Raw genomic sequence first — 140,790 nt, 5'->3', positions numbered from 1 at the left:
AACCACAAATTCTCTTTGTCTGCAGGAGAAACAACAGCCCCACGCTCGTCTGCAAGGTGCGGGCAGCCCTCTCCGTGGCTCCTCTGCCCCTTCTGCCCTGGCTGTGGCCGTGCCCGCCTGCCCTTGGGGAGGGAGGACCGAGGCAGTAAGGTGTTCTCAGGGGGGCTGAGTGCCTCGGTCAGCTCAGGGCAACACAAGATCCTCAAACTCGGGGGCTCAAATCAGCTGCTCCTTTGTCCTGTGACTCAGCTGTGTGGTTCTCCAGTCTTGGGGTCTTCTCACGTGTCGGCAGGAAGCCCCAGAAGTAGGCAGCTTTGCTGGGTCTGTCTGTCTCTATCCCACCTCTTGGGCCTAGACTGGACCCTGGGCCGACTCCCCCACTCTCCACGTGCTTAGCCCAGGCAGGCTGGCCCAGACTTCCTCCTGGGAATGACAGGGTGCCACCACCCCCTCCCTGTCTGGTTCTTTGCAAAGCAGCTATGAAGAATTTTGGAGGCAGATACCATGGGGGCCTGTGAGTCAATTCTTAGAATAGGACGTGATCATCTCTTCTAGGAAGAAGGGTTTGCAGCCACTGCTGATTCCTGACTGAGTCATGGGTGCCTTTATCAGGAGGCGGGAGAGCACGGCTTAGGTGCCCGTGAGGTGGGTGTGTGCGTCTGTTTCTTAAACTTCACCACTCACAGCCCCGTGCTCACTGCACCCTCTGGATGAGCCAGTGGGCTGGGAAGGAAGCTTGGAGCCAACGTGACTAACAATTTCTAAATTCTCTAGGTGGCGATTATAGGGAATAAAGAGAAAGGCATAATTTCAAACCTTTCTAACAGCGTTGCTCTGGGTATCTTATCTTCTTAACTCATTTTAAGAGCTCTAACTATGGGAATACCAGACCACCTGACCTGCCTCTTGAGAAATCTGTATGCAGGTCAGGAAGCAACAGTTAGAACTGGACATGGAACAACAGATTGGTTCCAAATAGGAAAAGGAATACGTCAAGGCTGTATATTGTCACCCTGCTTATTTAACTTCTATGCAGAGTACATCATGAGAAACACTGGACCGGAAGAAATACAAGCTGAAATCCAGATTGCCGGGAGAAATATCAATAACCTCAGATATGCAGATGACACCACCCTTATGGCAGAAAGTGAAGAGGAACTAAAAAGCCTTGTGATGAAAGTGAAAGAGGAGAGCAAAAGAGTTGACTTAAAGCTCAACATTCAGAAAACAAAGATCATGGCATCTGGTCCCATCACTTCATGGGAAATAGATGGGAAACAGTGGAAACAGTGTCAGACTTTATTTTGGGGGGCTCCAAAATCACTGCAGATGGTGACTGCAGCCATGAAATTAAAAGACGCTTACTCCTTGGAAGAAAAGTTATGACCAACCTAGATAGCATATTCAAAAGCCGAGACATAACTTTGCAGACTAAGGTCCTTCTAGTCAAGGCTATGGTTTTTCCTGTGGTCATGTATGGATGTGAGAGTTGGACTGTGAAGAAGGCTGAGTGCCGAAGAATTGATGCTTTAAACTGTGGTGTTGGAGAAGACTCATGAGAGTCCCTTGGACTGCAAGGAGATCCAACCAGTCCATTCTGAAGGAGATCAACCCTGGGATTTCTTTTGGAAGGAATGATGCTAAAGCTGAAACTCCAGTACTTTGGCCACCTCATGCGAAGAGTTGACTCATTGGAAAAGACTCTGATGCTGGGAGGGATTGTGGGCAGGAGGAGAAGGGGACGACAGAGGATGAGATGGCTGGATGGCATCACGGACTCGACGGATGTGAGTCTGAGTGAACTCCGGGAGATGGTGATGGACAGGGAGGCCTGGCATGCTGCGATTCATGTGGTCACAAAGAGTCGGACACGACTGAGCGACTGAACTGAACTGAACTATGTGCCAGGCAGGGCTGGGTTTTTTAGAAGCATGACTTTATTTACTTTTACACAGCCTTGTGAGACGGACATGACTAATCACTCTGGTGCTCAGAGAGGTCACGTGATTTGCCTAAAATCACACAGTTAGAATGAGTTAAGCCCAGATGGGAGCTCACGCCCAACTCCAAAGCCAGGTCCTTTGACCTCCATATGATTCCGTAACTGAATGCACTTTGTCTCCCTCCTGGAGCTGGGAAGAATCCGTCTATTTTCTGAGAATAGAGCATGTCAGTGAGTTCGTTCACAGGACTGGGTGCCCGCCATGGGAACTGTCCGGCTTTAGGCACTGGAGAGAAGGCTCTCAGGACAGGCCATGCCCTCCAGAAGCCGATGTTCAGTTCAGTTCAGTTCAGTCGCTCAGTCGTGTCCGACTCTTTGTGATCACATGAATCGCAGCACCCCAGGCCTCCCTGTCCATCACCATCTCCCGGAGTTCACTCAGACTCACATCCATCGAGTCAGTGATGCCATCCAGCCATCTCATCCTCTGTCGTCTCCTTCTCCTCCTGCCCGCAATCCTTCCCCGCATCAGAGTCTTTTCCAACGAGTCAACTCTTCACATGAGGTGGCCAAAGTACTGAAGCTTCAGCTTTAGCATCATTCCTTCCAAAGAAATCCCAGGGTTGATCTCCTTCAGAATGGACTGGTTGGATCTCCTTGCAGTCCAAGGGACTCTCATGAGTCTTCTCCAACACCACAGTTTAAAGCATCAATTCTTCAGCACTCAGCCTTCTTCACAGTCCAACTCTCACATCCATACATGACCACAGGAAAAACCATAGCCTTGACTAGAAGGACCTTAGTCTGCAAAGTTATGTCTCTGCTTTTGAATATACTATCTAGGTTGGTCATAACTTTTCTTCCAAGGAGTAAGCGTCTTTTAATTTCATGGCTGCAGTCACCATCTGCAGTGATTTTGGAGCCCCCCAAAATAAAGTCTGACACTGTTTCCACTGTTTCCCATCTATTTCCCATGAAGTGATGGGACCAGATGCCATGATCTTTGTTTTCTGAATGTTGAGCTTTAAGTCAACTCTTTTGCTCTCCTCTTTCACTTTCATCACAAGGCTTTTTAGTTCCTCTTCACTTTCTGCCATAAGGGTGGTGTCATCTGCATATCTGAGGTTATTGATATTTCTCCCGGCAATCTGGATTTCAGCTTGTATTTCTTCCGGTCCAGTGTTTCTCATGATGTACTCTGCATAGAAGTTAAATAAGCAGGGTGACAGTATACAGCCTTGACGTATTCCTTTTCCTGTTTGGAACCAATCTGTTGTCCCATGTCCAGTTCTAACTGTTGCTTCCTGACCTGCATACAGATTTCTCAAGAGGCAGGTTAGGTGGTCTGGTATTCCCATCTCTTTCAGAATTTTCCACAGTTTATTGTGATCCACACAGTCAAAGGCTTTGGCATAGTCAACAAAGCAGAAATAGATGTTTTTCTGGAACTCTCTTGCTTTTTCCATGATCCAGCGGATGTTGGAAGCCGATGTTAGACTCAGGGAAAGGAGATACATACTTGGACAAAGAAGGTACGTGCAGATACTGCTATGTGCCTAAAGAAAAATGAAGTGAGTCTTGGCACAGAGCGTTCCTGGGTGGGTCAGCGGCCTGGGGAGGCCTCTGAAGGATGGATGTGTGAGCGGGGTCTGAGTAACGACCTGGAGGCAGCCAGACGGTGGGAGGGCAGTGTTGCCCGCAGGAGAAAATGTGCAAAGCAGCCCCTCCCTGTCCCTTCCCCTCCCTGCTGTTCCTCTCCATCCTGTTTGCCCCTTCCTCTGGCCCAGGCCTGCCCTGTCCCTGCGCGTCCCATCATTGCACACACACCATCGCCCATCCTGAAGCCCAAACCAGTGGACCCTCCTGGACTCCTTGCCCCTCATCCCTGGAACAGAATCCACTGTGTCCTGTGGGTTCTGGCTCTGCCTGATTCCTGACTCCCCGGGCCCTTTCCTCCCCAACTCCCTGCCAGTATCTTTGTCCGAACCATCGCCATCTCGTGCCTGGGCCTGCCAGCCTGGGTCCTGGGCTCGGGTTGTGCCCTCCCAAGTTCCTCTTCAAAACATAAATGTGGTCCTGTCACCCCTGCTGGACACCCTCCCGTTCTTTCCTCTAACTTAGGAGAAGGTCCGAGTCCTGCCCGTGCCCGCGAAGCCTCACCCCTGCTCCCGGCTGCCTCGGCACACTCATCCCATGCCACCGTTCACCACTGTGCTTTCATGGCTCTATGGTCTGACGGTGCCTCAAACAGGCCCCGCTGCCCCTCCCTCGGGCCCTGGAGCCGGCTGAGCCCCCACCCCACCCACGTGCCCTCCCTCCAGGCCTTCCCTCTGGTCCTCAGCTTTTGTCTTGAAAGCTGCTCCCCAGGAGGCTTCCTTGCTCCCAAGCTACTCTCTACCCACAATGCAAGCGCTCTTGCTCTTTCTCTCTCCTGATGTTGGTTGGTTTGTTATCAGGACCACCAGCTCCCCGTTAAACCTTGACTCTTTGTGACCCCTTGACTGGAGCCCACCAGGTTCCTCTGTCCATGGGATTCTCCAGGCAAAAATACGGGAGTGGGTTGCCACTTCCTCCTCCAGGGGATCTTCCTGACCCAGGGACGGAACCCATGTCTCTTATCTCTCCTGCATTGGTAGGTGGGTTCTTTACCACTAGCACCACCTGGGAAGCCCTCGTGTATGTATATCACTCAACCACAAAAAAAGGATGAAATCTTGTCATTTGTGACAACATGGGTGGACCCAGAGGCTGTTATGGTAAGTGGAATAAGACAAAGAAAGAGAAGTACTGTATTTTTTCCCTTATATGTGGGATCTAATAACAAAACAAATGAACAAATATTACAAAACAGGAACAGACTCATGGATGGAGAGAAAAAAACAATTGGCTGCCAGAGGGAAGGACAGAAGGGGGTATGAAAAGGTTACAGAAAGAGAAACCACGTGAGGTAATGAATGCTAAGCAGCTGATTCCTCTGCTCATGTCGCAATGTCTGTTTATATGAAGCCACCAGGGTATACTCCTTAACTATATAAGCTGCTGCTGCTAAGCCGCTTCAGTCATGTCTGACTCTGTGCGACCCCATAGACGGCAGCCCATCAGGCTCCCCCGTCCCTGAGATTCTAGTGTTTGCAATTAAAGCTCAATAAAGCTGAAAAAAGATTCTGAGCCCGCGAGTCACACAGACCTGGCTGACTCTTGGCTTCCGCCCTCACCAGAGGTGTGACCTTGGGCCAGCCACCATCGCAAGACTCAGTTTTCTCGGCTGAAAAGCAGGGACAACAGTCACCACCTTACGGGGTTGTTACAGGGGTTGCACGTGCAACTGTGTGCAAAACGCTTTGCACAGCCCTTAACACGCAATAAGCTCTTCTATAGGATGGCTGATGTCTTTCATTATTCTTGCTATGACGAGGAGGAGGACCATCAGCGTCTGGAAATACTTGGTTCGTGTTTTTAATGCCCGCCCACCATGCGTTTCGTATCTCATTCTCTTTCTCACTTTCTCACCTACCCTGATGTTTGTCTCCATCCACCCATGAATACATCTCATCTGGCTTCTTTCCAGATGCCCAGTCATCCCCAGGGTGTGCGTCCGCAGTGCCCTCTCCCAGCCTTGGGTGGCCTTGACCCTGTGAGAATTCCGAAGACACGTGTCCTCTGAGGGGACTTGCTGCATCTCAGGCTAATACTTCTTTAACAGGGACTCGGAGCTGGGAACTTTCCTCGGGGGCGGGCGGTGCAGCCCACCTCCCCCAGCACCGCATGACACCTTCTGTGCTCATTCCATCCAGCCCATGGCATTTTCCAGTCTCTGCCAGTGTGAAGGTGTGAAGCGAACTACTGTTATTGTAGCCTTTTTGACTGCCACGGCTCTGAGCGTCTTTTCCTCTCCCTGTTGGCGCCTTGGGCTCCTCTTCTGGAAATCCGCGCTGTTTTCTGCAGGCTGCTTGTCTTGCTGAGCTCTACCTCTTTCTCAATGGACTAAATTATTCTTTTGATTTTGTCCTTTTCTTTCTTATGTTTTGGCATCTGGATATTGTCTTCAGTCTCAAAAACATTCCACCGGCCATGAAAGCTCACAGGCCTTTTGGAACAGTGCTGATACCGCAGCTAGGATACACTCAGCAGGCAACATTGACTGAGCACTCACTAGGTGTTCTGCGTGCTTGTATCATTCAGCCCCCAAGGCTCTATGATGAGGTAGGTGCCCTTACTATCACTGCTTACAATTGTTATCACTCCTCCTGCTCCACTTCCCAGATGTGGCACGAGGCACCGAGTGGCCCGTTCCTCACCGAGGCCACCACGGTGAGCAGAGCGATGCCCCCGCCCGAGGATGCCCACACCTTAACCCCTAGACTTGTGCATACGCTGCTTTCCATGGCAAAAGGGACTTTGCAGGCGTGATTAAGTTAAGTATCTGGTGATGGAGAGATGATCCTGAATTATCCAGGTGGATCCAGGGGAGGAGGAAAGCAGGAGGGTCAGAGCCAGAGAAGAAGGGGCGCTGAGAGAGAAGAGCCTGTGATTCTGGCTTTAAGAACAGCAAGAGGGGACTTCCCTGGTGGTCCAATTGCTAAGACTCTGTGCTCCCAATTCTGGGGGCCTGGGTTTGATCCCTGGTCAGAGAACTAGATCCCACATGCTGCAACTAAATATCCTCCATGCTGCAACCAAGACCCAGCACAATCAAATATATAAATAAATACAGACGGAAAACAATCTGCCTGCAATGCTGGTGACCCAGGTTCGATCCCTGGGTCAGGAAGATCCTCTGGAGAAGTGAATGGCTACTCACTCCAGTATTCTTGCCTGGAAAATTCCATGGAGAGAGGAACCTGGCAGGCTATAGTACATGGGGTTACAGAGAGTCAGACATGACTAACTGACACTTTCACTTTTTTCATAGTAAAAAGAACAGGAAGGGGCCATAAAGCAAGGAGTGCACGTGGCTTCTTCCAGATGCTGGGGGAAGGAAGGGGAAAGATTCTCCTGGAGACCTTCTGAAGGAGTACAGGCCTGCTCACACCTTGGTTTGGGGACTTGCAACCTGGCTGGGCCTGTGACTCTGAGAAGGTGCCTCAGGTGTGACTCAGGGCTCTGGGCAAAGGGCACAGTGGTTGAGAGCCACTCCCTAGGGACATCCCACTGATTCAAGATCTTCAAAAGTTGTTATCATCGAGGCCACAGCCACAACTGGCTCAGTGAAAAAATAGGGTATATTTTTACCAAAAACAATTTTGAAACGACCCATTATTGAAATGCATCTACAATAAGTCCCCTACTTACAAAAACGTGTTCGTAATCCAAGCCTATGCCCCAACCAGTAACGCTGAAGAAGCTGAATGGTTCTATGAAGACTTACAAGACCTTTTAGAACTAACACCCAAAAAGATGCCCTTTTCATTATAGGGGACTGGAATGCAAAAGTAGGAAGTCAAGAAACACCTGGAGTAACCGGCAAATTTGGCCTTGGAGTACGGAATGAAGCAGGGCAAAGGCTAATAGAGTTTTGCCAAGAAAATGCACTGGTCATAGCAAACACCCTCTCCCAACAACACAAGAGAAGACCCTACACATGGACATCACCAGATGGTCAACACCGAAATCAGATTGATTATATTCTTTGCAGCCAAAGATAAAGAAGCTCTATACAGTCAGCAAAAACAAGACCAGGAGCTGACTGTGGCTCAGATCATGAACTGCTTATTACCAAATTCAGACTTAAATTGAAGAAAGTAGGGAAAACCACTAGACCACTCAGGTATGACCTAAATCAAATCCCTAATGATTATCCAGTGGAAGTGAGAAATAGATTTAAGGGACTAGATCTGAGAGACAGAATGCCTGATGAACTATGGATGGAGGTTTGTGACACTGTAGAGGAGACAGGGATCAAGACCATCCCCAAGAAAAAGAAAATGCAAAAAGGCAAAATGGCTGTCTGAGGAGGGCTTAGAAATAGCTGTGAAAAAAAGAGAAGTGAAAAGCAAAGGAGAAAAGGAAAGATATAAGCATCTGAATGCAGAGTTCCAAAGAATAGCAAGAAGAGATAAAGCCTTCCTCAGTGATCAGTGCAAAGAAATAGAGGCAAACAACAGAATGGGAAAGACTAGAGATCTCTTCAAGAAAATTAGAAATACCATGGGAATATTTCATGCAAAGATGGGCTCGATAAAGGACAGAAATGGTATGGACCTAACAGAAGCAGAAGATATTAAGAAGAGGTGGCAAGATTACATAGAACTGTACCAAAAAGAGCTTCATGGCCCAGATAATCACGATGGTGTGATCACTCACCTAGAGCCAGTCATCCTGGAATGTGAAGTCAAGTGGGCCTTAGGAAGCATCACTACGAACAAAGCTAGTGGAGGTGATGGAATTCCAGTGGAGCTATTTCAAATCCTGAGAGATGATGCTGTGAAAGTGCTGCACTCAATATGCCAGCAAATTTGGAAAACTCAGCAGTGGCCACAGGACTGGAAAAGGTCAGTTTTCATTCCAATCCCAAAGAAAGGCAATGCCAAAGAATGTTCAAACTACCATACAATTGCACACACTAGTAAAGTAATGCTCAAAATTCTCCAAGCCAGGCTTCAGCAATACGTGAACCATGAACTTCCAGATGTTCAAACTGGTTTTAGAAAAGGCAAAGGAACCAGAGATCAAATTGCCAACATCCGCTGGATCACTGAAAAAGCAAGAGAGTTCCAGAAAAACATCGATTTCTGCTTTATTGACTATGCCAAAGCCTTTGACTGTGTGGATCACAATAAACTGTGGAAAATTCTTTAAGAGATGGGAATATCAGACCACCTGACCTGCCTCTTGAGAAACCAATATGCAGGTCAGGAAGCAACAGTTAGAACTGGACATGGAGCAACAGACTGGTTCCAAATAGGGAAAGGAGTACATCAAGGCTGTATATTGTCACCCTGCTTATTTAACTTCTGTGCAGAGTACATCATGAGAAACGCTGGGCTGGAGGAAGCACAAGCTGGAATCAAGATTGCTGGGAGAAATATCAATAATCTCAGATATGCAGATGACATCATCCTTATGACAGAAAGTGAAGAGGAGCTAAAAAGCCTCGTGATGAAAGTGAAAGAGGAGAGTGAAAAGTTGGCTTAAAGCTCAACATTCAGAAAGCTAAGATCATGGCATCCGGTCCCATCAGTTCATGGGAAATAGATGGGAAACAGTGGAAACAGTGGTAGACTTTATTTTGGGGGGCTCCAAAATCACTGCAGATGGTGACTACAGCCATGATATTAAAAGATGCTTACTCCTTGGAAGGAACGTTATGACCAACCTAGATAGCGTATTAAAAAGCAGAGACATTACTTTGCCAACAAAGGACCATCTAGTGAAGGCTATAGTTTTTCCAGTGGTCATGTATGGATGTGAGAGTTGGACTGTGAAGAAGGCTGAGCACCGAAGAATTGATGCTTTCAAACTGTGGTGTTGGAGACGCCTCTTGAGAGTCCCTTGGACTACAAGGAGGTCCAACCAGTCCATCCTAAAGGAGATCAGTCCTGGGTGTTCTTTGGAAGGAATGATGCTAAAGCTGAAACTCCAACACTTTGGCCACCTGATGTGAAGAGTTGACTCATTGGAAAAAACCCTGATGCTGGGAGGGATTGGGGGCAGGAGGAGAAGGGGATAACAGAGGATGAGATGGCTGGATGGCATCACTGACTCGATGGACATGAGTTTGAGTGAACTCCGGGAGTTGGTGATGGACAGGAAGGCCTGGCGTGCTGCGATTCATGTGGTCGCAAAGAGTTGGACACAACTGAGTGACTGAACTGATCTGAAGTCCAGTTTATTTGTAAGTGAAGCAAAGTTAGGTACGCAACTAATGCAATCAGCTATATAGTACTGTACTGTAATAGGTTTATAATACTTTTCACACAAATAATAATACCTTAAAAACAAACACAAAAGATAAAGCATTTTGAATCTTATAGTCCAGTATCTTGAAAAGTACAGTAATCCAGTACAACAGCTGGCATACAGGGGCAGGCATCAAGTGAACAGGCAAGAGGAGTTACTGACGGGAGGAGGGAGAAGAGCTGGGAGATGGTGGAGCTGAAGGATTGTCAGCAACAGAGACGGAGGGCAAGCTGCTGTTTCCCTCATGCCTGACCTTGATGCCCAGGTTCTGGTTCCTGGCTGGAACCCAGATGCATGTTCATCATTCGTATCTTTGAAAATTCACAACTGGAAGGTTTGTATGTAGGGGACTTGCTGTATTTGACACATTGGGGTTTTACACGCACGGGGACATCAAGGGTGTGCTCATTCATTCACTCACTCATTCTGTGCCTACTGTGTATGCGGCATCCGGACATCTGGCCGCGGCTGGCCGGGAAACTCTGCCCTCCCCGAGCATTCGGTCCAGACAGGAGACAGACAGTCACACACACCAATGCGGATTACAAGCTGACAAGCGGGCGGAGAAAGCACCAGAGTTATAGACGAGAGTCTGCTGCGGAGCCTGGATATTCAAGTAGCCCACTGCTCGTGACGGTGCCAGGCACACAGTAGGGCCTCAAGGACCACTTGCAACAAGGCTGGCAGCGGGCTGACAGCAGGGATGAGCCCCATAGGCTAGACCCTGCGGCCCTAAGCTGGGGGGCCCCGGGCATCAGTCTTTTGATGCTCATCTCCACCACTCGCCGCCTTGTGTGTCTTTACCTCTCCGCCTCAGTCTCTCCATCCACAAAACGGGGACGATCGCAGAGCCCAGCCCGCCCCTCCTCCGCAGGATTGCTGCAAGGATTCGTTGGGAAAAAACAACTCACCGTAGAAAGCCGCGTGCAGCACTTGCAAGCGGAGGGAGAGAGGAGGCCTGAGCGAAGCTGGGCAGAAGGCCGGAGGTTTGCAGAGGCCTGAGCTGGGGATGCATGCAGCCTGGGGTGCATGCGGGGCATCCTCGTTGTTCGGGGAAGGTCCTCTGAAGTGTGACGTCAGCTGCAGCGGCCTCTTCCGAGGCCCCCTGGGTCTTCAACAAGATCCTCTGACTGCAGTGGAGGGGACCAGATTGGACAAGGGGAAGGGCAGAAGGGAGGGGGGAGTGTACTGGGGGAGGGGCAGCCATGGGGGTGGGGAGCAGGCGGATCCCAGGGTCATTTAGGGCCATGCAGCAGACGGGAGGGGGTTCTTCAGGATGACTCTGGAGTGAGTAACCGGGTGGGTGGCACTCCATTTAACCGAGGTGGGAAGAGTAGGGGAGGAGGGAGCAGAAGTGATGGGCGGAAAGCACCGAGCTTGGTTTCGGGCAGTCTTGGAGACAATCCACAAAGACCAGAAAGAAGAGACAGTGGAGGGGAAGCTGTGGAGCTTCGGGGGTTCCTGACTCAGGGGATGTCTCCTCAACCCCCACAAATGTGAGGGGCAGAGTGGGAAGGGGGAGGGGTACCAGCCCTTATTCCAGAAGGACTGTGATAGCATCAAGGACCAGTGAAGCTGCTCAGTTGTGTCCAACTCTCTGCAGCCCCGTGGACTGTAGCCTACCAGGCTCCTCCATCCATGGGACTTTCCAGGCAAGAGTACTGCAGTGGGTTGCCATCTCCTTCTCCAGGAAGGTCTTTCCGACTGAGGGATCGAACCCAGGTCTCCTGCATTGCAGGCAGACACTTTACCGTCTGAGCCACCTGGGAATCATCAAAGAGAGGAACACCTAATTGAGACTCTGTCCTGAGGCCACTGGAAGAAAGAGCAGGGTTTCTGGTCACAGAGAAGAGCTGGGAGGGAGGCAGGGACAGCTATGTGTTTCTGATGGCCTCGTGCTTTGCTAAGGAACCACCTCAACTCTGCAGAAGGTTCTAGAACTGTCCTGGTTCTAGAAAGTGGACCAAACTCCCGCCTAGAGGCTCCCTTCCTCGAGCACTGCAGAGGTTCTCCTGGAAACCTGGGCAGCCCGCATGGCTTCACCCCTCGTCCCCATGGAACCGCATAACTCCTGCCCAGAGCAGATTTCTCCTCTCTGGCTCCCCTTCTGCCACTTCAAGGACACTGGCCAGACATACACCCCCTACGCCCCCCGACACCGGGAGGTGCTGCCAAGAAGAACCTTTTACAGCTGCCACTGCCACCTGTCCCTGCAAAACCCGCCAAAGGGCGCCTTCCCCAGGGGGCGGGTGGGAGTGGCCACCATCTCAGAGGCTGGACACTGAGGTCCACCCTGCCCCCGCCAGCTGGACGGGGTGGGGCTTCTGGGCCGGTGTCTTCAGGAGGCTGTGTGCTCCTTCCTCCTCCCCTCCTTCCTCCTCCCTTCCCCTCCTCCCCCTTCCTCCAGCTCACTCCTCCTTGCACACCCCACACTCACTTTCACCCTGCTGACCATCTGCCTGGAGGACAGGCCCCCAGCTCTCCTTCTGACCATTGTGACCGCAGCTCAGCCCCGCCTCCCTGACCCTCTCCCTCCCCACCGACCTGCCTTCTTCCCTGAAATCCTGTTGCCCCGCTGCCCCCATGGATGCTGCCCCGTGTTCTCCAGGCTATGATCAGGCAGAGACCACATCCTCGGGGACTGGAAGGGCTCCTGGCACAGAGTGCTTGCTCAGTCAGTGCTGGTGGCTGCACGAATCTCTACAAACAGCCGACAAACCTGGAGCGATTAGATGATGAATGCAAAGCCACGTGGTTTATATTAGACGTGGTGGAACAAAACTATCTCTCTAGACAGACAAAAAAAAATTAAGCAGGGAGAGAGAAGACAAGGGAGTGTGTAAGCCCCTGAAATCAAAGCTGTATTTGTGGAAACATTTGGTTCGCTGGAGGGTGAGAAATGAGTTACAAAACTCTGTGCGTTGCGTCAAGCTCTTCCTTTGTGACGTCTGCCGAGGATCCTGGGCTCGTGGAGTGAGGAACCCAGGAAGCGCCTACTACAGTCGCTCACTCGGAGATTGCGTCTCTTCCTCAGCGCGCGTGCAGGACCATCGCATTAAGATCTGTTGCCTGGGAAAACTGCTGTCCTCGAAAAGATCGGAGCTGTTAAATTACACCCAAAATAAAAATAAATGCTTACAGTAGGAGCCAACGGAGGGGGGAGCCCTCTTGTGAGTTACGTGTGCGAGTCTTGGAGTCTGGGGGTGGGCACCTGTTTGGATGTTTAGGAACCTGTCTTTGCTATTTCTGGTTCTAGAGGATGTTCCAGATAGTGAGGGAGCCCGTGGCGGGTCTCCCGAGGCCCGGGGTCCCTAGGGGTTGGCTTGGCCTTGAGCCTGCGCTGGGGGCCTGGCTCTGGCCCCTGTCCTCACAGGCCCCTAGAGGAGGAACTCGTGCCTGTCTTCAGCTGGCAGTGGCGCCAGCCCCGGGGAGTTGGGAGTAACCAGCCGCAGGCCGTGGGATGGCTTTCTGCTGGCTTCTGAGCTGCCCACAGTGACTAAGAATGACGCTTGAAAATAGCAGCTGAAAATGTCACCACCCACCTCCCAACTTTCCAAGAAAAAAAAAAAAAAAAAGGAATGTTGGCCCGGGAACAGCCGTTTGCGAGCAAAACAGAGAAGCAACAGTTTATTTGTGTTCAGAGAGAAGGCTCTCCTGGAATGAGCAATCTCAGGCCTGTCTTTGTTCATTACCCACAGGCCCTCGGGTCCCGTGATGGGCGTCTGTGGCCGGAGCCCGGTCCATTCCTCGTGGTAAGGCCCGTTCCTCCCACTTGAGGGTGGCGTGAGTTTGTGGTGACGTGGCACGTCGACTGTGCAATGTAGGACATGCCACGTACAGCCCAGCAGCCTCCAGTCTGGCCCCAGGCTGCCTTCCAGGGTGGATGTGTTTTGTGAAGGAGGAATAATGTGCTATCAGCCCCCACCTGTAAACCTCTTTATCACGACTGTCCTGTCCTTGACTTCGGACCTATCTGATGGGTGGGAAGTGGGGGCCGCCACGTCACCCAAGAAGCAGTCTTTTGCCCACGTTCCCCACCCCCGCCCCGACGGGAACCTCCTGGTGCTCCCTGACCTGAGGACAGCATCGTGTCCTCTCCTCATGGAGATGGAAAGGGTTCCTGTCAACCTCCGTCCTCCCCATGGGGCAGGACACGTGGGAATACACAGCACCCTGGCCAGCACAGACCTTCCTCATAGAGGGCCGAATAAAGTACTGAACCATGAAGAAAGCTGAGTGCCAAAGAACTGATGCTTTCAAATTGTGGGGCTGGGAGAAGACTCTTGAGAGTCCCTTGGACTGCAAGGAGATCCAACCAGTCCATCCTAAAGGAAATTGGTCCTGAATATTCACTGGAAGGACTGATGCTGAAGCTGAAGCTCCAATACTTTGGCCCCCTGTGAAGAGCTGACTCATTGGAAAAGACCCTGACGCTGGGAAAGATTGAGGGCAGGAGGAGAAGGGGACGACAGAGGATGAGATGTTTGGATGGCATCACCGACTCAATGGACATGAGTTTGGGCAAACTCTAGGAGACAGTGAAGGACAGAGAAGCCTGGTGTGCTGCCGTCCATGGGGTCACAAGGAGTCGGATACGACTTAGAGACTGAACAACGGCCACGGAAGTACTGAAAAGCGTAACTAAGTGGCTCTGAGGACCCGGTGATCTCAGAGTCTCTGTGGGGCGGGATTGTTCATGGATGCAGAGGTGTGGCTCTGAGCCCCGCCAGGTTCCCTGATGCTATGACCCACACCCTGGCCTCCTTCCTGGAGAAAGTCTGGAAGATTCGGGTTATAAGATCTCCTTTTTCACCTTTAGTAAACACGGTCATTTTAAGGTTTTGATCGTTAGTAACAAAACCAGTCAGACTATTAACTAGAACAAAGCTGCAGGGGCAGATAGAGCAGCAGGATGGGGAGAAGATTGTGTGAAGCAGAGGGAGCAAAAGGGAGAGGGGGAGCAGGGGAGGTGGCGGAAGCAGACAGGCGCAGAGCTCGGGGAGTAATCGGAACGCTGTCTCCAGGCACCATGGCGACTTTACCACTGGTGGCTGCTAATCTTTATTCAGCTAGTACTGTGTGCCTGGCAGGGTCTAGAGCTTTCCTGGGTTCATAAATTCAATCTGGCTAAAGACCACCCTGTGACCTCCACTACTTAGGCCACCTGATGCGAAGAGCTGACTCTTCTGAAAAGACCCTGATGCTGGGAAAGATTGAAGGCGGGAGGAGAAGGGGATGACAGAGGACGAGATGGTTGGATGGCATCACCGACTCGATGGACATGAGTTTGGGCAAGCTCCTGGAGATGGTGACGGACAGAGAAGCCTGGCGTGCTGCCGTCCATGGGGTCGCAAAGAGTCGGACACAACTGAGCGACTGAACTGAACTGACTGTGACCTCCGCATCCACTGTGACCGCCATCAGGCTGATGAGGAAACTGACGCTCAAGAGACATGAAATGAATTGTCCAGCATCATTCTGTTGGTTAGTGGCTGAGTGTTAGATCCTGTGTGTGTGTGTGAGAATGTGCGTGAGACGGAGAAAAGGAGGTAGCCTAAATCAATATTTCTTGGTTTCCAGAAACTTCTCTAAAACTTCAGTCTCCACAATGTAGTTGATAAGAAGACGAATGTCTTTCTTTTATTAAAAAAAAAAATATTTCTTTATTTGTCTGTGCCTGATCTTCGCTGTGGCACTCGGGATCTTTAGTTGCATGTGGGATCTATCTAGTCCCCGGATCTGGGACGGAGCCTGGGCCCCCTGCTCTGGGAGCGCAGAGACTTGGCCACTGGACTGCCAGGGAAGTCCTGAGTGTCTTTCTTGTGGGTTTATTTATTTGATTAATAATAGACTCAGGATTTTCTTAGTCTGCTTTGACTATCGTATTGAGAGGGTAACAGGCAGGAAGGCCAGGGGTCTCCAAACGGAGGAAATAGGCTGCAAGAGTCAGACATTTTTATCTCTCCCTTAAGCGGCAAGAAAAAAGAAACTACGAGTGTCCGATGTTTTTCCTTCTCCATACAAAATTAAAAGGAGCTTTCTCTGCGGAAATGTTTTTCTTAAGCTATGTTAATGAAATTGTATTTGTTGGCATCTGCCTTTCTTCGAAATGGTTCCACCTAAAGACTAACTTTTTTTCTTTTCTCAAACCTTGGGCTAATAATAGCTTATCAAACCAGTATTCCTATCAATTGCTTTATGGCTGGGGGATGACATACCTCCTGTCATCCTTGTCTCAAAAATGCCTATTGTAGGAGAGGGGCCTGGTGAAACTCCATCAGCCTTGAGGTGTCTCCCTTATCTGATTAACAGCTTTCGGACAGACATAAAGCAGCTTGCTGAAACTAGCAGGGGGGCACTCTCCATCCCCCTTCTGATGTCTATGTCTGAAGCTTTCTGCGTCCTTTGTTAACTTTAATAAAAGTCCATTTTACAAAAGCTCTTGAGTGATCAAGCCTGGTCCCTGGTCCCGAAGTTAAATCTCCTCCTTCCGAGAGCACGAATCCGACACTGTTCGCCATAAGCTATCAATGTTGCTGCACGTTGCTTCAGAGTCATTGTTGTGGTTTAGTTGCTCAGTCGTGTCATGTCTGACCCTTCATGACCCCATGAACTGCAGCATGCCAGGCTTCCCTGTCTTTTTCTGTCTTCTGGAGTTTCCTCAAACTCATGTCCAGTGAGTCGGTGATGCCATCGAACCATCTCATCCTCTGTCTTCCCCTTCTTCTCCTGCCTTTAATCTTTCCCAGCATCAGGGTCTTTTCCAATAAGTCAGCTCTTCACGTTAGGTGGCCAGAGTATTGGAGTTTCAGCTTCAGCATCAGTCCTTTCAATGAATATTCAGGACTGATTTCCTTTATGATTGACTGGTCTCATAGTCATTGGATTCGGTTCAAAAACAAAAACACAGCTCTAAAGATTCAGAGGCAGCACACAGAGCAGGGGACCAGGCTCGACAGTGCTTTAGGAGAGCGTCTTGCCCACGCCCCTGTTATTTGGAAGCTGGGGACACTGGGGAGGCCAGGCAGAAGGATGTGAAGGGACGAGGGCCTGAGGCTGAGCCAGAGTGGATCTGAAGCTGGTCCCTGGCCCCTCCTCTGGCCACGGTAGCCCCTTAATTCTGCCTCTGTCCTGAGTCCCAGCTGGGGTTTGTTTCTTTCTAGGACTGTGCCTGGTACCTGCAAACGCCGAGCAAACTTTTGTTCCTTGAACGGACACGTGGACAAGAAGGGTCTGTGTCTCCTGATGCCGTGTGAAAGCCCTTCCACACCACGTCATCATGTTCTCGGTCGAGGTCATGGGGGAAAACGTGATGTTCCCATTGTACAGGGGCCGGGGTAAGTGGGTCCGCCACACCCCGGAGCCACGCGTGTGCCTTTCTGGTCCCTCTCTGGCTGATGGTTGGACTAGAAACACCCCTGCTTGGTCCTTGGTGGGGAGTGGACACCCTGATTCAGAGGCTACTATTGCTCACAGCCACGGAGGAGGCTGGACTCAGGGCGCTGGCCGTGGAGTGGCGTGGGCTTGGATCCGGGCCCTGGTGTGGGCGCTCCTGCGTATGCGGCGCCTCCTGCACGTGTGTCCAGCTAAGAAGACCACGGCTTGGGGGGCAGCACCATTCCTGGACACAGGAAATTTCGGTGAGAGATACGTCCAGTCTGGACACATAGATTTTGAAGGTCTTGTACATACTCGATGGAGGAGGAAATGGCAACCCACCCAGTATCTTTGCCTGGAAAAATCCCATTTCCCTGGTGGGCTACAGTCCATGGGGTCACAAAGAGTTGGACACGACTGAGCGACTGAGCGTGTCACCCTCTGGTGTGAGATTTTCTGTTGACAGTTGGTAGAGCATTAACGTGCTTTCAAATCTTAGAGTCAAAAAAGTCTGTTCACATTAGACTCTGAGAACCATGAGATAACAGAACTTTATGCTCAATAGATCATAACATTGTAACATACTCAAGAAAAGATCTAAATATCTTCATGAGAACATGGATGAATCTCCAAGAAATTATGTCAAATGAAAGAAACGAGACACAGAAGGGTGTGCACTCTTGTATTCATTGATGTGAGTTTCCCAGAACAGGCAAGACTGAACCATGGGCACAGAAATCAGAACAGTGATTGCCCCTTCGGGGGAGGGGGCCGGCATCGAGAAACACAAGGAAACTCTCTGTGATGACGGGAATGTTGCAGGTCGTTACTGAGCTGTGGATTCCACGAGTGTGTTCAGTTCAGTTCAGTTGCTCAGTCGTGTCCAACTCTTTGCGACCCCATGAATCGCAGCATGCCAGGCCTCCCTGTCCATCATCATCTCCCGGAGTTCACTCAGACTCACGTCCATCGAGTCAGTGATGCCATCCAGCCATCTCATCCTCGGTCGTCCCCTTCTCCTCCTGCCCCGAGTCCCTCCCAGCATCAGGGTCTTTCCAATGAGTCAACTCTTCTCATGAGGTGGCCCAAGCTCACAGTACCACTCCCTTAAGATCTGTGCGTTTCCCTGTGTGTTGATGCCTGTGCACTGAGTTGTTTCAGTCGTGTCTGACTCTCTGTGACCCCGTGGGCTGCAGCCCGCCAGGCTCCTCTGTCTGTGGGATTCTCCAGGGAAGGATACTGGAGTGGGCTGCTGTGCCCTCCTCCCGGGGGCCTTCCCGGGAAATTGAGCTCTACATCTTGTTTATCTCCTACATTGGCAGGTGGGTTCTTTACCGCTGGCACCACCTGGGAAGCTCTGTGTTGATACTTGTATTTAAAAGATAAAGAAGAAAACCTCTGGGGGTCCCCTCCGCTCTATGTAAATGTGTCCCCTTTGGGGAACCCAGTGCGTGCTTCACCACCTGGTAACAGCAGGGACCCCTCTGACATGGCCCAAGGGGTCCTGCCCGGCTCCCCCTTTGCAGCCAGCGCCCATCCGGCCGCCACGCAGGCCCTTCAGGGGCAGGAGAGCCAGGGCCGCCAGGGGCCCGAGGGACCGGCGTTACGGGTTCGGGGCGCAGGGGTGCCGTCCCTGTAGCGCTTCTGCTGTCAGCGCCTCGCACTGTTTATAGGACGCGGTGTCTTCTGTGCCGTGATTCCCCCTTTCTCTGAAGTATACCAGCTCTCTTGGAACACAGCGCATGGCATTAAAATGAGCTCTGCACGCGCGAAGGGAAGGTGTTTACACTCCAGACCAGAAGCTGGCAACTCGGAGTCCTGGAATTTCCAAGTTGGAAGTTTGGGGGCCACTGAGATCCATTCCCCACCCCCCAAACACACACAGCTGCATGCACACACACCAGCCTCTGCTCCTGCTCAGGGGGCCGTACAGAGCCTGCATCATATTCAGCTGGTCTGCTCACGGTCAGGTCTTCCTTGGCGGGTAGGTGCGACATGGGGGAATAAATAATGTGGATAATGTAATGGGATGATGCAGATGGGAAAGAAACTCAAGGTGTACAACTCTACACACATGACCGAGGAGGGACCCTCTCTCCCGAGGGGACCCCAGTGGGATCGCCCAGTGGGATCCCCTCTCCTTGGGTGTAGCTGTGCCCTGGGCTTCTCCCCAGAATATGGCAAAGGAGCCCGTGTCCCTGCTGTGTTAAGACAGCCACTTGTCAAGGTGCTGGGATGGCCCTGGGTTGCACCCCCTTGCCTGAGACCCCCTCAGGCAGAGGCAGTGGGAGACCCTCCCACACTGGCCTTGGGGAAACGGGTTGCCGAGCTGAGAGGGTCTTCAGGGGGATGTGTGGTAAGAGGGGCAGGGGCCTCTGGGAGCCGAGAGCAACCCCTGCTGACACTCAACAAGAAGACAGGACTCCAGTCCCACAGCCGCAGAGCCCTGAACGGGCCTGGAGGAGGACCCTGGCCTGATGGGCAGCTGGGTAGCACCGGTGAGACCCAACTACAGCGCCCACACCACCACAGAGCCGGCTCCTCCTGCACAGAAGCTGTGGGATGATCAGCGCAAGCATCTCTGCCAAGTTTGTGGGATTCATCACAGAGGACTAGAAAGCGAAGACCAGCACTTCCTCCACAAGGGGCGTGGGTGTCCGTATTTGCCTCTATATAAATCCTGGGAGGTCAGAGGGGGAGCTGGTTACCAAATGTGTGTGTGGTGGGGAGGCGACGGGCTGGTGGCTGGGAATCTCTGCTCTGCACCTCTGTTTACTTGACTGACTTCACAAACACAGTGAGTATCGAAGCCTTCAGGAAGAAAGTGGACACGTTGGCATTGACTGTGGCAGCCGACAGTGAAGGAGGCCCGGTCTGATGCTCCATGTGTGAGATCACTCGTTTAACCTTTCACTCTCCTGTGAGTCTGGAGGCTGTGACCAGCTGCACTGCACAGACGCGGACACTGAGGCCCGAACCTCGGGCTGAGAGAACCCCAGGCTCTCCGGGGCTGGGATCTGGGTCAGCTCGCTGGGCTCCAGGCCTGTGTCCTGCTCTGCTTGGCCCCCGGCTTTTGTCCAGGTCTCCCACACAGGGGAGGTTGGTGGAGGCCCCCTGCTAGGCTTGGGGCCGGGGTGACACTATCAGAGCTTTGTGAACCCCACACGTTATAGCCTGTGGCTAACTTCCAACAATCAGACTGGAAGGACACGCCTTTGCGTTCTGGATAGTTCCATGCCGTGACCTTGGTAATTCACACTGTCCCCTTCACTTGTTCCTGAGTCTCCTTTGGTAAAAATTCCAGTCAAAAAATTTCCTTTGATTTAAAAAAAAAAAATTGTTCTTTGAAAGGACTGTATATTTCTAACCTCGTTGTTTTACATGTATGAGTTAGATTTCGTCAGCAGATTCTTGGAGTTTGTGTATTTCATTATACTATTTTTGGAAATCCATATGCAAGCATTGTTTCATAAGTACCATTTCTGATCTCAGTGTGTTTTCCTTTGCTTAATAAAAGCCACAGTTTGTAAATCAGGCATAAAAGATGATAATTCCCTCAGCTCCCAGGATGGTGCCATGGTGAAAATCCTGCAGCTTATGTCTTCCTTGACTTCTTTTCTTTTATTTCTTTGAATTTCCCTCAGGGAAAGCCCTCTAAATAGCTTCTTTAGGCGATAAGGAGGCCTATGTTTCTGGGCTTCCCTGATAGCTCAGCTGGTAAAGAATCTGCCTGCAATGCAGGAGAGCCTGGTTTGATTCCTGGGTTGGGAAGATCCCCTGGAGAAGGGATAAGCTACCCACTCCAGTATTCTTGGGCTTTCCTGGTGGCTCAGTGGGTAAAGAATCTGCCTGCAATGTGGGAAGCCTAGGTTCAATCCCTGGGTTGGGAAGATCCCCTGGAAGATGGCCCCACTCTAGCACACCTGGCCTCGAGAATCCCATGGACAGAGGAGCCTGGCAGGCTGCAGTCCATGGGGGCACCAAGAGTTGGACACAGCTGAGCAGCTTTTACTTACTGCGAGTTTTATTTTCACGCCCAGAAATTCTTTCACCTGCAGAATCTCTCCACTGAGTCTCCCAGCTGCGAAGCAGCATTCTTACATAGCCACGCCGCCCCCATCCCGCGGGGTTTTCACTGTACTCCTCTTCTCCCTCCCTTCCCCTCCCTCCCAGTGGAGCATCTTGATAGAAAGGGCAGCAGAGCAGAGGGGTGAAGAGGTAAAGACACTGAACTTCCACTCCTGGGCTTGCACTGTCTTCTTCATATTGTGTCCTTGGGTAATCACTAAACCTCTCTGGCCCTTGGGTTCCTACCGTCGGTGGGGTCATCTCTGCATCTGTACAGTGTTGCTGGGACAGAGGACCTCTTTTCATTTCATTTTTGGTTGCGCTGAGTCTTCATTGCTGCGCAAGGGCTTCCTCTGTTTGCAGAGAGCAGGGCTGCTCTTTGTTGGGCACACAGGCTTCTCACTGCGGAGGTTCCTCTCCTGCTGAGCACGGGCTCTAGGGCACACAGGCTCCATATTTGTGACACACGGGCTTAGCTGCCCTTCGGCATATGGGCTCTTCCCAGATCAGGGATCAAACCTCTGTCCCCTACAGTGGTAGGCGGCTTCTCAAACGCTGGACCACCAGGGAAGTCCACAGAGGGCCTCTTTACAAGCGATGGCTGTTGTCAAGATTGTTGTGAATCCTCAATCAGCGCTTGGCGCACAGAGGCCAGCTGTCAGGCAAGCCTCCTGCCGTGGATCAATTGCCAGGGTGCTCAAAGGCTCATCGTGAGACAGTCTACACCACAGTGAACTGGTGGTCACGGCCAGGCCCACACCAGTCCGCTAGGTTGCCTCCTAGTGGACTCGGGCAGCTTGGAGTCCTTCTTTGTTTGATATGATATCTTTGTGCTTCTGCCAATGGCTAGAATCTGCTGCAGAAAAACCCAGGTGTTCAGATTGTTACAAGCTTCAGGAGACTGCCAAGTGCAGGTCCAAGCGGTTGCAAAGAAAACACTGTTGGTCCTTACAAGTCTCGGTTATATATTTACGATGCAGTGGAAATTTCAGGACTAGAGGAAGATACGTTCCCTGCCTGGTGTCCAAGCGCACATGCAATACCGCCACGTGTGTCTTTGTGAGAGTTTCCAGGAGCAGGTCAATCAATGACCGGTCCAGACTCACGGCTAGTGGTGGCTCCGTCCATTGGAACATCAGCAGGTTGAATGGTCCACTGCTTCACTGGGGTTCCCTTCTGGCGATAAGCCTGACACACTAGGCTGTCCCCTGGGCCCTGGGAGTGTGTCCTGTGACCTGCCTGCCTGGGCACCACAGACGGGTCCACGCAGTGACATTTCACCCCAGTTATCTCCTTTCCCTCTGCATCTACGAGGATTAGCAGTGTACAGGGACTGGTCACCCTGGCCCTTTGCTCTGCAGTCCTGCAGGGGGCCTGCAGCCGAGCAAGTGATGTGCGTGCTGGGCCCTAGAGGACAAAAGGAGGCCAAAGGAAGAAAAGTGAACATCCCAGGATGCTGGGGAGGGCGGGGTAGGGGGGTGCGTGTGTGCAGAGAGGCAGGGCCCTGCACAGTGGGCTCAGTGCAGGGCAGGGTCTGACCTCCCCACAAGGCTGGCAGCACCCCAGGCAGCGGCCGCCCCAGGCCCTTGGCAGCCTGATCACCTGAGCAGCTCCTGCGGGTCACGTGTGTGCCCAGTTGCTCAGTCTTGTCTGACTCTTTGCCACCCTATGGACTGTGGGCCTGCCAGATTCCTGTCCGTGGGATTTTTCAGGCAAGACCCCGTTTCCTCCGCCAGGGATCTTCCTGACCCAGGGATCGAACCAGCGTCTCCAGCATTGGCAGGTGGATTCTTTACCACTGCCAATTACCACTGCACAAAGATATTATGTCATATTATATCACTACCTTTACCGCCACTGAGCCACCTGGGAAGTTCCCCTGTGGGTCACGGGAAGGTGTGAATCCCAGAGCCCCGCACACCCAGCTGCTACTTGCTCAGCGCAGCCGGGCTGGAGTCAGCGTGCTGTCTTGTCGCAACTAACGCTGAGCAAGCATTCCCCACCGTCCTCTGCTCTCCTTTCGCTCCCCCCCCCCAGCCTCCACCCCCACCTTGGGGAGCTGGCGAAGCACAGCCCCCTCGGGTGTTTTTATTCCCCTGGAAGCCAAGAGAACTAATGTGTGCTATAGCGTGTGATCTTCATAAAACCCCTAACAGTGTTATTTGAAAACCAATTTCATTTCCTTTTAAATATGGCAAAGTCAGTGGTCTTAACTCAAGGACTCCAGCGTCTGAGGTTTGACCTGGCGGGCTAGTCACAGGAAGAGACAGGAGAGATAAAAACTCCTTGTGGATGTACTGAGATGCCCCAGGGCACACCAGCGGGGAGAGGCGCTGGGGAATCTGAGGGTTTGTTTCAGGTGAAGGATGTGTTTCTAACGTTACCCTTTGAGCAAAGGCCCTGCTGGACTGGAGCCTCGGATGGTCCTGGTCCACAGACTCCTCTGGGATTTTCTGAAGCCCCCAGCACTCTCAACCCAGTATATCCTCCCAGGGGGGCTCTCCTCATAGACAAGAGGGTCCCCAGGATGGAGTCTGTGTTACAGCTGAGTGTGTAAATGGATCTGAACTTGTCAAATCTTAGACTCAGGAGACAGGGAGGGTCCTGATGGAAAACTGGCCCCACAGCAGGGCCTCTTACACCTGGAGGTCCTGGAGCCACATTCCCCACCACCCCCCGCACCCCCACCCCCCACCCCTGCTGGCCCCTGATCCTCCCAGTGCCCCTCTTTCTGAACAGACCGAGCCTCTGTCCCCTACAGGGTCTGTCCAAGGCCTTAGGACGAGGGTCCAGGCTCTCCTTTCTCCCAGCTCCACCCTTACCCTCACCACCCACAGTGTTTTCCCCTGATAAACCCTCATTCTCAATTTCACTTCAGAATTTCATTTTTATGTCCTTTTTTTTTTTTAGTTCCCCAACCAGCGATGGCATCCATGCCCCCTGCATTGGGGGCTCAAAGTCTTAACCCCTGGACCCCCAAGGAAGTCCTCCTTTTCTGTTCTTTTGCTCAGAACTTCTCTCCCAGACTTCTCATACTTCAAATCTCAGTTTCCATGCCACTCCCCTGGGAAAACCCTCTCTGACCGTTGGGAACGGTCGAGGCCCTGGGCCAGGGGCTGCAGACACAGTGCTCCACGGGTCCACAGCCTGGCGTGGCCGACGGCGCTGCAGTGGGGTAATGACAGGACAGCGGGAGAGAGCCCCCCCACAGGGAGGCACAGCTGAGCCCTGAGAAGGGGCGTGTCCCTTTCCTGGGAGGCCGTGAAGGCGGGTGAAGGTGGATGAGGGAGGTGCTGAGGAATGGCCCTGAAAGCGGAGGAGCCAGATGTCGGGGAAAGAGACAGAGCCTGCCCTATCCACACGCTTCCGCCAGCTCCTGCTCCGAGCTGCCTGACCGCCGGGCCAGCAGCTTACTTTGCAGCCCAGGCTCTGGGTGCCCGTCACCTTGGGGGCCAGTCGGCAGTCAACAAGGGGCTTGCAAACTGTGCATGTCACAGAGCCTGGTCCTGAGTCTGAAACGCAGTCATGTCCAAAACAGAGGTGACTCTGACCACAGGTGACTCAGGAAGACGACGCTGGCCTGGCTGGAGCGCCCACCCCTGGAGGAGGTCAGTGTTTCCTCCTGACGCTTCTCCACTGACCGTCTCCCCTTCTCCGTAATCTGCAGGAATCCTCTAAGCTGTCGCCCTCTCAAAATCCATCTCACCCCTGCAAACCCAGGCGTTAGTTCTTTCTAGGTGAACAGAGGAAAATGACACCTAATTAAGAGTAGATGTGCTGATGGGGTTCTTTGAAACTTATTTCCTTCTGCAAGCCAGTAATCTCTATCGATCACCCCTTTCAGGGCAAATAATTCACCCTGGGAGACAGTGGCAGTGTGCATTGTACCTGATTCATCTTAAATGGCTTTGAACTTTTAAAATGTCCCCCTTTCACTGTGGAGTTGAAGTAGCTCAGAATTCTTATAATGATTTTAATTATAGCTGCTGTTTAGTTAGTACCAGTAATCTCCTAGACTCTTCACAGCCGTTCTCTCTGCTTCCCAGAACTCCTCTGCCAGCCAGGGATTATTATTCCTGGAGTAGAGGGAGATTGAGAGAGACTGGGGATGGACATCTCAGAGAGGTTAAATAATTTACTTAAGGTCACACAGCTGAATGGATCTGAACTAAACCTGCCAGCCCATGCCTCCTCCATACCCTAGTGAGGCTCTGATTCAAGGATCTCAGAGCTGGGAAGGACCTTAATCACATCCTTGCTGGTTTTTTTTTTTTTTAACTTTTAATTTTATATTGGAATATAGGAGGTCGAACCAATCAATCTTTAAAGAAAATCAATCTTGAATATTCATTGGAAGGACTGATGCCAAAGCTGAAACTCCAGTGCTTTGGCCACCTGATGTGAAGAACTGACTCATTGGAAAAGACCCTGATGCTGGGAAAGATTGAGGGCAGGAGGAGAAGGGGACGACAGAGGATGAGATGGTTGGATGGCATCACCGACTCGGTGGACGTGAGTTTGAGCAAATTCCGGGAGTTAGTGATGGACAGGGAGGCCTGGCACGCTGTAGTCTTTTCTGACTCTGCGCAGCTGAGCACCTGAACTGAACTGAAGAGCCAGTTAACAATCCCGTAGTTTCAGGTGAACAGCGAAGAGACTCAGTCATACATATTCACATATCCGTTCTCCTTCAAACTGCCCTCCCATCCAGGCTGCCACATAACACTGAGCAGAGTTCCTTATGCTTTGCAGTAGGTCCGTGTTGGTGATCCCATTTTAAATATAGCTGTCCCATGCTGTTGGGTTACCCAGACCTCTCTGCTCTGCCACAAAACCACCCCTTTAGCCGGAGATCAAAAAATAGAAGCGGCCAGGCAGGCAGGAGGCGGGGGAGGGAGAGAGGCAGTGCAAAGGCCCGGGGGTGAGCACGGGTGAGCTTGGGGACTGTGAGGGACTGCTGGTGGTCCACGTGGCGGGAGTGACTGGAGGCCGGGAGGGAGGGCACCAGCTCTCAGGAGCTCTCCATCCAGGGGCCGACGACTTTGAGCCGGGGAGGGACAAGTGCCTTGTTTGATGAATGAGCTGAAAGGAGGCAGGGCTGGGGCAGCAGGGCCATGGGAGACCTCCAGGGGAGAGAAGTGCCCAGGTAGTGGTGGATGCACGGAGAGCCACCTCGTGGTGGGGCCCGGGGACCGACTGTCTGTGGGGGTGAGCGCAGCATTGGGGGGGCCATTCACCCAGGCCCCCTGACGCAAGGGGAGGAGAGGGCGTGGGGCTGGGGTTCTGTTCTGTTCACTTCTCCTGGTGGACGACCCCGCAGAGTGGTACCTGGACAGTGCGGCTGAGGGAGGCCACCTGAACAGAGAGAGATTTGGCAGCAAACGGTCATTTGGCAAACCTGGGACAGAAGAGTCGCTTCGGCGTCCAAAGGCAGAGACTGGCGATTGAGAAGGGAGAAGCTGCTGAGTGACCCTGAAATCAAGATGGGCCCTCTCAGCCGGCGTCCAGTCCTGGCCCCAGCTCTGTATTCCTCCCCTGCGGCTATTGCACTTTGGCCAGCTGATGCGAAGAGCTGACTGTTTGGAAAAGACTCTGACGCTGGGAAGGATTTCGGGCAGGAGGAGAAGGGGCGACAGAGGATGAGACGGTTGGATGGCATCACCGACTCAATGGATGTGAGTTTGAGCAAGCTCCGGGAGATGGTGAAGGACAGGGAAGCCTGGCGTTCAACGGTCCACGGGGTCGCAGAGAGTCAGACACGACTGAGCGACTGAACAACAACATGGTTGCTGTAAGACATTATCCAAAATAGTGGCTTAAAATAACACGAATATATTCTCTTACAGGTCTGAAGGTCACAAGTCAAGTCAGTTTCACTGGGTAGAGGCAAGGCTTTGGCAAGGCTGTCCGCTCAGACCCCTCTCTCATCTCAAGGCACGTGACATTCACCATCATCACAATCTAGGGTTGAGAGCCGCAGAAGGGTGCCTACAGCAGCTTCCCAGCCATGGCAGGACTCCCCTCTTGGGGCCCTGGAAGAAATCTCTTCCTGGGACTTTCTAGTGGTCCAGTCTAATGCACAGGGTCAGGTTCAACCCCTGGGTGGGGAGCTGAGATCCTACATACCTTGTGGCCAAAAAATCAAAACATTTAAAAAAACCACACACACAGAAACAATATTTTAACAAATTCAATAAAGACTCAAAAAAAAAAATTCTCTTCCTTTCTTGGTCAACGGCCTGCCTCTTGGGTACATGCCCTGGACAGCGGCATGGGCTTTGGTGCTCAGAAGGAGTCCACCCTGGATTGAACTCTCTGCTCTCACTGTCTTGAAATTCTTTATCAGTTTTTTTCATCTTAGGGTTCACTTTAATGAAGATGGTAATGTTGCACATTCTTATCAGTTTGGACAAAAGTATAATGACACATATTTATTATAATGTCATTTGAAGTATTTTCATTGCTCATAAAACCTTCTGTGCTCTGTGTATTATCTCCCTGCAAACTTCTGGCAACCACTGGTCTTTTTATTGCCTCCATAGTCTTGCCTTTTCCAGAATGGAATATAGTCAGAACCTATTTTTTTCTTCTTCTTTGCTAAGTGAAAGTCGCTCAGTCATGTCTGACTCTTTGCGACCCCATGGACTATACAGCCCATGGAATTCTCTAGACTAGAATACTGGAGTGGGTAGCCTTTCCCTTCTCCAGGGGATCTTCCCAACCCAAGGATCGAACCCAGGTCTCCCACATTTCAGGCGGATTCTTTACCAGCTGAGCCACAAGGGAACAAATCCTTTACAAGACCACTCCTGGTCCCCCCATGCCGCCAGACAGGCTCTAAGTGGCAAATCCCCCCCTTAACACTCCCAATACCGAGCCCTGTCCCGCTGGCCCCGCCTAGCAGCCACATGGAGGGGCAGAGGGACACGTGTTGGATATTTGTTCGTAGGAAGCCCACAAATTTTGTGCCCCTTCTTACAATGAACCCAGATTCCTGTTGAGTGTTTTGTAAATCTTTATCATTTTTGAACAAGCAGCTTGCATTTTCTTTTTGTCCCAAGCTCTAAATTATGTAGCTGGTTCTGACTCAGCCCTAACCTCTCACCTCCAGCAAAGACACCTAGAAATGGACTTCATAGTTTTTTTGGACACTTGGCATAATTTTAGCTAATATCCCAGTGTATTTTTCTGGCCTAACCATTCATAGGCATTATTACTGCCCTGGGAATAAAGTTTCTGGCAACAAAGAATGTCCTTGTAAGATGTTCTTTTTATTAAAAGAGGCAATATTGTCGATGAAGATTCAAACACAGGCATCGTTTGAATTAGGGAATGATTATTCCCATTAAGAAGAGGTTCTTGTTTTCAGAAGAGCATTCCGTATGGAATTCCTTAAATAGCCAGCTTTCCTAATGCATTTTTAATGTGTTTCAACTTATTAAAAATTACTTACACGCAGGCTTCTCAGGTCTGTGCACGGAACCAGTGCACCCTGAGCCCCTGCTCTGGTCCGGCCCCGCAGGGTTCAGGAGGTTCTGTGGCAGGGTCGGGGAAGGCGGTCCCTCTTGGAGGAGCTCTGCCTGCTGGGGGGTCACCCAAAGCAGTGAAGATGCAGACAGATGAGATTCAGTAGGATGCCCTGGAGCAGCAGCAGGAATGGGAATTCCAGAGACAGGAAGATCCTTGATGGGGCTGATGTTTGCAGGTGGGCAGGTGGGCGGGGACTCTGGGAAGGCCCCGGGCATTGCGTCTGGGGGAGGGTCCCCAGAGGAGAGGACTGGTTGGCAGCACAACAAGGGCCCTCCTGCTGGTCTGAGAAGCCAGGCCTAGGGAAGAGAAGAGAGAGGCGCGCCAGCCCCGGAGCCACGAGGTGGGGAGATCACTGCCCACAGGAAGGCAGGTCAGAGCTCAGGATCCCAGAGCTGCGGGCGGCAGAGCGGCCCTCTAACAGCCGTCAGACAGCGGAGCAGTGGACCTGGGCAGGCAGAGGCCCTGGGAGGGGGCACAGGATCCACAAAGGGCACCAAAGCTGGAACGCGGGGAGACTCGGGGGCGGGAGGTGCCCTGAGAAAGGTTCCCCGTGTGTAACGTGGCCATGCCCTACTCTTGTGACTCCATGGACTGTAGCCCACCAGGCTCCTCTGTCCACGAGCTTTCCCAGGAAAGGAGACTGGAGTGGATCCTACCATTTCCTACTCCAAATCAAAGCTGGAGGGAAGGTCTGTGGCTGAATGTGCAGGCAAGTCACTTGGACCGGGTGCAGACACAAGGATCCAGGAGAGAGACCCGGCCAGTCCCAGTAGGCTTCTGAGAGCGGATGCTGCTGGAAGCTTCCAACGTGGGGGCAGGAGACACTACTCGGGAGGAAGGCCAGGAGAGAAAAGTTAAATGTGAAACTGGATGAGCCTGGCAGCAGGAGGGACAGGCTGAGGCAAAGGGCTGGCCGGGGGGATGGACCCTGCAGGCCAGGAGCACAGCCCTGGAGGGAGCGAGGTTTGTGGCTACTGATGCACTGCGGGAAGATGGGAAGTGAGGCTGGGGAGGGACGGAGGTTGGAGCACAGTCCACAGTCAAGGTCAGGAACGAGCCCATGGCAGTGACAGTAAAGAGACCAGCCTGGGTGCTCCCCAGTGGCCAGTGGTTAGGACTCCTCGCTTCCTCCACGGCCTGAGTTCAATCCCTGATTGGGGAACTGAGATTCTGAAAGCCTTGTGATGCGGCCAAAAAAAAAAAATTAAAAATTAAAGTTAAAAAAAAGAGGAAGAGACCAGTTTAAAAGCCAAGGCTCTCACGCAGCAGGGCTGCTCCATGCCCCCTTGGCAGGTGCCTGTTGGGACTGCTGTGTGCAGGCTGCCACCCGTGTCTTCTCTGCATCCAGGCTAGCTCCTGGGGCCATGCCCCCATCGGCCAGGCCAGACCGCTGTTCAGTAGAAGGCCCAGCTGCAGGAACTTCTCTCTGCCCTGCTGACACGCCCCCACTGAGGCCCATCATGCCCTGGGTGAGCTGGCATCAGCATCTTCGGGTAAAGGGCCAGGAGGCTGAGTCACTCGTCTGTAGTCTCATGGGGTAAGTGGGACTGCATGCTGAGCCTGTCCAATTCAGGACCAGCCAGGATCCTTTCCGGCACTGGGCACTTCTGCCAGCACCAGTGGACCACTGTCCCCAGGAACATTGTCACCCACCCCAGTAGATCACTGACACCCACCCATGGACCGGTACCATCCATGGATGAAACATCACTTGCCAATGGAACCCGGGCACAATAGAATAGGCACAAAGGGAAAAGAGGTTCTTTAGGATGGGTTGGCCTTGAAACTCGTGTAGGACATCCAGACAGAGATGGTTAGCAGCAGGCTCTCTGGGGATTGGAGGGATGTTGGCATGTGGCTGACCACTGAAGCCTCGGCTTCACAGAGGATCCCCGGGAAGACTGTATGCGGGGGACCCTCAGACGCCAGGGGACAAGGAGGGCCATCTCTTCACCTGGGTGGGCAGGACCCCACCTGGCCACGGCCCATCCATCATCAGAGACGCTGGTGGGTAGGAGCAGCGCTGTCCTCCTTGGCCATGGGAGACAGGCTGGTGGGTGGTGTCTCTTCCCTTTCCTTTTTCATTCAAAAATAGCTGCTAGACTTCCCTGACGGTCCAGCGGTTGAGAGTCCACCTGCCAATGCAGGGGGCACCAGTTCGATCCCTGGCCCAGGAGGACTCCACGTGCCGCAGGGTGGCGAGGCCTGAGGATCACATCGACTGAGACGGCATGCCCTAGAGGCCACGCTCTGCGAGAAGAGCAGCTACTGCTGTGGGAAGTCCCCGCTCGCAACTAGAGGAAGCCCCACGCACCGGCGAAGACCCAGTGCAGCCCCAAATAACTAACTACTTAAAAAAAACTCAGGGCGGCCAGAATTTGATGTAAGAAATCAGTGAACAACTATTGTATATTAACGCATATATATGGAATCTAGAAAAATGGTACTGACGAACCTATGTGCAAGGGCAGGAATAGGGATGCAGACGCAGAGAACACACTCGTGGACACGGTGGGGGAAGGAGAGGGTGGGCCGCATAGAGAGAGTGGCATGGGAACGTGCACGTTACCATGTGCAAAACCGAGGCCAGTGGGAGTTTGCTCATTACCATATGCAAAACAGAGGGCCGGTGGGAGTTTGCTCAAACAAGCGCTCTGTGAAAGCCTAGAGGCAGGGGATGGGGTGGGCGGTGGGAAGGAGGTTCAAGCGGGAGGGGACGCATGTTTACCTATGGTTGGTTCATGCTGCTGTGTGGCAGAAACCAGCAAAATATTGTAAAGCAATTATCCTCCAATTAAAAATAAGCACATTAAAAAAAAAGAAATCAATGATTTCTGTAAAAATGAAATTTAATAATACATTTTTAGTAAGTAGCTATTGTGGGTCCCACTGGGCCAGCACAGGGTGCCCCTTGGCAGTTCCTGAGCTCAGTTTCCCCGTCGTTAGCCAGGCAGTGAGAGAAATAAAGGGCTGGCCTGCAGGGCTGGGGAGCGGGCAGCCAGTGATTTGCAGAGTGCAGGTGCGTTTGGGGGGCAGGTTGGTCTGGGAAAATAAGGCGGGATGGCTGCAGACAAGGGGAGGCTGGTGGCTGAGATCCCTTCCCCTTCATTTTACAGATGGGAGCCTGGCTTGGGGAGGAGAACAGAGGAAGGAGGGTACAGGGACCCGAGGGGCACTCGAGCCCAGGGTGAGCCCCCTCCGTCCTCAGCCGTGTCCTGCAGTGGGAGGTACGGTGGCCTTGAGCTGGCAAAAGCTGGACATGGCTCCACCCGACACCTCTTATGGGCAGGGACCTTGGCAGACGCTTTCACCTCTTGAACCTCGGTGCTCTCACCTGGGCAGAGAGGCTCAGAGGCCCCTCTGGCTCTGCTGCCCTCACAGGGTCATGCGGGGATCAGACCAGGTAAGGCGCCTCTTCCAGATCAAACCCATCCAGTCCTCTGTTCAGGGGCTGGCTTCCGGCTCACTCAGCTGGGACTAGGGGACTGGCCGTGTCCTCCATTAGAAGCAATCGAACAAGAGAGAATGCAAACATTTGTTCCCGAGGGAGATGGGTGTCCCTGGCAAACCAGAGCATTTTCTTCTTGCAAACCACAGGTCAAGGAGACCCAGGATGAGCCGCCCCGCAAGTTGCAGGCATGACGCGCATTCTGTGGCCGCCAAGGAAAACGGCCTGGACACATGGCCCAGATCAAGGTCATTCTCCAGAGGGCCTGGAACGGGGGTCGGCGTGCATCTGCTGAGGAGTGTTCTTGGCACTGGGACTGGAGACGGACGGGGAGTGGGGCCAGCGATCCGGCTTCCTTGGAGAAAGTTTGCAGAATGTGGACAGAGCTGAATTTCCTTCTGTGTGCTGAGCAGAAAGAGCTCTTGACAAGGAGGCTCCTGGTGAAGAGGCTCCTGTTCCAGTTCCTGCAGCGTCCTGGGCAGCTGGGAGCCCCGGCCCCCAGGTGAGACCCCACCATGGCTGGGTGAGAGAAGTGCCTACAGATGCCATGAGCACGGGTGCCCAAGATGGCCTGGCTCAGCTTCCAGTCCTTCTTCCCCCTCTTACTGGGCATCAGGATGTGAATTCAGCGTCTGCTCCACATCTTTGAGCCCCATGGGGTTCAGCACCCCTCCCTCCCCCAAAGGGAGGTGAAGCTAACATTTTGATGAGACCCTCTTATGCAACAGGCTCCCTGCCCACGGACTTCATTTTGCAGGAGTGGACACTACGGCTGGAAGTTTAGGAAACTCACCCAGGCTCTGGGAAGGCTGATGTTCGTGGGGGGAGTGGTCCAAGGGGAGGACAGGGGTATGGGGTCAGGGGAGGCCAGATCAGGGCCCAACTCCACCATCCACTCACTTAGAGGAGGTGTCAAACTCCCAGGATCTCAGTGCCCTTGGATGAGGGGGGAGGGTAGAAGGAAAGAATTCCTGACGCCTTACCTCACAGAATGTTGAGAGCCTCAAGCTTCCCAGGTGGCTCAGTGGTAAAGAATCCATCTGCCAACTCAGGAGACGCCAGAGATGCAGGTTTGATCTGGATGCAGGTTGGGAAGATCCCCTGGAGTAGGAAATGGCAACCTGCTCCAGTATTCTTTTTTTTTTTTAATTTGATTAATTAATGTATTTAATTTTTGGCTGTGTTGGGTCTTCATTGCTGCGTGCGCTTTTTCTGTAGTTGCAGAGGGTGGGGGCTGCTCTCTGGCTGCAGTGCGTGGCTGCTCCTCACGCTGACTTCTCTGGTTTTGGAGCATGCACTGTAGGTGCATGGGCTTTGGGAGCTGTGGCTCCCGGGCTCTAGAGCACAGACTCAGTATTGGGGCGCACGGGCTTCGTTGCCTCGTGGTGTGTGGGATCTTCCCGGGCCAGGGCCCGAACCCGTGTCTCCTGGTTGGGCAGCTGGATCCTTCACCACTGAGCCACTAGGGAAGCCCTGTTCTGCGTTTTTAGGAGATGGGATACATCAGCAGCTGTCTAGCCCTGGGTCAACAGCTGTGTTGAAATTCTTCTCTCCGCTATCAGGCAAATCTTCAGAACTTTCAAATTCACATTTTTCTTGCATCCTTACCTTTCTCATTCCTCCCTGATTTACAAACCTTGAACCATCTCCTAATTTCCCAATAAATGAGTCATTATTGCCGTTAACACTGGTTCTTGGCCTCTCTCATTGCAATAGTAATGATCCTCATTTCATCATTGGAAGTGTTATTAATAACGCATAATTCCTTAAGTCCTATGTCGCCAGTGACAGCCACACGACAGCTGAAATATTTTTCACCTGTGTCCTCCGCAAAGGGTGACAAAGCTGGGCCTGGAAGCCTGGACCCCTGCCTCCCAGCCAACAGTTTTCCACTGGCCACAGCGGTCAGCCTCCTGGCCAGTATTTGTCCGGCGTCTTCTACGGGGAAAGCATCTCTTCATTTTTTTATTAATTTTTATTGGAGTCTAGTTGGCTTGCAATGTTGTGTTAGTTTCAGGCGTACAGCGAAGTGTATCAGTTATACGTATACATATATCTGCTCTTTTTTAGATTCTTTTCCCATAGAGGTCATTACTGGGCATCTTTTGTGAGCTCAGCAGAGCTGTGATGTGGGCGGTTGGACACCAAGCTTGGACCTGGTCTAGTTTCGGTTAGAAACCATTACGTGTCAGCTGTACCTCCTTAGCTAAATTGTTAGATGAGTTGGCCTCAGTTTCCTCATCCATATAATGGGGTTGAAGGGTGAAGGATTAAAATGAAACAGCACAGAAAGCCCTTATCTTGATGTCTGCCGTTTAATATGCACTTGCTCAACAAGCCCCTCGTTATTATAACTTGAAATGCCTGTCGGGTACTGGCGTGTGCAGGGGGCTGACAAGGACTCTCTGATTTGGACTCTATAGGTTCAGATAAGATGCGGGGAGGCAGGGTGGGTGCAGGGTAGGAAGTGAGGCACTCTGCTGATGCTCTGGCATTCAGCTAACTGAATGGGTGGAGAATAAAAGAGGTTTGTTTTGCAAGTCCTTGAAAGTTTTCAATGAACTGTGGAAAAAAATCTGTGCTGAACACGCAAATGAATAATTGAGTTCACTTTCTATGCCTGCAGACACCAGCCACTGAAGGCTGAGTAGTTGAATTTGAGGACAATGGAGCACCAAGGTTGAAGAGGTTTTTCCCCCATCACGACCTGAGGCAGAATGTGAAACTCAACTCCCTGGGGAATAAGAGAAGCACCATCCGATAAAGCCAGGCTGCGTGTGTGTCAGTTGCTCAGTCGTGTCCAACTCTTTGCGACCCCATGAACTGCAGCTCGCCAGGCTCCTCTGTCCGTGAGATTCTCCAGGCAAGAGTACTGGAGTGGGTTGCCACCCCCTTCCCCAGGGCATCTTCCCGACCCGGGGATCAGACCCAGGTCTTTTTCCTTACAGGCAGATTCTTTACCATCTGAGCCACCAGGGAGGACGGAGTCAGGCTGGGGTGCTACTAATTAGGAGAGTTAGTCCAGCTTCAACCCTCCAATTGAGGAGATTTAGGACTTCAATCGGGGTGGTCCCGAGAAAGAGGTGGAATTCACAATAGGATGAGGCCTGACTGAAAAAGGAAAGATGGGGAGCACGTTGGTGTCCTGGGGTGGCCGTAACAGAGTCCCAGGTTGGGCAGCTTTAAATAGCAGAAATGTGTCCTCTCAAGGTTCTGGGAGCCAGACATTCAAGATTAAGGCACTGGCAGGGCCGTGCTCCCTCTGAAGGCTCCAGGCAGGAATCTGCCCCACACCTCCCCCTTGGCTTCCGTGTGGCCAGCAGTCCTAGGCCCACGGCCACGTGAGGCTATCCTGCGCGCCCTCCTCTCTCTCACTCTCTATGTGTGTGTCCGTGTCTCTCCCACTCTCCTTATGACACCAGTCTCTTTGGACGAAGGGCCCACCCTACCCTGGGATGACATCATCTTGACTCAGTGAGATGGGCAATGACCCTATTTCCAAATAAGGTCACCTTCTGAGGTTCTGGGGAGGTTGTGAATTTTTCGAGGATGTATCCAGCCCCATATAGGAAGGAAAGTGAAGGGAAATAGATTGAGAGGGGCTGACCACAAGCCTCTCTCCCCATGCCTGCCCCTGTACTGGACCTGGCCATTTAGGGTTCACAAAGTGTCCCCAGAAGCTTGGGGGAAGGTGGGGCCTTGACCCCGCCGACCTTGTCATGTCCCCAGCCTCCCCTCTCCGGCTCACCCTACTCGACCCCGGCACCCAGTGCCCCAGGCTGGAAACCCGAGGCTGTCCTGGACGCCCTCCTCTTTCTCACCCGCTCCTTCCCCTGTCCACCTGCATTATGCTCACCTTTCCCATCCTGAAGGCCCCACTGCTTGGCTCCACCGAGTCACCATCCTAGCCTCCAGGGTCGGAGGCTGAGACCCCTGCGTCCAGTGGTGGCTGAGTGACCACTGATGACCGGCTGCTCCTCACCCCAAACCTTCAAGGCCCCTCCTCTTGGCACCTGATGCCAGGACCTCTTCCAGGTGGCTGCTTTGCCACGGTGTCCTGTGGGTGTTGGGGACCCAACTGAACCCAGCATTGGCAGTTTGAGGGGACCAGGTTCTGTCTTCCCCTATGACACCCTGGGCACTTGTCGGTCCAAGCACCTGCCACATGGCTCACTTGTGTTGCCAATAGGGAGGAAGTTCACTCACTTAATACTCACTTCAGCTGGCATGTAGCACTCTGGAACTGTCTACGGGTGGATGAGCCCCGTTTTATATGGAGGGGGAGACCCAGAGCAACAGCTTGCACTACGCCATGCAGCCAGTGGGTGACAACCAAGCCCCAAACCCCTAACCTCAGGGGACTCCAGTGGTTAAAACTTCGCCTTTCAATGCAGGGGGTGCAGATTCGATTTCTGGTTGGGGAGTTAAGATTCCACATACTTTGAGGCCATAAGACCAAAATATAAAGCAGAAGCAATATTATCACAAATTCAGTAAAGACTTTAAAAATGGTCCACATCAAAAAAAAATTCTTCTTAAAAAAAAAAAAAAACATGAAAAAAACAAAAAAACCAACCTCAGCCAGCTGCCCTTCCTGCTCAGGAAAGACAGGCAAGGGACCCCAGAGGGTCATCGTGGGGCCCCATCATCAGCCTCCAAGAGCCAGTGTCCGGGCAGACTTGGGGCAGCACTTCAGGGGCCATGGAGATGCATTGAGCTCCTCTCCACGTGTTCAGACCTGCAGCTGCTGCTCCAGGTCCCCCCCGGTTGCCCCCTTGACTGCAGTCCCTCCCAGACCTGCCCCTCAGCCCATCAGCCCGGTTTGTCTCATGGTCGCTGTTCGCCTAGGCTCACAGGCTGGACGCGCAAGAGTCTTGGGGAACCCTTTCTGTCCTAGCAGTCCGGCCTGGTGGCCTCCGCCCTACCCCCCACCCCATCCTCAGCCCACCTGCCGCCCCCCTTGGGCAGGGCCGGGACCGGCCCGTCCTCCTGGGGCAGCATCCTTGCCAGGGGCCCTGGCTCGCCTCTCCCCACATCTGGAGTCTGCAGACACCGATGACGTCACCGCACGCGTGTCCACGGCTCCCCGTCGCTTGCCGGCCGTCCCAGCTGCTTGGGAAGCGCTTGGACTTTGCCTCCGCTCCTTGTGCATCTCTGATCCTCTCTGGATGGAGATGCCGCCCTGCTCTGTCCCTCCAGTGCACCTGGGGCTTCTGTGACCGCCTGGGAGGCCCCTGTCTCCGGACCTGTGGGCTCGCCATGCTCTCTCACCATTGGGAGCCCCGTGGCCCTTCACGGTAACCTGCTCCTTAAGTCACCTTGTTTGAGATTCCTTCTCACGCCCCACAGGCACTTCCGGGGATCATCCCCAGGGGATCACCCCCAAGGGATCACCTCCCGGCTCAACTCCTTCCTGGGAATCCTAGTTCAGGGTCAGCTTCTGGGTCGAACCCAAGCTAAGCTACCGCCTCTCCCCTCTGCTGGCGCGCCCGTGTCCACACCTACCTGTGCACTCCTGCCTCCGCTCCAGGGCTCACTGTGGACCTTGCCCTGCGAGGCCCTGTCCCCAGAGTTACAACTGGAAAGCAGCAGAGCTCAGACTCAAGGATCTCAATCCTCATTGACATCTACCAACTAGGTGACTTGTAAGTGATCCAGCTGCTTTGAACCTCAGCTTCCCCACCATGTATTCCCCATGCTTTTGAGCTGTGGTGCTGGAGAAGACTCCTGAGAGTCCCTTGGACTGCAAGGAGATCCAACCAGTCCATCCTAAAGGAGATCAGTCCTGAATATTCATTGGAAGGACTGATGCTGCAGCTGGAAACTCCAATACTTTGGCCACCTCAGGCAAAGAACTGACTCATTGGAAAAGACCCTGATGCTAGGAAAGATTGAAGGCGGGAGAAGGGGACGACAGAGGATGAGATGGTTGGATGGCATCATCGACTCGATGCACATGAGTTTGGGTGAACTCCGGGAGTTGGTGATGGACAGGGAGGCCTGGCGTGCTGCAGTCCATGGGGTGGCAAGAGTCAGACACGACTGAGTGACTGAACTGAACTGAACTTCACTGCACTTCCCCATGTATAGTGGAGGTGATAGCCATCTCCCCACCCCCACCCCAGGGTCTTGTGGGGGCCAATGAGATGACAGAGTGTGAAGCCAGCAGTGGGGAGGGGGGCTCCCTCCTCGGCGCTCCCGTATGCCTCTTCCAGTGTCTCTTCCGGAACCTCCTGTGGGGTGGCGGGCTGGCGGTGTCATTCCTCCCGCGCGACCTCCGTCACGTGGAACAGGGCCCAGCCCTTTCTCACTCTGTTCCCCAGTAATCACCCCTCACTCCCCTGGGTGCACTTCGGCTTGTGCACAGAAAGAGCAACCAGACTCGGGGTCAGACAAGTGAAAAATAACTTCCACTCTTGCTCTGCAGAAAGGTTCCAGGCTCAGAATCACTGGTGGCTTGGAAGTCTGGAAGTAAACCATCACCAGGGACTTCCCCGGTGGTCCAGTGGTTCAGAATCTACCTGCCAGTCAGGGCACATGGGGCAACTAAGCCACAAGTACTGAGCCCCCGCTCTAGAGCCTGGGCTCTGCAACAAGAGAAGGTGCTGCGATAGAAACGCTTGCGTTGCAGCTAGAGAGTGTGCCCTGCTCTTTGCAACTGGAGAAAGACTGCACACAACAGTTAACAAATAATTTTTAAAAGCTGTCACCAAATGAGAGAGGAAACCAGAGAACAAATTCCACTCTTGGGTTTGTTGGGTCTCCCGGGTGCAAAGGTGAGAGAGACCAGGGGCTTGCCCCCTTCCTGCCCACCCCCCACACTGTGTGTTCCCTTCCTCCTTATAAACGGCATCCTTCATGCACGAGCAGTCTCCAACAGGAACCACACAGCTAACTTAGAGCATCTGAAGATGTGGGTGTCAAAGCACTAATTAGGATGGACGCCAATGATAGAGGCTCTGGGACAGAAGCACTCTCAGCTGGGGCTGAGACTCGACTCCCGCTGAGAGTGGAATTTGCCTTCGGGGCACCCACAGTGAGGCTTGGGCCATCGGGGACACATCCTGGGGGTGGGGGACTCTGTCCTTTCCCGGCCACTTTCTCATTTGATGCCACCTCAACCATTTTTACCAAGTAAAGTGTGATGTGAAAGTCATTCAGTCGTGTTCGACTTTGCGACCCCATGGACTGTAGCTCGCCAGGCTCCTCTGTCCATGGGATTCTCCAGGCAAGAGTACTGGAGTGAGTTGCCACTTCTTCCGCCAGGGGATCTTCCCAACCCAGAGATCAAACTCAGATCTCCTGCATTGCAGGCAGATTCTTTACCATCTGAGCCAACAGAGAAGCCCCCCAAACTCCCAGAGGTGAAACCAGGAGCCTGTGGGCACCTGTCAGGCCTTGAAACTGGTTTCTTAGATGGCCAGTTATCACCTCTCCACTCTATCCTTCCCAGAGAACTTCATGCTGGGAGGTGGTGCAGAGATGCTCCACTGGGGACATGGAGACCAGGGCCACACCTCCCAGACTACCGCAGGCTTGCAGGTTCCCACTGCTCAGCGCCCTCTCCTCCCGTTGGGGATCCTAAAGGTCTTCCTTCAGGGCTTCCTTGTCTTGAATTACTGAGAACTGGCATCTTGGGATCCAGCAGGCCGGATTCAAATACAGGGCTCCCAACACACAAGAGAGGTGACTGGGTGACTTCACATCATTGCACCTCAGTTTTCCCATCTGTAAATGGGGCATCATGTCCCGATTTCCCTGTGAAAAGACAATCAAATAATGCAGCTAACACACCAAGTCAGGGCAGGCACTTGAAAGCCCTCTGCAAGCACTAATTCTAGTCTCCTCTGCCACCCAGCCACCACCTTCCTGGTTCCAATACTCTACTGCAGCCCACTGGACATTCCTTTGAGTGAAACAGAGGTATTCGCTGGGGCTGAGACAGAGGAACCAACGTGAGCTCTGCGGCGGAACCTAGGACCTGTAGTCAGCAATGCTGCTTTGAAAACAAAGTTCTGCCAGCAGGGTAGATCTTGTGTCACGTGTCCTCACCATAAAAGCAAAAAACAAATGAAAATACGCTTTTAATAAGGAGACAGGCGAGGGACTTCCCTGGTGGTCCAGTGGCTAAGACTCCATGCTCCCAGTGTTTGACCCCTGATCAGGGGCTTCCCTTGTGGGGAAGCTCAGCTGGTAAAGAATCTGCCTGCAATGCAGGAGACCTGGTTCGATCCCTGGGTTGGGAAGATCCCCTGGAGAAGGGAAAGGCTACCCACTCCAGTATTCTGGCCTGGAGAATTCCATGGAATGTATAGTCCATGGGGTCACAAAGAGTCAGACACGACTGAGCGACTTTCACTTTTCACTTTCAGGAAACTAGATCCCGCATGCTGGAACCAAGACTCATCGTAGCCAAATAAATGAAAGTGAAAGTAAAATTCAATCAGTCGTGTCCGACTCTTTGCGACCCCATGGGCTGTAGCCCACCAGGCTCCTCTGTCTGTGGGATTTCCCAGGCAAGAGTACTGGAGCGGGTTGCCATTTCCTCCTCCAGGGGATCTTCCCAACACAGGGATGGAACCTGGGTCTCCCGCATTGCGGGTGGATTCTTTACCGTTTGAACCACCAGGGAAGCCCATCCTTCCTCTTCAGCCAACTTATCAATAAGTGTGTAGTTTAGAAATGCGATGTGGGTCAGCAAAAGCTTCTGCAGGCAAAAGCTTTGAGACTTCTTAGAATAACCATATTTGAAACAAAAATGTCAAACTGCAGTCAATCAATGTCTGGCTGATATCTGAGAGGGGAACTCAGGAGGACAGAGCTCTGGGCTAGCTCCCCTGACCTTGAGCAAGGGTTTCCTTTGAGAGTTGGTGCAGGAAGGACCCTTACAGGTCAGAGGATAATCACTCAAGGATCCCTAGAGACTTTGTGCAAGTCAGAGCCTTCAAGGTATCATCCTGGCCTCAGTGCCTAGGGGTCTCTGATGAGTATCTTCAGTCAGTTCAGTTGCTTGGTCGTGTCTGACTTTTTGCAACCCCATGGACTGCAGCACACCAGGCCCCCCGTCCATCATCAACTCCTGGAGCTTGCCAAACTCATGTCCATCGAGTTGGTTATGCCATCCAGCCATCTCATCCTCTGTCGTCCTCTTCTCCTCCTGCCTTCAGTCTTTCCCAGCATCAGAGTCTTTTCCAATGAGTCAGTTCTTTGCATCAGCTGGCCAAAGTATTGGAGCTTCAGTTTCAGCATCAGTCCTTCCAGTGAATATTCAGGACTGATTTCCTTTAGGACTGACTGGTTTGATGTCCTTCCAGTCCAATCTAGATTGTCATTGGATTGATGTCTACCTTCACAAAATCAAAGCAGCACTATGTGGGAAAGTTTGAAACAGGATTTGAGAATAGTATGGGGGTTCAAATAGTTCTTCACTTTTTGAAAAATCTGATGCCAAGCAATAAGACTTTTCAAGTCTGAGTTGAAAATTTACAAGTACTGCCTTTCTGAGGTATTGAAAGAGATTAGAGAAAAAGATTTCTCTTTGATATAATTTTTCTCATTTTCACTGTGTGGAAAAAAAAAAAAGAATGTATTTCCCATAAATAGGAACTCTGCCCAGTGTCTCAAGAAACGTGTATTCCGGTGACAACTGTGAGGCCCTTTTGGAGATAAAGTCTAAAATTTACTCATACTTTTAGATTATACAACAAATAAAAGCTACCTTACTTTAATTACCGTTTTCTACACATGATAATATGGACATGTTTAGGAAGCCTTTTTTTAATAAGCCTATGGTGTTGTCTTGATTTCTGCAAAGCGTGATTGCCTTTTCTGTTCTCCTGTGTTCAGTGTATGACTTCTATTTTCCTTACCATGGGTTGCATTTTTCATTTTCCAGATTGGATCTTTTCCCGGAAATGTTTTCATGTTTTAACAAATTGTTTCAAACTGAAAAAAAAAAAAAAGCCAGAAGAGGTGGGAGCTGCAGGGTCACCTGGGGTCCCCAGAGTTGGACCACATGGTGATGGAGACACTGCAGCTTGTCCTGTGGTCAGCATGGGATAGAGGAGGCTGTGCTGAAGGCCACCCCTCACTTTATTTTATTTTTTTGTTTTTTTAAAATTTATTTGTTTTAGTTGGAGGCTAATTACTTTACAATATTGTAGTGGTTTTTGCCATATACTGATATGAATCAGCCACGGGTGTACATGTCTCCCCCATACTGGACCCCCCTCCCACCTCCCTCCCATCACATCCCTCTGGGTCATCCCAGTGCACCAGCCCTGAGCACCCTGTCTCATGCATCGAACCTGGACTGGCGATCTGTTTCGTATATGATAATATACATGTTTCGATGCTATTCTCTCAGATCTTCCCACCCTCCCCTTCTCCCACAGAGTCCAAAAGTCTGTTCTATACATCTGTGTCTCTTTTGCTGTCTCACATATAGGGTTATCGTTACCATCTTTCTAAATTCCATATATATGCATTAGTATACTGTATTGGTGTTTTTCTTTCTGGTTTACTTCAGTCTGTATAATAGGCTCCAGTTTCATCCACCTCATTAGAACGGATTCAAATGTATTCTTTTTAATGGCTGAGTAATATTCCATTGTGTATATGTACCACAGCTTTCTTCTCCATTCGTCTGCTGATGGACATCTAAGTTGTTTCCATGTCCTGGCTATTATAAACAGTGCTGCGATGAACATTGGGGTACACGTGTCTCTTTCATTTCTGGTTTCCTAGGTGTGTATGCCCAACAGTGGGATTGCTGGGTCATATGGCAGTTCTATTTCCAGTTTTTTAAGGAATCTCAACACTGTTCTTCATAGTGGCTATACTAGTTTGCATTCCCACCAACAGCGTAAGAGGGTTCCCTTTTCTCCACACCCTCTCCAGCATTTATTGTTTGTAGATTTTTGTATAGTAGCCATTCTGACTGGCATGAGATGGTACCTCATTGTGGTTTTGATTTGCATTTCTCTGATAATGAGTGATGTTGAGCATCTTTTCATGTGTTTGTTAGCTATCTGTATGTCTTCTTTGGACAAATGTCTGTTTAGTTCTTTGGCCCATTTTTTGGTTGGGTCATTTATTTTTCTGGAATTGAGCTGCAGGAGTTGCTTGTATATTTCTGAGATTAATTATTTGGCAGTTGCCTCATTTGCTATTCTTTTCTCCCATTCTGAAGGCTGTCTTTTCACCTTGCTTATAGTTTCCTTCGTTGTGCAAAAGCTTTTAAGTTTAATTAGGTCCCATTTGTTTATTTTTGCTTTTATTTCCATTACTCTGGGAGGTGGGTCATAGAGGATCCTGCTGTGATTTATGTCGGAGAGTGTTTTGCCTATGTTTTCATCTAGGAGTTTTATAGTTTCTGGTCTTACATTTAGACCTTTAATCCATTTTGAGTCTATTTTTGTGTGTGGTGTTAGGAAGTGTTCTAGTTTCATTCTTTTACAAGTAGCTGACCAGTTTTCCCAGCACCATTTGTTAAAGAGATTGTCTTTTCTCCATTGTATATTCTTGCCTCCTTTGTCAAAGAGAAGGTGTCCATAGGTGTGTGGATTTATCTCTGGGCTTTCTATTTTGTTCCATTGATCTATATTTCTGTCTTTGCGCCAGTACCATACTATCTTGATGACTGTGGCTTTGTAGTAGAGCCTGAAGTCAGGCAGGTTGATTCCTTCAGGTCCATTTTTCTTTCTCAAGATTGCTTTGGCTATTCGAGGTTTCTTGAATTTCCGTACAAATTGTGAAATTACTTGTTCTAGCTCTGCTTGATAGGGATTGCATTGAGTCTATAGATTGCTTTGGGTAGTATACTCATTTTCTCTATATTGATTCTTCCAGTCCATGAACATGGTATATTTCTCCATCTATTAGTGTCCTCTTTGATTTCTTTCATCAGTGTTTTCTAGTTTTCTATATATAGGTCTTTTTTTTTTCTTTCAGTAGATATAGTCCTAAGTATTTTATTCTTTTTGTTGCAATGGTGAATGGAATTGTTGCCTTAATTTCTGTTTTCTCACTTTAAGACCAGTTAAGGGGTGGTGGCTGTGATTGGGGCTCTCCAGTGAGCAAGCAGCCAACATCCAGGGCCAGGGGAAACTGAGTGGGTCTGGGGGTAAGCTGTGGTTACGAAGGCTAGGAGATGTTGAGAAACTTGTGCAAGATTGGAGCCTCTTAAGGAGTAGACCCAAGGCTCAAACCCAGATATCCAAGCTCCTGTTCAGGTGCCCAGTACACTTGACCACAGTGCAAGTGAAGAGACATCTGGATGCCATGTTGAACTGCAAACACTGCTCACATCTTTGGTCATGGTTAATAGCCCACCTTTCCAAAAATGAAATGTATCTCCCTTTTGGAGAGGGAAATGGCAACCCACTCCAGTATTCTTGCCTGGAGAATCCCATGGACAGAGGAGCCTGGAAGGCTATAGTCCATGGGGTCGCAACAGTCAGACACGACTGAGCAACTAAGCACATCTCCCTTTTAGCATTCATTCATTCACTCATTCCCTCACTCACTTATTCATCAGGGAAGCATCTACTTGGCTCTAGCCCCTACTTTCTGTTCCTCTCTTCAATATCCATATATAGTCAGTCCCTTACACATAAATGAGTTATGTTCCAAGAGCATGTCTGTAAGTTCAATTTGTTAGTAAGTTGAGCAAAGTTAGCCTAGGTACCCAACTAACACAATCGGCTACATAGTACTGTACTGTAATAGGTTGATAATACTTATCAAACAAATAATACATTTAAAAAAACAGTAAAAATAAAGACAGCATTTTTAATCTTTCAGTACAGTACCTTGAAAAGTACAGTGGTACAGTACAACAGCTGGCACACAGGAGCTGGCATCGAACAGTCAAGAAGAGTAAGATGGTGGAGCTGAACAATTTTCAGTAATAGGAGACAGAGGCTTGTGTGCCTTCTTAGTTGTGTCCAAGTCTTAGAGAGCCCATGGACTGTTGCCCGCCAGGCTCTTCTGTCCATGGGATTTCCCAGGCAAGAACACTGGAATGGGTTGCCATTTCCTCCTCCAGGGAATCTTCCCGACCCAGGGATCGAACCCAAGTCTCTTGTGTCTCACATTAGCAGGTGGATTCTTTACCACTGAGCCACCTGGGAAAGGAGACAGAGGGCAAGCTGCAAATTTGCTCATTCTGATGTTGATGGAACGCATGTTCACCTCTTTGAAAGTTCACACCATGAAGGTTCTTAAGTAGGGGCGTATTGTACTGTGTTCTGCCCACACACCAGGCTCAGGTTCAGCTCAGGCCACAGGAGGGAAGCCATGACCTCGGTTATGGGGCAGAAGTCCCCCTTGTACATAAGTTCTTCATGGTGAGAGGGAGGAGTAAAGAACTGATGTGTAGAAGTTAGAAGTTCCCAGAAAAGGCAGCATTTGAAGTCGATCTTGGAGAACCAAGAGGACTTTAAAAGGCGGGTTCTGAGAGAAAGGGCATTCTGATGGGGCGCGTAACATGGGCCCAGGGAGGATAGGCTCATGTGCTAGTCACATTCAGGATAAAGTGCGTATGCAGCAGCGGCCAAGGATTTTTGCTAAGTTTTTCTCCCTCCACGTAACCAATTCCCTTTCTCTCAGAGAGCACCCAGCCCCTGGCATTTGTTGCTGGCTCAGGACCTGGGTAACTCTGAAAACAACAGAGGTGCATGTACAGGATCATCACGGCAACTTGGATTAAATAATGTACACTTGTAAACAGGACCAGCATCTCCCGGAGTCTGTGCAGGTTATGGACAACTTGAACGTCCTTTCTGTTGATTCAATTACATACATGCCCAACGAACTTATTATGAAATTTTACTAAAATCCAGTGACATTTACAGATTATAGTAGAATCCTGTCACTCTGGCTCTTGGAACACAGGTGCCTGGGCAGTCCACTTTACCTGGCTGCCCAGGTAAAGCGCCAGGTAGAGGGGACCCCATCCAAGCTGGGCTGAACCTGGAATGGAAGGAGCCAGAGCCAGCCTTTTTGGATTGCATTTGGTGAGCCCTGCTCGACCAAACCCATGGTCATATGGTACTTAGGCCATAGTTTTGTGAGTCTTCAGCAAAGCTCACAAAGTAATCACAGCGATTCCTCACTTAAGGGCCTCCTAAAGGCTAGTACTGGCTAGTACTGGGGTCGGGGAGAAGAAGCCCCCACACTTTCGAGGCCCAACAAACACAGAAGTCACCGCCAAATGCCCTGAATAGGAGGCCAGAAGGACCTTAGGGTCCTGACTTGAAAAAAAATTCCAACAACTTCTGCTGACAATAGAAGCAAGGGAGCGGCATGTTGACATACGCTGAAAGGGCCATTTGTTGCCTGCGTTCGCTGGGGTATTTTGTGTGCTGCAGAGGAATGTGAACCTACAGTAATTTATCAGTGTAAACGTTTAACAGTTTAGTTTGAGTAATATGGTTGCACCATTTCTCCCCAGCTTCTCTCAAACATAGTAGGATGCTACCAACACGGCACAAAGCTTTCCAACGTTAATTGATGAAGATGGTAACTCCACGATGCTATGTCCACTCATAGACGTCAACCTCCTGGCTGCGGGGCTGGGAGTTCTAAAATGGGATCTCCGCAGCTGTGGTTATAATTGTTTCATGTCACATTGACCGGGCACGTCTACGATTTTTAACACCAGTCTTAAAAAATTCCAATGACATCTGTTGAGAGTTTAATTGTGAGTGTAAAAAAAAAAAAATCATTAAAGGTACAGTCAAGAGATCAATTTTCAGACTGTTTAAACAACACGGTGGCCATCAGGCGGTGGAGGAATCTGGAGACATGACTAAGTTAATCTCCTGAGTGGCCGCGCTTAGTGTACCGGGGGCAGGAGTGGATGGAAGACAACTTAAATGAAGTACGAGAAGACGGGTAAAGAGGGATGAGGCGAGAGCCAGAGGAGACCAGGAATGGGAAAGTGGGCCATCTCCCGTCCCATTGGAAAGTGTCCCTAACCTCGGGCTGACGTGGTCCCGTTTCCCGCGGGTTTGGCTGGAGGTGGGGGCGGAGAAGAGCGGCCGGGAGCGCCGCCAGGAGCCACTTTTGTTCGGCGATCCCGGCGCCGGGTCGCGGCGGGGCGGCAGTGCGCAAGCGCGGGCGGGGAGGGGTAGGGGCGGCTGGGGGCGGGGCGAGGCCAGGGGGCGGGGCCGAGCAGGGGCGGGCTCGCGGTCGGGCCCCGCCCCCCGCCGCCCCGGCCCGCTGCATCCGGGCACTGCCCGAATTAGCATCGTGCCGAGGCACAACTTTGCCGAGGCCCCAGCGAGATCCAGGCGCGCGCCGGAGGAAATATAGTCCCTGCCGCCCCGCAGCTCGCGCAGGGGCTGCGCGGGGGCTCCCGGCGCCGGGGCCGGGAGTCGGGGGCGCCATGCGCCTGGCCGCGCCCGCAGCCCCGGAACTCGGCGCAACTTGCCGGGCTGCCTAAGGAGTTGAGGGGGCGCGCGGCCGCCTTTCTCTCCCCCCTCCGCTCTCCAGACCCCCCTCCCTCCCTTTTCGGCCCTGGGGGAGGGGGCTCGTGTCCACCCCCCGCCCCCCCCCCTCACCATCCAGGGAGACCCGATCTGCCCGCGTCCGTCCCGATCCCCGCGGAGCCGCGCAACTCCCCGGGAGCCGGGGCCAAAGTGAGCGCAAAGTGCTGCCCAAGTTGCCGAGATGGAGCTGCAGAGCCGGCCCGAGGCGCTCGCCGTGGAACTCGCGCGCCACCAGGTAGGCGGTCGGGGGCTGCCGGCCTCGGGGGCCGGGGGTCCGGGGTCCGGGGTCCGGAGCCCGGCGTCCTTTTCGTCGCAGGGCGCGCAGAGCTGGAGAAGCCCCCTCCTTTAAGCCTGCTGCCCCAGGGATGGGGGGAGTGTGTACATGAACGGACTCCCTTTTGGGCTTCCTCTCTGCGCCGCCCCCCCTCCGTTTCGTGCAATCCTGCACAGTTTGAGGGATCGGGAGCACGTGGGACCCGAACCCAGTGTCTTCTCTTTCTCGGGCAGGATCTGCAGGACGAGGGTCCCGGGAGAGGGCCCCCTGCGTGCGCTTGCCCGGTATGTGTGTGTGTGAGTGTGAGTGGGTACGCCCACCCCCTCCGCCCCCACCCCCTCGGTGCAATCCTGCACAGTTTGCAAAAGTAGTTTTGGCGATTGTTGTTTGGGCGAGCAGCGGCTCGGCGGCCGGAGCCCGGGCAGTGTTGCGGCGTGCGCGCGCGCGCGCGTGTGTGTGTATGTGTTGGGGAGATTAGGACGCGACTTGAATATTTATGAGCTTTGCTCGACACGGACTCGCCGTGTTTACTTGGCTCTTTGTTCCTCCCCCCTACCCCCGGCACACACTCACACTCCCTCGCACACGCACCCCGGCCTGCAAACTTGCACGGCTCGGGGCGCGCGCCGGGTGGCCGCGGCCCCCGCCCCGCCCCGCGAGCTGCCCCGATGAGGCGGCAGCCACAGGTAAGCGGCCCCGCGCGGCACTGCCCGGCCACCTCGCGTGCGGGACGCGGCCGGGAGAACTCGGGCGGGGTGGGGGCGGCGGCCCCGCGGGGCCCCGGGCGCACTGGACCCCCCCACCCCCACCCCGGGGCGGCCGGCCTGAGCCCGCGCCTCCGTGTTTCCGCAGAACGGCGACCTCAAGAAACAGCTGCACGAGCGGCAGCCGCGGATCGCCGCGCTCAGCGACAAACAAGTAAGCGAGCCAGAGCCTGTCCCCCGTCCAGGGTGGCGGGGTGGGGGGACTAGGAGGGGGTCACCGGGCACTTGGGTAGCACCCTAAAAAGTGCTGGCCTCGGCGCCGCGCGCTCAGACTCCCAAAGGAGTCTCTGCGGTCTTCAAAGTTACCCGCCCATCCCCTGCTTCTGGGAAGAAGGGGCCGGGGTCTTGGAGGCCGAGGCGAGGGGCAGCGCGGCTCCTGCCGTGGCCGAAGGAGAGAAGCTGCCCTTAAAAGGCGGCGAGCAGCCCGGCGTCCATTTTGAGTTGGTGGACATGTTTTTGGAATGTGGACATTTCTCCCGCTCGGTGCCCCCCGCCCAACCGCCCCCGTCCCCGGCCTCCCCCGGGCGTCAGGGGGCGGAGAGAGGGGGCGGTCATTCGGGCCTGGACACCAAACTCCTTGGAAGTGGATTTTGGGGGGGTGGTTTACGGCGCAAATCTTAAAGAAATCGTTCTTCCTCCGGGCTCCCCCCTCCCCTCCCACTTCTCCGGCATCACTTTTATTCTCGGAACCTGACGCCAGCCAGCTCCCGGGGAACAAAAGAAAGGCGCCCCCGGGACCCCTCGGTTCTGCCCAACTTTGGGTCTTCGGGCATCGGGTGTCCACTGGGGCCCGCGAGGAGCTGCTCGCCGTGGGGGTGGGGGGGCGGGGGGCCCGGCCACCGACCCCTCCCGGCCCCCTCGGTGAGGAAAAGTTGTCCATTGTGACTTAGTTGCGCGGAGCTCAGCGCTAGAGGGGTTTCAGCACCGCGAACAGAGGCCGCCGCCGCCGGAGCGCGGCCAGCCGCGCGCCCCGCCCCCTCTCCCTCCCCGCCCCCGCCCCTCCCCCTCGGCGCCCCTCCCCCCACGCCCCCTCCCCACACTGGCACCCCCGCCCCTTTCCCAAGCCGAGAACTTTGAGCGGCGCAGCCAATGGCGCTCTCGGGGCTCCGAGGCTGGCGGGGGCGGGGGCGCCGGCTCCGTCCCCGCGGCCCCCTCCTCCCCTCCCTCCGCCCGCCCCGCCGGCCCGCTCCCCCCGCCCCGCCACGCCTCGCCGAGCCCCCCCTCCTGCCCCCCGGGCCTTCGATCGCGCTTCCTTCGGAATGCCGGCCGCTGGCGTCAGCTTCAAACTTGGACCGCCCCCGCCCCCGCCCCCCGATCTGGCCCCCTTCTCGCTCCCTCAACTCCGGGTCGGGGGCGGGCTAGATCCGAAGTACCCCCGGCTCCCCGGAGGGATGGTCGGTGTAGGGGCGAGACGTGGACGTGGCTGGCGGGGGTTGGCGGCGACCCCGGCGAGGGAGAACTCGGAGGCCGGGTGTGCGTTTCGAATCTTTTTAAAGTTGCAAAGTGGTGGAAGGGGGGCGTGCAGAAGAGGAGGAGGGGGCCGGGGGCTGCGGAACGAAAGACGGCTGCTGCCGCGGGTCGGCTCCTGGTCGGGGGCGTCGGGCTGGATGCGCCGGTGGGGACGAACGCGTTAACCCCTTTCCCGCGGTGCCGCGGTCCCCCTCCCCGGCCGCGCGCCCCCGCCCGGGAGTGGAAGCTTCCATTCCCGTCGGAGAAGGGGGGGCGCCCGGCGCGCGGCTCCGGCGAAGTCGGGGAGTTCGCGGGGGGGGGGCGGGGGAGGGGACCCAGGCCCGGCATTACCATTTTGATTGCTTTGATGCCATTTTTGGAGGGGGAGGGGTTGGGAGACCCTTCTGCGCTGAGCACAAAGATGTTTAATCACTGTGTGAAATCAAATCACATACTTAAAAATAAAAAATCCATCACCAAATCTGGTAGCTTGTGATAGATGAGGGTTCCTAAGCTCCTTTTTTTTTTTTTTTTCGCCCACTGGGTAAAACGGCAAGTTGTTGACTCTTCTGCTCCGAGTAGAAGGTTTAAAAGAGAAAATTCCACTAAGCCGGCAGCTCTCCTCGCAACAATGTCTCTTTATGTGTGCTTCTGCAATACGTGGCAATAGTTTCACTATTTGGAGTGGCTTTTCGGAGCTTAGATTTGCTCCTTTCTGTATTGTAGCAACTATTTCCAGGCTGTTTAAATTTTTATGATGATAGTAAATGAGTAGCTATTTATTATCTGTCATGCCTGAATTTAGATGAGGCCGGGGAGAGAAACATTTGAAAATCGTGTTTGAAGGTTGCGGGTGCTGCTGGTGGGGGCGGGGGGTGCGGGGAGGAGCCGTCCTACTCCCGTCTGCCTTTGCCTTTAAATCTGAACTCGGAGAAGGATGCTGCTGAACGGAATGTACCTCCATCTTTTTTGTGTGTGTGAGTGTGTGTTTAAAAAAAGGAAGAAAGAGAACAAGGAAAACTTTTGTTCCCTGACCTTTTAAAAATATTTCTGTCTGAGATGACTAAAAATAACGTCTGGGAAGCGGCCAGCGTTTGTCCTGGCCATAGGAACTTGTGTTTGTCACTGTGAGCGGGTTGTTTTTCCTTTTTCCTTTGTGGCATTTTATATAGCAGGGGCTCATAAAAGAGGGAGGGAGGGAGCTGGGGCCGTGGTGTAGCATGCTAATAAAGCTGCCTCGGCTCTCCCGAGCTCCGCGGTGGAATCTTTCAGAGGTCACCTATGAAATGAGTTAGTAGACTTAACATTTACTCACCTCCGTCTCCTTGGGAGAGTTTGGTAGAGATTGGCAGCTTGGCTGGGGAAAGGGTCGGAGGAATGAGCCCTTGGAGGTGATTAAGTGTTGCACTGGGGGTCTCTCGAAGAGGGGTGATGGGCTCTGCTTGGTTATCCCAGCACCTGCCCAAGGAGCTGGAATGGACGATCATAGCTGAAAAAGCCAGTAGTGTTTCAGAGTTTGCTTTCAACTCAACAGAAAAGTAAGGGTAGTGTTGCTTGAGAGGTTTGCTTGGGGGAAAAACTCACACCATCTTCCCCTCCGGAGATGTGTTTCTGTCCTGCTGCCGCTTGGACGATGGCATATAAAGGTTAAGTTTCAATTAAAAGTGCACCCGTGAAAGTGATGAACTGGATAGTAAAATGGACGGATGGCCTCATTATCCACATTTGTTAGAAATACAATAGCATCGAGTAATATCTTTTGGTGCCTAGCCATCAATTTCCCATTTGTGCCCTTGGCACTGGAATTTTTTTCAGTTACTTCTGGAAGCACGGCCGAGGGCTTGGAGATGTTTTTCCAGGACTTCCTAGGAGTAGATAGGTTGTTCCTTGGTCAGAAGTAGAGAGATGCAAATTGTGTGTGAGTGTCCGGCGTTTCTTCCACCATTGCTGGACTAGGGGATAAATGGGAAACCAGCATCTGTAGGACCTTGCTGTTTGAAAACAGAGTTCACTTTTTTTTTTTTTTTTAAAAAAAAGAGGAAGCTGTAGGAGTTGGTCAGTAGCCCTTGGTGGCCAGGCTAATTGAAAACAGAGTTCATGTTTTTTTCTTTTTTTAAAAAAAAAGCGGGAGCTGTGGGTAGTTGGTCAGCAGCCCTCGGTGGCCAGGCTGTGTTCCGGGGGTGGCCCCCGCACCACTGGGCTGTGACCCCCATGGAGGAAGGACCTCTTGTCTTTAACAAGATATGATGTGTGAAGACTCCATTAGTTGCTCCAGTGGTTTTACGCCATGAATTTGCAGCACATGCAGAGAAGCAGTAACATTTTTATCTAAATTGTCAAGCAACAAGCACTTCCGCGTAAATAACAGGCCCATCATAAATACCGCAGGGTTTGTTTTTTTTTTTTCCTTCTTTGGAGTTCTCAGCACAACACAAACGCCATGTGAAGCAGGCATCTTCACCCAAGTTCAGCTTCAGCTTGGAGTGAGAGGATCTCCGGTATGAACTGCAGGGCATGCTGGTCAGGCAGAGATCTTACTCCCCCCCGCTTCCCCGCCCACCCCCCCCCCCCCCACTGCACTGCCCAGTGAACTTGGGGCCTTGCATGCTGCCCGATGCATCGATTTGATGAACTCTGGATTCCGAGGGGCTGTCCTCAAGTGCAGCAATAAAAATATGTCTTCTTGAAAGGTATTATGTATGTGGCATTCACTCAGGCGCTGAATCACGTCTTCACCGTGATTCACTAGCTCTGGTGGACACCCGAGGGGTCCCACGGTGGAAGCGTTCACCGAACAGAACTGCAGGGTGGGTCTATTCTGAAGGCTTCCCAGTTGCTTTCAACCCTTCCATTAAAGGATGTTCATTCTCCAGGCTCTGACCCCGAGTCTGTGCTAATCTAGGAGGCTAAATGTCAATCTTCCTCACCTAGAGTTCAAGATGTCATTCTTCAAACAGCACCTTTACATGGGAAGAAGAAAACATCTTCTCTCCATCTTTTACAGTCTGGAAACGAGCACAGGGTTGGGACAGAAGGGGCTCAGTCCTGGCTTTCCCCAAGTGCCCCCTACTTGACCGTGACCCCTTACTCCCCCCCAACCCCCGCCACAGCCAAGGGGACCCACACTTCTCTAGGACCCACACTTTTATCCAAGCCGCGTTTTCCCGGAGTCTCTCTTCCCCTCCATCTGTCCACCCCTCTGGTCCCTCCCCCATTATCTCTTAGCTGGAAGATTGCGGTAGCCTTCTCACTGCAACCACTTAAAAAACATTATTGAAATAGAATTCAGATATTGCGTACTTCACCCATTTAAAGTGTACAGTCAAGTATTTTTTATACCTTCACAGATACTTGCAGCTGATCACCACCATCAGTTTTAGAATATTTTCAGGATATTGTTCAGTCTCTCAGTTATGTTAGATTCTTTTCGACCACATGGACTGCAGCACACCAGGCTCCTCTGTCCTCGACTGTCTCCCAGAGTTTGCTCAAATTCATGTCCATTGAGTTGGTGTTGCTATCTAACCATCTCATCCTCTGCCTCCCCCTTCTCCTTTTGCCTTCTGTCTTACCCAGCATCAGGGTCTTTTCCAGTGAGCCAGCTCTTCGTATCAGGTGGCCAGAGTATTACTTCAGAGTATTACCCAGCCGTTGTTGTTCGGTTGCCAAGTCGTGTCTGATTCTCTGCAACCCCATGGACCGCAGCATACCAGGCTCCCCTGTCCATCCCTATCACCTGGAGCTTGCTCAAACTCATGTCCATTGAGTCAGTGGTACCATCCAACCATTTCATCCTCTGTTGCTACTTTCTCCTCCTGCCCTCAGTCTTTCGCAGCATCATGGTCTTTTCCAGTGAATTTGCCCTTTGCATCAGGTGGCCAAAGTATTGGAGCTTTAGCCTCAGCATCAATCCTTCCAGTGAATTTTCAGGGTTGATTTCCTTTAGGTTTGACTGGTTTGATCTCTTTGCTGTCCAAGGGACTCTCAAGAGTCTTTTCCAGCACCGCGGTTCGAAAGCAGTGATTGTTTGGCACTCAGCCTTCTTCATAGTCCAACTCTCACATCCATACATGACTAGCTTTGACTAGACGGACCTTTGTTGGTAAAATGATGTCTCTAAGAGCAAAATAATGCCTCTTGCGGCAACGCAGATGGACCTAGAGATCGTCATAGTGAAAAACCAGTAGAAAGACAAACGTGATATTGCTTATATGTGGAATCTAAAAAATTTATGCAAATGAACTTCTTTACAGAACAGAAATAGAGTCTCAGATGTAGAAAACAAACTTATGGTTACTAGAGAGGAAAGTGCATGTATAAAATGGATAGCTAATCAGGCCTGCTGTATAGCGCAGGGAACGCTGCTCAGTGCTCTGTAGTGACCTGTGTGGGGAAAGAATCTAAAAATAAGTGGAGATATATATATATATATATATATATATAAAAATAAAACTGATTCCCGGGTGGCTCAGTTGGTAAAGAATCTGCCTGCCAGTGCAGGAGACGCGAGCTCCATCCCTGTGTTGGGAAGATCCCCTGGAGAAGGAAATGGCAGCTCACTCCAGTATTCTAGCCTGGGAAATCCCATGGACAGAGGAGCCTGGCGGGCTGCAGTCCACGGGTCACAAGAGCTGGAGATGGCTTAGCGACGGCTAAACCACAAAAGCAGCATAACTGATTCACTTCACTGTACAGCAGAGGCTGGCAGAACATTGTAGATTGACCAACAAAAATCAAGAAAAAACGTTTAGAAGATTTTCATCCTCTCAGTGAGAAAGCCTTCGGGTCTCGCCCCTTGCATCCCTGCGCCAGGCCGCAGGCGTCCACTCGTTCACTTCCTGTCTGCAGGCCTGCTTTCTGTCGCTGCAGAGTTGCCTGTTCTGCACCCACGCACGAGTGGAGTCATACCGTGTGGTTTTGTCTGCTGGGCTGCTTTCACCGAGCAGAATGTTTCAAGGTCCACCCAAGTTGTAGCATGTCGGACTTGGTTCCTTCTTAAGTCTGAATGACCTTCCATCGTACGGGAGATCTCGTCCTGTGCCCGTTCACCAGCTGATGGGCACTTGGGTGGTTTCCACCCCCAGGCTCTTGGAAACAGTGTACGACGTTTCCTCGTGCCTCCCTGGTTCATCTTCAGTTAGCGTGAGCATCTTGGAACCGGATCGAGATCACAGTGCTCCTTGAGGAAGCCCTTCTGGTGGTTTCCCGCTGCTCTGTGGGGGGCTGGCCCTGCGCCCCTGCTCGACCTCTGCACTGGGACCCTCACCTGCCCCCGACCCCGCCACAGTGCTGCTCCTGGGCTGCTCCACAGCAGGGGCCTTGGGTACCATGAGCATCTTCCGCTCTGGAGACCACTGGCCATTACCATCTTCATCTCTTCATGGAAGTCCACTGTCCCTGCTAGACCGGAAGCTCCCTGAGGGGCGGGGGCTGCGCTCTCCACCCTCTTCCCCAGGTTCCGAGAGCAGTGCCTTGTGGTGCTGGATGTGTGTTGGTGGAACAGGCAAATGACTAAGAAGATGGGTGTGTGGGTTGGCGGGGACCAGCAACCAGCCCCAGAGGAGTCCCAGGAGTTGTCCTCTGTAGGCGTGCAGGAAACAGGTTTTTAAAATCCTGCATTTGGAATGAGCAGCATAGAGGTGAGACCAGCAGCGCCTCTGGTCTCGGAAACCTCACTAGAGAGTGAGGTATAGATGACCATGTGTCAAGGGAATTCCAGAAAATCCTGTGAAAACCATGCTGTGCAGGCCCCTGGAGATGAGAGACAGTTTCCTGGGGGAGAAGGAGCTTCCAGGAAGCCTGGGGTCATGTTCGGGAGGAGCTGGTGTCCCAGCTAAGAGCTAATGGCCCAAGGAGACCTGCAGGTGTGGGCGAGTTTCCAGCAGTGGAAGCATGGAAGAGAGAGAGAGACAGGCAGACAGCAGAGAGGGCAAGGCTGGGGCTGGAGCCAGGAAGACGCTGAATGCCGAGCAAAGGGCCTGGGTTGTGTGCCAGGTCTGGGAGACGACCTGGGGCTTTAGGGCAGCTTAAGAGGAGGGGGAGCGAGAAGGTGTTAGTCGCTGGGTTGTGTCCGACTCCTTGCGACCCTATGGACTATAGCCTGCTGGGCTCCTTGGTCCATGGGATTCTTCAGGCAAGAATACTGGAGTGTGTTGCCGATCACTTCTCCAGGGGATCTTCCTGATTGAACACAGGTCTCCTGCATTGTGGGCAGATACTTTTAACTTCTATGCAGAGTACATCATGAGAAACGCTGGACTGGAAGAAACACAAGCTGGAATCAAGATTGCCGGGAGAAATATCAATAACCTCAGATATGCAGATGACACCACCCTTATGGCAGAAAGTGAAGAGGAACTAAAAAGCCTCTTGATGAAAGAGGAGAGTGAAAAGTTGGCTTAAAGCTCAACATTCAGGAAACGAAGATCGTGGCATCTGGTCCCATCACTTCGTGGGAAATAGATGGGGAAACAGTGGAAATAGTGGCAGACTTTATATTTTTGGGCTCCAGAATCACTGCAGATGGTGACTGCAGCCATGAAATTAAAAGACGCTTACTCCTTGGAAGAAAAGTTATGACCAACCTAGATAGCATATTCGAAAGCAGAGACATTACTTTACTGACTAAGGTCCATCTAGTCAAGGCTATGGTTTTTCCAGTGGTCATGTATGGATGTGAGAGTTGGACTGTGAAGAAGGCTGAGCGCTGAAGAATTGATGCTTTTGAACTGTGGTGTTGGAGAAGACTCTTGAGAGTTCCTTGGACTGCAAGGAGATCCAACCAGTCCATTCTGAAGGAGATCAACCCTGGGATTTCTTTGGAAGGAATGATGCTAAAGCTGAAACTCTAGTACTTTGGCCACCTCATGCGAAGAGTTGACTCGTTGGAAAAGACTGATGCTGGGAGGGATTGGGGGCAGGAGGAGAAGGGGACGACAGAGGATGAGATGGCTGGATGGCATCACTGACTCGATGGACGTGAGTCTGAGGGAACTCTGGGAGTTGGTGATGGACAGGGAGGCCTGGCGTGCTGCGACTCATGGGGGTCGCAGAGTCGGACACGACTGAGCGACTGAACTGAACTGAACTTTACCGTCTGGGCCATGAGGGAAGTCGGGAGGAGGGTGAAGGAGGGCTGAGTTCACCCCCTGTGTGGCCCGGCTGGCCGAACGCGCAACCTAGTGTCTGTCACCTGTGTGGGAGGTTCTTGCGGGGACAGTGACACCCATGTGTGATGTGGGGAGGAGGCTGACAGGCTTTGAGGGCAGGGGGCAGTGTGCGGACCCTTCTCCTCCTGCCTTCCATAGAGCTCCTTACAGCTGAGAAATGAGTGGGGGATGTTTCTAGAAGGTGACTTGGGGCAACTCTGCTCAGTTGGTTTAAGGAAGAAAAGTGCGTATGTGTGTACATAACACATGGTTGCACTTTTATTACTGATCTTATTTAGACTATTTATAAATTGTATAATAAGGAATAGTATAGTTGACCCTTGAACAAGGGGGGTCAGCATATAGTCGTCCTCCATATAAGATAGGGACTCAGTATCCTCGGGTTCAACCAGCCATCCATGTAGGACTGCAGTATTTACTACTGAAAAGGATATGTGTGCAAGTGGACCCAAGCCGTTCAAACCCACATTGTTCAGGGGCCATATTGATCTGCGCCAGTAAATATGCACGCTGTCTATGCAGTCTGTATAAAATCAGCTGATCATTTGTCCAGGATTATATTACGAACATGAAAGGAGGGATTTGTGAAGAAAAATAATCTACCTTTCTCCCGCTACAGTAGACTCTTACTGAGGAAGGCAGCAGTTAACATCCTTCCTATCATCTCTGTAACATTAGGAGCTCAGGGAGAATTCTGTTTTTCACAGAGTTTTTAGTGTAAAAGCAACACCTGCTTGTTGGGGGGAAACTTCACAGCACGGGTGTGAGGCTCGTAGACCGTGACCCCTCTTCTGCCCGCTCTGGGCATATGGGCCAGAGCAGCACTGGCTCCGGGGTGTTCGTAGGCTGTGGTCTGTGCACACGCAGCCTGTGTAACATGGAGAAACTTGCTTCGTGGGCACGCTCCTGAGCATACTACCGCTACGCTTGCTTGTTACCCTTGACATCGTGTGCTGGGCACCTCTTGGAAACAGCTCGGTTTAATTCCACAAGCATTTCACGAGCCCCTGCCTGGTGAGGGTGCGGGGGTGATGTTGTTAGTTACAGCGACATCTCATGGTATGAGGCTTCACCCTTCCAAAGTGGTTTCCCTGGGTCTCTGCTCACACCAAGTCTCACAGGTAGTTGGGAGACAGGTGTAACCCCCGTGGACTGTCCCGGGAGCTCTCTGCACTGGAGCGGCTTCACAGCAGGCTCAGCCAGTGGCGATGTGCTGTGATGAGGTGCCCGGGGTCACCCTGAGAAAGTGACATCCGCGTCTGCGAGAAGCAAGAGTCTGATCGCACACCCAGCACCCAGCTGTGTCCAGCACCCGTGTTCTCCAGCGAGCCTTTCCGACACCTCTTTGATACACACGTTGTGATTTGTCGGGGTCATCTCGTGACTTGGCTCAGGCTGGGTGAGTGGGTCTTCCCTGTGGCGCAGGTCAGAGAAGGGCAGCTCCCCAGGGTCAGATGGCTCGGGGCCCCGAGAGGGTGCCCTCTGTTTCAGCCCCTGCCCCACCTCTAGTTGGCCCCCTGCCTCTGGAGTAGAGCACGGCGTGGCCGGGAGAGCAGAGGGCTGGAGGTGACACCAGGGTTCCTCTCCCAGCCCCCTGCCTCTGGCGGAGTAGCTTCCAGCAAGTCCTTGTGTGTCCTCCATAGAGCGGGTGTAGTGGTTAAAACTGCCTCGCTGGGTTGTTGAAATGAATCCGGATCATAGATGAGCAAGTGGATGTAAACGAACAAGCAGAGCGAAGGAGTTGATTGGAAGAAGATTGTGTTGGCTGCGGTGACGCTAGTGGTAAAGCACCCACCTGCTGGTGCAGGGAGGCGTGAGAGACGTGGGTGCCATCTCTGGGTCTGGAAGATCCCCTGGAGAAGGAAATGACAACCCGCTCCAGTATTCTTGCCAGGAGACCTGGGTTTGATCTCCAGGTCGGGAAGATCCCCTGGAGAAGGGCATGGCAACCCACTCCAGTAGTCTTTCGTGGAGAATCACACGGACAGAGGAGCCTGTGGGGCTACAGTCCAAGGGGTCGCAGAGAGTCGGACACGACTGAAATGACTTAGGATGCGTTGGCGGCCTTGGTGCCCCCAGGACACGCCTGCCACACCCTACCCTGTGTCTGTGGGGCTGGAACCTTCGCTCAGTTGCTGGTCGCCCTTTGGAGCCTTGCTGCTTGTCACTCCTGGTAGAGGTGGACGATGGCGGTGCCATCTCTCCCAGTCCAAGGAGCCGACTTTGTTTCGTGAGCCTCTTAAAACACCTGCTGTCGGAACGGTACCATTGATTTCAATTAACTTGGAATTTTTTTCACTGCGATGACTCTGATAATAACTTTGGTAATCCCACGATGCCTCATTAGAGCTGCTGGCTATGATGAGCAGCTCTGTGGTTTAGCAAGTTTTTTTCTCCAGCGCCTTTGTCTTTCCAGGACCGAATCGCGGGCTCATTGCAGGTTTTCACCCCATTCGTGTGAGTGAAACTGAATGTGGCCGCCACCTGGTCTGCCCATTGAAACCCATCACAGGGCCGTGCTCCTGGTGGGGGCCCTTCCGCAGGGGCAGCGTCTCAGGTCACACACGAGGAGTTTGAGGGTTGTGTGTTGACTTGCGCTCTGAGACCCTTGCCCCAGACACAGAAGGACTTTGGGGAAACAGACAGCTTTCTGGAGAGGGGGGCAGCTACTGTTCACCTCCCCCACCCTGTTTGGAATTTATAGCTTTGAAGGAAATAGGACCCTGGATTTGGTTTTCCTTGCAGTCTCTGAGTTTCTTTAGATCTCAGTTCTCTAACCAGGGATTGAACCTGTGCCCCCTGCAGTGGAAGCGCAGGGTCTTAAGCACTGGACTGCCAGGGAAGTCCTCACAAGGCTTTCAGCTTTTGTCTCCAAGAGGCGTGTAAGAAACAGGTTGAGCGCAGGCTCTACAATGGGGTGGGCTGGAGTTGTAAACCCAACTCCATGCTTCGAGGGCTGTAAAATGAAATAACCAACAGCGCAGTGTGGGAGGCAGCCACGTGCTGGTGTGTGGGGAGCGCTCCGGAAACCGGGACGCGGCACCCGCCAGGATTAAATGAGACGAGACGTGAAGCTCTGGCCACGGCGAGTCTTCAACAACTGGGAGCTGGGTATCACAGGCCGCAGCTTTCCCATCCAATGCTGACCCTGGGCAGGACCCTGCCCGTGGTCTCCATGGACCAACTGGGTCCCTATTCGCCCCGCCCTTTGGAGGGGGCCTGCCTTTTTGTTTGGGAGCTGGCGGAAGCCCAGAGAGGTTGAGTGGCCTGTCGAGGTCACACAGCTGGCAAGTGGAGGAGCCGTGGGCCAGCTCGGGGTCACTGTGGCCTCTCAGTCTTAGCCCCTATGCTGGACAGCCCTTCTGGCTCTGCATACGAAGAGTTCGAAGTCATGCCATGCCTGGGCGCAGGTCCCGGTAAAAGAAAACGGAGTTAGGACGTCAGAGGGAACCGCCCGCGAGTTCTCAGCCGTTGGTGATGATGAGTGGGAGCTTCACACTGCGGTGGAAAGTCATGGAACATTGGAGGGGCTGGGCATCTGGGTGGGGAGCCTGGGGCAGGCTGGCTGCAGAGAGGGGTCTCCGCAGTGGAGAAGCTGAGTCCACGGTGGGAGGTTTGGACTTGACCCCTAGCGAGTGCACCTGCAGCCTCGCCCTCTTATCCTGCTGTGGCCTGAGGCCCTCCCTGCCTGGCCGCTTCAGTTTTTCTTCTTAATATTATTGCTGTTGTTTTGTAAGGGGGAGGCATCTTCTCGTTTTGAAATGGCCTCTGTTCTCAAAGGGAATGAACATGTTTCCTTGAGTTAGGTTCCCCGGCCCCCTCTGCCCCCGCCTCTTTGGGTTCATTACTTATTGTTTCCCGAGTGTTGCAGTTTCCTGAGTGTGGTGAGAAATTGCTGATACAGCTTCCTTCCCGTGATGACCTCTGAGTGCCACCAGCGGGCGTCCCTGAAGTCTCAGATGGGCTGCGTTTTGCTTTTAGTTTTTTTTTTTTTGCTTGGCACCTGTGTTGGTCTTGTTAAAGTGCAGCATAAAGAAGTACGTCCATGGGGGATATTTTTCTTTTTTTTGTTCAGGGTTGAGTGGTCGTCAGCCCCCAGTAGCCTAGGAGGAGCCGGTTGTCTGGGTCCTTGGTTTAAAATGGGGGCGATGCTGCTTCCCGGGCAAGGCTGTCCTGAGGGTCTTGAGGGCACGTGTCTTGCGTGCTGGGTGCGATTCCCGCCTTTAGTGGGACAGCTGTTAGAGGGAGATGTTATCAACAGGATATTAACAGTCATATGAGAAGCAGGAATCTGGTGGTGTCCCCGAGACGCTACTGCCTGGGTAAGCAGCCAGGCACCTGTGGCTTTTTGTTGGCACAGAAGCCCTGAGTTGCGCTTTGTCTCCGTGGACAAAGCTGGGATTTGTGTGTGTCCGCAGCTGGGACTGGGACCGAAACTTGAGATTCGGCAGAGACTGAGGGCATGAGTCCCCCAGACGTGGTCTGACGGCATAAAGCGTAGGGTAGGCGAGACCAGGAGGACTTAGCAGAGTGCCTCCCCAAGCCCCCTTCTCCCAGCTGAAACTTTGGCCCCGAGTCAGGGGGGTGATGGCACTCAGGCACCCCCCATCATCCTGACTGCAGCACAGCCCCATGGGAAGTCCACTGTTTTTGTTTAAGCCTTGAATTCTGTTTGCTGCTGTTTCAGAGGCGGCTTGCCCACACGGGCGGCTGCTGGGTGAGACGTTCCGGGGTCCCACACATGATGTCCTTGTGCCAACAGCTGGGCTGAGGGGAGCTCGACGCAGTGGTTTTCAGGCGGTGGTGTTCAAAAGGTGATCAGACCTCCAGAGCAGTTGCTCCGCAGGACACGGTGCATTCTGGAACTGTTTGTTTTATGGGACGTAGTCTATCAGGTTGACCTTTGATCTGTAGGTGGAGGTAAATTGCAGAAAGGTCCATGCCTGCACATGACTCCGCTCTTGGAAGTAAAGAAGCATTCTCAGACAGGAAAGCGTCTGTCGGGGTTTGCCAAGTCACCCTCCAACATAGAAAAGGCGATAAAAGACAGTAATTCGGAGAGGGGGGACGTGTAGCTCAGTCTTCAGGGGAAATGATGGCTGCCTTTCGAGCTCTTGGGTGGAGGCCTCAGAAAGTTTCTTGAGATGGCAGATGTGGGGTGTCTCTTGGGGCCTCCCTGGGGACTACATACCTGCAGGCTGTCTGTGGGGGATGCCATCATCAACTTTGGGGGAAGCTTTTTGCTCCAGGAAAGAAAACAAGGCGGGGGTTGGGGGGTGGGGGGGGGGGGCGCTGGGGAGAGGAAGGGAGGGCGCTGCATTTCCCTTTGATGTCACTCAGGCGGAAAGCCAATCTGCACATGTAAATGAACTTGAAAATGCAATTAAAAATATATACATATTAGAGACTGTGATCCAGAATTTAATGTGAGATGCAGGTTACCCAGTGACAAGCCGCCTTCCCTGCAATCAGTGGTACCAACTCTCCTCTGTGATGAATGCGTCTCGGAGTGATAAATGCACCCAGATGAACGCAGGATTATTTCTTAAGCTAGTTTGACAGCCCTCACCGAGCCTTATCTGCTTATATCACCCAACCTCCTTCTCCCAGCTGTCGCTGTGAAGGGGACATGGACTCAGGAAGGTCCTTCCCTGGGCTTGTCCTGGATGGACAAGAGATCAGGCAGAACAGTCGCCCATGTTGCTGTGGACAGAGGTCAGGGGGGCCCTGGACATTGTTACAGCCGCAGGTGCTGGGCGGTGGACACGTTGCAGGGAGCCTGTGCCTGGGGCTGAGAGTAGGAGCTGGACCTGGGGGTCAGGCAGGTGTGTCGTCTGGGGCTGGAAGGAAACAGGGAGGCAGAGCCCTGTGTCTTGGGCTCTTGGGTGTTTGCTCCCAGGGCGTGCCCACTGGCATGTGCAGAAGAGAACGCTCAGATGGTAAGGGCGGCAGCCTCCACTGAGGGCTGAATGGTGACAGTTTGGCACATGCCACGGGGCACCCACTCAGTGCTGGGCGCTGGGGACACGGCGGTGGAGAGAGGCGTACTCACAGTCCTAGAAGGGAGACAGATAACAGGCAGGAAGCGTCACAGATGAGTCCCAGGGTTGGGGGGGAAGGTGATGGGTGCTCCGGCAGAGGGGGGGGGGGGGGGGGGGGGGGTCGAGAGGGCCCTCAGGCGTGGCTCAAGGCCTACAGAAGAAGCTGGAGGATGGACCCTCATGATTCTCTGCAGGAAGAGTGTCCCGGGCAGAGGGAACAGCCTCTGCAAAGGTCTTGAGACGGGTTGTGCCGGGCGTTTCTAGTCAAGGCCAGTGTGGCCAGGCGAATCAGTGACAGCTAAGCAAGGAGGTCCCAGAGTAGATGGAACAGGGCGGGGACCGACCTCTCCAGACAGCTTGCCCCTGCCTTTAAACCACCAACTGGTTGCCATGAAGAACAAAAAATGGTTCTTTCTTTCTTTTTTAAAATATTTGTTTGTTTGGTTGCCCCAGGTCTTAGTTGCAACCTGTGGAATCTAGTTCCCTGACTAGGAATTGAACCTATGCTCCTTGTACTGGGATCGTGGAGTCTTAGCCACTGGACCACCGTAGAAGTCCCAAAGCTGCCCTTTCAAGGGGCAGAATGTAGAGTAGAACCTGGAAGGTACGTTTAGAAGGCGGATTTCAGCTCCCAGGCTGGAGAATCCTCTTCCTGAGGGCTCTGCCTGGGGATTGTTTGTTCTGAGACCTTCGACCACCCGTCCGGCACCTCACAGTGAAGTGAGGGGCAGGCACCAGCAGCGGCTGGATGGGAGGCCGGGCTGGTGCTGAGGTTCTGTGTTTCAGAGATGCCCAGGCTCATCTGGAGTCTGGTCCTGGCCCAATTACCGCCTGAGATGCCCTGACTCTTGCGGGAGCGAAGACCCCGACCCTGCCAGGCGGGCTGGTGAGCGCCCTGGGCCCAGGGACAGCCAGGCCTGGCAGCGCCCGTGTCGTGGGGCATGGGCCCCAGGCAGCCTGCTTTTTAAATCTTTTTTTTTTTTTTTCAAGAGAGGCAGCTGCTGCTGCTAAGTTGCTTCAGTCATGTGCCACTCTGTGCGATCCTATGGACAGCAGCCCCCCAGGCTTCCCTTTCCACGGGATTCTCCAGGCAAGAATACTGAAGTGGGTTGCCATTTCCTTCTCCCCAAGAGAGGCAGAAACCCATGCTAAGAAGAAATCTGCAGTTTGGATGTGGGCGGAACATTCAGGCTTTTTCTAAATGGGCTGGCCCGAAGGACACTCCCACAGGCTGGACCACCTCTTCTGATTGCCCTTCTGCGGCCCCTCCCCAGGCCCTGGACACCTGGCTCCTCCCTCATTGTCCAGGCCCAGCCGAAGCAGGCACTTGTCCTGACCTCCCAACGGGATCTGGTGTCCATCCACCAGCTCCATCAGGCTGGGGCATGACCTAGTCATTTCCTGTGTGATGCTGACGTTCAGCGCTCCAGGGAGAATCGGAGTCCTATGGTGAGTCCTGAGGTCCAGCGAGCCCGCCACCCTGGAGCCCCCCCACCCTGAGCCGCCTGCTCCCCCTGACACCCCCACCATGGAACCCCCAGCGCTGTTAGAACAAAACAGTTGATAGTGGGGCTGGAGGGCCGTTGAGGTTCCTTAAGAGCCTTCATTTCTCATTTAGATAAAAAGGGGCCCTCAGATCTATTTCTGTAAATAAAAACAGTCCCACCCCCCTGCCCCTGCCCCCTCTCCCTGGCTTCCCAAGCCCTGGCCGAAGCCGGTGGCTTGTTGAAGTTAGTTTATTAATGAGTCTGCTGAGTGGGCCTGAATGGAGGCCGCGCTCTCATATTGCGGATCTAATTATAAACACGAGGGACGGTACCAAATAAGCAGCATTTAAAGGGAGAAGAGTCTGGCAGCTCGGTTTAAAGTGTCCTTTAATGAACTTCTTTGGCACTTGTATCTTAGCAACACATTTTATTACATCCTGGTGCAGCTGGACTCGGGCACAGTAATTTATCCACCCCCAGCTCTCCCCCACCCCCCACTCTGACTTTCTTTGGCGACTGGAGGGAGGAATGTGCTGACCCGATTTTCCAAGGCTGTATTCGCATCTCTTCTGCTTTGTTTAGTTGATGGAAAAGGCAAACGGGGTGCCCGGTGCGCACACACGATGCTGGCCGGCAGGAGGGGGACGGTAGCTCCGGCCTGGAAGGTGGGCAGCTGCCCAGCTTGACTGGGTGCTACAGGCTGCCCTGGGGATGGGTTGAAGGTCTCCCTGGTGCTCCCTGGGTTTGGGTATTTTTATCTGGACTTCTTTCCTGTAATGATACTAATTTGGCTACCGCGGAACTGGGGACATTTACAGATCTTTCCTTGTAATCAGCAGGCCTGTGAGTGGAGATGGGAGGTGTTCTAGACGCGTGTGGCAGGGGCCGGCAAGGAGCAGAAGCAGGGCCAGGGTAGGGACCTTCCAGCCTGGCTGCTCCTGAGCCCGGGGACCTTGGCTGGCTACTTCCCTTCTCGAGTCTTAACTCTCGTGTCTGCTGGGTGAGGCTCCTGCAGCTGCTGTAACAGAGCGCCCTATGGCAGGCGGGTCAAATGCACTCCCTCACGATGTGGAGGCCAGAAGTCTGAAATCAAGGCACCAGCACGGCTGTGCTCTCTCCAGAGTCCAGGGGAGGGTCCTTCCTGCCCCTCTTGGCTCCTAGGGGCTCCAGGGGCTCCTGGGCTTGCGACGGCATCCTCTGGTCTCTGCCTCTTGTCTCCACATGGCCGAGCTCTCTTTGAGTCTGTGTCCTCCCTTCTTACAAGGGGGCTTCCCTGGTGGCTCAGCTGGTCAAGAATCCGCCTGCAATGTGGGAGACCTGGGTTTGATCCCTGGGTTGAGAAGATCCCCTGGAGAAGGGAAAGGCTACCCACTCTAGTATTCTGGCCCGGAGAATTCCATGGACTGTATGGGGTCTCAAAGAGTCGGACACGACTGAGCGACTCACTTTCTTGCAAGGACCCCACTCATTACATTTTGGGTCCCTCCATCCAGTATGACCTCAACTAATTATATGTGCAAAGACCTGATTCCCAAAGGTCACACTCTGAGGTTCTGGATGGACACTAACCCACTGTGTCTGCCAGTGGGAGCTAGTCACGCCTTCCTCAGATTATGGGTGGGGGTCCCACTGCCCATTTCCCTCCCCTCCCGCTGCCCCCCTCCCACCAGCTCGCAGAGTCTGGTTCAGGCCCTGGCTCGTTAGCATCGCTCTGCACCATCACCACCATCCTCCTGAGCCTCTGCTCTGACTCGGCAGGCAGGGCAGCACTGTCCTGACCTGTCACGCTAGGTGGCTCTGTCCAAACTCTTGCAGAATCCTCCCCTGGAGTGGGTGCTTCCTTCCTAAGACCGCAGAGAGCGTGGGGCTGGAGGGAGTTACATGAAGCTGAATTTTGGCTTAACCTCTAAGTAAAGTCACTTAGTCGTGTCTGACTCTTTGTGACCCCGTGGACTGCAGCCCACCAGGCTCCTCAGTCCATGGGATTCTCCAGGCAAGAATACTGGAGTGGGTTGCCATTTCCTTCTCCAGGGGATCTTCCTGACCCAGGGATCGAACCCGGGTCTCCCGCATTGGAGGCAGACGCTTTAACCTCTGAGCCACCAGGGAAGCGCACTTCCTAAGGATCAGGAGAGAGTGTGTGGAGAGAGCCCACTGCCCCAGGAGGTGACAAGCTCCCGTTGGGAGTGAGGGATGCTGGGGTGTTTGCATGTGGGGGGTTTCACCAGGCCAAGTGAGGTCCCCTCTGCCCAGGAGTCAGCCTCTCTGACTCGGCCCAGCAGTCTGTCCTATGACCCGACCACGGCTCCCTCTTTTAGGTTGCTCACTGACACGTTTATGAAGGGCATTTTGGAAGGCAGGCCCCAAACGAGGTGAAGCTCAGGGTTCTGGCAGCCCCTTCCCACCCACCCCCTGGCCAGCTCAGAAAAACCCGTGGGGCTGCCGTCCCATGTCCCCAGATGAGTCCTCCTATGGTGGGCAAGCGCAGAGGCCAGCAGAGCCAAGAGGCAGGCTGCAAGTCCTCTCGGAGGCAGGAGGGACCTGCAGCCTGCAGTCCATGGGGCCCAGCTGAGATGGGGGGAGGTGATGGAGGTGGAGGAGGTCAGGGAGGTCGTGGAGGTGGGGGACATGGGGGAGTCGATAGAGGTGATGGAGGTGGGAGAAGTCATGGTGGAGGGGAGGTGGAGAAGGTGATGGAGGTGGAGGAGGTCAGGGAGGCTGTGGAGGTCGTGGAGGTGGGGGAGGTGATGAGCGGCACACGGAGCTGCCAGCCGGAACACGGCCCCTGGATGGCTCTCTCCTTCTCTGGGGAAGTTCATTCATTTTCACTTGACCTCCGCGTTGCACAGAGGGGAAAAGCACCAGCATTCCCGACTGAATCGTGCCCCGGCTGCGGTGAAGCCCGGCTGCCTTGCTCTGGACAGTGGCTGAGGCCCCCTGTGACGGCCTGGCCTGGACGTAGGCGGGGAGCCTCTGTTGGCTTCACCATTGACTGCTGGAGCTTCCATTCGGGGGCACACAGAGCTCATCTTAGATGAACAGTTAGAGGACTTTTGCTTGTTCTGTTCTTAACAGCATAGGTTTGTTAAGCAACACTGAATTTTCTATTGTGGTAAAGTATGTGTTACATAAAATTTACCATCTCAGTCATTTTTAAGTGGGCGAGTCAGTAGTGTTCAGTACGTTCCCCATGCTGTACAGCCATCACCTCTTCTCCTCCAGAACTGAAACTCTGTCCCTACTAAACAGACACTAACTCCTAGTTTCCCTCCCCCAGCCCCTGCCGACCACCACTCTGCTTTCTGTCTCTGAAACTGATGGCCCTCGGCCCCTCATCTGAGTGGGGTCACCCAGTGCTTGTCCTCTTGTACCTGACTCCCCGCACTGAGCAGTGTCCTTGCGGCTCGTCCGTGTGGCAGCCTGTGCTGGGCTCCATTCCTTTCCGTGGCTGGATAACATTCCGACCTGTGAATACGCCGCCTCTTGCTTATCCATTCACCCTCTGATCAGCAGTGCAGTCGTTTCCACTCATATGAATAAAGCTGCTGTGAACGTGGGGTGACAGCTGTCTGTTCGGGTCTTTGTTCTCACTTATTTTGAACACGCATCCAGAAGTGGGATTGCTGGGTTGCACGTTTGTGTTACACCCTAGACAGGCCTGTGGCAGAGAGAAGCCTGTGGGGTTTCCCAGGTCGTCCCCGAGTGGAGACAGTCTAGGGTTAGCCCCCTCCGTCAGACTGACATCCCGTGACCCTGGGATCCCCAATTTTGACACCATCACCTTCCAGGGAACTTGCATCCCTGCTGGCTTCCCGGCTCCTGCCGGATCCCTGCCCTGTGGGCGTGGGCGTGAGTGACGTGGGTGTGGGTCACGTACGTGCAGCAGAAGCCGCCACCAAGCCTGTTGCTGCTTCACACACAGCTTGACAAAGGGGCGGGCGCAGCTGCAAGCGCTCCCGTAGAGTTCTGTGTTGACATGAAAAACACGGACACTAACGGTGTAACCTGCTCGTGGTAGTTTGTCCAGACCTTGTAGTGTCATAGTGTGTGATTTATTTTCCGTTTTGTCTCTTATGGTGGTCAGTCAATGCAGGTGTGGCACCGATTTCCCGGAGCCCTTTCACTCATTAACAGCTCACGTTACAGAGCGGCGTGTTTGCATATCTGGTATTGCCACATACGTGAACCCACTGGAAGGTCACGTTTCATGGGTGAAAAAGCCGTGTCCATGGGTCTCACGGATGAGAACCCAGAGACAGGAGGTCCTGTGGGCTTGGGAGGCCGCTTCTTAGAGCCACTGTCACCCACCGCCCCCCACCACGTCCGAGTCTTCCTCATCCCCTGACCCGAAGGGTTCAAGGATGTCTGTTGAGAGGCTCCCCCGGTCTGCCGATCGAGCAGCTCTGTGAGTAGCCGCCGTTCTTTGCTGGTCTGGGTTGGCGCTGGGCTGGATCAACCCAGGCTCCTCCCGAGGTGCAAGGAAGAGTAGTGATCCGCGGACTCTTCTCGGCGAGACTTCTTCATCTGGCACTGGATTAATATTTCTTAAACTTTTGTTGTTTGGGCTCTCACAGAGGACAAAATGACATAAAGAGTAGTGGACAAAAATGTGCAGCTGGCTGTGACTATTTTGAAGATTTCGGAGGACGTCTGCCAGTGTTCTGTGTGTGTGTGTGTGTGTGTGTGTGTGTGTGTGTGTGTGTGTGTGTGTGTGTGTGTGTGTGTGAAGATGACTGCAGTTCTGTTTTCTACAGTAACTCTGACCCTGAAAATTTCTTTGTGGTTTCAGCTCTCAGATCCCTTCTCTGACTCTTGGTCATCCTATGATCTTGAGCAAGTCACTGACGATCCTTCAGCTTCCTTTTTACTCACCTGAGAAGTGGAGGTGATCCCAACACTTGCTTGTAGAATTTCAAGGATGAGGCAGAGTGAAGGGTGGCAGGTGCTGAGCACAGAGCTCGGTGCATGGTGGGGGCTCCCGAGAGGCGAGTTCTCCCCCTGTGTCTTGAGGCCAGACCGTTATCCTCCACTGTGAAGCTTCCAAGACACCCATCTCTGTGGGTGCCCCTGGCCTCAGCTCTCGTCCCCACCCCCAGCTCCCTACCATCATCTCACCCGTTTCACCTACTACATACTGCCCTCACTTTCCTCCACCTCTGCGCCTCTGGTTCACTTGTCAGCAGCCTCCTAACTGCCGCTCGGGTCTGCCTTCCGTACTCTCACTAAGATTGTCTTTTTAAAGCAGAGCCCTTGCATGACGTTTCTGTGCTTGAAAACCGTCTCCCGGTCCCCACCGCCCACAGCAAGAGCTTCACGTCTGCCTTAGCCTCTTGCCCCAGTGCGCTGAGTCAGAGGAGCCGCTGCGCAGAAGCTGGGGCCGGGCCTGGAGCCCTACCCTACAGCTGCCCTCTGGCCTCAACTCCAGGACCACTGGCAGGCGGGAGACACCCTGGGCACCAGGGAACACGGCCTGTAAGTCAGTGCCTTAAGCAAGAAGATTCAGAAACTCTTTGTAGCCAGTAGACTGGGCCTTTCATGTTCTGGGTTCAGATCGCTTCTTCAGCCTCGTCTCGTCACACAAGGCTGGTGACTATTTCCCAGACATGCTGAATGCCTGTGCGTCGCTGGTCCCAGCCTAGGGCGTTGCTCCTGCCTGGACTAACCCTGCTCTTTTGAACAAGACACTGCTCGTCCCCCAAAGCCCAGGTCAGATCCTTACCCTCTGGAAAGACACCGCTGGCTTCATTTAGGCTGGAGGTAATGATGGTCACCGTGGTGGTGGCGGCGGCGATGATGATGGTGGGGGAAAGGGGTGACAGGTATCGAGATGGTGGCGAGGATGGAGCTGAGGGAGATGGTGGCGAGGACGGAGCTGAAGGAGACGGTGGTGAAGGTGATGGTGGCGAAGGTGATGGTGATGAAGTGATGGTGATGAAGGAGATGGTGGCGAAGGTGATGGTGATGAAGTGATGGTGGCGAGGATGGAGCTGAAGGAGATGGTGGTGAAGGAGATGGTGGCGAAGGTGATGGTGATGAAGGTGATGGCGAGGACGGAGATGAAGGTGATGGTGACGAGGACGGTGATGAAGGTGATGGTGGTGAGGACGGTGATGAAGGTGATGGTGATGAAGGTGATGGAGATGAAGGTGATGGAGATGAAGGTGATGGTGATGAGGACGGAGATGAAGGTGATGGTGATGAGGACGGTGATGAAGGTGATGGTGATGAAGGTGATGGAGATGAAGGTGATGGTGGCGAGGACGGTGATGAAGGTGATGGTGGTGAGGACGGTGATGAAGGTGATGGTGATGAAGGTGATGGAGATGAAGGTGATGGTGACGAGGACGGTGATGAAGGTGATGGTGGTGAGGACGGTGATGAAGGTGATGGTGATGAAGGTGATGGAGATGAAGGTGATGGAGATGAAGGTGATGGTGATGAGGACGGTGATGAAGGTGATGGTGGTGAGGACGGTGATGAAGGTGATGGTGATGAAGGTGATGGAGATGAAGGTGATGGAGATGAAGGTGATGGTGATGAGGACGGAGATGAAGGTGAGGATGGTGGTGGAAGTGAGGATCGTGATGAAGGTGATGGTGGTGAGGACGGAGATGAAGGTGATGGTGACGAGGACCGAGATGAAGGTGATGGTGGCGAGGACGGGGATGAAGGTGATGGTGGCGAGGACGGAGATGAAGGTGATGGTGGCGAGGACGGTGATGAAGGTGATGGTGGCGAGGACGGGGATGAAGGTGATGGTGGTGAGGACGGAGATGAAGGTGATGGTGGTGAGGACGGTGATGAAGGTGAGGATGGTGGTGGAAGTGAGGATCGTGATGAAGGTGATGTCAGGATGGTGATGGTGTGAGGATGGTGATGCTGATGGTGAGAAAGTGGTGGTGAGGATGCTGACGTAATGATGCTAGTGATGGTAAAGGTTGTGGTGGTCATAGTGGTTACAGTGATGACATCAGTGATGATCATGGTTTTCACCGTCGGCCGCCTCCTGTGGCAGGTCTGATGTTTCCAGCGTCGCTTGCCGTCGCAGCGCGTCTCTGTGAGGACGCGCCATGCCCACTACACCCTGGAGGAGCAGAGACGTGGCCCAGCAGCCGGTGCCGCTCGGTCGAGTCTGTCCCCACACAGGCTCACGGCAGTGACGTTCGAATTGCTAGACAGCGGGTGTGCCTTAGAAACTGTGAATGGGATGGACGTGCTCTTGGTGCTATTCCCTGAAGACAAGAAGACGAGATGCTTGTGTAAAGAAGCAAAAAGCTTTCAAAGTCGTGAAGTTCCTGAAGTTGGTACCCAAACAGCAGAGCGCCTGGTGTCCCAGCTGGGAACCCATCCGGAGTTGATAGCAAGATGGCACAAAATGCTGCTGACACTACTTTTAAAAGCTGTGGGGCTTAGACACCACATGTCAGTACAAGTGTGTCTCTCCAGGCAGTGATTTTTGTGACATCTGATGTCACTCCGTAAGTCTGAGCATCCTGGGTCAGCTCTTGGAAGCTGTCTGCTCCTCTTACGTTCTGTCGGCCTCCAGCAGGTACCACTGATGTTCGGGAAGGAAATCACAGGTGCCGGATATGGCACATGATTTTTCTTGAAATTTAGAACTTCAAATGAAAAACGACAAGATTAAGTAATCCTGCCACCTTAAAAACGTACGTGATGAACTGTGGAGTGAGTTTTAATACAGATAAGTGTGAAGTGCTCCCACGGGTGTAATGGCCACGTAACATACATTTTTTTAAAACCCTCGGGTGGCCCTTGCCCCTCCACTAGTAATTTCAGACTTTGCGAAGACTCGGGCCCCGCTTCCACCTTCAGTCAGGGTCCTCAGAGGCTGCCCCTTGACCGTCTGTATCTGCATCTCCCAGGAGCTCGTCTGCCAGCAGAAACCTGGCGTCACCCCGCACTTGTGGAACCAGGGCCCAGGGCACACTCCCCGCGAGATTCTGGGGCCCCTGGAGTTCGAGGACCAGGGCTCTGGGTGAGGGTCACCCTTTCCCTGGCCACCTGTCCGAGCGGAAAGGTATGGACGGCATGCTTCTTCAGCCTCATTGAGTCTTTTCTTCTTTGTGGTGGTGGTGATGCTGGTGATGATGGTGGTGGAGATGCTGGTGATGATGGTGGTGGTGGTGATGGTGACGACAGTGATTTTGTGATGCTGGAGGTGATGGTTGTCAGCCCTTGCCAACCTCAGGGAAAGATTAAGAATATTGGAGCCTGGAGGGAGAGACCCGGCCCCAGTTACTCATCTCACACGCTTGGATAAGACACGGAAACTTCCTGAACCTCATTTTCCTTGCCTGCAAAGTGGAAGCAGCAAACACCTTTACTAGCTGTAAGGCCTCTGCAAATATCAGCGGTTTTATTATTTAAACTCAGAAGACGACACTGGATTCTCGTCTTGTGACTTCTCTGTGTCCAGGTGGCAGGAGGGCTAACGGTGAATAGTCTGGTCTCAGGCTGTTTTCACCTATTTTTGATGTAGTTAGACATTTCTGTTCATCTGCATTGATCCTTTCAGGATGAATTTTAACGCATATTTCTTTTAAAACTTAAAAAAATATATCCCAGAAAGGGCAGAAGATAATCGCAGAGTCCTCATCACCGGCCCTGTGGCCGGGTCCCTGGTCCCCAGACCTGGCTCTTCCAGGCTTGCCGCTGGCGTCCAGGGTCGCTGAGCTCCCCGGGCTGAGTGGCCTGGGTGGCTGCACCTGCCCGAGAATCACCAGCCGAGGCCACGGAGTAGAAGGAGCCTGGTTCTCTTTTCCCGTTAATGGGTTTCCTCCCACTTGGCCCCATCCGAATCAGGTTCTGTTTTGTCCCCCAGAACCTCATCTCCTGCTTCCCCTGGCTTTGATCTTGTCGTTGCCGTTGTGATGTCTTCCGTTGGCAGCTCCTCCTTCACCCCAGGTGCCTCCCTCCTGCCACCGAGCCTGCTGCTCCTGTAGTGCATACTCACCCCTAATGAGCTACTTAAAAAAATCAGCATTGATTTCTAGATAAAAATCACAATTAATTTTAAATGCCCTCCGTAAACCTTGTTACAAATAATTGCCAGAAACACACAAAGTCTGAAATTAATTAAAATCGACAGCCTCATTGGATGCAGGATGTGCTTCTCATGTTTTCAGTTATGTGTCTGAGCCCGTGTGTGGATATTGCTCGGGCCGAAGCTGTGGCTCGGAGATTCCAGGTGGGAAGAGGAAGGGGGTTGCTGGAGGACGCTGTGCAGGAGCGGGGAGAACGTGGGTTGGAGCTGCCCTGACCTGCCTGGCAGCCCTGCCTCTGCTTTCGGTTGTTGGATGACCTTCTGAGCCTCGGGCCCCTCATGTGTGAAATGGGTTTAGTAACAGTGTGCCTCAGTAACCTCAGATATGCAGATGACACCATCCTGATGGCAGAAAGCAAAGAGGAACTAAAGAACCTCTTGATGAAAGCGAAAGAGGAGAGTGAAAAAACTGGCTTAAAACTCAACATTCGGAAAACTGGGATCACGGCATCTGGTCCCGTCACTTCATGGCAAATAGATGGGGAAACAGTGGAAACAGTGACAGACTTTATTTGGGGGGGCTCTAAAATTACTGTAGATGGTGACTGCAGCCATGAAATTAAAAGACGCTTGCTCTTTGGAAGAAAAGTTATGACCAACCTAGACAGCATATTAAAAAGCAGAGACATTACTTTGCCAACAAAGGTCCATGTAGTCAAGGCTATGGTTTTTCCAGTGGTCATGTATGGATGTGAGAGTTGGACTGTAAAGAAAGCTGAGCACCGAAGAATTGATGCTTTTGAACTGTGGTGTTGGAGAAGACTCTTGAGAGTCCCTTGGACTGCAAGGAGATCCGACCAGTCCATCCTAAAGGAGATCAGTCCTGAATATTCATTGGAAGGACTGATGCTGCAGTTGAAACTCCAATCCTTTGGCCACCTGATGTGAAGAGCTGACTCCTTGGAAAAAACCCTGATGCTGGGAAAGATTGAGGGCAGGAGGAGAAGGGGACAACAGAGGATGAGATGGTTGGATGGCATCACCGACTCAATAGACATAAGTTTGAGTAAACTCCGGGAGTTGGTGATGGACAGGGAGGCCTGGCGTGCTGCGGTTCATGGGGTCGCAGAGAGTTGGACACGACTGAGCGACTGGACTGAACTGAACTGAACAGTGTGCATATGTGTGCACTTGGTCAGATCTGACTCTTTGTGACCCTATGGACTGTAGCCCACCAGGCTCCCCTGTCCATGGAGTTTTCCAGGCAAAAATACTGGAGTGGTTGCCCTTTCCTTCTTCAGGGGATCTTCCTGACCCAGGGATCGAACCCACCTCTTTTGTGTCTCCTTCATTAGCAGGTGGGTTCTCTACCGGCAGAGCCACCGGGAAAGCCCTTTATTAACAACAGCCACCTCCCAGAATCGCTGGTCGTGATGGTGCGGATATGCTGGCTTGGAGTCAGCACTCAGGGTTTGATACTCCCTCCGTCTTCCCCCTCGCTCTCCCTTCTGCAAACCGACCTTGCCAAGAGTTGCTTCATTCATTCCCTGCCTCCCTCGCTGCTGCCGCCAGATAAACAGAAGCAGACCGGAAGCAGAGAGGGCAGGGACACCAGGCAGTTGCTGTCATCTGGGCAAAAGCGCTGGCCTGGGGGTGGGGAGGTGTCTTGGTCCAGGCCTGCAGACCCGGATGAGGGTCTCCTCCACCTCCCCGCTCCCCCGCCCCTGTGTGTGAGGCTGGCAGGGCAATCAGGGTCACTGTTTGCCGAGGTGAAGGGGGCTGGCAGAGCTTGCGATCGCCTGCCCTCCTGGAGCAAGCCCCTCTCTGAGCACTGGGGCAGTGTGAAGGGCGAGGAAATTCTTCTGCACGATTGCTATAGTAACAACGCATTTATAAGTTGCATTCACGGTCAACTTTTTGTCAGTTTCCATTCCAGAATTCTCAGACTGAGTCCGGCGTGGCCTTGAGTGGAGCCCTCTGTGGCCTTCACATTTCCTCGTGGCTGCCCGTGTGGCTCTTGTTTAGGCTCCTCCCTGGCCCGCTTGCTGGAGGAGCACAGGCCCAGGACTGACTCTTAGGTCGTGTTTTTCACTGGCCACAGGTGGGTCGGCTGGTGCTTAGCATCTGAGCCTTGGTTGCCTCGAGGAGAGTGGCACCTGTCTCCTCATGAGGCCGTGTGTTGGGTGCTTGGGAGTGTTTCCTGAGATGTGAGACGCTGGGGAAGCAGCCCCGCAGCACAGAACCCCTGCCCTTGACAAACTCGCGGGCGGGCCTGGTGGCAGATCAGAGCACCCCAACTTGGTGAGTGGAAGTAGGGGGGCTTAGCCATCTGAGGGGGTCCTGCGGAGGAGCCAGCAGTCCAGCCAGGGATGGCAGAAGACTGCGCCCCCGCGAGGGAGGAGGTGAATGGGAACAGACCTTGCCGCTCCAGCGTGACAGTTTCTCTCCTCCCCCTCTCCCCGTCTACTTCCCGCTTTCTCTTCCAAGTCCCCAGGCATGCCTTCCCCTGTCTCCCTCTCTCTTTGGAAGCTCTGGACAGTAAAGGCTGGCTCCACTTCCGATTCCTTCTGTGCCTTTGGTCCCAGAGATAAATAAATGACCCCCCACCCCCACCCGCCATGTCTCTGCAGAGAGTGGCGACAGAGAGGAGAGAACAAAGCTTGGGAGTTATTTATTTCTTGCTTTGCAGAAATGTTTATTGGCAAGCAGCGCGGCAAGGTGGAATGGTTTGATTTGATTAGCAAGTCTAAATGTATTAGCAGCGAGACAGAAACGATATTACAATTAGTGGTAATTAGCTGTGCTGATGACTCTGGGTGGCAGTGTCGGGTGGCAGATGTTGCTTCCTGGTCCCAGGTTAGACAGAGAGGGCACTTTTACCCTTGTGAAGAGACTCAGCTCCAGGGCGAAGGTGGGGCGGGGGCGAGTGGTGCCTGAGACCTCAGCTCTATTGTCAGCAAGTCTTGAGTAATAGCTGATTAATTGGATCACAGAGACGTGTGTGTGGGTCCTCCTGGTACTGTGTAAAGTGACTTTGTGATGTTGGGGGACAGTGGGCTTGACCTGCGGGGAGCCTGAGCCCCTCCCAGCCTGCCCTGAGTTGGCACCGCTAATGACAGCAGCAGTGGCTGGCTTTGTACACCTGCATCTCTCTACAGGTCCTTGATTTAGCACAGCCCCTCCCAGTCCTGTTCACTGAGGTTTTCTTGTGGCCTCGCTCCCCACGCCCAGCGCCCAGCCAGGGCTGCAGCAAGGACCCCGGGGGTACTTTGCTAATGAGTGGTGCACGCTGATAGTGCCTTACGGTGTTGGCATAGACTCAGGAGACACTCGGAACTCTGTGACCATGCGTTTGCAAGTTAGTTGACTTGAGCGTATGTTGTCAGTGACTTTGAACAAGGTTGGAGGATGGAATGGAAACGACTGACACTCTCCGTCCTCCAGGAATTTCCAGACTTCAATGGGGACGCCAGACAAGCGTCCATCCTGCAGACGTAGCCAAGGGCGCTGTGGTGAACGATGAGAATGTTTCAGAACTGGAGGGAGGTGGTGGCTGCCCAGCTCTGTGAATGGACTAAATGCCCCTGAACTGTTCACTTTAAAATGGTTATTTTTATGTCCTATCAATTGCACCTCAATTTTTTTAAAAAAAGCAAAGTGCTAAGAAAGAGTTTGGAAACCCAGACACTGTAAACTGGGTACATCTCAGAGAATTCAGTGGAATAAGTTTATCTGTAGTGAGACGAAAGTTTCTGAAAACTCAGAGCTGGTAAATGGAGATGATCCTGGATGCTGAGTCTGCCTCTGAGGCTGGAAAGAGCCAGAAGGGTGAGGAGGGGAGAGGCGTGTCTGTGACGCCTGGGGTGAGGTGAAGACCCAGGCTCGGGTGCACCCCTTGGGGGACGGTGAAGAGAGGTGAGACCACACTTCCTGTCTGCCTCTGGCTGCTCTCCAGGGACTGCAGGGCAGGGCAGTGTGTGCCATCTGTATGTCCAGGGGAAGGCTGCCCTGATGCCCCCAGGCTACCCAGGCATGATGGAGACCACGGCAGCCTCTTGAGTGGGGCCCCCTCTCCCTTGCATCACAGGTGGACTTGGCCTCAGCAGCAGCACCCCCCCAGAGAGGCAGCCCCCAGTCCGCAGCTCCTCCCTGTCCCCCGTGGCTCGCAGGCCGTCAGAGATAACAGTGAACTAAGGGATGCGCGTGCTGAGTTGTGTCAGACTCTTTGCAACCCCATGGACTGTAGCGGGCTCCACCAGGCTCCTGTCCATGGGATTCTCCAGGCAAGAATACATTTGTACTTGAGGTCGCGTTTGTACTTGAGTCCAGAAAGGAAGTTGCAGAAAAATGCTTTGGTGTGAGTCCATTTATAGAAAGTTCAAAACGTCCAAAACAATATATGTATGTTTAAACAAATGTATTTGTTCAACTCTAAAGAAAAGTCAGGGAAGGATAAATATGGAAGTTACTCAGATGTGAGAGGAAGTAGGGAAGGCAGGCAGGAGTATTTCAAAACCGGTGTTCCTTTTCTTAAGCTGGGATGTTGTACACAGATGATACTGTTATTCTTTAAATGCCGCACATTTTATTATTTCTAATATCTCTTCAGTGCTTAATAAAAACACACATGTGTTCTAAACGTGTACTGCCGTATGGGGCTTCCTACCTCAAACCCACTGTGAGATTTTGAACTTATGCAAACAGGGGTCAGGGCTGTCCTTGGCCATAAAACCTTGGGGAACAGGGCAGCTCCTGGTTACTAGAGGAAAAACATTGTGTGACTTTGGAGATAAGACAGAATGGTCAAAAGTGTACAAAGCCAGCTGTGGGGCACCTGCCCTGTGGTGGTACATAAGTCATCAATTTGCCTTTTTTCCTAAAGTAGCATGAAGTCCACAATTTAGACGTTTAACCAACAGGAATTCTGGAAATGAAGCAGAACTGATTAGCGCCCCCTCCTGGGCAAGGTGAGAAGGAACCTTTGCAAGCCCGGTAGGAGGGCGGCCGTGACTGCGCTGGTTCAGCACCGCGGACAGCGCTCGCGCAGCCGCTTTGGGTGGGGCCCCTTTGCCGGAGGAGGACGGCTAGAGTCCGGGGTTGGAATCCTGCCTCTTGGAATTCTTAGCTGTGTGGGCTCGGGCATATTCTCAGGGCCCTGGAGCCTCAGTTCCCTCCTGCCTTCCTGGTAGGGGGCTGTGAGCAGGGAGGCTACTGCCGTGGTCCCCAGCATGTGCTCTGGGGGTGGGCAAGGGGGCTGGGGTGGGCAGGTCAGAGTGGGAGAGGCCAGATTCGTCCTGCTTGTGGGTTTCATGTCACATGGGGGAGCGGGTGCCATGAGTGGTGACTGGTGTCATCAAGCCTGTCACAGACTTCCTAGGTTGCTGGCACAGCGGGCTGGGCAAACAGGAACCCCACTGTGGCCCATCCATCACCTGCACTTCCTGCTCAGGACCAGCTTCAGGGTGGCCAGAGGGGGGCAAAGCCAAGCAGGTGGCAGCGTCACCTCAGGTTTGTCCCAGGTGTGGGGTAGGTACGGGGAGCAGAGGTGTCTCTTCCAGGAGCTCAGACCCTTGACCCTCAGACTCTGGAGAGGGTGGCTTGATGCGTGTGGCGATGGTGGCAGCAGCTTCTGAAAAGCTCTATTTTTCCTTAGTGATGCGAGGAAGCAAGCTCTCTGTCCCCTGTGTGGCTGGGAGGAGGCCTGAGGACAGAGGTGGCGTGGGGAGCCGTCTGTGCAGGAGAGGATTCTCTCCTTTTAAATTCTGGGGCGTTCGGGACTTCCCTGGCAGTCCAGCGGTTAAAACTCTGTGGTTCCACTTGCAGGGGGTGCGGGTTCGATCCCTGGTCGGGGGGTCCTGCATGCTGTGTGGTGTGGCCAGAAAGTTAAAATAAATTCTGCGGCACTTGCTTCTAGTCCCAGGCACACCCGTTTGTTGACATGTTTCTTTTCTATTTGTTTAGCGGTTGGGTACTGGGAGTGTTATGTGATCTAAACTCTCGATAACAAGGAGCACATACCATTAATTGAAACAAGATGGGTTGGCAGCTACATCTCCATATCCACCCTGGCCTTATTAAGTCTCAGTCACATTCACACTGGGCAGCTCTGTTTCGCACTGTGAGCCCAGCGTGGGTGGAAGGATTCCCGCTGTTTGAAGAACTAGCTTTCTTTCTCCTTGATTTCTAGCCTGACATAACATACACTGGAGTCAGAGCTGGGGAGGTGGTGACAAGGGCTGGAAGCAACCAGCTGTGGGGACAGTGCATTTGTCTGGCGACAAAACTCAACCTGAGTCCAGGGCTGTGGGGGCCCGTCCTGCATGGCACCAGCGCATCTGGGTGTGCAGGTTGTGTCTGTGAGAGTGTAAGCGTGGGTCACATCAGGGCATGTTCATGAGACCCCGTGTCCTTACACACATCCGTGTTTATACCATTATACACCAACACTATGGGGCCAAGGATGGAGCTGATGTTTCATGCCTGTCTGTTCTCACACCTGCTGTGACCCCAACCCGATGCTTATGGTGCTTCTGGGCAAGAAGGGGTCAACTTAGGCCAGGGCTCCAGGAACGCAACTCTTCCTGCCAAGCCATAGCCTTGGACGGTTCATCAGTATCCAAAACATACGCAACCTGGTCTTATTTCTGCTCATTCTGCCTGTGTGGTCCTTTCCTTTCTCCTCCAACATTCCTGCTAATCCTTTAAAAGCTGGCTTTGGCACCTCCTCCGAGAAGGCTTCCCTGACTTCCCCATGCTGGCCCCGGTCTTCCCCAGCTGCTTGCCCGGCTCTGGGAGCAGAGCCACACCCTCCTCCCATGACACTCCGTCCCTCTCAAGATGCCTTGCCAAAGCTGGGAACGCAGTAGGTGCTCTACATATGTTGTGTCTCAGGATAGTTACTTCTTCCCTCCCCTCACCAGGCGTGAGAGGATTTTTCTTCAGGTTTGCTGTGAGGACCTGATGGGATTCCTGGAGGTAGAGTCCCCAAATATGGGGCCTCCCTTTTTAGACTGGCCCCTAGGAGTTTTTCACTCTGAAGTTCTTCTCCGCTGAGACTCTAGCAATTTGTTGAAGTTACCATTTAAGCGTTCCTACCAGTGACCAATTGCCCAGCTTCTGCTCCTGGTAAGCCATGATTCTCTGGAGCTACCTGTATGTCTGTCCAGGCAGCCTCCTGCCTCCATCCCTTGCCCCCCATCCTTTGACTTGTCAGGGCCCAGCCTCCCCTGGGGCCCCAGTTGTCTGGCAGCAAAGACACCATCACTGCTGAGTAAGGAGCTTCCTGTCTGTCGGAGCAAACAAACACCCACACAACTCTGGTGTGCACTGATGGAGAGGGAAAGGGCTGGGATCATGTTAGTCCCAGGCGGTCAGCTCCACCAGGGCCAGGCACCAAGGAAGTGCTCCTTCAGTGTTTGTTGAGTGACTGACTGAAGGCTTGCACAGGCCAGCTCTGTACTGACTCGCTTGAGCAGTCCTGAGCTGAGCCACGTGGAGGGCCTTAAACCAGGTGGGCCTAGGAGCCCCCACCCGTTTCCTGCCTCCACTCGGAAAGTCAGCTCAGCCAGGGCTAGGGTCTGGGCTTCTTTGGCTTTTCAAGTTTCCCCCCAGCCCCCTGCCCTTAGCAAAATGATGAAATGCAGAATAGACCAAAATATGCCCGCATCCAGAACTCGTTATACGTCTCCCCAACGTCTAAAAAAAAAAAAGAGAGAGGGGAAAAAAAGAGTTCTCCTTAATCACCTTTTCATATTTTCATTAACAGCATCAAAGCGATTAGGTCTGGAAAAAGCAATCTGAATCATAGTCATCTTGGAAGAAGTTGATGAAGAATGCCGAGGCATTTGAATTTCAAAGCCCAGCCTTTCTCTCTCATTAATGTTTTCTGCTCTGAGAGCTCCCCTAAGACCCCACTGCCTGCCCCAGTCCTTCAGGGAGTTGGAGAACGTGAACAACATGGCATCGGGCTCCCAAGCGGTCGCTGCGGGCTCACTGGACCCTCCCCCTCACCCCCCAGCCCACCCTCACCTGGCAATGGCTTAGCATCGCAGATTCTGTGTGTCAGCAGCTGTGGGGCTCCTGTTCAGGGCCCAGGTGGGGCGCAAGGCATGTAAGATGGAGCACCTGTTAGGGTGCCCTCGGTCCAGCCAGGGAGACAGACCCAGCCCCTGTGTGGCAAGGGTCAGCACAGACACAAGGGACAGTGCCCCAGGGAACAGACTGTCTACTGGGCGTATGGTGGCAGAGGGACGGGTTTCTTGAGACAGAGACCCAGGCGGGCCTGCGTTCTCCAGCAGGGGGGAGCAGACTCCCCAAAGACACTGAGCATCCTGGAGGTGATCAGGGCTGTATTGGGTGCTAGAGGCCCCCAGGGGTTCCGGGGGGCAGTGGTGGACACACAGTGGACACGCCGCTCAGGGTGGTTCACCCCTTCTTTCCATCCTCCTGACTCCGGAGGGTCTGCCTTGGGCGTAGGGTGCCTCAGGCACACTGCCTCCAGCGCCGCCCCCAGGCTGGCCAGCCCTCACTGGCCCCTGCAAGAGGCTGAAATCCTGAAACCAGCCTCAGTGTGGGGAGGGGGGCCATTTCCCAGGGACTTGAGAGGCACCCACAGTGAATGGGCCTTGGGGCACGGAGTGGGGCTGCTAAATGAGGGAACACAGTGAATGAAGGTCTCCCAGGGTGTGTTAGGAGTCCCTTCCATCCTGACTCGCCCCCGGGGCAAGGCGAGGAACTCTTGAGGCAGAGGCAGAGTGCAGAGGTCGGGCGCCGTCCCCAGAGCTGCTCTGAGAGTGGGTGTATCAGAGTGTCCGGAGGAGCCTTGACCACACAGGTGCCCAGCCCACTTCTACCTGTTGAGTCCACAGCTGCAGGTCAGGCAGCTGAGTCCGGCGGGGCAATTGCTGCTGTTGAGCGTGGCAGCGGTGCAGAGGTCGCTTGTCTGTGCAGTGAGAGGTGGCCTGCAGGTGCCATGCTGAGTTGACCCAAGGGGCCAGCGTTGGTGGGTCACTGGGTCATTGGTGGTTCTGCCCCAGGCGGCGGGGCGGCGGCGGGGGGTTGGGGGGGCTTCCCTGCACACCTGGCCCTGCCCAGCCCCACCCTCACCTGTCTCAGATGCTGACTCTGGAGTTGTACCAGCATCTTCCCAGTAGCCTTGCAGAGTGGACTGGGGACTGCTGGAGTCCATTCTGAGAAAACAGAGTGCAGGAAAGGAGTCCAGGGTCTCGAACATGGGGTGGGTCAGGATTTGCCAATCTTTTTGCCATTGAGTGAAGTTGCTCTTTGTGACCCCATGGACTGTGTGCCTAGCGGGCTTCTCCGTCCATGGGATTCTTCAGGCAAGAATACTGGAGTGGGTTGCCATTTCCTTCTCCAGGGGATCTTCCCAACCCAGGGATTGAACCCAGCTCTCCCACATTGGAGGCAGACGCTTTAACCTCTGAGCCACCAGGGAAGCCCCTTTTTGCCATTCAGTTCAGTTCAGTTCAGTCGCTCAGTCGTGTCTGACTCTTTGTGACCCCATGAATCGCAGCACACCAGGCCTCCCTGTCCATCACCAACTCCCGGAGTTCACTCAGACTCACGTCGAGTCAGTGATGCCATCCAGCCATCTCATCCTCTGTCATCCTCTTCTCCTCCTGCCCCCAATCCCTCCCAGCATCAGAGTCTTTTCCAGTGAGTCATCTCTTCCCATGAGGTGGCCAAAGTACTGGAGTTTCAGCTTTAACATCATTCCTTCCAAAGAACACCCAGGGCTGATCTCTTTAGAATGGACTGGTTGGATCTCCTTGCAGTCCAAAGGGCTCTCAAGAGTCTTCTCCAACACCACAGTTCAAAAGCATCAATTCTTTGGTGCTCAGCTTTCTTCACAGTCCAACTCTCACATCCATACATGACCACAGGAAAAACCATAGCCTTGACTAGATGGACCTTTGTTGGCAAAGTAATGTCTCGGCTTTTGAATATGCTATCTAGGTTGGTCATAACTTTCCTTCCAAGGAGTAAGCGTCTTTTAATTTCATGGCTGCAATCACCATCTGCAGTGATTTTGGAGCCCCCAAAAATAAAGTCTGACACTGTTTCCACTGTTTCCCCATCTATTTCCCATGAAATGATGGTACCAGATTGCCATTAGGACCCTTTTAATCTTCCCTCTTAGAGGTGAGCGTGCTGAGTGGTGAGGCAGGCGTGCCCTCCTAGCTTTCTGCTGTGCTGGCTGGGTGCCCTCAGGCTGGCCGCAGTGTCTCTGGGATCCTGAGTATCAGACAGTGGTCTCTGGGCCTCTGCTCACTTCCTGCGATTCCTTGAGATGCTTGTGCTGCCAGGGTATGTGAGGGCCACAGAGTCGTGACCCCAGTGGTTTCCAGAGCTCACGGAGACACGAGGCAGGGTTCAGGTCTCAGCTCTGCCCCTGAGCAGCGGGATGTCCTTGGGCCAACTGGTCAGCCTCTCTGTGCCCCTCCCTGGTCTGTGACTTGGCCTCTGCAGTGCTGGTCCGCAGCCGTTTTGGCCCCAGGGGCTGGTTTCGTGGAAGACAGTTTTCCCACGGACCGGATATGGGGGAGCGTTGATGTGGGGGTGATTCAAGTGTATTACACTTATTGTGCACTTTATTTCCATTATTATTACAGCAGCTCTGCCTCAGATCATCAGATGTTAGACCCCCAGATGTCAGGGACCCCTGCTCTGTGGGACTGTGGCAAGGAACAAAGGAGGCGGTGGAGATTTAGCCCATACAGGTGCACAAGGCAAGCAAACACTAGAGTTGATTATCGTCAAGCTCCTCCTGGCTTCCCGGCCGCCACACGCTGACCTCTTGTCAGCCTCAAGCAGCTCCGTTTGCTGGTGGTGAGCAGAGGTCCGGAGGTTGAAGCCTGGACCCTCTGACTCCATGGCTCATGTGCCGTGTCTGGCCTGTGACGGAGCAGGCACTGTGGGCAGTGGGGGAATCCGAGGGGGCAGGAACCCCTCAGTCATTAGTTGGTGCCACTGCCTGCAGGGGGTCCTTGGTGCTGGAGACACCCGGTGTCTAGAGGTCTCCTGCTACCTGATGGGAACCGGGCCAGAGCACACAACCATTGCGTGGAGCCCGTGGAGCTCGGACCCTTGTCCGTCGCCTCCACGAAGCCGGGGGTGACTGGGACCACAGCAAGTTTCCTTGACCTTCAGAACATCCGGCGATGGGTACCTGGCAGCTGAGCATCGTGCAGTCCCAGAAACAGTGTCATGATGGGGGTGTGTCCAGGGGATGCAGGAGCCGATTCAGAGCATCCCGGGGCTACTGCTGGGGCTGTTTGAGTAACAAAATACAGTTTTGGGATCATAAACCTCAATGTGAAAAAAATGTCAGTCCGTGCTAATGTTAATAAGTGACTAAATAAGGGAATGAAGGAGAGGGGCTTGCCTGGTGCTCCAGTGGTTAAGAATCCCCCTGCCAATGCAGGGGACGCAGGTTTGATCCCCATCTGGGAAGATCCCATGTGGCGTGGGGCAACTAAGCCCGTGAGCCACAGCTTCTGGGCCCACTCTCTAGAGCCTGTGCCCACCCCGAAGACCCAATGCAGCCAAATAAAGAAAGATCAAAACAGTGAGCGAGAAAAGACAACTCTGCCCCAGGCAGAGGAACGCCAAGTAAATTACATCAATACTCTGCCCTGGAGGAGGTGGGCCCCCCCACCCCTTAACAGTGCGAGCTCTGGGTGTCGTGACCCTTCCTGATTCTGCAGCGTCGGACGCCAGACAGTCACGCCTCAGCCAGGTGAGTGAGGCCAGCATCACAGAGCTGGGTCAGGTTGACGGCACGTGCCTGATGGGAGGGGATGCGAAGGGCACCTCATCTCTGTTCATCCCCCAAATACGTGGGACCCCAATCTAAAGAGGTGAGAGAGAGCAGACAAACCCCAGACAAAGAGCCTCCTACGAAACACCTGCCCGGTTGTCCTCAAAGGCCGTGTGAAGTTATTTCTGGAATCGCCCAGCCCGGCCCGTGCGGCTTGGCTCCATTGAAGACGGCGCTGCCTTCCTGATGGACAGGTGAACGGGCCTGTTTAAGTGAGGCCCTTGGAAATTAGATTTCCAGCTGGGGCTCCCGCTCCTGTGGGAGGAAGTGGTGTGTGCGGGGTGGGGGGCAGTTGGGGGTGGGGTGGGGGTGCATCCTTTCCCAGTCACTTTGTCTCCAGCACACGGATAGGAAACAGATCAGAGAGCTGAAGGCGCTTGTCCAGGCTCACACAGCAGAAGGCAGTGAGTGCAGATGACAAGCTGTGCTGTGAGAACCATCCAGAGAGGCGGCTGCAAGCTCAGCGATCAGTGCGGGTCCAAAAGGCCCAGCAGGGGGTCTCTCCCTGGGGGCCGCAGGTAACTCAGGCCCAAACCCGGAGATGCTGGCGGCTTTTATCCCCCCTTACTACTGCTAAGTCGCTTCTGTCCTGTCCGACCCTGTGCAACCCCATAGACGTCAGCCGACCAGGCTCCCCCGTCCCTGGGATTCTCTACGCAAGAAGGCTGGAGTGGGTTGCCATTTCCTTCTCCAGTGCATGAAAGTGAAAAGTCAAAGTGAAGTACCTCAGTCGTATCTGACTCTCAGCGACCCCATGGACTGCAGCCCACCCCCTCCGTCCATGGGATTTTCCAGGCAAGAGTACTGGAGTGGGGCGCCTTTGCCTTCTCCGTTATCCCCCCCAACTCCCACACAAATGAATAAATCAAGAAGACACATTTCTTATCTAAAGCCACATTAGAACTTTGCCTGCAGGCAAGAACTGTCCCCCAAAGATCTCACCCTGGGAGGTATCTCCCTTTAAAATGTAGTTATTAATCATCAAGGCTGACATTAGCATAAAGGGTTCATTTAAATGTGGGCACAGGGAACGGGGCTCTTCTGTGGAGTGGGGCAGGGGTCGTTGTCTTCCTGCTGGAGAAGCGAGTATGGGAGGGACGCCCAGGGGTCAGGCCTGAGCCCCGGTGAGAAGGGCCGGGGTAGTGGGGAGGGTGGGCAGTTCATGGGGCCTGCAGGCGGGCCACACAGGGTCCTCACCTTCTCTCGGGGAGGGAGCATTCTGTTAGAAGCGGGGCTTGACTGTGGAGCGTGTCTCAGGGGGCGGGTGGGGGAGTGGTCTATGTTTTAAGGGAAATAACGGTAAACACCATGTAGGGAGGACAAGGGGCCGGGACCTCCGTCAGGAATCGTAGAATATGGCCGCAGTCTGGCCAGATGTCTCCTCATTGACTTCCTGGTGCTAAAGAGAAGCCAGGGCCTCCGGGTTCTGACACACAGCTGGACACAGCGGGGCTCGAGGTGGGAGCCAGTGCCCTTTCAGGGAAGAACTGTGGTGCCCTCAGTCTGCCAGGCCTTTCTCCATCACCAGGGATCCAGAGAGTTGAGCTGAGGGCAGGTCACCCTTACGATCACAGAGTTAATCTCTAAAAATGCCTTGTGGGGCTGGTCCTCTGTCTCCTACTCCACGTGGAGAGAGAAGCCCCGAGCGGAGGGCTTGGGGGGCCCTCTTTGACCTTTGGGGGTGTTTACCCCGTACATGTTTCTGGGGCCTGGGCCTGGAGGGACATCAGTCAGAAACCCCCCTCTGTGCCTGCCCCCCACCCTGCCCCCTGCGATGGTCCTGATGTCAGGGAAAGGCCTTGGGCACTGAAATTAAAGTGAAGTCTGTGCTTCACGAGCAGGTGGCGACTGAACTCTGCCTGGCTGCTTAGGAAGCACCTTGGTATCACTCTTTCCTTGAGCTGCCCTTTTGACCTGGGAGGACGGCGGCCGTGGTGGTGATGACTATGATTGCTGGGAAAGGCTTAGAGAAACCCCCATCAAGCCACCTCGGGGCCACCAGACCAGCTCTCTGCAGGCGCTTTCGTACCAGTTACTTTCCTGCTGGATGCAGACAAATCCATCGGTGCTGGAACAGCGAGTTGCTGTATCCAGAGCGCCCTGCGTGGCCGTGTTCCCTTGTGACCTCCACCGTCTGCTCATCAGCAGCTGCCTCACTCCGTGGGCCACGTCCTGGCTGACATGACCCTTCCCTTCTCATCCTCAGATGAAGCAGGGGCTGGCAGAGGGTCCCCGAGGAGGGGGCGCTTGGCTTCGAGCAAAACCTCGATTCTGTGATGAGGTGAGGCCTGGAGTGAGCAACTTGCAACTAGAGAACTCAGTTTCCTCATCTTCAGGACATCTAAGTGCAGGAGAGGGGGGGCCTCGTAACCTTGGGAGAAAGAAGCCCATTTTGGTTGGAGCAGGAGATGGAAGCTTCCAGAAGGAAAAAAAAAAAGGAACTGGCACCTGGTTGTACAGAGAAGGGTTTTCGAATTTGGTCAGGGAATTTAGGAAAAGGTAGCAAGAGGATCATAGAAAACCAAGGCAGTGAAAACTCAAGGCAGAAAAAAAGCAGTTGTGAGAGGGAGCGTTGACTTGATCATCAGTTCAGTTCAGTTCAGTCGCTCAGTCGTATCCGACTCTTTGCGACCCCATGAATCGCAGCACGCCAGGCCTCCCTGTCCATCACCAACTCCCGGAGTTCACTCAGACTCACGTCCATCGATGCCATCCAGCCATCTCATCCTCTGTCGTCCCCTTCTCCTCCTGCCCCTAATCCCTCCCAGCATCAGAGTCTTTTCCAATGAGTCAGCTCTTCGCATGAGGTGGCCAAAGTACTGGAGCTTCAGCTTCAGCTTTAGCATCATTTCCTCCAAAGAACACCCAGGGCTGATCTCCTTCAGATGGACTGGTTGGATCTCCTTGCAGTCCAAGGGACTCTCAGGGGACACGTGCTATTTAAATGCAAATACAGCCTTATTTGGGGGACTTCCCAGGCGGCTCAGTGATAGAGAATCCTCTTGCCAACGCAGGAGATGAGAAGGAAAAATGGCAACCCACTCCAGTACTCTTGTCTGGAAAATCCCATGGACAGAGGAGCTTGACAGGCCACAGCCAATGGGGTGGCAAAGAGTTGGACATCACTTAGTGACCAGACCACAACAGAAGTTTATTTAGACACCCCTGGAAGCGGCGTGGAGGGGCAGGAGCAAAGCGCCTGGGGCCTTGCACACCAGCCCGTCCCCAGACTCCCACCACTCCCTGCGTGAACCTGCTTTTGGTTCATAAGGTTTTTCGTGCAAGTAATCAAGGGAAAGGCTTCCCAGGTGGCTCAGTGGTAAAGAATCCACCTGCCCGTGCAGAAGCCACAGGGGACTCGGGTTTGATCGCTGGGTCGGGAAGATCCTCTGGGGGAGGAAATGGCAACCCACTCCAGTACTCTTGGCAGGATAATCCCATGGACAGAAGAGCCTGGTGGGCTACAGTCCGTGGGGTCACACGAGAGGTCAGACACGACTGAAGCGACTGAGCATGCACGCGCACAATCAGGGGGAGAACCTTTTTAAAGAGAGTTACTTCCCTGGTGGCTCAGACAGTAAAGTGCCTGCTGCAATGTGGGAGACCCGGGTTCGATCCCTCAGTCAGGAAGATCTCCTGGAGAAGACAATGGCAACCCACTCCAGTACTCTTGCCTGGAAAATCCCATGGATGGAGGAGCCTGGTAGGCCACAGTCCATGGGGTCACACAGAGTCGGACGTGACTGAGCGACTTCCCTTTCACTTTAACCCTTGTAAAGAACTCAGTCCTGTGCTTGACCCACGAAAGCGCTAATGGGGACTTGGTTGTGCTCGCAGCCCGGGGACCTGGGGTGTGATCCCTCTGCGGAATGGCAGAGGTGGGCCTGGAGGTGACTGTAGGTCCAGGGAAGCGGCCTGGGTGGTGGGCAGGGCGGGAGGAAGCCCAGGGAGGCAGGGGGCAGGAAGGATGTAGGGAGGGTGCCGGGCGAGGGGGCAGCACCTCCAGGCACGGCTCCCACCTGGGAAAGCAGAGTGTGGGGTGATGAAGCGACGCTCCAAGCACCTGGGGTGCTGCCCTCAGGAGAGCACTTCCTGCCGTGCTCCCTGCTCAGGGGAGACCAGGCCAGGGGATGGGGGCGGGGGCTGAGATGATCAGGAGGGACCACCCACCCCTTAATTCTTGCCAAAAAAGGGCCCAGTGGATTCGGAAATGGGAAGCCCTGCCCTGGGAGGGTCCAGCAGTGGCCCTGCCTGGAGGGTCCTCCGGGGCTCCACACCCTGGGCGGCAGCCTCACTGAGAGAGCCTGGCAATTCCGAGTCCCGTAATGCGTGATAAATCCCAATATTTCTGCCATTAAACAATAGCGTTGCGAGGGCTGAATTGCCACCTGCAATGAGTAAATTAAATATTGACGATTTCATTGACTGTTAGATTTAATTTGGAGCCATCTTGCTGGGGCCGTAATGGGGCTGGAGATGACTTTGTATTGAATCCCAGCTGTCATCCCGTTAGGAGTTGAGTGATGAGGAAAAGATGCCCTCGCGATGCTGACACGTCCCGACTCTGGCCCCGGGTCAGGCCTCCGCCCCATCAATCTGGTGCCCAGGCTGGTTGGGGCAGCTCTCGGTCTTTCCTGCTCGGCTCCTCTCCAGGCTGGTTGGCGAAGCCTGGTCCTCCTCCTCCCAGGAGACCGCACCTCAGTGTTCCTCCGAGAAGAGCCTGGATCTTCTGCCCTCGGGGTCAGCCTGTTGGGACGTTGCTTTGGAACATACACGGAGCCTGTGCCCCCGTTTCCCATATCGCACTTCGTGGTCACAACTGCCCGGTGGTCACAGGTCGTGATTACCTGGATCTGAAGCCTGGAGAGGTTTTGGACCTTCCCGTGGTCACCCAGCCGAGGAGGAGTGAGCAGGACTCTGTGCCAGGCCGTCCAAGCCCAGAGCCACCCCTGCTCCTGAGCAGGGACCGTGCCACCACCCTGTGCCCACGCAGGCCTGACCCCAGCTGGATTGCCCGTCTATTCAGGGGCTGCTCTGAGCTTAGTGTGACTGTGGTTGCCGGGCTGGAAGCCCCACCCCGGCTGCTTGCCCACCTCCCCCGTGACCTTGCTGTCCCCCGTGCCGCTTACACCTCCTTGCCCTGGGCTTCCTCTGCCTGTCCCTGGAGGGTAGCCCCTGCACCTTCTGTCAAGATCGGCCCCTTCTTCAAAGCCCGACTGAAGTGCCTGATCCGGTGCCCTCCCTCCAGGAGGCTGGCTCTGCCACCGCCCGTTTGGTGGGGGTGGAAGGCCCCCTCCCCAGGGCACACGCGTGAATGGATCTGGTGTCAGAAGGCCCAGGTCTGTTCAGGTCGGCTGCATTTTGCTGGATGGCCTCGGGCAGGTCACGTCACCTCTCTGTGTCTATTTGAAAAGATGTTGATACTGTATGGTATATATGAAAGATACCAAGCGTGTGGACCTTAAAAGTGGAAATGGGAGCAGAGGCTCCACGTATGTCCTGAAGCAACGTCCCAACAGGCTGGCCCCGAGGGCCGGAGAGCCAGGCTCCTCTCGGGGAAACACTGAGGTGCCGTCTCCTGGGAGGAGGACCAAGCTTCGCAAGTCTGCCTGGAGAGGAGCCGAGTAGGAAAGACGGGAATGACTTTTGAGATGCAAGAAAAGAAACTCTGGCTGTGTAGCGGTAGATGTTCACTAGGCATTTTGGTGACCCCTCCACAATATAGACAAACATCAAGTCATCCTGTGTACACCTGAAACAATGTAACGTGACGTGTCAGTTATATTTCGGTAGCAAATAATTACCCAGCTCACAACGTCCTGAGCACGTGCCCTGCGTTGGAGTCGGTCCCGGCTGCTTCGCAAACCTTCTTTTCCTCACCGGAGCCCTCAAGAGTAGATGCTGGGGGAGATGAGGTCCAGAGGGTGTGTGCCCCCTCCGAGCCTCCCAGGTATCGAAGGACAGAGCTGGGATTCAGACCTGGGCCCATGGGATGCTTAGCCTGGGCCCTGAGCCCCCCTCACCTCTTGGTCCTGGCCGCCCTTGTTTTGTGAAAAGACCACCACCCTCCTCTGCTCTGGAGCCACCTCTGCTTCCAGCTTCATCAGCTGTGCTGGTGTTTGCCTTCGAAACGCGCCCCTCATGTCCCTCCTTGACACCCAGCGCCCTGGGTTCCGAGTCAGCTGGCCTTTGTGTCATTGCACCTGCGCTGTAGGGGAGCTGTCCCTCTGGGTGCCCTTTCTGGGGCCCTTGGTCGGTCAAGCCCCTTCCTCCTTCATTCAGTGGACAGTGAGCTCTAGTGACATGAGCTTTAGCTCCGTGCGACCTCCGAGTGTCCTCTGGGGACACCGGCAGGCCTAGGAAGAAACACAGCGTCCACACGTGGATATACACGCTTGGATACGGACACGGCCTTCGTCATCGCCTAGCTGGGGGCTCGACAGTCTTCCTGGAAAGGGCCAGACGGTGTGTCTTCTGAGCTTTGTGGCTCGTAGAGTGTCTGCTGTAGCCACCCAGTGCTGCAGCCGTCGGGCAGCTGTGGACGGTGCAGAGGGCACGGGCGCGGCCGTGTTCCAGTGCAACTTCGCTCCTGGACACTGACGTGTCTGTCAAGTGATTGCCACATGACGCAAAATGTTATCCTCTATTTGATCTCCTCTCCTGGCAGGCTGTACCGAAATAGGCAATAGGCTTGGTTTGGCCAGTGAGCCGTAGAAGCCCGCTGGCTTTCCGGGGAGCTGGACCCTCTTGTTAAAGATGGAAGGAGCAGATCAGACTGAGGGTCTCTCGCTCTCCCGGGTGTGGTCCACAGGTGAACTGTGGGAGGGTTTGAACCTGACCAGCAATAAAGTCAATGGAAAGGCGTTGCTGTTGGTGCAGGGATGGTTTTGTGGGTCGTGGTTTTGCTGCTCAGGTCATGTGGAGACCTGAATGGCCCGAGAGGTCAGACAGGTGCCCGCAGGGACTCAGGTGTGACCCCAGAGAGGCCAGATGGGTGCTCGCTGGGACTCAGGTGTGACCGGATGAAAGCTGGTACCCAGCACAGAGATACGGCCCAAGTGGCTCAGGTTGGCTGGGTTGGTGCCAGAGACCTAGGCCCTAGAGACTGCTGGGGAGGGGGCAGCTTCGTTCCCTGACACAGTATAATCGGAATCTTCCCAGGGTGGGAGGAAAGAATTCAGCAAGAATCCAGTGTGTGGAGGGCTCAGAGCTAAAGATGAGTCGCTGGAACACTCAGGCTCTGGAGAGGCTCAGGAAGTCAGTAGCGATCTCAAGATGAAGGTATTCTGGCCCAGGGAAAGGGGGCCGATCGTGGCTGCGGATTCTTCCAGGGGCTGGAAAGTGCTGAATGAGCACTGCCCTCTGTGTGTCTTCCAAGGGAATTTGAAAAGAGAGAAAGAAACTGTAGCTGTTCGGTGCGTTCAGAGAACTTGACCCACTGCTTTAGCCTTGTCGGTTGTGCAGCAACTTGCACACCCCCTGCAAAAGCGTGGACCCTCCAGGGCTGAGCAAGCTGCGGCTCACGCCCACTGGGGTGGGGTCTTGAGCTGGGGGAGGCTCCTTCTAAAGATGGACTGAAGCTGGAGCACCCAGCCTGACTCCTGAGAGGAGGGCCAGTCCCCGGGAGGAGGCAGGGGGTGGCTCTGGTGGGAACCCCAGCTGATGGGGGAGGGGCACCCTTAGAGCCTTAGTTCCAAAACAGATACGATAAAGTCAGAGCTCAGAGGCGGTGTGACCCCTGGGACCAAACCTGCACACCTGGGAGCTGCGGGTCTCGGGTGTGGGGTGGGGCTCCCCTGGGGAGGCTCCATCGCAGCAGGAAGGCTCCCACGCCACTCTCCCGCCCCCTCCAGGACGCACCGGAAGAGAACACATTGAGAGACCATGGCTGGGTTAGAAGATCCAGGGCTGAGACTGTGTTGTGAGCAGAGGCTAATTAATAAATTGGAGCAGGAGAAATAAAGGGAGCGTGGGAAAGCGAGACGTGGTCGCAGCATGAGAGCCCAGTGGCGCCCGTGACTGGCCCGGTCTGCAGAACTTGGGGGTGACGGGACGGGCCCGTGGAGCTTCCAAGGTGGAGCCGCTGCACTTTATAGTTTACAGCGTCAAACTGGAAACGTCAAATGTCAAACTGGTTGAGCTTCTGCTTAAAAAACTGGGAAACCACACCCAGACCAGCAAGTGCCTTCTGTTCGGTGTGGGGGAGCAGTGTCTCTCCCTAGTGGGGATCCTCATGGTCTCTACGGAGGGCAAGGTGGGGCCTGTCTGATCTCTGCTTCCAGAGATCAGAACCAGGCCTGGAAGGTGGGTTCCTGACACCCACTCCACCCACCCCCCAGCCTCCCTGAGCTGCTACAGAAGAAACCCCAGGATCTCCAGAATAGGGGGGGCAGGGTCCAGGTCAGTGGGCTGGTCAGCTTTCCCAAGGACTGACCAAGGGGGCCCTGAGAGGTGCAGGGTCCCCAAGACCAAGCCCACCACCTCGTGGATTGAATAAATGGGTGACGTAGGCCGAGGGGAAGGATGGAGTGAAGGGGCAGAAGACATCTGTGCCTCCAGAGGGGGCTCCAGCATCTCCCCCCAAGCTTGCTGCTGGGACCCAGAGAGTCCTGGTCCCACCTAGACTCAGCCTCAGTGGAGGCCCTGGGTTCTGGTGCGTCCTCCCGTGCCTGCCCACAGCTGCCTGCCACGGTCCAGTAATTGAGAACTGGCTACCCACCCCCATCCTGCCGTCGGTATTTGGGGGGAGCCTTGTCGGGTGGCAGGAGACAAGAGGTTGCCCGGAACCCCCATCACTGGCTGTGCCCCGGCTCCCGCCCTCCCAGGGGTTCGGCCTGAGCCAAGGTGAAGGAGCCTTGAGTACAGCAAAGATCGGGGGCCTGGGTCACGGGCAGGGGACAAACCCAAGCTGCCGGCCGCTGTCCTGGGACCCAGCCCATGTTCACTCACGGAGCAGGGGTTCGTGGAAAGCAGAAGCTTCGTGAGCTCTGCTTTCCCTCTCGGGAGTGGAAAGGGTGCAGGTTTAGGTGTGTGTCTGCGTGATTTAGGTGTCTGTGTGATTTAGGCATGTGTCAGCATGGGACGCGCCAGATACGTTGTCTGGCTGGAATGAAGTCGCCCTGTTTCACGAGGTGGTGGGGTAAGAAGCCAGGTCAGACCCCTGTCTCTCTCTTATCCTCTGGCTCCTGCAAAAACCAGGTTGCCCGTTCTTCTCGGGGAAGCATGGAGCTCACGGGCCTCCTAAGATGCAGGAAAAATATGAAAGAATTTGCTTGTGAACTAGAGCTTGATAAAAGCCCTCCTCCCAGCTCCCTTTCCACGCATGGAGGGCGTGTGCACTTACGTGTATTCACGTGTTGTCACCGGGAATTTACAGGAATTAAGGCAGGAGGAGGGAGCAGGCCAGTAGTAAGCAGCTTCTGGACACACAGACAGCCCTTGATACAGAAATCTGTCATCCCATGAGGTGAGCGTCTTGCTTCAGCTTACGGCAGAGGAAAACTGAGGCTCAGGGAAGTGGAAAGGGAGTGAGTGAGGGTCCTGCTCTGCCTGCCCCCGAGCCTGACGCACTCTTCCCCACACGCTTCTTTCCGGATCCACGGCCTTATTTCTGGCTTCAGAAGGCGTCATCCCCGAGTCACTGCTCTCAGGAGCCCTGCCCCGAGGACGCTCTCCCGACGTGGACATCCCCTGGCAGGCCGTGTCCCCACGCCCACGTCCCCGATGGGGAGCCAGGTGTACCAGCCGAACCTGGTGCCGGGTCGGCTTGCTGGGTAGCAGGCTGGATGTGGAGCAGGCAGGGGCCGGGGTTGGCTGGGCCTCCTGGGTGGCGGTCAGTACGTCTTCCAGCTCTGGTGGTGCCTGTTGCGGGTCCCCAGGTTGTCCCCGAGCTGAGGCAAGAACACAAACGTTACTGATGGCCAGGCGCATGTCCAGGCCTCCTGGTGGCTGTCACTAAGCCACGGCCACTCCCAGAATCCAAAGAGCCTTTTAAGTGACTGGGGAGGAGGAGGAACAGCTTCAAGTGGATTTCAGAGGCAAACACACGGGCTGGAGTCACAGCCCTCTCCCCGCCCCCCGCCACAGTATGGGTGCCCCTGACGCCGCCAAGGTCTGGAAGTGAGATGCACGTGGAAATGAAGCCCATCTCTTCCCTGAACTTCCCTTGCAGAGATGTGATTTCTGAGCACATTCGCTGGGCTTTTGCAGTCCAGTGATGCAAGCGGTAGGTGGAAGCTTCCTGGGTACACAGCCCTTCACAGGCCGCAGAACATCCTCACCAACCCCATCTCCATGTGGTTCCTGCCAGTGGGTGGTGGTGTCGCTCATTCACAGATGGGGAAACTGGGGCTCGAAGGGTCTCAGCCTGTTACCTACCGAAGGTGAAATACTGGGGTTCAGAGGGTGGACGGGGAGCCTGGCACACCCCTCCTCCTGTAGTGAGCCTTCAAGTTGGACCTCAGGCATTGGCCCACGGAGACGTGAGCTATGTGTTCTCTGGGCCCCACGCTCCTCATAGGAGTTGGAGCTCAGGCCCTGTGGCCAGGCACTGGCTCGGCCCCCGCCGCCTTCCCCTCCCAGCCTGGACAAGTGCCCCAGCCCAGTTTCCTGTGTGGTGCGTGGGGAGGAGTCTGTGAGACAGGGCTGTCGGCGTGAGACCAGCCGTGCCTGTCGTGGGCCCGAGTGTCCCTGTGGACGCTGTTGGGCCCGCTGTCCCTGTGGCTGTTCTGTGGTGCTGGGCTGAGGGCACCTGTGGGGGCGACCCGCTGCCCCTCCTGGCTGGTGCTGGCTCTGTGTGATCAGGTCCCATGGCCAGGTTTCAGGTGAGTGTCAGCCTCTTTCTGGAGTCCAGCTAGGAAAGGGGCGTGAACCCTCAGGCGGTGCCAGCGCACATGTGGCCCTTCTGTCTCCGTCAGGCCCCGTCTCCAAAGCCCCTCCTCCCGGCCAAGCCTTTGCTCACCTGTGCTCTCTTCTTCAGGCTCAGGGGCACCTCCTCTAGAAGGTGACCTGCCCCCTCTGCATCACCGCCCCTCCACGAACAGGGCCGACGGTCTGTCCCCACTGAACTGTGAGCTCCCCAAGACAGGCCTCACAGATTCATGCCTGGAACAAAATGCTGAGTGGCGGGAGGTAGGAATGGATACAGCAGTGAGTGCAGCTCCAAAGGCTGGGTGGGCCTCCTCCCCGCCCCTGATACGGCCCCCAGCACCCTGAACTTGGCCTATCACCACCGAATGGACCAAAGACCCGCCTTCAGCCCCCGGGTCTGACACGTTAGGTGGGCAGTGCAGGTCTTTGATTGGGAGAAGGGTCCTGAGAGTCCAGGTTAGAAGGCACACTCCCACCCAGCCGTTAGCCTGGATGGTGGACTTGGCCGCGTGTCACCATTTACACTCTCACCTATCACAAGGTCAAAAAAACCAGGCCGTTCTCCGCTTCCGTGGGATCTGTAATTCTCAGGACCTTCTAGCCCCACTGCCTGGGTCTGCCGTTGTTCTGAGCAGTTATGAAAAGTAGGGCTGCAGGAGAGGGTGAGCCCGCAGGAGCAGGGCCTGAGTCACAAGGGGGCAGGCTGGCCTGGCCCACATGGGCAGACGGCCCCTGCCAGCCGAGGTCATTGCCCCTCCCGGCCCTTACTCACTGTGAGCCCAGCACTGTGCAGCTTGTGGGAAGGCCTGGGGCTGGGCATACGGGGAGGCAACCCCGCAGCCAGGACCTGGTGATCCACACGCTCCCCTGCTCCCCACCAAGGTCTCAGGGATTTCCCTGGCGTGGGTCACAGGCTCAAGGCTCACTGACCTTGGGCAGGTCACTCAGCCCTTCAGTCCTCCTGCCTGAAAGGGAATAGCAGCTGTGAGCTCTGTCCAGGGTGCTGAAGGAGTCAATTAAAGTCAGGCCCGTGCGGCACACAGCAAGGGCTCGATAACGCTGGAGTCATCATTCTCTAATCCCTCTGCTCATCCAACACGTATTTGCTGAGCTTTTAAAAACTGGAGTGAGCTGGAATGTTTAGAAGTTGACATGTGAAAGTGAAAAGTGTTAACAGCTCGGTCGTGTCCAACTCTTTGCGACCCCAGGGACTAGCCCGCCAGGCTCCTCTGTCCATGGGATTTCCCAGGCAAGAATACTGGAGTGGGTTGCTATTCCCTTCTCCAGGGAGGTCTTCCTGGTCCAAGGATTGAACCTGCTTCTCCTGCAGTGCAGACAGGTTCTTTACCCTCTGAGCCACCAGGGAAGGCATCTAATGCTGGAAATTAAATTCCATGAATGGCAGTAAGCCGGCCAGCCCCCACTTCATAGCTCAGGTGGACACCTTCCACCCTCCCTCACCCCGCCACCCCTCTGTGCCTGTGGCCCTCGGGTGACCCACGAGTCATCCTCCCTGGAGGATGCGGCCCCTGGTTTGCCCCACCCCACCCTCGGCCTGGCTGATGTGAGTGGGGGGAGGCCCATGACCCCTGAAGGCAGGGAGCCCCATGTGTCTGCGGCTGCCCCTGCCCAGCCAAGGCCTCCTCAGAAGGTGTCCAGGTGCTCGGAGACCTCACATGGGGGTCTGTCTGTACCACCCTGGTCTCCCTTCAGATGTTTTCCTTCCTCAAGTGCGGCTTGTTGCTTGTTTTTATTCTCAGCACTCCAGGGCGCCCGCCATCTGCACTGGGGACAGGTGTGGCCGCACTCAGAGGGGCTTCTGGCCGAAGGTGGGGGCTCACGGCTGAAATCTACCCTCCTTCTCCCTGCCAGGTGAGGGCCAATGAGATGGGCTCCCTGTGAGCCGTGCCTCTCTGGCAAACCTGGGGCAGGAGTGGAGTGAGAGGCCCGCATGCCTGTGCAGCTTGAACAGAAATGCCCCCCTACCCTGAGGGCCCTGCCCGCATCCCAGCCTGGTCTGCGCCATCATCAGCAGCCTGACTGACCTGGACAGCGCCTCAGCCTCCTGCTCCAGCCCCCAGGGGTTGTCCTGCTCCTCCTCTGGTCGTCCCTCATAACTTGAGACCCCAAATCTGAAATTAAAATATCTCTCTATCCTGTGGGCCCTGCTGCTCAGCGAGGCCTCATTGTCGTGGCTCACTAACCCAGGGATGCGGTCTGGACCACACGGCCTGGGAAGTCACTCGCAGCAGGCAGGTATCAGCAGTGGTAATGCTGGTAATTAGAACTGCGCTGGGGACTCGGGCATCCCTGGTGGCTCAGATGGTAAAGAATCAAGAGTCTGCCTGCAATGAGGGAGACCTGGGTTCAATCCCTGGGTTGAGAAGATCCCCTGGAGGAGGGCATGGCAACCCACTCCGGTATTCTTGCCTAGAGAATCCCCAGGGACAGAGGGGCCTGGTGGGCTGCAGTCCATGGGCTCACAAAGAGTCGGCAGTGACTGGGGGCTCCTCTCAGCTGTAGTGCACCGGCCTCTCACTGCAGCGGCTTCTCTTGTTGCGGAGCAGAGGCTCTAGGCACGTGGACTCGGTAGTTTTTGCACGGGCTTGGTTGCTCTGCGGCATGTGAGACCTTCCCGGGCCAGGGATCGAACACGTGTGCCTTGCACTGGCAGGCGTGCTCTTCACCGCCGGGTCACCGGGAAGCCCACTTTTAAGGTAGCTTTCCCCACCAGTGACCTCTGGGCTTTTCACGACTCGTGTCACGCCCTGATTAAACCACCGCCCCCCTCGTCCCGGTCTTCGTGCCTTGTCACTCATATCCAGAGCCTCCCTGGAGCCCCCTGCACTTCCTGCCTGGCCTCCCTGCCTCCACTAGTGCAGCTTCCAGGCCCTCTCGAATCTCCAGGCTGTCCGCCCGTCGCTTACCACCGTTGACGGGTGCAGCTCTGTGCGTTTGCTGTGGGCACTGTGGCGCCGGGTCCAGGAGCCTGACTGAGGTTAGCAAATGTCCTCTGTCCCTCGTAGCCCTCAGCAGGCCACCCCTTCCCTGAAGTTCCAGGTGCTTTTCAGAGATGTGAGGACAGAAGTCTGTAACAGGACAGCAACAAACCCTGTCCAGGTGGTAAAGCCTGTGTGCGCTTTATTTCCATAGATGACCCTGTCCAGTCCGGACTTTGCTCAGCGCTACCCAGAGAGCGTACCAATTTCTCTCCCTATCCCAGTGCTTCCCCCCAACCCCCAGCCCCCTGAAGCTGGGACACGCTCTTCAGGCCTTAACTGACCTAGATAGGACTGTGAATTCCTGTCCCAAAGCAGAGCGCTGACTGTGAAGCGGCCGAAAGGTGGCAGGGGGATGGGTGTGGACCTAGGTTCCCCCCTCTGGGGGGTGGGTCTGGGCTCCTGCAGGTGCCCTTCCAGAGGCGCCCCTTTCCCTTCCTTCCCATAAGGGCTGGCGCTGCAGCTCTTGCCATTTTTTTAATATATAATTTTTTGCTTTGAGATGTAATTTACATGCATTGACATTCACTGGTCTTCATTGTACTGTTTGATGAGTTTTGACAGTTTATACACGCAGGTAACTAACTTACACTGGGATGGAGCAGACCACCGCCCCTGGGGGCATTGTGGAGCCTGGCCACGGTGAATCAGGGTGTGCACGACACACGGAAGGTCCTGAAACGTCTGCTCAGCCGTCCCCAAGGCGGTGGGGGAAGGAGCCATTCAGGAAAGCACGTTGTGTCTGGGCACGTGTCTGTCTGCGCAGAGGTGGCCCTGGCCCCTCGTGCTGCCTGCTGGGCTGCAGGGTCGTTAGCACTCCCGGGATGCCCTCTGGGCTGGGCTCTGTTAGGCAGCACCTCGAGGGAACTTGGCAACAGGGCCTCTGGCCCCGGTGAAGCTCCCTGAGAGGCGTCTTCTCCCACCCTGTGCCTGTGGCCACAGGACAAACCTGCCCTGGGCAGACGGTCATCCTGAGGACACGGAGGCTGGTTCTGCTGAGAGCCAGCCAGCGTCCATTTGCGTGTCTCCACCATGGCTGGCCTCGCCCGCGTCCTCTCATCTGTGCTCTGCGCGAATCGCAGCCAGGCCAGGATGCTTCCCAGAGGCGAGCTCTCAGACCACCCCGCCCCACAGCATAAGATGGGTCTGGCACCCAGCAACCTCATGGGGAAGACTGAGCATCACTGGGTTTCTCTCCTGTGGAATGAGCGGGTCTGCAAAGCACCTGCCACGCAGGGCGCCCTGCGGCCAAGCCTCCCATGGCCTCTTCCACGCTCCCTGCCCTGGGCCTGGGTCATCTCAGCGTCAAGTTCAGAAGATACCTTCTAGGGACCTGCCTGACCATCTCCCCCCACCCCAGGTGCTAGTGGCCCTGTCCTAGAAGTGGGGAAACTGAGTCCGGAGATGAAGGCTCTGGTCTAGAGTCTGGGTTGTTTCTCTGGCACGTGGGCGGGAGGGGGGCCGCCTGGTGCTGGGCCCCTCTCTTCTGGAGCTGAGTGTGGTTCCCCCGCACAGGACCACGTGCAGAAGAGGGATCCCTGGGACTCACCACGGCCACTGGCTCCCAGGTCCCAAGGCACTGCCAGGTGTTGCAGTCCCCTCTGCCCTGCTCCGGATGGGTTCTAAGCGCCTCCTGTGCCCCGGGGACGTGGGCCCCAGCAGGGCCCCACTCGCCACGCCAAGCCCCGGGGACCCGGTGCGCCTCTCTGTGTCCTTCCCCTTCCTGTGGCCGCGTCTCATCCTGCGGGACAGGGCTGCCCTGGGGTCCCCTCCTGCTGGCGCCTCCCCAGCTGCTCCCCTGGGGCAGGCCACTTTGCTTCCTGCCACTTTCCTTGTCCACACTGGGGTCCTGAGCTCAGCTCCCAGAAGCATGGAAGCCGCCTAGACACAATGGCACTTTGTCGGTGACAGTAAGCACTCCACCCCCGGCCCTTCTGTGCTGGCGGGACCTGCGTCTCCACTGTCTGAGCAGCCTCAGATCCCAACTCACATCCTCACATCCTGGCCTGGCACTTGCTCGAAGCCTGACCCCAAAGATGGGGACAGCCACCTTGCCTGCTCGCTTCTGTCCACACAGGGCCTGGCACAGAGTGGCTCTCGATAGATGGTGCTGAGCCCAGTTACTGCCCACGGGTCAGAAAGGAAGATGCCTGCCAAGTCGCTTCAGTCGTGTCTGACTCTTGGCGACCCTATGGACTGTAGCCCGCCAAGCTCCTCTGTCCATGGTATTCTCCAAGCAAGACTACTGCAGTGGGCTGCCATTTCCTTCTCCAGGGAATCTTCCCCACCCGGGGATCGAACCCTGGCCTCTTAATGTCTCCTGCATTGGCAGGTGGGCTCTTTACCACTAGGACTACCTGGTCAGAACAGTTCAGTCCAGTTCAGTTCAGTTCAGTCCAGTTCAGTTCAGTCCAGTCGCTCAGTCGTGTCCGACTCTTTGCAATGCCATGAATCACAGCACACCAGGCCTCCCTGTCCATCACCAACTCCTGGAGTTCACTCAAACTAATGTTCATCGAGTCCGTGATGCCATCCAGCCATCTCATCCTCTGTCGTCCCTTTCTCCTCCTGCCCCTGATCCCTCCCAGCATCAGGGTCTTTTCCAATGAGTCAGCTTCGCATGAGGTGGCCAAAATATTGGAGTTTCAGCTTCAGCATCAGTCCTTCCGATGAACACCCAGGACTGATCTCCTTTAGGATGGACTGGTCGGATCTCCTTGCAGTCCAAGGGACTCTCAAGAGTCTTCTCCAACACCACAGTTCAAAAGCATCAATTCTTCGGCACTCAGCTTTCTTCACAGTCCAACTCTCATATCCATACATGACCATAGGAAAACCATAGCCTTGACTAGACGGACCTTTGCTGGCAAAGTAATGTCTCTGCTTTTGAATATGCTATCTAGGTTGAGCATAACTTTTCTTCCAAGGAGTAAGCGTCTTTTAATTTCATGGCTGCAGTCACCATCTGCAGTGATTTTGAAGCCCCCAAAAATAAAGTCTGCCACTGTTTCCACTATTTCCCCATCTGTTTCCCATGAAGTGATGAGACAGATGCCATGATCTTTGTTTTCTGAATGTTGAGCTTTAAGCCAACTTGTTCATTCTCCTCTTTCACTTTCATCAAGAGGCTCTTTAGTTCTTCACTTTCTGCCATAAGGGTGGTGTCATCTGCATATCTGAGGTTATTGATATTTCTCCCGGCAATCTTGATTCCAGCTTGTGCTTCCTCCAGCCCAGCGTTTCTCATGATGTACTCTGCATAGAAGTTAAATAAGCAGGGTAACAATATACAGCCTTGACGTGAAAGGTAGTGGGGGGTTAATCCTGTTTTCCTATTGGCTGCAAGGTCAGGAAATCAAGCCGGGAGCCCATTGCCAAGAGCAGGACCCTGTTCCCCCAGGCAGACTGTCTTTGCAGCGCTCTCGGGAGCCTCTAGGGTCGCTTTCTGTGTCTCCGCCTGGGTGTTGGTGACTTGAGTGTGGACACCTGTTGAAATCGTCAAGCCACACACTCAGGCCTCGTGCTCACTATCAGTCAACCGTTTCTCTGTCTTACTGGGGTGGGGGCCTCTTTGGAGCGCCAGGCGCCTCTGGGGGCCCGGGGCCCACCCCGCCCCACCACCGCCCATGAGAGGCTCACCGCAGGGGACCTCTCTCCCCATAGGGAGCGTGTCCTGGCCGCCAGTGGGCTCCCTGGGGTGCCGTGTAGACACGCTCCCCTTAAATTAGATTGCAGGGCGTCGGAGGTGGCAGGCTAATGAGGTCAGGGCCAGTTGGCGCGGGCGCCTGCCAATCACACGTGGAAATTAGATTTCCTAAATGACCGTTTATTTTCTGAGGCCTGGGGTCGGTGGCGGGCGGCAGTTAGGACACGCCTGTGGATGGCGTCTTCCCATCACTGAGGTCGGTGTTGAAGGTGCACGGAGGTTGGGGGCGGCCTCTGGACCTGGCGGCTGGGGAGCAGCTCTGGGGCCTCCTGTTAGGGGGACAGACACTACTGCGCCCCAAGTCCGTGGGTAGCCAGGGAGCGTGAGGCGAGGGGGCCGGGTGGTCCTTGGGGGCCAGGGGTCGGGGAAGGCAGGAGCCCAGCACGCTGCCCACTTCTCACCCAGGCCCCGGAGGCGGCCCCTTTGCGCTGGGAGGGAAGTGCCCCCTGTGCCTGCCTCCTGCAGCGCTGGACGCGGGCCCACGTCCGTCCCTACAGGATTTGCTCCATCATTCCAGGGGGTGGTCAGGGGAAGGAGAGCTGGTGCAGGGTCTTCCCAGGGTGCCCGCAAGGCCGCAGCCGGAGCCCCTGGGTCCTCTGCACTGACACCGCCTCACCCATCCGTTCTCAGGGCCGAGGGGCTGGCCTCCTCCCTAAGGCGCCTCGTTAGAAGAGGCAGCCCCTTCACTGGGGATGGTGGTGGTGCGGGGGAACTTCCAGTCAGGAGGCGGCCATCCAGGACCGCCTCCTCCCCGTGACTCGGGACGTGTCCACAGGCAGAGCTGGGCAGCATGGGGGTGCCTCCTTCTCAGGGTGCGGGTACCCAGAGCGCCTGAGTAGGGGAACAGGGGCCCTGACTGGCTCCAGCCTCCCCCACGTTTGGTTCTCAGACACAGCGCTGGTTTCCCAGTTGAGATGATGGGAGGTGGCCATTCTCGCTGGCCTTGTGGACACCCCCCAACCCCGGATCCCGTGTGGCTTCAGATGCTGCCGTCTGCGGGGACACGGCCGGCGTACCCCCGCCCCCGCACGCCCACCGCACACCTGCGGTTGCCAGGGACTCGGGGCTGTTTTTTCCTGCACTCTAAAGATCGCAGCCCCCGATACTTAGTCCACAATGCCATTTAGTGTGTGTATTTCCTACTAAATAGCATAAAATTACACCCTTTCAAGTTAATTAAACCACTTTGCCACGCTGGGGGCTGCTGAAAGGATGTTTTAAATGTCAGCGCGGAGTAGCCGCGTGTGTTTTCCGGGGCTCTCTGGTTAAGGATGGCCTTGCCTGTGAAGACCTCTGTGTTGGTTAAGTGGCCCTGGGCAGCCCGCCTCGGCCAGCCCTGTGCGGTCGGGGTCACCGGGACCCAGCCTGGCCAGAGCATCTGGGCCAGCAGCTGATCTCCCCGGAAGCACGCAGTCAACAGCTCTGCCTCGAGTTGGGCATTTGCAGAGCCTCCTAACAGGGCTTTATAAAATGACTCCCCTCGTGGGGCGTGAGGACGCAGGTTTTAGAAGAGGTTTCTTGTTTTAAAGAACCAGTGTTCCGGTCTCCTGAGAGACCCTGGGGTGTAGCCTCCTCTCCCCCAGGAGCTGCAGTGCCCTGGGGACCAGCCCTTGAAGCCCAGGAAGGAGCAGGGTGCTCAGGGCAGGGGGGCCAGTGGGTACCTGTGGGCAACAGCCTTGCAACCTTGGCCAGCCCCAGGAGGGGAGATCACCCCGGCCTCTGTGGCACATGGGCCGCTTGGACACCCTGCCCCTCCAGAGGGCAGCTGGCATGTCTCAAGAGGCGAAAATCCACCCCAGAGGGCTCCCCACCTGACCCACAGTGGGCACCTCAGGTCCTGCCTGCACACAGCGGCTCTGCTTGGCCGGCTACACCAGCCAAGAACCCTCCCAGGCTCCTGGTCGGTCTCGGGGAACAGCCAAGGGAACAGCTCTGGGTGGGGATCCAAGGCCCTGTTTGCTCATGGACACGTATGCGGTGGTTCACGCATTCGGGCGGCCGGGAGGTTTCCCGTCTTCTGAACATTCCCATCCATCCGTCCCCTGCAGACCAACTGTTGGCTCTTCCTAGTCTTGCCCATTGAAGGCGCTGAATGGTGCCCATGCATGTGAGCCCAGTGGCCCCAGGCACGCCCAGACGGGGATGTGCTGATCCTCACTCCATCAGGAGCCCCCACGGCCCTCCCGCCAGCCCTGTCCCCCTGCAATCCTTCCCTCCTCCTCCCTGTCACCACACCTGGTCCCTGATGTGCGTGAGTGAGCTGGAGGACCCACAGCGTGAGTCACACTGGCGGCTCAGGACCAGATGCCTCCCAGTGTCTGACCCTCTGGTCCTGGGAACAGGGGAGGCGGTTCTCGATGCCCCAGCTTCTGGGGTGAGGATGGGTGCTTGACATGACCTAGGCCAGCAGGGGAGTGGAATTCTAGTGCAGGTTGGCTGCCTACCCCCACCCCACCCCCAGTAACTGGGGCTCTGGGTATGCATTGGGTCCCAGCTGTAGACATGGGACATAGGCTGGGAGGAGACCACAGAGGCGGGGGTGCCTTTCCCTGGGTTTTCACAGGCACCCCCAAAGGCCCCTTGATGGTCCTGTGAGGGTGAGCTCGGGGTTAGGGGAGCTGGGCCACGGGCTTGGGGGGCCGATTGGGGCTGGCAGAGTTCGCCTCAGCACAGGGAAGGACGTCTCCGGCATTCCTGAGCGTGATGGAGGCGGCAGTCAGATTTCATCTGCGAATAACAAGCTGGTTTTGCACGACCGTAAAAGTGGTGCTTAGGTTGCGTTAATGTTTATTGGCACTTACGGATGTTGGAGCTCCGTTGTTATGGAACTGTCACAGTGGTTCCATAAAGATGTGAGGAAAATTGCAAGTTGGGAAGCCGCTTGGCCGCCGCAGAGCAGGCAGTTGGCCACCTTCTCTGGGGAGCCCATCATGCTTCTCGGGGGACTGGGGCTGCTGCACCCCTTTCAGACGGGAGCTTCACGGGGTGCAGAAAGCAGGGGCCCCCACTCTGGTCAGCTCAGCACACACCTTCCCGGCCGGGAAGAGGGGCTGGGGAAGCGGATTCTCCCTTCCACGCAGTTCTCGAAGCCGCCGCAGAGCCGATGGTGAGCGTCCGGGGAGCGTCTGGGGCCACAGCTGCCCTGCCCCGACCCAGGGACCCCATGAGCCTCCCAGACGGCTCGTCGAGGTCACAGGGACTGTGCCCGGACACAGGGGGCTTCCTCCTCCTGCCGGGAGCCCGGCTGTCAGGTGGCTCCTGCTCTGTGTCCACGGCGCTGGCTGGAGCCCAGCCACCTGGGTCAGATGGAGGGGACGGACGGACGGACGGATGGGTGCTATAAACAGTGTAGCCTCCTTCCTCGGGGACCACCACTGCAGTGCTGGGGTCTGAGCTCCGTAAGGTTGGGCCCTCCCCGCCCAGCCCGGAGACGCTCCAGCGCCTGCCGGTCAGGCCATGGGCATCTGGCTCCCAGGCCATGCTCCCTGGCCCCTCCTACGTTCTGAACTCCGAGTCCCAAACCCTCCCCTCTGGCTGAGAGTCTCAGCTCAGGACTCAGCTCGCATCACAAGGGTGTGAGTGGGCATCTGAGCAGGGTGATGCGAGGGAGGGGTGGCAGCCCCCAGGATGAAGCCCGCAGACGGGTCTATGGGGACGTTTAGGGGCTCAGGACATGGTGACCCCAGAAACCACCCCCCCACCCCCGGCCAGATGTCTGGCTTCGCACGTGGCAGCCAAGGGCTCAGGCCGTGGCGAGAGCCGGGTCCCGCCGTAGGCTGGCCGTGTAACACCAGCCCCCATCTCATGCCTCGGTGTGGGGGTGGGGGAGGCCTGGCGGAATGTTCTGGCAACTCGGAGGGGAACTGGCAACACCTGCACGGCTCCCTATAGCCAAAGTGAGCTTCTGCTTCTCTTTCCTGGTGAGTGACGAGGAGACAGAAGCCCCGGCCCAGCGCCTGCCCGAGTCAAGCTTGGACAAAAATGCTGCTGCTTGGACCCAGCGACAAGCCGCTCCCAGGCACAAGACCGTATCCCCAGCCGCTCAGCATGCAGACCTCTCACGGGCGCCGATTTGGGGCTGAGCTTCTGGAAGTTTAGGTGGGGGGTGACTGAAGGTGGCCAGCCCGGCAGCTGCTTTCCTTCGCCTGGAGTGCGGGCTTTCCTGGAGGAACCGGGAGCCGCATCCTGGGGTGATCCTGGGGACACAGAGGACCTCCCCTTAACTCCTCAGCGAAGGGCAAATGCTCTGGGTCAGCAGTGGGGCCACAGCGCCCTGTCCAGTCCTGGGGCCTCGGTGGATAGAGATGCGCTGTGGGCTGCCCCGGCGTGGCAGCGGGTGAGCCGCCTAAGGAGCCGCGTCCACCTTGTTCTTAACAAGAAACGTGCCGTGTGGGTGTCATGTCGTTAGGAGGGCTCCCTGTCAGTGTTTCTAGAGTTCCATCCATGTATCTGTGTGGATGTCAACATGGTCTTCATACAGACCCAGAGAAACCCAGCTCTCCTGAGTGTCCCAGGCGGCGGCCCAGGGTGGGGCGCTCTGGAGACCAGGGGCGCTGAGCTGTGGTCGCCTGACCAGTCCGTTCCCTCCCCAGGACCTGGGGGCCAGTTTCTGTGGCTTCATCACCACGCCCGTGCTGGTACTGCCCCTGCACGGAGGGGCCCTGGGACCCACGTGTGTGTTAGTCGCTCAGTCGTGTCCGACTCTTTGCAGTCCTGTGAGCTGCCGCCCTCCAGGCTCCTCCGTCCATGGGATTCTCCAGGCAAGGATACACTGGAGTGGGTGGCCATTCCTTCTCTAGGGGATCTTCCTGACCCTGTGATCGAACCCGGGTCTCCCGCATTCCAGGCAGGTTCTTTACTGCCTGAGCCACCACGGAAGCCTGGGACCCACTCTGAACACCGACGGCTATCATTCCCAAGTCCTCAGAAGCCTGATGAGAGGGAAGGCCATGCTCCCATTTCTGTGATGGGGAAACTGAGTCCCAGGTCACCAGAGCAGCCCTTGCGGGTGGGGGACTGGAGTGCAGACTGCACCCTCTCCACAGGAGTCCTTTAGGAGGGACCTGGCCTAGCTGGACACTTGTGTCCAGGATCTGGGAGCGTCCTGTGGGAGTGAGCCTTTTTCAGCCTTCCTTGGCTCCTCCCATCCCCACCTGAGCATCTCCTTGGCTGGGTGATCACTTGAGGCCTGAGTCATCCACTGCTTCCAATCATCATAGCCTCCTGATGGCCTTGCTTCCCGGGTCTGCAGGCGCTCGGGTCTGAGTGGGGTCAGAGGGCAAGGAGCCGGCGTGGCTTCCTGTGTGTCCTGCACCCTGGCGTGGCCCGTTCGGGGCAGAGCAGGGCCCGGCCTTGCTGCAGAGACACAATCCTTCTCTCCTTGTGGGCACCACCTGCTCCGGGCCAGCAAAACCCAGAAGAGACGTGAGCTTTCAGCTGAGAGTCATGTGGCCTTGGGGGAGAACGCCTTCAGCTTCTGGGCCCTCGTGGCTCCGTCGGGAAACCGAGGGGACGCTGCATGGTGCCCAGGTTCAGACACGTGCTTCACATCATCTGGTTCTCTCAGGGGAGAGCGGAGCTCCCTTTGCAAGCCCCCTGAGCACCGACTTGGGAAGGGTCTCTCCTCCGGGTTCAGACTTTTTAAGATAGAAAAGCTCCCTGGACCCTGATCCCGCAGCCTCTGAGTGGCGGCCTGTGGTCCTTTGTGCCCAGGGGCTGGGTCCTGACATGCAGGTGGAGGGTCAGAGGGCAGGAGTGTCTCTCTGGTGACCACGGGGAAGGCCGGTCACTTCCTTCACAAGGTTGGAGCTTGTGGGGTCGCTGAGCCCCGCCCCCTCCAGGTGTGGACAGGACCCCAGGGCCCCCCAGGAAGCAGGAGGGTCGAGTGTCTGGCAGAAGGCAGTGCAAGACCACACGTGTACTCACACAGCCATCTGCCCCACATAGCACCCCCAGGAGCCATTGCCATGGCAACCCCTCTCTGGTGCTGTCACCTGAGAAGGCCCCTCTGTGAGGCCGGCCCTGCCGGTCCTGAGTGGAAACAGAGGAGTTTTGAAAAATAGCTTCTGATGTCCCGAGTGCAACCGGAGGCAGGGTTGGGTCACCTCTGGGGTACCTGTCTGAGGGTTGGTGGTTTGGGTTTGGGGGATCAGGCTGGGGAAAAGCATGTGGAAGCCCTGGAGTCTGTAGGAACCTCCCACACACCCACCCACCATCCTCTGGCCTCCCACACTCACACTCCAGGGAAGCCCTCTGTGCGGCCGGCATTGAATTGGAAACCTGTGAACGTTTCCAGTTCTGGGGTGGACGCTCACTGCAGGCCTCGGGAGAGGCCATGCGTGGCGTGCTCGACCCAGGGCTAAGCTGGATCTACCCGGTGCCTTCCCACTCGCTGTGACATGCCGACAGCTGTCCTGGGAGAGGGTGTGTGGGGTTGTCTTTGGTTGGCAGTTGTGGAAACTGAGGCACAGAGGGGCTTAGGAGCCTTCCACAGTGCTCAGGGTTGGAGGTTGAGTTCAGGGGCAATGTCAGCCCTGAGTTGAGTCCTGTGAGTGGAGAAAGTTCTGGAAAAGGGTGTCTGGGTGGGGTCTTAGAGGGTGCACGCTCCTCTCTGCCTCAGCTCCATCCCGTGCACTCTGTCCCCCCACGCAGCTTGCGATGACCCTTACCCTGCTCCTGCCCTCCTGCCACCAGGAAAGAGGACTGAGTGCCCCGACCCACTGCGCATGCCTCCCGGTCCTGCTGCTTCCTGTCCCGCTGGCTGGGACTGCCAGTCTCCTGATCCATCCGATCAGAGTCTGGGTGAGAGCTTCCCATCCTGCCCAGCACCCCATTTCCCAGGCCGTGCAGGGTGCTGGGGCTTCAGTGTGAGCCCTGGATGCAGACTGTCCCCAGACACTCCGGGGTCTGTCCCCTGACGCGGAGGAAGAGCTGTTGAAACGAACACAGCGGGAAGCGCGGGACACCAGGCTCTGGTCTCCTTTTCTGCATCCTCCCACTTCCTCACGTTCCTGTACTTCCCTCTCGTCATTGCGGGGAGATGAACACGCGTGCCCCACATGCAAGATGGAGAGACCGATGCTGGAGAGCAGAGCGGACTTCTGCAAGTCGGCCCAACCAGAGGGGCCTCTGCAGGACTGGCTGCTGGACAGGCTGACCCCAAGGCCGTCCCTGCTGGAGTGCCAGGCTGCACCTCCCTCCCACGCTCGGTGTCCCGCTTCCAGGCGCCAGCCCGGCCAGGTGTGACCCACTCCCTCTACGTGGCGCTCGCAGAGCCAACGTGCACCAGGCTCTGTACGGATCCTGGGTGCCCACTCCCGTTAGCCCGCTGCCACAGAGACGTTCCCCGTCGTGGACAAGAAGACGGCGCAGAGAGCTGGGGGCCACATGCACCTGGTGCCAGAACCCGAGCCCAGCCCGTCCGTGCCCGGGCACCATCAGACACACCTGTCTGCTGGGCGCCTCCCACCCGCCTCGGCCGGGACTGAGCCTGTCCGAGGTTTCCCAGGCTGCCCCGGGGATGCCACCGATGCAGGAAAACACAGGAAGTTATCTTTGACTTTTATGGCCCCTTTTTCCCTATTAAAATGCTTAAAGCTGTAACTGTCATCATAAGGAGCTCATTTATCTTGAACAGAGTGTGGCCATAAACTATCCGGGGCTGGTGGAATAGCCCCTGAGATGATTGTTTCTGCTGCTATCGATAAATTCCGACACAGAGCAGAAAGGTCAGCCCCTGCCAGATAAACTGTCTCTTCAGCCTGTTAATTAAAGGTTTATAAGGACGTGGAAGAACGTGCTCTGGGCTAAGCCTTGGAGCGAAGGGGAACAGATACCTGGCGATGGGGGGATGGACAGGGGAGGAAGGGGGCTCTGGTGTTCCTGGAGGAAACCCGCAATTCCCGGAAACCTGCTCAGCAGCCTGTTTGATAAACTCCTTCCCAAAGGCTAGGACTTCGGGCTTTGACTTAGGGAGTCAAAGCCTCCCTCCCTACCTCTCCTGCTCCCCTGGCACCCGGACACCCTGCAGAGTGCTCCCTGAAGAGTCAGCGGGCACCCTGAGTCCCAGGCAGTGGCGTAAACGTGGAGTCAGCGAGTAGATGACCTTTATTCTGTGATCGTCCCACAGGTGTTCACTGTTTCCCCCGTGGCAGCTCAGGTTTCTTTCTTGATCACCGAGTATTTGAGAGTGAGGTCAAAGTAAAGTTCCCCGTCTCCTTCATCCTCTGACTCACCCCAGCCTCGGGGGCTCTGCCCCTCCAGCCACCTCTGCCCATGCCTCCCCATCGTGGTCCCCTCCCCCAAGTCCCCTCCCTGGTTGTGAATTTCTCAGTGCATGGACAGAAGTCACCAGTGTGTCTCAGGTCAGGAGAGAGGGCTGAGCATCGACCTGCAATGAAGGCGTAGATGGACGGTGGCGCGTGTGAGACACACGGACACAGAGCGAAAGAGGAACCCAGAGAGGAATTAATATAGAAACACAGGACGCATGTGCCCAAGTGGATGCCAAATAATCAAATAGCTGGTGCAGTAACACACTCAGAATCGGATGCACGGCAACCCTCACGCCTTTCCGTGCAGATATGCATGGACTGGAAAAACACACAGGTGGCGTGCAGCGCTCGCCTGGATAGCCTGTTCGGGGATCTTAGCCAGAAGGGAGTCCCCAGGGAAGGCAGCTTTGTGTCTGTTCTCTGGCTTCTGTGGGCGTTGGGCGTGGATTTGCCTTTGTGGTCCCGAGGCCCTGGGGTCTTCGAGCAGGAACCCCTGCTTCCAGGGGGCAGCACGGCCCCACCCGCAGATGGAGCCGAGTGCCCATGTGGGCCTTTTACGGCAGAACCTGCTGGAGGGACAGGCTGGTTTCTTCTCGGCCCACAGTCCCCAGGTTGGCAGAATCACCTGGGAGTTTATTTAATCAAATGGTGCTCCCTTTGTGCCTGCCGCTCACCTGTGCAGCTCTGGGCTGGGGCCCAGGGGTTGACAGCAGACAGACTCCACAGGTGATGCTGGATGCAATGGCGGGTCCAGGGGCAGCTGAGGGCACTGCCTTCTATGTGCATCCCTCTGCAAGAGGTGGGCAGAATCTTTAAGACACGGGCATTGGACAGGTCTTGCTACACCGTGCTGGAGAGGGAAAAACGGCACGGTGGATTGAGACGCTCCCTCATAGAGTGACCGTGTTTGCTTGGATGCTCTCTGCATTGCGTATAAAGCTCTATTCCAGCAAATGTCCATGGTGAATTTCCAGTTAAATGTGGATAATTTGGCTCCATGCAGAGAGGCAGGCAGCTGGCTGGAAGGACATGAACCTCAGAGCTTGTCCACTTGGGGCAGGTGGGAAATTCCAGAGGAGGGAGGGGACCACCCCATCGTGACCAGGAGAAGCAGCTCTGTGGGTTGTGGAGCCTCTGTCATCTCTGGGGAAGGATGATACTCCTTCCAGGACAGAGAGCTTTAAGGGGGGAAATAGGGAGGGATTTTATTTTTAGCAGCTATATTGTATATATTAGAATAATATATATATTAGAATATATATATTAGAATATATATATTAGAATAATATATACACTAAAGTGTTATATTTAAAAAGTGCCAGGTGTTTGGCATAGGCATCCATCTGTGAAACCACCACTAGAATCAAGATGTTTGACATAGACGTCCATCTGTGAGACCATCACTAGAATCAAGATAGAAAACACACCCTTGACCCTCAAAAGTTTCCCTAGGCCTGTGTAGTCCCTTCCTTTCATCCCCTATCTTGATACAGTCTCTAATTCCTTTAGATGAGTTTGCATTTCCTGGAATCTCATGTAAATGACATCATATAATAATATGTGCTCCCTTTTTTGACTGGCTCCTTCCATTCAGCAAAACCACTTTGAGATGCATCCATGCTGTGCATATCAGTTGCTCAGTCCTCATTCCTTTTTCATTGCTGAGTAATATTCCTTTGGGTGGATATGCCACAGTTTGCTCATCTGTGGACCTGTTGTGGACCCGTTGATGAACATCTGGGCTGTTTCCAGTAGAGCTGCTGGGAATGTTCCTGAACATGCCTCTGTATGGACATGTGCTTTCATTTTCCTTGAGTAATGTCTAGAGGCAGCATGTTTTAGTTGGGACTGCTGCAACAAAAACACCATCAACCTGGGGGCTTAAACAACAGACACGTATTTCTCAGAGTTCTGGAGGCTGCGAAGTCCAAGATCAAGGTGCTGGTTGATCTGGTTCGAGGTGCAAACCCTCTTCCTGATTTGCAGATGGATGTTAACCTTTGTCCATTTCAGCTGCGAGAACAAAATGCCACAGACTGGGTGGTTATTGTACATAGAAACTTACTGGGACTTCCTTGGCAGTCCGGTGGTTAAGACTCTGCCCTTCCAGTGTGGGAGGCTTGTGTTCCATCCCTGGTCAGGGAAGTAAGATGCCACATGCTACACAGCCAAAACTGAAAAAAAAAAAAGTGTTTCTTTGAATGAGTATTAAACTTCACCAAGTGTCTTTGAGACATCCAGCGGAGATGATATTAAAAAAAAAAAAAAGAAGAAAACGCTTACTGCTCACAGTTCCAGAGGTTGGTAGCTGGAGAGCAGAGTGCCAACTTGGCCAGGTGAGGGCTTTTTCCGGCTGCAGACTTCTTGCCTGGAGGAAGGGGCTAGAGTTGCTGCAGCCTCTTTTATAGGCAGGAATCTCATTCATTTCATCAGGATTCCACCCTCCTGGCTGAAGCACCTCCCAAAGGCCTTGCCTTCTAACACCATCACTTCAAGCATTAGAATTCGAACAAATGAATTTTAAGGGGACGCTAATATTCAAAAGTCTTCCCTGGTGTCTCAGATGGTAAAGAATCCACCTGCAATTCAGGAGACAAAGATTCGATCCCTGGGTTGAGAGGATCCCTGGAGAAGGGAATGGCTACCCACTCCCATATTCTTGCCTGGAGAATCCCATGAACAGAGGAGCCTGCCAGGCTTCAGTCCATGGGGTCACAAATAGTCAGACACGACTGAGTGACTAACACTTTCACTTTCAACATTCAAACCACGGCAGACTCCTTGCTGTGTCCTCACGTGGCAGAGACGAGAAGGAAACCCTCTCAAATCTCTCCTTACGAGGGCACTAATTCTGGAGTGCTTATCTAGACCATCTCTAATTCCTGATACTGAGGGGAGGGAAAGGGAACGAAGCCTTTTAAAATGTTCTTATTTCAATTGTTATTTACAATTAGTTTTATGTTGTGACATCTGATTCAAGACTAGGTTTAGAAAAGAAGCTAGACCTCTTGCTGTGTCTGTCTGAAGGGCTTCCCAGTGGCTCAGAGGGAAAGAATCCGCCTGCCAATGCAGGAGATGCAGGGGGTGTGGGTTTGATCCCCGAGCTGGAAAGATCCCCTGGAGGAGGTGATCACGACCCTCTCCAGCATTTTTGCCTGGAGAATCCCATGGACAGAGGAGCCTGGAGGGCTGCAGTCCACCAGGTCTCATGACTCAGACATGACTAAGTGAGCATGCATAATCCCATCAAGAGGCCTCCACCTTCATGACCTGGTCACTCTCAAAGGCTGCATCCGTGAAAGCATCACACTGAGGATTAGTGTTTCGACACGCACGTTCTGGGGGACACCGACATTCAGTCCATAGCAATACACATACATTTAACTTTTTACAAAACTGTCAAACTGTTCCTTATACCAGTTTATGCTCCCAAGAGTGGCGGTCGGACTGCATCCCGTCCTCACCAGCCCTGGGCTCGGCCAGCTCTTCTTATCGTCACCCTCTGAATGGGTGTGTGGTGGTATCTTACTATCGTTTAATTTGCATTTCTCTAATAACTCATGATATTTAGTATCTTTTCAGTAGCTTATTTGCCATCAGCATATCTTCTTTAGTGAACTGTTCTGTTCGAATCAGTTTTTAATTGGGTTGTTTTCTGATTAGTGCGTTTTGGCCGTTCTTTTATATATTCTGGGTACAAGTCTTTTTATCAGATAGGTGATTGGCAAAGTGTTTTTTTTCCCTTTGGCCGTGACTCATTTTTCATTCTCTTAAAAACTGTCTTTCCAACTTCAGTTGTTTCTGAAGTTCAGTTGATTAATTTCTTCTTATGTGGGGTGTATCTTTGGTGTTGTATCCAAGACTCTGTGCCTGAACCACAGCCCCCAGATTTCCTCCCGTGTCGCGTCCCCGAGCCCCGTCCCATCTGAGTGCTGCCCTCCGTTGTCTTCCAGGCTTTGGGAACCATCACTGCAGTGCCTGTCACTGGTCCTCAGGTCAGCTCCTTGCAGAGGTTGGCCGGGCAAGGAGCAGCAGTGCTACCTCAGGTAAGCAGCCTGCGGCGGGCCCTGGGGTGTCTGTCTGTCCACAGCCCCTCAGCACTGAGGTTTTAGGTGCAACCACAAGGGAGTCCCTTTCCTCTCTTGCCTCCTCTGCCCACCTTCCAGAGGAGATGTTTGGACTAGACCCCATTTTTCACACACTGAAGAACTGAGAAATCAGTTCAGTGGGTCATGACCAGGATTTTTTTTTTTTAATGGAATAAACTGTGCTTGACTAGAATCGAGCAGATGCATCGGAAACACTGTTTTGTGGGCAGAGTTTGTTTCCGGACTGGATCACGATGTAATGAAGACTTTTGAGTATGGGCCACGGTTAAGAAAGTGTGAGAAACTCTGGACGAGCAGGTGCCCTTGGGAGACGCTGGGCCAGGTGCCCCCGGCTCAGTCTGGGGCCCCCGAGACTGGGCTCAGCACTCTGGACCAGTCAGCTGACCTCTAACCTTCCTGGGCGGAGTCTCCTCTTCTGCAGAGGGGGTGTTGCCAGTGCCTCCCTGGCCTTGAGGGCTGAATCGGGACACAAGAGCCTTTGTAGCTGGGCCAGGTCTGGAGCAGAAGCTTGCCGGTGGGGACTCAGCTTAGTGAGGCACCTGCTGCTGAGCTGCCAGCTGCCCAGGTGATGCCGGCTCCTGCCTGTCCTGGGGCTGCAGGCTGCACAGACGCCCTCAGCCGGAACCCAGTGAGGGGCAGGGGCCCAGGGCCCTCTTGTCGTCGTGGCAGCCCCTCTGAATGCCCATCTGTGCTGAATTCACCAGGATCCTGTCCCCAGCAGGCTCAGATTCCAGGAGGGGGACAGATGAGGAGTCAAGACGCTGTGAACCCAGAGTGACTGGCCTGAGTTAGAAGGATTCCCGGGGTGCTGTGGGAATAGCACCTCATAGCCTGCCTGAGGGTCAGGGAGGGCTTCCTGGAGGAGGTGGTACCGGAAGCAGGTCCCCAGTCTCTACACCGCCATCCCCTCTCCTCTAACACGGGGGTCTCTGAGCCAGGTCACGTCCCTGCCCCTGCTCTGGAGTCTTCCCCAAGTCCTGGCTCTGCTCAGGACTGCTCTTCAGCCGGGCCTGTCAGCAACCTCCTGTGTGTCTGATCATGTCCCCGACCCTCCCTTCCCCAGGTTAGGCCAAAGACTCTGATCCCAGACAGCCTCCCCGTCACCCCGGGCCGGGACCGGCCACCCAAGCAGCCCCCAACATTCCAGAAGGCCACCGTGGTCAGTATCAAGAACCCCAGCCCCGCGCTCCCCACCGCCAACAACACCGTGAGCCATGTGCCAGCGCCCGGCAGCCAGCTGCGGGCCCTGCCTGAGCCCGCCGCTGTCAGCTCTCCTCTGAGCGGCGCCGGGGTGGCCTACGCCATCATCTCCACCGCCCCCAGCAATGCCGCCGCCCTGGCCCCCAGCACCGCCGTGTCCGTGGTCAGCGACAGCGTCAAAGTCCAGCCCCTCCTCATCAGTGCCGACAACAAGGTGAGGGAGGGCAGGCTCCCCGCGGGCCAGGGCAGCGTGAGCGACCGGCTGGCGGAACGATCGAGTGGCCGAGTGAATGGATGGAGTGAGAGCAGAGGAGTGAATGGACAGTGAGACTGGACGAGTCGGTGAGGGAACGGATGGGGTGGGGCTATAAGTGAGTGGGTGAGCCGGTGGGAGGATAAATGGTGTACGAAAGAGGAATCAAGAGGATGAGCCGGTGTGGGAAGAAGGTGGGGTGCAAAGGGAGTGAGTACGTGAGTGGAAGACTATGTGGCCAGGGACTTGCCAGGTGGTCAGGGGTTGAGACTCCTTGACTCTACTGCAGGGGACACAGGTTCGATCCCTGGTCAGAATCTAAGATCCTGTATGCCTTGCGGTGTGCACCCCCTCCCCCCAAAAAGGAAAAAAAAGACTGTGTGGCTGAATGAATCAGTACCCGTGGGAAAAGAACAATGCCTCGACAGATGAAGTATTTCATTTGTTGGAATAATTAACTAGCTAATAAATTGTGTGGCCGAGTGGGTGGCTGAAGAGCCCCTGCTGATGGAGGGAGGGAGTCGAGGACTTTATAGGCCCCGGTTGCCCCCTCTGTGATGCCCCCCTCCTCATTCCTCTATGATCCTGCAATTCCAGGCCCCGTGCCTGAAGGGGGTGGACACATCTGGCCCCCAGTTCTGCAGCCCTGCCCGTGGGGGCCCCTCCAGCCCCCCTCACCTGTCCACCCTGTAGTCCCTGCCCGCGGGGCCCCTCCAGTCTCCACCTCACCCCTCCACCCTGTAGTCCCTGCCCGCGGGGCCCCTCCAGTCTCCACCTCACCCCTCCACCCCGTAGTCCCTGCCCGCGGGGCCCCTCCAGCGGCCCCTCACCCTCCACCCCATCTTCTAGGTCATCATCATTCAGTCTCAAGTGCAGCCGCAGCCCGAGAACACCACAGAGTCGCAGGCGCCCACAGAGGAGCCGTCTCGGGGGGCTCAGGCCAGCAGCAAGAGGAAGGAAGAGCGGCCCTCGAGCCAGGAGAACCCCGAGGTGGGTGGCGGTGGTGTACGGGCCGCTGTAGGACGTGCCCCGAAGGGGCTGGGGCGGAGACTGGCCCCGGGAGCTGAGGTCCCGCTGTTGGCGTGCCCCAGACTTGCTGGCTGAGGGGCTGTGTGGGGCAGTGCTAAGCTCTGACCCTGGACCAGTCTGCCTGGCTTGGCCTCCCAGTCCGGGTGGGGCCCCACAGGCCTCCCAGTCCTGATGCTGGGTGAGGGGAGGGCATCACGTCCGTTTCCTCGTCTGTGAGATGGGAGGGGTGAGTCTGCCTTCCTGGCAGCGTTGTTGGGAGGATCTCACGGTCTGTGTCCACTGGGGTCCCGGAAGTGAGCCTGGGCGCTGCTGGCTGTTGCCCCGCACTCCCGAGCCCGGCTGTCCCCCCATCCCGTCCCCCTGTCCTCAGAACCCCCTGTCCAGGGGACAGTCCTCCTCTTGGCAGCACGTGACCCTGAGGCCGTCCTGCTCCTCCCTCCACCCCACTGTTCACTGAACGACTGAAGGCAGCCCAGGATGACCCTGCAGGCCCTAAAAGTCAGCTGTTTATTGAACTTTTAGTCACAGTAGGTGGTGTCCTTGTGTTCCTGCTGGCATCCTCAGCTGTCCTGGGCCAAAATCACCCCCTCTGGGCCTTTTTCCCTGTGACTGCCCCTACCTGGCCCCTGTTCCTCTCCCTACTGACTGTTTTGTCTTACAAGATCACCTTCAGAAACCATCTCCTCCAGGCAGCCTTCCCTGACCACCTACCACCAGCAGACCCCCCTGGGCTCCTCCAGCTCCCGTTGGTTCTGTTTATCAGAGCGCGGTCATCTGAAGAAGTCACTCAGCCATTCGTCCAGTCGCTTATTTGTCAATCACAGCTCAGCCTTTGCTGCAGGCCAGGCTCTGGGCTGAGGATGGGGACGGTGAGACAGGGCAGACGTAGCTAGTCCGAGCACGAGGACGCTCACTCCTACCGCCAGACACAGGCACGGCCATTCGGACTTGAATCTGGGTTAGAATAAATGGCAGGTGTCGTCAGAGAATTACAAATTCTGAGCTGTGGGAGATCCAGGAAGGAGAGCTTCCCGTGGTGCTGGTGGTAAACAACCCGCTTGCCAGTGCAGGAGAAATCAAGAACGGCGGGTGTGATCCCTGGGTCAGGAAGATCTCCTGGAGGAGGGCACGGCAACCCACTCCAGTATTCTTGCGTGGAGAATCCCGTGGACAGAGGAGCCTTTGCGGGCTACAGTCTGTGGGATCGCAAAGAGTCAGACATGACCGAAGCGACTTAACACACAGGGAGAGGGAGGAGGCCTTGGAGGGGAGGGGTGTGATCACGGGGATGGGAACGGAGAGGGTTTCAGGAGAAGGACGAGTGGCATGTCAGCTGGAGGACACTGCCCAGGCAGTCACGCGGACATGGGGAGAGGACTCGGCACGCCCGGAAGATTGGCCGGTCTCTGGACCCCGGGTAGCACGTGTGGGTGGAATTTCTAGGTGTTGTTCGTCAGTCACTCAGTCATGTCCGACTCTTTGCGACCCCGTGGGCTGCAGCACGCCAGGCTTCCCTGTCCTTCACCATCTCCCGGAGTTTGCTCAAACTCGTCCAGGGTCAGTGATGCTACAGAGAACTTCTCAACATGGGGTTAAAGATAGACAGCGGAGGCTGGTTCTGGAAGACCCGGATGCAGGTGGCCAAGGGGGAGCTTCATTCCTTGGGTAGTAGGGAGCCATGGAATGTCTTTGAGCAGGAGAGTGACTTGGCTATTGTCCGCAGACACATCCAGAAAGCCTGCTGGCAATTGGTAGAGTGGACTAATCACCAAGGTTGAGATGCGGCCAGTCTTCTCTCTGGCTTCAGGCCCAGTCTTGTCCCAAGAGAGACAGCCCATTCTATTTGGTGGTAATGAATGAGCACCCACTGTGTGCGAGGTGGGGCTGAGGGGCCAGCTCACAGGTCAAGCTCCCATGAGCATCCTTCTGTCCTCCGATGGGGTTCTCTGCACCCTTAATATTCAGGAAGGATTTCTGGGTGGCTTCTCTTTGTTCTTTCAAAGTATATCTTAGTCAATTATTGTGCGTTTATACAATTAGTATAATCACATCTAACTACATAATTAGCGTAAATACATGTAATGACTTAAATAGAACGTGCAGTCACAACACGCCCTGGTGTAAAAATCCTTATTGAAGTTGCTTTTAGAAGAAGGCTGGGAGCTGGTGTGTTGCATAGACGCAGGCTTCCCAGTGGCCTTTGAACCTGTTTGTGAAGAACCTAAGTCAAGAGCGCTTTAAGCCAGAGCAGCAGCTGCCCCAGAAATGTCCTTAGATGCACCAGTCGCGGACTCGGGGGGCCAGGGGTGGGCGTGGATTGGGGCTAAAGAGACGCTGGCTGGGGCTGGTAAGGCTCAGGTGTGTGGTGGCTTCCGGTGGCCGTTGAGATACCAGTGTCTGTACACCCGCATACACACTTTCTTTGGAGCCCACAGCCAGGGAAACGAATAGCACAGAAAAGGCCAGGCTCTGACTGAAGAAGCCAGGGACTCTGGGACAGGATGGAATCCGCCGAGCCTGGGGCAGGAGCCAGGCTGCCTGTGAGATGAGCTGGGCTCGGGCACATGATGGGACAGCACCCACACAAGGCATCGAAGGGACCTGGGGCAGTAACACCCCGCTTCCCTGCCGAGCGACCCTCCATCACTAACTACACTTCCTCCCCTTCCTCTGCAAAGCGGATGGGGCAGAAATGACAGCATTCACTATACAGACGAGAAGATGGGCTCAGAGAGGTCGGCGTGTCTGCGGTCACCAGGCTGTGCACTCAGCTGGGACAGACCCTGGTCGCCTGGCTCCTGCCCCAGGCTCGGCAGATTCCATCCTGTCCCAGAGTCCCTGCCTTCTTCAGGACAGAGCCTGGCCTTTTCTGTGCTATTCGTTTCCCTGGCCTCGGGCAGCATCTGACCAAGCTGGTCACTCTCAGATTAGTCTGTGCCCCATGGAACGGCAGCTAGAGTAGGAGTCCTGGCCCCATTCCAGCCTGGCCCCAGCCCCAGCCCCAGCCCTAGACATAGCCCCAGCCCTGGCCACAACTCAACCCCGGCCCTGGCCAAACCCCAGTCACAGCCACAGTCCCGGCCCTAGACACAGTCCCAGCCGGACCACAGTCCCAGCCGGACCACAGTCCCGGCCACACCCACAGCCCCAGCCTAGGCCACACACACCCCCAGCCCTAGCCCAGGCCACACCCCCAGCCTAGGCCACACCCCCAGTCAGCCCAGGCCATACCCCAGCTCACAACCCCAGCCTAGGCCACACCCCCAGCCCTAGCCCAGGCCACACCCCCAGCTCACACCCCCAGCCTAGGCCACACCCCCAAGCACAGCCCCGGCTACACCCCAACCACACCCCCAGCCTAGGCCACACCCCAACCACACCCCCAGCCTAGGCCACACCCCCAGCCCTAGCCCAGGCCACACCCCCAGTCTAGGCCACACCCCAAGCCCCAGCCCAGGCCATGCCCCAGCCCAGGCCATACCCGAGCTCACACCCCCAGCCTAGGCCACACCCCCAGCTCTAGCCCAGGCCACACCCCCAGCCACAGCCGGGCCACCTGTCTCGCAAGACCCATGCACGCAGATGCTCCTTCCCTCTCTGCAGCCCTGCTGCCACAGCCCTTGACCCTGCCTCCCCTCTGCCCAGGCTCCCAGCGCCTAGATGTTTCCCCTCTGCAGCTAGAAGGGTCTTCCTACAATTCACCAGAAATAACCAAGTCACCACCCTTTGTTTTTAAAAATGTTTTCCAGCTTTATCGAGATGTAGTTGGCGTATAACCTTGCGTAAGTTTAAGGTTCACAATATAATGATTTGAGATATGTATATACTGCAACAGGAGCACCACAGGAATTGCAGTTAGCATATCCATGGTTATCCATTTTTGTATTATCCATTGTCACCTCCATGGTTGTTTATTTTTGTGTGATGAACACCTGCTTTTCAAATCTACTCTCAGCAGCCTTCACATTTACAGTATGGTACCACTGGCTCTAGCCACATGCTATACGTTATTTATCGCACAACTGGAAATTTGTAGTTTGTCATTACCGTCACAGCCCAGAGCAGCTAAGGAGACAGGATGACTCATGTCCAGTGGGATCCTGGAACAGCGAAAGAGCATTAGATAAAAACTAAGGAAACCCCAAATAGAAAAGCTGGGTTAATCCTTTTCTGTTGCCTTCCCTCAGAAAATCGCCTTCATGGTGGCGCTGGGCCTGGTGACGACGGAGCACTTGGAAGGTGAGGACCCCCGCAGTGGGGCTGGGCCTGGCTGCCGGGTGGGTGGGTCAGGTGGCTGACTGGGCATCAGACAGAAGCAGTGGGTCTCAGATTCCCGGTCAGATGTGACCCACCTTCCGCGAGGTCGGTGTTGAGTGCCTGGTTGTCATCACTGAGACCAAGGAGCCCACCCGCTCTCCCGGCTTGACTCTGCACAGAAACCTCTGTGTGTCAGTGGATGGACTTTGTGGGTTCTCTGCCCCTCAGTTGGAGGCAGCACCGTGAAGTGATAAGATCGGGGTGCCCAGCTCTGCCATGACTGACGGCTCAAGCTTGGGCAAGTCACCCAGCTCCTCTGGGCCTTAGTTTCTCCATCTGTAAAATGGGATAATAGCCAACTCTTCCTCCTGGGGTTGTTGGCTAGAACCAAGAGGAGCAGCAGCCACCTCCCCTTCTGTCAAGTTGGCCTGTGGACTCATGTCCATCCCAGACGGGTCGGTGGAAATCAGCACATTGAACAGACAGATCGTCGTGGCACTATAGGTGCCGTTCGACTTCACCGATGAGAGCAATTGCAGATGAGCTCTGTGTGTCGTCACAGAATCTCAGGGCCTAGAAAGCATAGGACCAACCGTCTCGTGGCACGTGTGGGGAAGCAGAGGCCAGAGACGTTGATTCACTTGCTCAAGGTCACGCAACTAGCCACCATCAGGCCCAGGGTGGCATCCATGTCTCCTGACTCATGACCCAGAGTGTTTTTCCACAATTCCAACCTCACTGCTAAAGACATTTTATAAAGTGAGAATACCCCTGCACCTCAGAGAGACCTGGATTCAGGAAGGAATTGAATACCCCGGCGCCCGAGGCTCGGACCAGCTCTCACCTCAGGTGAAGGTTGTCTCCAGGACAGCACGTGAAGCCGGGGGCGGGAAGGGCCTTGGCCAGACCACCCCATGCACGGCCGAGTCAAGCGTGCCCTGGAGGTGGGTCCAGGCCTTTCCACGTCCACCTCCCCTTGCGTTCCCTGGGTCTGACTTGCTCTCTGGAAGCAGCTGGGGTGTAGGTGGTGGGAAGGGACGGGGCGTGGTCCGGCCACTCAGATACCCTGCTACATGGCCCTGGCCCTGGTGGGGGTGTCCCATGCAAGGACCCCTCCTCTCATGGCCCCCCTGCCTTCTTGGAAGGAGTTCTGTTCATGTCTGAATCCTCCTGCTTGAACCTGAGTGTAGGGAATCTGGCTGTGCATGGCGGCCTTTGAGAGCCATTTCTGCTCTGTCTTTGGAGCCGTGGAGGCAGCCTGGGGTGGTGGAACTGGCCCGAACAGTCGTGTCAGAAGTCCCGTGTTCAAGTCCTGGCCATGCTGCTTAGAGCTGGGCGACCTTGGGCCAACTCCTTCCCCACTTGGAACCTCACTCTCTTCATCTACGACTTGAGGAAAGCCACTTCCTCGGACTTTGTAGGGTTGTCATGGCAACTGAGCTAAAAGCACTCTGCAAATCCACTTGTGATTGTTATAATTTGCGTGAACAGTCCTCATTTTACAAACTCTGCTCCCTCCTGCCCATGATACCCCAAATATTTTTTTTATTTGTGTTTATTTGCATCCTAACTTCTTCTGCAGAGGGTCTGAGGGGCCTTATGGGAAACACACAAATAATATTGGGACAGTATCAAAGGAGAAGTCAGATCCGAGAAACAGAGACTAGGATATAATGTCAAAACAGCTACAGACAGAGAGGCAGGGCCCACCTGGCAGTCAAAGCAAAAGGGGGAGAAAATGGGAGGGAAAACCCAGTTCTCGAACTGCAGGAGGCTCGCCACGCCAGGCCCCGTAAGGAGGACGGTGTTTGTTGTCGTGAGGGCAGGCTGGCTGAGCAGAGCAGGCACCTGCCTTCCCAGGAGCCCTCAGCCTCACTCTGAAGCTCAGTCTGGCTGCAGTCTGACCATCAGGCACCAGCTGTCCTAAGGTCCCAAGAGAGGCGTCCCCAGGCTGGAGGACGGCACGTGGGGCCGTGCCGAGAGTGGGTGCCTGGACTCTGGGTATCCCCCACCCTCCGCTCAGTCAGTGCTTCACCATGAGGCCAGCCCAGATGCTGGGCAGAGGGGCTGCAGGGCAGGAGGCAGTGCCCAGGGTTGGTAGAGGAAGCATCCAGGGTTCCCAGGGCAGGAAGACTCCCGTAACCGCTGCATCTGGGCCTTTCCAGAGATCCAGAGCAAACGCCAGGAGCGAAAGCGGAGAAGCACAGCCAACCCCGCCTACAGCGGCCTCCTGGAGACAGAGGTGAGGGGCCCGCCAGCTGCACACGGGGCGAGGGGTGGGGGAGGCTCCGCGGGGCTAGCCTCCTCACCTGCCCCTCCTGATTAGAGCTCAGGGCATGGCAGTGAACAGCCCTGACCTCCTGGGTTCAGAATCTGGTGAGAGACAGAGGCAGAGGACCACCATGTCAGTGGGTTCTCAGGCGGGCTGCCCTGGGGCTGGGGCTGGAGGCAGGTCGCAGCCAGCTGCCTGATTCTTCGTCCTGCTGATCCGGCATGAGGTCTGGTCGCAGGCAGTGCTGGGCTCTGGTCCTCCTGGACCCCTTGGGCCCAACTGGAGCCCGGTGGGCTCAGCCCTAGCTCCTGACTCAAGAGAGGCCACAGAGAGGAGAGCCTGGGAGGGGCTGGGCCAAGCGAGGCTTGGGAGAGGGTTGGCTGGAGGACAAGAGGGAGAGACCGTGACTTCACTGAGTTCCCTCTGGGTGGAGACATGAGGCCAACAAGGAGAGACCCCGCCTGGGATGCCCACCTTCCCCTCCACCTAACCCCCTGAGCCCCAGTTCCGTCACATAGTGGCACCCCAGCTCTAAGACTGCTTCTTATGATGGGCAGCGTGCACTCCCCTCGGATAGCCGAAACTGGTCAAATAGGATGTGACGGTTAACTCCAAAGGAGGGAATGCCCCCTTCATCCAAATCCCATGCAACACACACACACCATCCCCCCACCCCCCGCCCCGAGGTTGGCTGCAGCCCCCTAGGAGGTGATGAGAGTCACCAAACGCCAGTCAGTGATGCCCTTTAAGGATGCAGCTCAGGGAGCACCCAGCCCCTCTCAGCATCACATTCCCAGGGAGGAACTGAATCCAGAATAGGATCGCCTTGCCCGTGCACATCAGAGTCCAGAATTCTCGGCTAGAACCCAGATGTCATCTCCCAGAAGCCAGGTCTGCCAGGGCTGCAGATGCTCTGGGCTTTCCTGTGAAAAACGCCCTGGAATCTTGCCCTGAAAGGGAAGCCGTTTCATGAGGGCTCTGGAGTCGGGTGGCCCTCCTGAAGTGGAGCCAAGTCTGCAGAGCCCCAGGCCCTGGCATGTCGCGGAGGCCAGCGAGGCCCTGAGGGGCCCAGAGGAGGACAGGAAGATGCTGCGCTTGCTTTCCCCCAGGGAATTCTTGAGTCGGGGCCAGTTGTACCGCATCTGCGGCTCACCAGCTGGACCTCACCGGGAGGGGACGCCCGTGGGTGCCCTGTGGGGAGAGCGCCCTGTGTCCCTGTCGCATGCTCCCAGCCCACCTGCCTGCCCTCACTGGTGCCCTCCCGACTCCTGCTCAGAGCACACGCGTGTTCACACGCGCTCACTTCCTCCCTGACTTTCTGAGCCCTGGGCCCCGTTTGTGAGAGGGGCTGAGCTGTTCCTCCAGCTCCAGCCACAGAAACAACACGTCCTCTGTACAGGATGGGCACTGTTCTGTTGGTTGCGCTCGCGATGGATGTGCCCCCTGCTCTGGGGGCCAGGCCATACCCTCGTCTCCGATGTCTGTGGCCTTGACCAGAAATGACCTGATTAGCGAATCAGGAGCTGATGCAAAGCCCTGTGACCTTGAGCCCTGACAACATGTAGTTCGTGGGTCTCTCTCGACCCTGAACATGGCCCAAACACGTTGAGGGAGACGGGTTTACAACCCGTCATTCAAGTCTATAGCCGTTGTCTTGCCACAGCCAAAGCCACCTTGAACCACCAGGGTCTGAACCCATGTGGCCTGTAGTTGCTAAAGCCCAGGACTAAAGTCACCTTCTGGAATGTACTGGAAACTTCTTCATTTACACGTGATGAGCCAAGGGTCACTCTTGGTTGTTAGGTTCCTGAACCTCATGCTAAGAAGTGGGGTTTGGGGAGTCAGTCCCTAATATGCCTCGTTTCCCACCTGAGCCCAGAAGCTGCTGAGAAAGAAGACTTAGGAGGCAGACAGATGGACAGCCAGATGCCTGCTTTGTTACTGATTTGCCCCACCTGGACACCTCTAGCCATCCTTCCTGAAAGAAGCAGGCGTGCCCACAGGAGCCACAATGGGGCTGAGCCATTGCGGCTGTCGGGCAGAGCCTTTGCTGGCTTTTGCTCTGGCTGACCTGCCTCTCCCCTCCCCCATGCCCACATCTGTCCCCATTTCTGCCCCTGGTCTTGGGTGTCCAGCTGGAGTCCAGAGCCCAAGGTGGGGATCCCGTCCCGGGTGAGTCCTGGGCTGGGTCTGGGTCAACCTAGGAGGGCCCCCTGTGATTCGGTTTGATTTTCTGTCTCTGCAGAGGAAGCGACTGGCATCCAACTATCTCAACACACCCCTGTTCCTCACAGCAAGAGGTAAGCGCTTCTCCTGCAGGGCTGCTGTGGGGCTGGGCTCGGCTATACCTTGCTGCCCTGGCTGCCGCCCGGCTACCCAGCCTGCCCCGTCTGCAGCCGCAGCCGGACAGCTGCTCTCGTGGGCAGCGCGTCACGGCTCCCTGGGCCCTCTGCGCCCCGCTGCCCTCACCCTCACCTGTCACGTGACCTCCCTGAGCTTCGGGTTGCTGGTCTGTATAAAACCGGCCCGTGACAGTGCCGGCCTCTCCGAGCTGGGCCAGGGACAACAGGGTGAACGTGCCAGCTCTGTGTAACTGTTGAGTGCAGTGCACACACACGAGCTGTTCTTCCCACTAGACTATATAATTTCCAGAAATTAGAAGGAAAACTATTTTTGTGATCATTAAATTATGTGGTTTGGCCATCCCTCACTGGAATGGAAGTGGGTTATGGTTGAAAATGAGTTGACAGTGAGCCACTTTGAGGGATCCCTGGAATAATGTTTTCTCCACTGGACAGCTCGCTGCTGCCATGTTCCTCAGGGAGCTTAGGGGCCATGATGAACCTCTTTTTTGATGGGTTCTGGCCATGACCAGGGCAGAGATGTTTACTTCCATGATACCCTGGGTGAAGACCCAGGAGTTGGTGGGGCCTGAGATACTACCAGCATGCCCCTGGTGAGGATCCAGGAGTCACTAGGGCCTGAGATGCTCCCAGAATGCCCTGAGGACCCAGGAGTCACTAGGGCCTGAGATACTCCCAGCATGCCCCTGGTGAAGACCCAGGAGTCACTGGGGCCTGAGATACTCCCAGCATGCCCCTGGTGAAGACCCAGGAGTCACTAGGGCCTGTGATACTCCCAGCATGCCCTGAGGACCCAGGAGTCACTGGAGCCTGAGATACTCCCACCATGACCCGGGTGAGGACCCAGGAGTCACTGGGGCCTGAGATACTCCCAGTATTCCCCTGGTGAGAATTCAGGAGTCACTAGGGCCTGTGATACTCCCAGCATGCCCTGAGGACCCAGAAGTCACTGGAGCCTGAGATACTCCCACCATGACCCGGGTGAGGACCCAGGAGTCACTGGGGCTTGAGATACTCCCAGCATACCCCTGGTGAGGACCCAAGAGTCATTGGGACCTGAGATACTCCCAGCATGCCCCGGGTGAGGACCCAGGAGTCACTGGGACCTGAGACACTCCCTTCCACCCTGGGCCTTGTGGACTTTAGTCCTGATCAGTGCTCCCCTTGGCCACTAACTTGTTCTCCGCCCTTCTTCCCTGTGCTAGCCAATGAGGACCCCTGCTGGAAGGTATGTGTCCCTTGGTCTTCACACCTGGGTGGGTGGGACATGCTTTCCACAGAGTCCAGGTAGGGTCACTCCTGGCAAGGGGCTGGGGCCCCTTGGCCTGCTGCTGTGAGATGGAGCAGAGGGCCTTGGGCTCCACGCTCGGTGCTGAGGGCTTTGTACAGCACCAGTCCACTTTCCAGCCTGTCCCACAGAGTTGGGCAAAACCACAGGGCTCAGCCCACAGTTCAAGCAGGAGCCCTCCGGACACAGGGACCCCTGGAGCCGTGACAGCCTGTGTAGAAGCAGCTGATGCTGAGTGCCAGGGCGTTGTCTGGCCTCACAGTGTGACCTTGGGCAGAGTTGGCCCTCTCTGGGTCTCATTCCTCACCTCATTAGGGACTGGACTCGGGTCTCAGGGTCCCACCCCACACACCTACATTTCCATGACCTTGTGAAACCCCACCCAGCATGCAAACACTACGTCCCTGCTTCCCAGGATGCTTGTTGGTCACAGCCTTACTTGTGGGCATGTCTTCAGGGTTTATTCAGTGTTTTTCTTTACTCAGTTTCAGACCTAATTCTAAGTTTCCAGTCCCTTCATGCCACAGTCAAGCCACTAAAAAGCAACGTGTGATGATATTTCCATTAGACCGTGTTGTTTGCAGCCCTAACCGTGTGGTGTCGCAAGTCTGTGCCAGCAGGGGTAGCGTTTGTCCACAGCCACCCTGTGCCTGGCCAGCTGGGGCATGGGGACAGGAGGTGCCTTGAGCCTGAGTCCTGCTGCGTGGAGCCCACAGGCCTGGGGGGTCCTTGGCTTTGAGGCAGGAGACCGGGAGGCTCCTCTTCCTGGTTTGCAGGCCCGCGCTCACTTCATTATCCCCCGTCCTCGGGGCTTAGTCCTGTCTCCCAGAGCTGCTGAAAACCTTGGCGGAAGAGCTGGGTCCCAGGCAGGTTGAGGTGGCAGCTGCCTGCCCCCCGCCCCTGCTCCCAGCCCCCTGACCTGCCTCCCACTGTCCTGTCTCTTCCAGAATGAGATCACCCACGATGAGCTCTGTGCTGCCTGCAAGCGAGGGGCCAACCTGCAGCCGTGCGGCACGTGCCCAGGGGCCTACCACCTCAGCTGCCTGGACCCGCCCCTCAAAACAGCACCCAAGGGCATGTGGGTGTGCCCCAAATGCCAGCAGAAGGTATGGGAGGCTGTGTCTGTGTGTGGGTGACCCAACCCTCCCCTTCACCATCTCCCTGAACTGCAGGGCCCTCACTCACTGGGCACAACATCTGAGGCTTCTCAAACCGTCCCTGCTTCCTGGGTCATCCCCACCGTGAGCAGAGATGGGGAGCGCCAGGCTGGGGCGGGGTGAGAGGCAGAGGGGCTGGGTGGAGAACTAGGCTTTGCAACCTCAGCACAACTGACCTTTGGAACAGGATAATCTGTTGGGGGGTGCTGTCCTGTGCCCTGTAGGGTGTTCAGTGGTGTCCCTGGCCTCCACCCAGTAGATGCCAATCACAGCCCCCATCGTGGCCATGTCAGACACCGCCAGTTGAGGACCATGGGTGTGGAGCAGAGGTGTCCCTCTGCAGCTGATTTAGCGATTCCAGCTTAGTGTACTAATAACACAAACCACATAAAATAGCACCAGTTAACACGTTAGAAAGTCGCTCATTCGTGTCCGACTCTTTGCGACCCCATGGACTATACAGCCTGTGGAATTCTCCAAGTCAGGATACTGGAGTGGGTAGCTTTTCCCTTTTCCAGGGAATCTTCCCAACCCAGGGATCAAACGCAGGTCTCCCGCATCGCAGGCGGATTCTTCACCAGCTGAGCCACAAGGGAAACCCAGTTCTCACTGATAGCAACATGCAGATGAAAAACCATCAAATTAGCAAAAATGATAACATTCCCTTCTGGCAATGATGTGGTGAAATGAGCACTCTTAGACGTTACCTTAAAACTGTGTACACCTTTTAAACCCGGTGTCTTGCTTTGAGTAGTAGAACCTACAGAATAGTTCAATACAGGTAAAGTTCTGTGCAGAAGGAAGTCCCTCAGCTTTTCTTTATAAAAGGGAAGAAAATAGGAACACCTGGCTTCCCCACAAAGAGTTGGTGAAATAGATTCCGGCACTTTACTCAGTGAGAGATTATGGGGTCACTGAAAATGATTTTTTTTAAAGGAATTTGGAATTCTTTGGGACTTGTTCACTATGTGGGATTACGTTTTTAAAAACTAAAAATTAAAAAAAGAAAACAGGTTTTGTAGCTGCTGTTTAGTTTGACCATCAGCCATCTGACTGAGAAAAGCAGGGTGCAGAACAGAAAACCTGGGTGAAAATACTTGCAAGTGTTAATATCGTGTGTGGCTGGGTGGTGGGACGTTTCAGTGCTATTCTATAGAATGTGTTACTTGTAAAATCATTGGGGAATCCTCTTCATTTCAGTGAGGAAGACCTTTACTGCCGTGGGGAGTCCTCTTTATTTTAGGAAACACTGAGTTCCCATCGTACCGGGTTTTGTGGGGACCTGAGGGGAGGGGCGTGCCCGCCCAGAGAACCCGTGCCCGTGCCCCTGTCTCCCTGTCCTCCCACCCCGGGTTCCTCAGCCGGAGCATGGCAGGCCCTGGGCTGCCCGCTGGCTCAGTCCCCCATCTGCCCTCCAGGCCTTAAAGAAAGACGGAGGTGTGCCCTGGACCGGGATGCTGGCCATCGTGCATTCCTACGTCACCCACAAGACAGGTGAGACATCGGGGCAACTGGAAAGAGGCAGGACACCCTTCTGTTCAACCCCGCCCTTGGACTGCTGGACTCACTATGGGCCCAGCAGAGGCTGTTCTGATCCAAAGCTCTGAAAAGAGGGAGCCTGGGACTAATCCTGAGTGCAGGGCAGTTACTGCAGAGGTGGAATTTCAGCCCCTGAGCATCTGGCAAGAGCCTCTGGCTCCTGCAGGAGAATGTGGCCAGAGTGACCCCTAGGGATGGACCTAGGATCCTTCTTGCCCCTCCTGCTCAGCCGCGGCCCAGCTCCAGCTTACCTGCCATTCCCGGTGGGGCCTGGGGCCCAGGCCCTCTCCTAGTCCTTCCTCTCTCCTAGTCAAAGAAGAGGAGAAGCAGAAGCTGCTGCAGCGGGGCAGTGAGCTGCAGAGCGAGCACCAGCAACTGCAGGAGCGAGACCGGCGCCTGGCCTCGGCGGTGCAGGTGTGCGGGGCGGGCGGGGCCTGCGGGGGGCCACGGGGTGTCGCAGATCAAAGTGTTACTGTCTGGTCACTGACGCCCCAGAAGGGGGCGGACTCGGCAGGTGGAGAGGGCAGCTCTGTGGCTAAGTAGCACATAGTTACCAAGCCGTCGGACATCTGGCTCTGCCCCTTCTCAGCTCTGTGACCTCAGCAAGGCCCTATCTCTGAACCTCAGTTTCTTCTTGTATAAAGGGAACATGATGGTTTCTTCTCTGTAGAATGGCGGTAAATGGTGGTGGTGATGCTGGTGGTGATGGTGATGATGGTGATGGTGGTGATGGTGGTGGTGATGGTGATAATGGTGATGGTGGTGATGGTGATGGTGGTGATTATGGTGGTAGTGATGGTGATGGTGGTGATGCTGGTGGTGGTGATGCTGGTGGTGATGGTGATGGTGGTGATGGTGGTTATGGTGGTGATGATGGTGGTGATGGTGATGGTGGTGATTATGGTGGTGGTGATGGTGGTGGTGGTGATGCTGGTGATGGTGGTGGTGATGCTGGTGGTGATGGTGATGGTGGTGGTGGTGATGGTGGTGAGGGTTGTGATGATGGTGGTGATGCTGGTGATGCTGGTGGTGATGGTGGTGATGGTGGTGATGATGGTGATGGTGGTGATGGTGGTGAGGGTTGTGATGATGGTGGTGATGCTGGTGATGGCGGTGGTGATGGTGTTGATGATGGTGATGGTGGTGATGATGGTGATGGCGGTGATGCTGGTGGTGGTGATGGTGGTGGTGGTGGTGGTGGTGGTGGTGGTGGTGCTGGTGATGGTGGTGGTGATGGTGGTGGTGATGGTGTTGATGATGGTGGTGGTGGTGATGGTGGTGGTGGTGGTGGTGGTGCTGGTGATGGTGGTGGTGATGGTGGTGGTGATGGTGTTGATGATGGTGGTGGTGGTGATGGTGGTGGTGGTGGTGGTGGTGCTGGTGATGGTGGTGATGGTGGTGATGGTGGTGGTGGTGCTGGTGCTGGTGGTGGTGATGGTGTTGATGATGGTGGTGGTGGTGATGGTGGTGGTGGTGGTGGTGGTGGTGGTGATGGTGGTGGTGATGCTGGTGGTGATGCTGGTGATGGTGGTGAGGGTGGTGATGCTGGTGATGCTGGTGGTGATGGTGATGATGGTGGTGATGGTGGTGATGGTGGTGATGGTGGTGGTGGTGCTGGTGATGGTGGTGGTGATGGTGGTGGTGATGGTGTTGATGATGGTGGTGGTGGTGATGATGGTGGTGGCGGTGATGGTGGTGATGGTGGTGAGGGTGGTGATGATGGTGGTGATGATGGTGATGGTGATGCTGCTGGTGATGGTGATGATGGTGGTGATGGTGGTGATGGTGGTGGTGGTGCTGGTGCTGGTGATGGTGATGGTGGTGGTGGTGATGCTGGTGGTGGTGATGCTGGTGGTGGTGGTGGCGGTGGTGGTGGTGATGGTGGTGATGGTGATGAATTTGGTGGTGATGATGGTGACAGCAGTGTCAGGACCTGGTAAAAACTTCTTAAATGTCGTATTTCATTTAATCCTCTCAATAACTCTATGAAGAGGCCCTGTGATTATTCCTGTCTTGGAGTTTTGGACATAGTCTCAGGAAGTTGAAGTTATTTGCCCAAGCAGCAAATGATTCAAATTCTAACTTGAGGCATCAGTCCCTAACCACTTTACTGTGATGCCATGAAACCTAAAAGGCTAGAAAAAGCCATGAACACAGCAGGCAAGAGAAAGAGCAGAGAACCGGCCAGCAAGCTCAAGGTCTTTCCGAGGGGCTGCAGTTGAGCCAGAGCAGACTCCGAGCTTCCTCCAGCAGGAGGAGGGAACGGTGTGGTCAGCTGGGAGCCCCCAGCCACAAGGGAGCACACTCCCACATCACTGCACACATAGCAGTTCCAGCCCTGAATCTTAAACCAGCTTCTCCTGTGGATCTGACTGCCATTGTATTCCGTTTTTTGCTTCTGGCTGGTGTGTGATGCCCTCTTCCTGGTTTCTTTCAGCCTCTGCGAGGGAAGGGAGGGACTTTAGGAGAAGGGGCTGCCCTGGGTGGCATGCATTGCTAAATGCTGAGACCTTTCTCTCTGACACCTTCCCCGAACAGAAATGCCTGGAGCTCAAGACGAGCCTGCTAGCCCGGCAGAGGGGCACCCAGTCGTCCTTGGACCGCCTGCGGGCCCTCCTTAGACTGATTCAGGGTGATCAGAGGCTCCAGGTCACCATGACGACCACCAGCCCCGCCCCACTGCTGGCAGGGCCCTGGACCAAGCCCTCAGCAGCAGCCATGCACTCTGCCCTCCAGCACCCCCAGGGGCACAACTGACCCCCGAGGGACCGGTCTTCACAGCCGCGGAAAGTCACTGGGACCCTGCTCGCGAGACCTGCGGGTTCTGTCAGCCTTAATTCATACACACTATGAATTTCAGACAAACCAGACAGAGACAGGAAAGAAGGGAGGAGGAGCTGAATGAGACTCCCGGAGCCAGGACTCTGGGGATGGAGTCCTGCCCGCTTCCGGTCAGACAGGACGCCCGGAATCCAGCTGGGGGCGCACAGTCAGCTCCCCGCTGCTGGGGGGCTTGTCCAGGCCTCGGGTTTCTGGGCACAGCTGTCTCCTCGGCCTCGAGTCAGCCCCGCACCCGACAGAAGGGCCGAGGCGCCCCCACGTGCTTGCAGGAGGGGCGCCGGGGACACGACGTAGCTGAGTAGTAGAGCTAGTTGGAGCGAGAGGTGGTAGACTCTAGGTAGACTCCGCCGCCCGTCTGCCCTCACAGGCCGCCCGGCGCGCGCCAGGCCTTCCAGACGCCCCCACATCAGTGTTACTAGCGTTCAGAATTGCAGCTGTTTAACTTGAAGGACGCCCCTGAGGGGTCAGACGCTGCTGTCGGCGGGCCTCTGTCTGGCCCCTGATCTCGGGGGGTACCCTCACCACGCGCCTCCTCCCCGCCTCTGCTGACTTTTTGGATTCCTCTTGCCCTCGGTGTCTTTTTCTCATGGAGTTTCTGGGCGAGGTGGAGCTGCAGCCATGCTGGGGAGGCGTTTGGCAGGTTTTCCATCTGGGGTTGAATCGTTCAACCCAACGACCGAAGCCTTTTCTTTTCTCCTTTCGAAGAGCCGATAAAGTATTCCATTCCTCTTTTCTTGCCAGTACAGACACTATGCCAAAAAATAACTTTACATTTTTGTATGGCGTTTTTATTGTGAGATGATTTAATGTGAAGGGGACTTGGTGACTTTGCTTCCCGCTCACCGGGGTCTCCGCTGCCAGGGATGAACAGGAGCCCCCTCGGGCGGAGGGGGAGGCTGCCAAACTGGAGGGACCCAGAGCGGCTTTTAAGAAGTGGGGGGAGGGGGGAGGGAGAGACCAGTGGCCTCGGGAGACTGGAGGGTCCCTCTTCTTGCAGTCTCCCCAAAAGTGGAGGAAGGGCGCCCGCCATCGTCAAAGGGCTCCTGCGTCTGGGGTGGGCTGTGCAGGCTTGTCAAGCCTTGCGGCTTCTCCAGGCCCCGAGGGACTTAGAACTTAGCACAATAGGATGAGCATCTGGGAGCCATGGGGCTCCCACCCCCAGCATATCACATGGTGCCGATCGCAGTGCACACGTGTGCGTGCGCACACGTGGCCCCAGACACGCGCACACGCACGCAGGATGCCAGCTGCACAGCCAGGGGGCTGGCCGGTGCCCCACACGGTCTGCTCACGGCCCCTCCTACCATTCCCATGATTCCGGGAAAACTGTGCTGTACGATACAGATCTATTTTAATACACTTAACACTGGGTTGAACAAGATTTTTATATTCTTTTATTGATGAACAAAGTGGACTGTGAGACACACGTCTTATATATTGGTTACTCTAGATGCCAATTATACATTACCACGTGGCTTGAGATGTAAATGTCTTCAGGTTCCTTTTTTTTTTTTTTTTTCCAGTTGGTTGGTTTTTCTTCTCGGATGGATTGAATTATGTTTTTGAAAAAATTGTTAATGGGAGGATGTGAAAGGTTGGACCCGGGAGGGGTAGCTGCTGGTGTGTCTTGAGACTTAGTTTTCTTTGGACCAGGGAGGACCGTCCGATGGCTAGTGAGGATAGAGAAACCGTGTTTGTCTTGAATATCCCGATGTAGTTTCCTTCTGTACGATGCATTAAACTCGATGGATGGTTTCAGAGCCCTGTGGTTTGTTTCCTTGCCTTCAACAGAGAGGCCTCGGGGAGCACGGGGTTGGGGGGCAGGGAGGTGGGGATTGGAGGGGGTAAAGGTCAGGGTCCTGCCCTCAGCCCACCTCAAGGGAAGGAGGGAAGAGAGAACCCTGGGCAGGGCTACCACACACAGATCCCCCAACTCCGGGGGGTGCAGGCACCCCTTTTAGGGCCAGGATTGACAATCGAAAGTAACAGAAGCCCAGAGCAGGCTCTGTGCGGAGCCAGGGGCCACGTGCACACTGTTCCCCCCCCACTCCCCCCCCTCCTCTCAGGATCTACAGGACTGCTGTCTCTGCCTCCTGGGCAGCATGGCCCCAGGGTCCCACAACTGCCCTGGGTCTTAGTCACGCTGGGAAGCCAGACCGCCTGCATCCTTGCTCCAGATGTGATGTAGAGGCCTCTGGTTGGTCCAGCTGGGTAAGGAGCCCATCGACGGACAGTCAGCTGTGGCCAGAGAATGGAGTCCCCAGCGGGGTCTGCTGCAGCCAGAGGCTTCTGCTCCCCGCCCCCACCCGCTCCCCTGCCCGGGCCCAGACCGGTCAGATGACTTTGGCTCTGCTTTGGGGCAATCTCTGAACACTGCGCGTGGGTCCGTGTGTGCGGCCCCCACTCCTCCTGTGTTCTCACGGGCCTCGCCTCACCTCCTGGCTTCCCGTGTATCTGTGCTGGTATCTCCCCAGCCTTCGTCTCCAGCCCAGACCTCTGCCGTGGACTCCCGCTGCCCACGGCCAGCCCCAGTGGGCATCTCGGACGGCCTGGTCTCCGCTGTCCAGGTCGTCTGCCAGGACAGCTGACGTCTCAGAGGCCAGCCCCTCCGTCCCGGGGAGCTCAGCCTCCTAGTAACGGGGGCTGGCCCTCCACTGCGGTCAGTGGCCACCTGTCAGGTGCGCTTCCCAAATTGCAGCAGAATGTGCTGATTAACACTTTGCCCCCCACGCTGCCGCCTCGGTCTCACCGTCTGCAGCCTGGACCACCGCCAGCACCGCCTCTGCACAGTCACCTCCTCCATCCTGCGTGGCTGGCGCGACAGCACCTCCGTTAGACCCCGGCTTTCCCTCCTCGCTCAGCAAAAGCTCAAGTCCTCAAGGCTGCAGGTCCCGCCTCCTCCAGCCCCTTCGGCGTCCCTTCCCACTCCCCTCCACTTCCACGGCTCTGTTCTGGCCACGTGGCCTCTGTACACCGCCTGGAACCCACGGGGCCTGCTCCTGCCTCAGGGCCTTTGCACATGCGGTGTGCTCACCCGTGTGCCCCTTCCCCCCGCCGTCTCCCTGAGTAGCTCCCCCACTTGGGGACTTGACCACAGTCCCCTCTCAGGACAGCCATCCCCAGGTTCCCTGACCAAGACCCAGCATTTCCTCCCCTTCCTGGGTCTGACTCGGGACGTTCCTGACCTGCCGTGAGTCACCTCCCTGTGGTTTTGTCCGCTTCTCGGAGGCAGGGAGCTCAGAGGCTGGATGTCCAAGATGAAGGTGTCAGCGGCAGGGCTGGTCCCTCCTGAGGCTGCGGGACAGACTGCTTCCGGCTGCCGTAGACGCATCACCCGTCCCCTGCTCCGCCTGACACTTCTCCTTGTGGGTGTCTGTCCACATCATCCTTTTTCATCACAACAAGTTGTACAGGATGAGGCTCCACCCCAGTGGTCACACATAAACTGTGTCATCCTACTTCTGAATCAGGTCACGTTCACAGATACTGGAGGGCTAGGGACTTCAGCGTCTTTTGTTGGGGACACAACCCATAACAGACACCTTCCACGGGTCCTCTGAGATCTGCTTCTCAGAGGTTTCTCCCCACAGGACCAGCCAGGGCTGCCCCCCTGGCCTCATCTACCCCCTCACAGCCCACGTAGTGGCGTCCTGCCCAAGACCCCGTTCTCCGATGCCCGACTGTGTGCCTGCCCCACCTGGCTCCTTCCTGGGACCTGCTCTGACACGTCAGCCCCTCCCAGGGGACTTGAAGTGCCAGGACCTAAAGGGGGACACACCCAGGTCTCACAGCCAGCAGGTGGCTTTATCCCAGTCCGTGGTTCCCGGACACTCTGCCTCTCTGGACGCTGGACACTGGTCACGTGGGATCCCGAGTGGATGGCTGGAAGCTGCTCCAACCTAGTTGCAGGCACCTGCACTCCGGACCTGGCTAGCTGGCCAGTCGGGGGCTGCAGATGGTGACCTGGCCCCCGGGTGACTTCACCGAGCATGAGGGGACAGATGAAGGGGCACAGGCTGGCCAAGTGCTTCTGACCACACATTGCCCCTCCCCGCACTTTCAGCCCAGACTGCAGGTCCCATGGTGGTGGGCAGCGCTCCTTAAACTAGACTCTGCTGTGCCCCTACCCATCTCCCAGACGCCCGGGGCTCCCCGAGAACAGCGCCTGAAGGGTCTGGTGATGCTGCTCGGGAGTTCTTGGTCCCCACCTCGATGTCCTGCCCTCCCCTGTGCAGCAGCTCAGGGTGTGGCTGGGGGGCTCCCCAGGTACACCCCAGGGAGAAGTCTGAGCAGGAGGTGGCTGCAATCTAAGACTGTGAGACCACCCTGCCGGGCCACCCCAGCCTCAGCCTGTCCTGCTTCGGGCGGCTGCTGCTCACCCTGCCCTCACCCCTTGCCTCTGGTCCCCCCGGGAGGACCCCACACCAGCCCACAGAGAGAGCTAGGTGCTGGCCGTGGCTTCTGCTACCCTCACTGGCTACCTCTTGCTTGGCGAGGCCCCAAGAATGGAGTGGCGAGGCCCGCTCCAAGAATCCCTGGTTTCCAGACAGAACGGAAGGACTCCCACCTACCCGCAGGCAGCTCTGATCGGGTCCCTGTTGTCGTCGGTGGCAGAGACCCACTGGTTCCAGTAGCATCAGGCAGGTCCCTGCGGGATTGGGCAGCCTGGCGGGGGAAGGCTGGCCCCAGGAGGGTGTGTGTAAAGGTGCTTCCACCCCCAGCTTCCCCCACAACACGGGGTTAAGTCAGAAGGAGGAGGGGTCCCCGCCACCTCCACTGCGGGGGCTCGAGGTGGAGGCATTGCCCAGAAAGCGGGGGGCAGGGGCAGCCTGGGGTGGGCCACCTCTGGAAGCATGGCACTGGTATCAGAGCAGGTTCACATCAGCCCCAGAGAATCACTGTGTGCATCACTTCCAAATCCACTGTCACTGACTTCACGTTTATTTCTTGACCTCGCTATGTGGCACGCGGGATCCTGGTTCCCCAACCGGGATTAGAATTTGCACCTTCTGCAGAGGAAGCGCAGAGTTCTAAACACTGGACGGCCAGGGAAGTTCCTCAAATAAAAAAATAATGAAAGTTCCTGTATTATCACCTCCATTCTCCTCTTAAACATCACTAATGGGCTTCTTTTTCTTTTTTGTTTGTAAAAAATAGTTTTAAATACTGTATTTCACTCTTACGGAATTTCCCTGTTTTTAAAGATTTTTATTTTTGTTTTTCAGTGTGATTTCCTCTCTTTTCATTTACTTTAAGCATTTTTTCCTTTATGAACTTGAAGGTGTGTATAATAGCTGCTTTAACATCCTTGACTGCTATTTCAACACCTGCATTATTTTAAGGTTGGTCTCCATTGATTGTTTTTTGAGGTGGCGCTAGTGGTAAAGAACCCTCCTGCCAATGCAGGAGACATAAGATACGTGGGTTCGATCCCTGGGTCAGGAAGATCCCCTGGAAGAGGGCATGGCAACCCACTCAGGTAGTCTTGCCTGGAGAATCCCATGGACAGAGGAGACTGGCAGGCTACAGTCCATGGGGGTCACAAAGAGTCAGACACGACTGAAGTGACTTACCGTGCACACATCATTGTTTAATTTAGACTAGACTGCATTTTCTGTTTCATTGTATGATGAATAATTTTTAATTACATCTTGGATGTTGTGGATATTATGTTGTAGAGACTCTGGGTTCTGTTATAGTCCTTTGAAGAGTGCTGGTTTTTGCTTGCTTTAGCAGGCATTGAACTGGGCCCTAACTGCAAACTCAGTTGGTGGCTCAAACCCCAGTTCAGTTCTTTTATCATTAGCTGGTGTCTATCCTACATTTGTGACTCAGCGATCAGGTAGAACTTTAAACAGGGTTTAAATGGTCAAAATACAGACTCTCCCTGTCTGGCTCTCTCCTGTCCAGAATTCCCTACGCACCTTCTAGTGACTGTCCCAAATGCTAACCTCTGCTCTTTGAGCCAAACAGACCGCTGTTTCCTATCGTCAATGTAGCCATTCTAACGGAATTGCCGACTTTGGCCCAGATCAGATTAAACGCCACGTAAAGGACGCTTGTCTCGGGCCATCCCTTTCCAAGCGTGTCCCTCCCTCCAGCCCATCCTCACTCGTTCCCCAGGGCCTGTACATTGTCGATCTTCTCTCTGCTTACCCATGTCCTTTTGTATTTTGTCTAGAGTTTACAGACGTTGTTGTGGAAAAGTCAAGTCCCAAGAGAGTTATTCAGCCATACTGGAAGCAGAGCACTTATTTATACTGAGTCCTTAGAAAAGCTTGTATGTATGTGTGTGCCTGGTGGCTCGGTCGTGTCTAGCCCTCTGTGGCTCCATGGACCACTGGGTTCAGCCCACCAGGTTCCTCTGTCCATGGAGATTTTCCAGGCAAGGATGCTGGAGTGGGTCCCCATGTCGTCTTCCTGGGGATCTGCCCGACCCAAGGATCGAACCCTCGTCTCTTGTATCTCCTGCTTCGGCAGGTGGATTCTTTACCGCTGAGCCACCTGGGAAGCCCCTTAGAAAAACTTAGACCGAAGTAAAAGTTAAAGACCACCTTCCTACTCAGTGTTTTAAAAACTCCTTTGGGACTTGTCTGGTGGTCTGGTGGTTAAGAATCTGCCTGCCAACGCAGGGCACACCGGTTCGATCCCTGCTCTGGGAAGATCCCACATGCGCTGCAGCTGTAGAAGCCCACACGCATTAGAGCCTGCGCTCGAAAACAAGAGAAGCCGCTGCAGTGAGACGCCTGTGCCCCTCAACCAGAGGCTAGCAGCCCCCACTCGCCGCGGCTAGAGAGAGCCTGAGCCCAGCAATGGGGACCCAGTGCAGTCAGAAATTAAATGAAATTTA

General features: G+C 54.9%; 1 protein-coding gene and 1 pseudogene across 3 annotated transcripts; one reads left to right on the top strand and one right to left on the bottom strand.

The window, feature by feature from the left end:
* Positions 1-28,212: 28,212 nt before the first annotated feature.
* On the bottom strand, positions 28,213-28,322 carry LOC114114270 (small nucleolar RNA SNORA11; annotated as a pseudogene).
* A 19,506-nt stretch (positions 28,323-47,828) lies between these two features.
* Positions 47,829-135,700, top strand: PHF21B (PHD finger protein 21B). Of its 3 annotated transcripts, none has more exons than XM_027968201.3 (13): positions 47,829-47,993; positions 48,885-48,950; positions 115,586-115,678; positions 116,805-117,155; positions 118,044-118,184; positions 122,411-122,462; positions 124,646-124,722; positions 126,998-127,052; positions 128,321-128,343; positions 129,351-129,509; positions 130,979-131,054; positions 131,410-131,513; positions 133,638-135,700. In XM_027968201.3, the coding sequence occupies exons 1-13, from the start codon at positions 47,940-47,942 to the stop codon at positions 133,854-133,856; spliced, it is 1,470 nt and encodes a 489-aa protein (XP_027824002.1). In that variant the 5' UTR covers positions 47,829-47,939; the 3' UTR covers positions 133,857-135,700. The 3 variants fall into 3 exon arrangements, with proteins under 3 accessions (XP_027824002.1, XP_060270276.1, XP_042103805.1); XM_042247871.2 differs by lacking the exon at positions 47,829-47,993 and adding an exon at positions 48,593-48,718; XM_060414293.1 differs by lacking the exon at positions 48,885-48,950.
* Positions 135,701-140,790: the final 5,090 nt, after the last annotated feature.

This window comes from Ovis aries, chromosome 3 (assembly GCF_016772045.2).
Source record: "Ovis aries strain OAR_USU_Benz2616 breed Rambouillet chromosome 3, ARS-UI_Ramb_v3.0, whole genome shotgun sequence".
Taxonomy (NCBI): domain Eukaryota; kingdom Metazoa; phylum Chordata; class Mammalia; order Artiodactyla; family Bovidae; genus Ovis; species Ovis aries.
The sequence above is the reverse complement of the archived record's forward strand: the minus strand, read 5'-3'. Positions and strand labels throughout refer to the sequence as shown.

Coding starts and splice junctions, on each gene's coding strand:
- PHF21B (XM_027968201.3), top strand. CDS start 47,940: ATGGAGCTGCAGAGCCGGCCCGAGGCGCTCGCCGTGGAACTCGCGCGC. Junction 127,053..128,320: donor CCTGTTCCTCACAGCAAGAG/GTAAGCGCTTCT, acceptor TCCCTGTGCTAG/CCAATGAGGACCCCTGCTGG. Junction 128,344..129,350: donor ATGAGGACCCCTGCTGGAAG/GTATGTGTCCCT, acceptor TGTCTCTTCCAG/AATGAGATCACCCACGATGA.